Source organism: Corylus avellana, chromosome 4, assembly GCF_965113065.1.
Source record: "Corylus avellana chromosome 4, dhCorAvel1.hap1.2, whole genome shotgun sequence".
Classification (NCBI taxonomy): domain Eukaryota; kingdom Viridiplantae; phylum Streptophyta; class Magnoliopsida; order Fagales; family Betulaceae; genus Corylus; species Corylus avellana.
In genome coordinates this window covers 31875194-31986491 of record NC_142493.1, presented here as the reverse complement: position 1 = coordinate 31986491, position 111298 = coordinate 31875194, and the positions used below count along the sequence as shown (strand labels likewise).

The 111298-nt window shown below is 35.7% G+C and overlaps 15 protein-coding genes across 20 annotated transcripts; 6 read left to right on the top strand and 9 right to left on the bottom strand.

Moving 5' to 3' along the window:
- Positions 1 to 435: 435 nt before the first annotated feature.
- On the bottom strand, positions 436 to 5938 carry LOC132180056 (RING/U-box superfamily protein). 2 transcript variants are annotated; one of them, XM_059592899.2, is made up of 4 exons: positions 5770 to 5938; positions 4011 to 4725; positions 1677 to 1717; positions 436 to 1557 (listed from the first exon to the last, which is right to left on the bottom strand). In XM_059592899.2, the coding sequence occupies exons 2-4, from the start codon at positions 4330 to 4332 to the stop codon at positions 694 to 696; spliced, it is 1227 nt and encodes a 408-aa protein (XP_059448882.2). In that variant the 5' UTR covers positions 4333 to 4725; positions 5770 to 5938; the 3' UTR covers positions 436 to 693. The 2 variants fall into 2 exon arrangements, with proteins under 2 accessions (XP_059448882.2, XP_059448883.2); XM_059592900.2 differs by having other exon boundaries at positions 1677 to 1711.
- A 3289-nt stretch (positions 5939 to 9227) lies between these two features.
- Positions 9228 to 11632, bottom strand: LOC132180057 (uncharacterized). The gene is made up of 6 exons (XM_059592901.2): positions 11100 to 11632; positions 10883 to 10978; positions 10559 to 10777; positions 10036 to 10132; positions 9737 to 9799; positions 9228 to 9613 (listed from the first exon to the last, which is right to left on the bottom strand). The coding sequence occupies exons 1-6, from the start codon at positions 11421 to 11423 to the stop codon at positions 9420 to 9422; spliced, it is 993 nt and encodes a 330-aa protein (XP_059448884.2). The 5' UTR covers positions 11424 to 11632; the 3' UTR covers positions 9228 to 9419.
- Positions 11633 to 11868: 236 nt separating this feature from the next.
- On the bottom strand, positions 11869 to 15487 carry LOC132180058 (uncharacterized). The gene is made up of 7 exons (XM_059592902.2): positions 15349 to 15487; positions 14005 to 14161; positions 13533 to 13595; positions 13380 to 13427; positions 13214 to 13267; positions 12259 to 12334; positions 11869 to 12153 (listed from the first exon to the last, which is right to left on the bottom strand). Exons 2-7 carry the CDS (start codon positions 14149 to 14151, stop codon positions 12014 to 12016), a joined length of 528 nt encoding a protein of 175 aa, XP_059448885.2. The 5' UTR covers positions 14152 to 14161; positions 15349 to 15487; the 3' UTR covers positions 11869 to 12013.
- A 5267-nt stretch (positions 15488 to 20754) lies between these two features.
- On the top strand, positions 20755 to 21997 carry LOC132178997 (casparian strip membrane protein 1). The gene is made up of 3 exons (XM_059591602.2): positions 20755 to 21324; positions 21469 to 21592; positions 21747 to 21997. The coding sequence occupies exons 1-3, from the start codon at positions 21086 to 21088 to the stop codon at positions 21963 to 21965; spliced, it is 582 nt and encodes a 193-aa protein (XP_059447585.1). The 5' UTR covers positions 20755 to 21085; the 3' UTR covers positions 21966 to 21997.
- Positions 21998 to 22104: 107 nt separating this feature from the next.
- Positions 22105 to 23069, bottom strand: PNSL2 (PsbQ-like 2). The gene is made up of 2 exons (XM_059591604.2): positions 22558 to 23069; positions 22105 to 22414 (listed from the first exon to the last, which is right to left on the bottom strand). The coding sequence occupies exons 1-2, from the start codon at positions 23035 to 23037 to the stop codon at positions 22316 to 22318; spliced, it is 579 nt and encodes a 192-aa protein (XP_059447587.1). The 5' UTR covers positions 23038 to 23069; the 3' UTR covers positions 22105 to 22315.
- A 1653-nt stretch (positions 23070 to 24722) lies between these two features.
- On the bottom strand, positions 24723 to 36515 carry EMB1579 (ATP/GTP-binding protein family). 2 transcript variants are annotated; one of them, XM_059589495.2, is made up of 21 exons: positions 36421 to 36515; positions 36133 to 36245; positions 35418 to 35621; positions 34422 to 34712; positions 34168 to 34265; positions 33240 to 33914; positions 33089 to 33134; positions 32278 to 32370; positions 32141 to 32196; positions 31623 to 31734; positions 30250 to 30461; positions 30104 to 30167; positions 28623 to 28796; positions 27993 to 28023; positions 26601 to 27766; positions 26404 to 26478; positions 26159 to 26233; positions 25507 to 26076; positions 25351 to 25392; positions 25203 to 25265; positions 24723 to 25061 (listed from the first exon to the last, which is right to left on the bottom strand). In XM_059589495.2, exons 2-21 carry the CDS (start codon positions 36202 to 36204, stop codon positions 24972 to 24974), a joined length of 4209 nt encoding a protein of 1402 aa, XP_059445478.2. In that variant the 5' UTR covers positions 36205 to 36245; positions 36421 to 36515; the 3' UTR covers positions 24723 to 24971. The 2 variants fall into 2 exon arrangements, with proteins under 2 accessions (XP_059445478.2, XP_059445479.2); XM_059589496.2 differs by having other exon boundaries at positions 36426 to 36515.
- Positions 36516 to 45923: 9408 nt separating this feature from the next.
- LOC132177285 (NAC domain-containing protein 2) lies at positions 45924 to 47341 on the top strand. 2 transcript variants are annotated; one of them, XM_059589544.2, is made up of 3 exons: positions 45924 to 46183; positions 46292 to 46572; positions 46669 to 47341. In XM_059589544.2, exons 1-3 carry the CDS (start codon positions 46018 to 46020, stop codon positions 47059 to 47061), a joined length of 840 nt encoding a protein of 279 aa, XP_059445527.1. In that variant the 5' UTR covers positions 45924 to 46017; the 3' UTR covers positions 47062 to 47341. The 2 variants fall into 2 exon arrangements, with proteins under 2 accessions (XP_059445527.1, XP_059445528.1); XM_059589545.2 differs by having other exon boundaries at positions 46028 to 46146.
- Positions 47342 to 48007: 666 nt separating this feature from the next.
- CYP704B1 (cytochrome P450, family 704, subfamily B, polypeptide 1) lies at positions 48008 to 50544 on the top strand. Its single transcript, XM_088516139.1, has 6 exons — positions 48008 to 48408; positions 48576 to 48791; positions 48890 to 49186; positions 49269 to 49655; positions 49742 to 49942; positions 50010 to 50544. Exons 1-6 carry the CDS (start codon positions 48082 to 48084, stop codon positions 50187 to 50189), a joined length of 1608 nt encoding a protein of 535 aa, XP_088372265.1. The 5' UTR covers positions 48008 to 48081; the 3' UTR covers positions 50190 to 50544.
- Positions 50363 to 55585, bottom strand: LOC132177288 (2-hydroxy-palmitic acid dioxygenase mpo1). Its single transcript, XM_059589547.2, has 4 exons — positions 54913 to 55585; positions 50843 to 50905; positions 50691 to 50762; positions 50363 to 50596 (listed from the first exon to the last, which is right to left on the bottom strand). Exons 1-4 carry the CDS (start codon positions 55267 to 55269, stop codon positions 50480 to 50482), a joined length of 609 nt encoding a protein of 202 aa, XP_059445530.1. The 5' UTR covers positions 55270 to 55585; the 3' UTR covers positions 50363 to 50479.
- A 1624-nt stretch (positions 55586 to 57209) lies between these two features.
- LOC132179403 (26S proteasome non-ATPase regulatory subunit 11 homolog) lies at positions 57210 to 61478 on the bottom strand. Its single transcript, XM_059592130.2, has 2 exons — positions 61307 to 61478; positions 57210 to 58747 (listed from the first exon to the last, which is right to left on the bottom strand). Exon 2 carries the CDS (start codon positions 58719 to 58721, stop codon positions 57453 to 57455), a length of 1269 nt encoding a protein of 422 aa, XP_059448113.1. The 5' UTR covers positions 58722 to 58747; positions 61307 to 61478; the 3' UTR covers positions 57210 to 57452.
- An 816-nt stretch (positions 61479 to 62294) lies between these two features.
- On the bottom strand, positions 62295 to 64321 carry SDG35 (SET domain protein 35). Its single transcript, XM_059592035.2, has one exon. The coding sequence runs from the start codon at positions 64091 to 64093 to the stop codon at positions 62489 to 62491; it is 1605 nt and encodes a 534-aa protein (XP_059448018.2). The 5' UTR covers positions 64094 to 64321; the 3' UTR covers positions 62295 to 62488.
- Positions 64322 to 65306: 985 nt separating this feature from the next.
- On the bottom strand, positions 65307 to 74926 carry APC2 (anaphase-promoting complex/cyclosome 2). Of its 3 annotated transcripts, none has more exons than XM_088515956.1 (17): positions 74549 to 74926; positions 74379 to 74456; positions 74088 to 74295; positions 72449 to 72744; positions 72183 to 72254; positions 71045 to 71289; positions 69630 to 70046; positions 69321 to 69522; positions 69075 to 69189; positions 68467 to 68549; positions 67998 to 68117; positions 67779 to 67867; positions 67620 to 67701; positions 66995 to 67186; positions 66276 to 66344; positions 66012 to 66186; positions 65307 to 65821 (listed from the first exon to the last, which is right to left on the bottom strand). In XM_088515956.1, the coding sequence occupies exons 1-16, from the start codon at positions 74786 to 74788 to the stop codon at positions 66064 to 66066; spliced, it is 2631 nt and encodes an 876-aa protein (XP_088372082.1). In that variant the 5' UTR covers positions 74789 to 74926; the 3' UTR covers positions 65307 to 65821; positions 66012 to 66063. The 3 variants fall into 3 exon arrangements, with proteins under 3 accessions (XP_088372082.1, XP_059447725.2, XP_059447727.2); XM_059591742.2 differs by having other exon boundaries at positions 65307 to 65812; XM_059591744.2 differs by having other exon boundaries at positions 65307 to 65693.
- A 98-nt stretch (positions 74927 to 75024) lies between these two features.
- Positions 75025 to 79752, top strand: UCP3 (Mitochondrial substrate carrier family protein). Its single transcript, XM_059589069.2, has 2 exons — positions 75025 to 75446; positions 79157 to 79752. The coding sequence occupies exons 1-2, from the start codon at positions 75090 to 75092 to the stop codon at positions 79697 to 79699; spliced, it is 900 nt and encodes a 299-aa protein (XP_059445052.2). The 5' UTR covers positions 75025 to 75089; the 3' UTR covers positions 79700 to 79752.
- Positions 79753 to 86639: 6887 nt separating this feature from the next.
- On the top strand, positions 86640 to 89362 carry LOC132177848 (transcription factor MYB16). The gene is made up of 3 exons (XM_059590321.2): positions 86640 to 86925; positions 87047 to 87176; positions 88345 to 89362. The coding sequence occupies exons 1-3, from the start codon at positions 86793 to 86795 to the stop codon at positions 89240 to 89242; spliced, it is 1161 nt and encodes a 386-aa protein (XP_059446304.1). The 5' UTR covers positions 86640 to 86792; the 3' UTR covers positions 89243 to 89362.
- An 8128-nt stretch (positions 89363 to 97490) lies between these two features.
- Positions 97491 to 99864, top strand: LOC132177416 (transcription factor MYB16-like). Its single transcript, XM_059589722.2, has 3 exons — positions 97491 to 97727; positions 97841 to 97970; positions 98866 to 99864. The coding sequence occupies exons 1-3, from the start codon at positions 97595 to 97597 to the stop codon at positions 99767 to 99769; spliced, it is 1167 nt and encodes a 388-aa protein (XP_059445705.2). The 5' UTR covers positions 97491 to 97594; the 3' UTR covers positions 99770 to 99864.
- Positions 99865 to 111298: the final 11434 nt, after the last annotated feature.

Genomic DNA, 111298 nt, shown 5'->3' with positions numbered 1-111298 from the left:
ACCTAAGAGCCAGCCTCTTCCTAAGTCCAATAAGATCTCTGGGCTCTGGAGCAAGCTGAAACGATCCCACATATTTTACACGCAGCCCAGTCAATGTGGAGATTGGACCAATTAGGGGCATATTGCAGGAGAAGGATCTGACATTCAGTAATCAGGACTCCTCTCTCGGATATTTGAACCGACAAGAGGAAACAACTCCAAAGCAGTGGACATACAAACATGCACTTTGTTGCACACAGACACAGGACCAACCAGACAACACAACAGTCATGCAGTCCACACATGACACACCCATGACAACTTGAGTGAAAATAAGGAAGGAAATGATTCAAATCCAATCAACCATTTGACACGTTCCAACACATGACATTTCATCATTTCGAACCAATCTCCAATAAATATTCCTCGAGATAAAGCATCATGATTCCAGCAACAAGAACAAGGAATTTTTACCCTTTTCATTTGACAACAAAACATAAAGTGCAGCAGTTGAACATAAACACACAATTGTCTACTTCCAACAGACAACCCGCTGTTTGCACAAAATCAAATCTATACACCTAATCGGGTCATCCAATCTCATTAATGTAATATCTATCCGTCTAAAGTGACACTGCCAATTGCAAACATCAAGAAAAAGAGGAGCCCTTATACAGATAAATTACATGTTACCATTTATCTACAAATCTTTCATCATCTCTTTGTACTTGGTCCTGCTGTTGTCCTTGAGCAGCCATCCGCTCCCTGATCAACTGACTTTCCACTCAACTGCTGTGAAGAATACGGACCACTTTTTCTCAACTTCCCTGGAAATTCCTTGCTCAAAGACAGGTTCTTTTTAATGCGATTTCGGTTAAGTAAGAACATAGAATTGCGAGGTGGTGCATGCAAAGCTCCTTCAACACAATCTCCTACCTGCGCACAGCCCCAAGGCCTGGACGGACCATCCTCACAAAATGGTCTGAGCCTTGGGAAACCAGTCCTCAGTCTTGAATGACCCCGTTGCTCGAGGCAGTTGTCCTCCTCCAATCTAAGACAAAGAGGGCAAGGAGGATCATGCTTACGTGCCTTTGGTGTTGTCTGCTCCAAACATTCTGCATGAAAAACATGACGACATGAAAGAACCCCAGCCACTGGCATATCTCCACTTTTCACAATCCTACGAGAACTCCAAGGTGATCTTTGTGAAAGATATTTCTCACATAAGCCACACCTAAAACCATCAGAATGGTTGCACGACCAACTGAAAATTTCAGACTCAAACGACTCAGAAACATCAGCAAAATCAGTGTTGCTGCTAGCACTGCTCCATCGGTGCGCATCTCTTTGTGGAGTGGCAGTCTCAAACTCTGAAAACCCAGCAACTACTGAATCAGGAGCTTCTCTAGAATATGTTTGAGCGGAAAAGGACAATGGGTGTATAGGTTTGGACATGAAAGAACGACGACTTGAGAAGTTGCGGTGAGAGGATAAGCGTGACTTGACTGTTGGCTCTGATTCGCTACTGTCTGAATGGGATGAAGTCGAGCCACCACTATCAGGATTTTCTGAGGATCCCTGCAAATATTTCATTCCATTAAGGAAATTAGATTATAGAGAGATATCAAATAATTGCCAAATATTCCTTTTTAGTTTCTATTTTTATAATCTCAGAGAGAGTCATTTTAATACTATACCTCCATGGTGGGTCTAAAGGATAATGGCGCCGTAGCTGGATCTAGCAAGAAAAGAAGGCCAAAGGGAAAGAAAAAAAAAAAAAAACTATTCAGTTGGAAACTTGGTGCAAAGAGAGTCAATATCAATACTAGCAAAGCAAGAGTGACAACTGAGAGATTTTGTTTTGCTTAAAACATAACAGCATCTGAAGAGTGAAGATTGAACCATCATGGTGAATTTTGAAGAGAAATGGTGAAGTTTTGATTCTAATTAACATATGGGCATATAAAATACGAAAAATAGAATGAAACAACTTATGTCTGCTCTTGTCCAAAAGCAAAGTGAGTCTACACAATAGTTCTAAGCTAGATGAAGTATTAATAACACAACACTTTAACCAATGTGATGGCATTCAGAGTAGAATTGATAGTAGAGGGTTAAGAGAAATCAGCAATCAATATCCACAACACAAGCTTGGACTATGATACAACAGAAAATCAATTTTGGGCTCCGACAGTTCGGAATTCTACATAAAAGCAGCAGGAGCTACAGAGCTACAAGGTTCGTACTCCACTTTCCACTTAGCCCTTCCATTGGTATATTTATATTACCTATTTTAGTATGATTACTATTTGCTGTATTGCACCGTCAATTTTGGAGGGAAAGGTTCTAATTTAAAAAGCTAATACTCTAGCTCAGAAATAATATAATTTCTAGGCTAACCAAAATTTAAAGGTAACCATCAAAGGAAAATGAATACAAACTTCCCTTATGTGCGTAAAAGCATTCAAACTTGATCAATGGTGGATGGATTCTGGCCACCTTGATTTGTAACGGAATATGCAAGTACTGAAAGGAGGATGAGAAGAAAAGAAAGCCAACCAAATTCAGGGAGAGAGAGAATAATGCAGGTATCATGCGCAGATTTTCTTGATTCAAGGACTCCAAAGACCCAAACCTAAACTTTTAGCATGGATGGCTTATCAACCCCATTGAAAAAAACTTTACAAATTTAAAAAACATAGTTTGAACTAAAAAAAACAGAGGATTTAGCAAGTCAGCGCCTAATGGACCAACAGTGTCACTCTGTCCCATTCTTCTAGGAAGAAGAAGAGCCATTTGAGCTAAAGGTCATTGGCATATTCTATAAGTAGGTAATCTGCAACCTCACTCTCTCTACCCCCACCCCCTGAGGAACAGTTTTTCCAAGTTCAAAATGTTGATGTCTAAATGATCTAGACTCTTATGATTTGCTTATATAAACTAATTTGCTGACTGTTTGAGACCTTTTGGTTGCTCAGCATCTGGACTCGATCTCAAATCTTACATCAAAATATGTTGTAATAAAGGCAATAATCCAAAATAAGATATTCTGATAAGTAAAGCTAATATAACATAGGCAGGATGAAGGAAGAGAGAACTCTTGTAAATGTAGCACTTAAGTATGGACACTGCCTATCTTGACGAGTATGGTGCAAAAATGGAAATCAGAGGTGAGAGACATAAACTCATTGTTTCTAAATATCTGAAGCAATTTTTTAGATTTCTAATAAATAGGAAAAGGTGAAATGATACGAGATTTACACTCCAACATTACACCTAGAAATACATAATAGGAAAGGAAGAAGGCAACCATCTAGAAATTCTAGCAGTGAATTGTATCTTGTCCATTGCACAAGAAACAATCCCCATTGAATAGCCCATGTGCCCAAGATGGTATTTTCAATGGACCAGAAATGTAGAAAAGGAACATTGCCTAGTCCAGGATAAGAACATCATTTTTAGATAGTTCCAATTTTTTCCATCTTCAAATGGAAAATGAATGTTTTCTCGCTTGCTGGAAACCGAGCGAGGAGCTTCTGTAAAGACAATTTTAGTTTCAAATGTACAACTAGAGAAGTTCATCACATCACTTTGAAGATGTTGCTATCATCCCCTTTATGGTAAAGAGGTTACTGTCCTGCACAATCATACAAGGGCATGAATATGCATGTACATACTTCATATATGTATATGACTCATGTCCATGTGTCCTGATATATCAACCAGATAAAAGTAAACCCCCCCAAGTTTAAGACTACCTACTAATTGAGAGCAAACATAAAAATGAATAAAAAATAGAAATGTCTAATAAAACAAATCCCTTTAGCAGTAAATACAAACAACAGCGGTAAGCCAATTTGTTCTTTTAATCTATTCACCCGAGTGTCACATCAGTAACAGAAAATGAAGCTTAAAGGAATATTATTTTTGAGACATTATTACCACCCTTCTCAAATATAAAACATAAGTACATCATTATAAGTGAACATTTATAAGTAAACATTAAACGAGTTCATTGACGACTGTATTACCTCTTCTTGTTACAGTTTCATAATCATCAACACTGATTTCCTGTACTGCAGGAGGTGTCCACTGAGGACCCTGAGAAAGATCAGATGGACTACTTAAAAACAACCCAGTACCATCAGATGCAGAGTATTGATGGTTATAGAGACAGTTGCCTCTCACCCAGCTCCGACTTTCTTTACTGTTTGTTGATGTTGAAGACCCATACAATTGACTACCTTCTTGTGAACCATATGGTAACCCTTCAGATTGAAATCGAAAATCCCATCTTGATGGGGGTGGCGAAAAGCTTGTATTAGTCCGCCAGTAAGGTTCATGGGGACCCATTGACCAGTCCCTACTGGCTGTATTTGATCCATGTGGCCTTGCAGCCACACAACAAAGCGACCCCGTTTTAGCTATTTTCTATAAAACTCACCAAAATGTTCTGTTTGCTTTCAAACTTTATAAATTCAGCAACCAACAGCTAAATATTTACATCAGTTACTGAAAATAGACATTTCCAACTTATGCATATTAGCTTATGCCCCATCTCATCTCACTCATCAAAATCACATGATACAATACATAAGAGTATTCATGCTCACTTTCCTTTGTCCAAGTTTGATTAACATTTGCTCATGAATATTACCAACACACGCTACATAATCCACCAAAACCCTAACCATGTTCCAGAAATCAGATTCCCTTCAAAGTCTCATTAGCGCCATAGCACAAAGCCTATCATGAAAAGATAACAAATCAATCAGACATTATAATCTACACAATAAACCAAATACCAACAACCACCAACAATGGTCAAATAATATGTTTTAAGTCCACACGTTGAAAATTCTGAATGTCAATCGGTCCTTTTGTTTTTCAAAGAGTTTCATTTTGGTCTTTTCTCCCTTGCACCATCTACTAGATTGACATAATTTCCTGCTGTGGCACTTTCTACTTCTGAAATTAGACCACATCACTAAAAAAACCATTACGTCATCGAATTTCATCACTCCATTAGAAGGTGTAGGAAGATAGACCAAAACGAAACTTTTTTGTAGAACAAGGGACCATGTGAAATTCAAGGGATGAAACACTTACTTTAACGCACCAACAAAATAAAATAGCTTAGAAGAAACATAAACTCCATAAATTTTATCCTATTCTCAGTATGATTGACCTCATGCAATAAGTGCACTTAATCCGAGTCAAATTGCTTAACGCCCACAGGTACAGAACCATGAATTTATATGATAATTTCCGTGTGCAAAACCATGTTAAAATCATAACACGTAAAATACAATTGTTTAAAATGTCTGAGAACAAGAAAGTTTCGTGACTAGAATCAGAAGGTTTTTTTTTTCTCCTCTCCAAGATAGAGGAACTCCAATAACCTTTGCTACTCTAAGCTTCCATCACCAACAACCTCATAACACCGCATTTGTCATATTCCCGACCAAGAAGATAGAGAGAGTAATCGAATTGAAAATTAGACACAAAAATGCACGAGTCACACCAAATAATCCACTAGCTAAGCTCTTAAACAACACATTTTTCAGAGTAAAACAAAAAACAAACAAAAAGGAAACAAAATTGAACAAAAAAAGAAAGAGAAACCACGACAGAGTGCACATAATTGGAACTCATAAGGGTCAGAGTTTAGCGAAGAACCATTGCGGAGCAACACCAAAACCAGTAGATTACTGAAAACTAAGCGCAGTGAGAACCCACTGATATGCATGAAAAAAAAAAAAAAAAAAACATGAGAGAGAGAAAGCTTACGAGTGGAGGTTGAGGAGAGACAAGGAGGAAGAACGCCACAGGGGTAAATGCTCAGCGTGCCGACTGGATTTCGTCGGAGCATTAAATGAAAAGTGGAAACCCAAAACCCTAATTTATCGGAGAGAGGGAGATCACTTTACTTGGATTACTTCACGCCCTTTTTGCACTCAGGTCCTCCATTTTTCTTCTGCATCCCCTCTAACCCCTTCAACTATATATTACTTTGAGTAAAATCTATTTAACTCCCTCAAACTACTATTTCACTGATAATCTATCACTAAACTATCAATTGCGATAATTTACCCTCAAAAATACCAAAATAATGACAATGTACCCCCAATTTTAAAAAAATGATGAAATTACCCTTGCTAAAATAAAAATAAAAATACTAAATTTTAATTTTTTTTTCAAATTTTAATAGTATTTTTGTCTTATTGAAAATTTTATAGGGGTAATTTTGTCATTTTGCTAACATTAGGGAATACATTGTCATTGTTTTGGTAGTTTGGGAGGTAAATTGTCGTAATTGATAGTTTGGAGGGTAGATTGTCATTGAGGTGGTAGTTTGAGGAGGTTAAGTGAATTTTATCCTATTATTTTTTAGTTTAAACTTTTTTTTTTTTTTTCCTAAATTGAATTTTTTAACTTTTTTTTTTTAATGAAGAAAACATGTAATTTTTTTTTTATGAATAACTAATTTATTAAATTCACATATATTTTAAGAGCATTAAATTCTCACATATATTTAAAAGATGCATACCATAATCACATGCTTTATTAAAAATACATATCAATTTAACCGGTTTAATTTTTTTGGGTTAAATTCACTTTACCCCTTGAAGTCTCAAGGTTTTTCAATTCAAACCTCAATATTTAAAAATTAGCAATGTTACCCCTTATTGTTTCAAAAATTTTCAATTCAGACCATCCGTTACTAATTTCAGTCTAATTAGACGAAAATCATCCCACGTACGTCTCGTGTGGGGTTTTGATGTCCTCTATTTCAATTTTACCCTTATTAAAACCTATGAAATTACGTAATTAGCCTAAATTTTATAAGTTTTAATGAGGGCAAAATTTGAATAGAATGAATCAAAATCTCACGTGAGACGCACGTGGGATAATTTCCGTCCAATTAGACGAAAATTAGTAACGGAGGGTCTAAATTGAAAATTTTTGAAATATTAAGATGGTACATTACCAATTTTTAAACATTGAGGTTCGAATTAATTCATATTTTTAATAATTAGTTTTCATTAAAATTCCCAATTCAAAGCGCATGGATAACCAACTTCCAAACTTAACTGTAATTTAAATATTCATTACATAAAGTTTTCTTTTATATTACTTTGAAAAAAAAAAGGGGGAAAATTAACTTTATCGTCCTGAAGTTTCAGAAAATTTTCAATTCGAACCCCAATGTTTAGAAATTTGCAATATACCCTCTTAATGTTTTAAAAATTTTCAATTCAAACTCTTTGTTACTAATTTCCGTCTAATTGGACAGAAATCATCTCACGTGCGTCTCATGTGGGATTTTGATTCCATCTATTCCAATTTTGCTCTCATTAAAACCTATGAAATTACGTAATTACCCTCATTAAAACCTAAATACCCTCATTAAAACCTATGAAATTGAGGCTAATTACGTAATTTCATAGGTTTTAATGAGGGTAAAATTGGAATAGAGTGCATCAAAATCCCACGTAAGACGCACGTGGGATGATTTCCGTCAAATTATACGAAAATTAGTAACGAAGGGTCTGAATTGAAAATTTTTGAAACATTAGGGGGATACATTGCAAATTTTTAAATATTGGAGTTTGAATTGAAAATCTCCTAAAACTTCAGGGGGTAAAGTGAATTTAACCTTTTTTTTTTTTTTTTTTTTTTTGGGGGGGGGAACTTCACTTACCCCCCTATACTTTCACGCTTTTTGCAGACAACCCCTCATTGTTCAAAACCTCTCACTTTGATATATCCAACTTTCGTTTCCTTTCACTTTGCCCCTTCCGTTAGGATTTTCTGTTAAATCCTAACGGAAAGGGTGGAAAATAACAATCGTGCCCTTATTTTTTATTAAAAAATAATTTTTTTAAAAAAACATTTAGGGGTAGAAAGGTCTTTTTAACTGCAAAAGCTAACGATAGGAGGGTATTTGAAAGGAAACGAAAGTTTGATACACCAAAGTGAGAGGATTTGAACAATGGGAGGGTGTCTGCAAAAAGCACAAAAGTATAAGGGGAGTAAGTAAAGTTTCCCCTTTTTTTTTTTTTTTTTTGTTAACACTTAAAAATACGATTAAAGAAGGCAAGAAATGGAATTAATTTATTAGATATTTTTCTGAATGTCCCAATTCCTACCCACAACTCCCAAGGATGATGCTTTATGGGGTCACAAATCACAAATAAGAAAATTGCAATCATTAGTATGTTAAACCTCCACTAGCAAACAAATAATAATATTCCTTTGTGCTATGTTAATCACTATAAAATAAAATACGAGATTGAAATTGAATATAATAAGATCCAATAACTCAGAGGGGAACAAATTTACCAACTCCCCATTGTTATTAGACCTAACTACTACTCATATTATAGTGTATAATTATCATGGAAATCCACCACTTTATGACACCATTTTTAATCATTGTCTCAATTATAATTGTTAGATGTTAGTTGGCATTCATTTTGAACATGACCACTAATATAGACCTCCTAACTTCAAAATTAGGATCATCTCAATTTCAAATGAACTGGATAATATTCAATTAGGTATAGTAAAAAAATATTTTTGTCCCTTCAAAAAGTGAAAATACAAAAATACCTTTCAAATATAATTCATTTGAAATAGTGAGGATTTTGTTCCCCAACTTCATTAGATAATAATTAAAAGTTTCAATCAAAAGTTATTTTAGATTTTTCTTTTTTTATCCCCCCAGCCCGAAGGCCCCCCTCTCGATTTCTAAATGGGGTGGAAGTTGAAGTCAAATAGTAGTGCTATTCAATGATGAAATATATATTTGGAGTATTACAACTTTTATTACAATTTTGATTACAGGTTTGATCAGATTGTACCATTAAACTCTTGAAATACATTTAAAAAAAAAAAAAAAAAAATCGAGCAAATTATAATACTTGAAAAAATTATTTACCAATGGGTTTAAGTTATCTAATTCAGCTTCCCAAATCATTCTATCATGAGCCTACTACAAGAATTCTATTAAATAAGGATTAGCCTTTATACCAGTTTGTAACGAGATAAATTGGATGGGTTCTTAGAAGGAACTTGGACCTCCTTCAAATTTTCATTCGGGAATAGACTTCTCTGATGCCTTTTATTAACATTAATGGGTCTTTACATAGACTTACAAATTGATGAGATAAGTAATATTCAAACTAATGATAAATCTAGTATTAAAATACTGATAATAAAACTAATATAAATTAATCTTTAAATAAAATCTGATCTTCATTTAATAGAATCCTACGCTAATACAACTTTTAATTTATCTCCATATTACTTCTGCAACATTTACAGACAGACGAAAGGAACCCCATGTGTCAATGGTTCTCTAGTACTCTCACATCAAAAGTAGGTGAGCAGCAGGGCTCACTGCAATTGAGAACATCGATGCCCTACTCTTGGTGTTACTTACAAGCTATCCCATATACGTGGGGGTTTACAAAGTAGGCATTAGACAAGAAAGCCATGCTAAGCTCAACGCCTGAAAACCCAGCTTCAGATATATGCATTCCTGTTTCCCTGGTAAGGTGACACCCATCAGAGACTGTCTGTTGGAGAGGATCAAGAACACTCTGTAATAATCTAAGAATTGTTCCATCTGCATCACAACAACAACCATAACAGAAAGGAAAAAAAAAAAAAAATCATTAAAAAATTTCCCATTCAATTAATGGATACAGCTTTCTTTCTTGCCTGTGAATCAAGAAGTTCAGCTCAATACCTTTTGCAGCCACGTGTTCCACAAAAAGGTAAAACCCACCGGGTTTCAGCACCCTCTTCACCTCTGAGTCCAATGATAAAAATGAAAACTTTCAATTATTTAGAATCATAAAATCTATCCAAGTTATAACACAAACGACTCCCAGATGTGCATTTTGAAAGTAAATCATTCAATCTGTTTTCAAGTAGCATTAAATGTAAGCATGAATGTTGGTGATGCTCCATTTCAGAATGGACGGATTTATAGCTTCAAATGCCTAAAAATATAATGTAATTTTTAACGGCTAGATGGTTAAATACCTTTCAGTGTCATATCAACATCTTTAACAGAACACAATACAAGTGTTCCAACAACTGCATCAACAGAAGCATCACTCAATGGTATAGCCTCCCCAACCTGGATAATATGAGCATTTTCAAAATCTAAAGAACAACTTCGTAGTTCACAACCAGATATAACCAAGGGGAAAAAGCAATAAAAGCAACATCTGAATCCAGTTGCAATTTTAACTACATATGCATATGTGACTGATAAAGTGCACATCACTAGAAGATGTTTCAATTGCTTAAGATACAAATCACAGGCCATCAATGATCAATCCAATTGTTGAAATTGGAAACAATTGCCATTGGATCTTCCCCATCGATCCATCAACTTAAAGGTCTAAGAAACATCAAAATGTTTTCCAATCATTTGGGTGCTTTTCTCGCATTGATAGTTTCAAGGCAAAAATATAACCAGGTTGCAGTACAATTTCCATGCAGAGAATACCACCATCATAAAAAGTTTTAGGAAAAAGTAACGCCAGGGAAGCATTCTTACTGCTTGTATAAATTCAAATTTTGCAAGCGGCAGGCCAGCAGCCACTGCTGCTGCGTGTGCATACTTTTCCATCTTTCCATTGGGATCCACACCAAACACCTGGACATCAGCGTCACCGGCATAATACTTGAGATTAGGGCCTGTGCCAATGCCAATCTCCAACACCTTATGAGCCTTCCCCTTCAAATTACTGAACAATTGCGACTTGTAACCTGCAATCTTACCGAACCACACAGAAGATTTCACAAAATTGCAGCCAAGGAGGTGTACACTCGAAACGAGAAGAACTAGTTAATAACAAACACCAAACCAATTGATACTAACCTCGGCTTCATAGGACTTCATGCTTGTATCCATAACCGATGCGTATAACTCCTCGTACCAATCTGGTCTCGGAGGGTGAACCTTTTTCAGCACAGTCTACACATACAAACTTCAGTTGTGAACTACCGCCATTGATACAGCAGTTAAGCTTATGCTAGCGTAAATCAAATTGGAAGCATAACATTTTGGAAACAATTGAGACACAGAGTAGTCGTACCATATAATCGGACTGTAAATTCGAGGCGTTGGAGGGGCATATTGGGAACAAAGCCGTCGCTGCCGCAGCTTCAGTGAAACGCCTTCTTGTGCAGGAGCATAATATGCTGGAGCAAGTTGAGTCCGGTGCAAGTTGCTCACCGTTGCTTCTCTTTGGTGATTCTGGGTTGACCCGTGCTGGAGACGAATTATCGTACTTCAAGTCAGCGCAACAAAAGGGTGTGATTTTGGCAGGTGGAAGTTTAATGTTAGAAGAGCAGCATCGAGTACTGCTGGGGAGGTTGAAGAAAACGAACGACGCTGCAGGCGACGAGTAAACGACCATTTTTGTCTCCTTTTTAAGGTTTCAGGGGTTCGTTCTTCTTCCTTAATCACTCAACCTAAGTCAACCAGGGGATAGTGTGTTTTTTTTTTTTTTTTAACTCAAATTGGAGAAGGGAAGGGATACAACCACGGGATAGCTGTCTGAGTGTTGCTTTTACTATTGACTGTTTATAATCGGTAAAAAAATATAATTAGTCGAAAATTTTGACTTATTACAATTTAATTACTTACACTCTTAAATAATGCTATACTTGCTGACACGTATTAGTAGGTAATTAGAGATACTAATTAGATTTGGCCATCTCCTTGCTTTTGAACTTGGCTCATTGAGCACTTTCTTGTCAATTTGGTATGCCAATTCCCATCTCCTCCTTGTGATATCTATGAAATTGAGTTGGGGGAAAAAAGAAAAAAGGAATTGTTACTGGTGGTGTATGCCTTCTACGTACTCGAATATTTCGTTGGCTCGTTACAATTTACGCCAAAATTTGCAAAGTTTTGCTTATTGGGTTAAGCACCTTAAAAGGGGGCCGATCATCAGCTTCAAACTTTACATAAACATGTTCTGTTTTGAGTGTAGCACATAGACAGCTACTCATGGCAGCTCTGATGCTCCGAAGCAGTACTTTTATTGTTCCCACCACCATCGGAAGCGATATTGCTATTGTTGCCACCGTCTAACGTGCAGCTCTGGTCCTCTGAAGAAATTGTGATGTCGTTGCCGTCATCAACTGTTAAAAACAAGAGGCAAAATGGGAGCTCAAACATGGTTCTTGCAAATACTAGGTGGATTTCAGTGGTTGTGCACTAGGACATAGATCATCTGTTGCACATACCTTCACCAGAATCACCACCATCATCTGCAGGAGCATAAGCTGAGCGCCTTGAACGAACTTGCTGGTGTGGCGTGGGCTGATGACCATAATAAAGACAAGAAAAAACAATGAAAAAGAAAGAGCATTGTTAGTACTGCAAATGGAATAATAAAATACACACAAAAAAAAACAAAGGCATCCTTAGATGTATAGGCTTTGATATTAACTTTATGTTGCAGTGAATTAACTGGTTACTTTTTGTTTGTTTATTTTCTTCTTCTTTGTTACCCTTTTTGAGGGAGTTGACAACAAATATCGCAGGAGCAGAAGGTTGGTCACTGTTGAGGACAACATTGCTTGTCCCAGCCTTTATCAAAGTGAAATGCTTAGTGACATATTCAATGCTATACATCACCCTCCCATCCCCCCAATACCTATGTTGCATGGTCTCTCCCAACCAAAAAATCAATGAACCAAATGTTATGGAAGACCACGCCACATAGACATAAGGGGAATGAGGGGAGGGGGGATATATAGCATTACTCATTCACAGGAGGCACCAACACAAACAAACCGACTGGTAGTTTAAATCATGAAAACTAGCAATAACAAAGCTAACTGATAGAGCTTTAACTTCCCATATGAGCACATGGGCATAGATCATCCTTTTACCATACCCCCAAGTTGTCTGGAACCAGATGTGGCAATTTCTTTGTCCAACCCATATGATCGACCCGTGTAGAAACGGTCTCTTTTCCAATTTTAAATGTCTTGGTTTATAGATAGGATTATCAATGACATTAATCCTAAGCAGCTCCATATATACAATTTAAAACTGTAATAAACAAGACCATGCAATTGCTTCTTTTCTTTTCTTTTCTGCATAGCATGTAACGAATAAACTATAAAATTAATGTGTTGATGGTTTTGTCTAAAACATGAAGTAGAAAAACCAGACAGCCTTAACAGCAAATACCTGCAACTTTGGGCGGAGTGCTTCAAGGGGTCCTTTGGGCTTTTGTGCTCCTTGCTGTTCAACAAGTCAAAGAGGTGGGACAAGACATTAGGCATTTAAACAAGAAATCACGCAGTCAATATTAAAATTCAGAGTTATAGAGTTCTAAAGCAGTCAAAATGAGTACCTTTCCCAATGCCCAATCAGCAGAATCAAAAAAAGCACGTTCATGATCCTGGCATAAAATGACATTTATTTGTGGTGATTTTCACTTGGTAAAACTTGAACTGAATAAATGTCCTCAGAGAGAGAGAAAGGATGAAAAAGAAAAAACATTCACCTTGGATATCAGTGGAGGCTTCCTAGGTAATAGTCCCCCATACTTCTTCTTGATAATTTCCTCCTGCAGAAGGCAGAATAGTAGACAATGATTCTACTGAATAAATCCATATGAGACACATGATGACCATGGACAATAACAAGAAATTCTATAAAAAAAAACTTATTCTATCCATATAAACAGACATTTTATGCACACCACTTTACAATTCTTGGGAAGTAAACCGCATTGCTTCTACTAATTTTATATTATTTTCTGGGTCTGTGGCTTGCGGGGAAACCAAGAACTGTTTCGAAAATTCGGCCAAAGAATTTCTTCAGGATTTCATGAGATACTTCAGTATAAATAGCAGAGCAGGAGGCCAGAAGTTTTTACAGGTCTTAGTCTTTATAGTCCACTATCCTTACTATTTAAAAAGTCCTTATACTTACATGAACTAACCAAACTGTAAAACGAAGATGCAGCACTATACCTCCTGCTGGGGTGAAGGCATGGGATTCTCATCATTTTGATCCAAAGCTTTAGGGTCTTCCAAAGAACTGTCAACATCAATTTGATTGTTAAGAGTATTATCAGTAGGCTCCTGCTCCTTTACATCCTCAATATTTGTGCCTGACATTTTCTGCTTTCTGCATGGTTGACAACAGTGCTCATGAACAAATGATTTTACATCTTTCACAAATGAGAGACAAGGTTTTATACTTGTCAAGTGCAGGCTTTCGGTGCACTGTCCAAATAGAAGAGAGAGAATGCACAGCAATTACACTGCAGATGAAATGAGTCCATTCATGTTGCCAATAAATATAATAAAGTCACAAACATGAGTGATATGTCAGCAAAATTACACAGATACAGCCCTGTAATGCGCTATAAACATGAATTAGTTCATTTGTGTATGAAATCACAAAAATTACAGTAGTAACAACACATTATACAACTGTTCTTATAAACTCACTTCCATTTTTGCCATTTTTGCTTGCCCACTATTTCATCTCAGCATAGCATCCTCACAGAAACTAAACTCAGAACATGTTTTTTTGTACATTCTATACAGGGATTTTTGACACTTGAAGTATGATCTCTATTATCACCTTAAAAGGTATTTTATGGCTTAATTAATATAACCGAATTTATACAGGACACTCAAGAAGCAGACTTCCTCTTTATCCATCTAACTCTAAGATCTCAATCTCCTCAATATTTTACCCTTTCTAGTTGAATGTCAATACATTGCACTTATGATTGCTTCCATAAATGTTCTGACTACCAATTGCAACTGTTCCCTATCTCCGCCTGAAAATGTAAAATGTCATATTTATGCACTTTATTCTATAAGTTGGCTTATCCTAATCATCTTCCAATTGATTTATTACGATGGTTATTTATCATGTACACCCTGATCGGTTCCTAAACGAAACTTCAATAAATTGTCATAACCAATTCATGCACAAGTCAATTGAGTAAGCAACTTATGTATGAGAGCACATAGATTCTTAATTGATCTGTGGAACTGGTCAGAGCTACCGTTAATGGTCCTTAATTAAGAAAAACGACTTGGGCAGTGAACAGAAGATTAATCATAAGAAATTACCAGGTAGTTTTCATGCATTCAAATCATTGCCCATTTCACGCAAAATCACAAATAAAAACCCAAACGAAAGAAGACCCAGATGAGCAAAGCTGATAATCTATAATGGGCTGCAAATTTCTTTAGATAACAATGAATTTCGATATTGATATTGACGAACACGAAGGTCGTTAAAGCATGGCAGTAGGTGAATAAAGAAAGGGGACAGAGATGAAGGATGGTTCAAACCTGATCGGATCGACTGAGAAGCTGATGGAGAAATGGGGGCTCCTACCCGAATTCACCGTCCGATCAGAGTGAATCAGATTGGAGGCTACGCAGCACGCAGAAAATCTTTGAGCGTTGGGTAAGGGTGGTCATGACTCATGGGCTTGGAGATTGAGTGGGTTCTGTAATAGAGTATCGGCTTGAAGAGCTGGACCGGGCCTGTATTTCTAAGCTTCAGCCACGAATTATAAAAACAAATAGGGAAGAGAAAACTTTTTATCATGACTATTATGATAACATCATTTTTACATCCTCCAATCAATAATCGATATATAAGTAAAAATATAAAAAGTGTACAAAAATAAGTTGGACCAAAATACACTAAATTTTAGGATGATAAAATCTCTAAAATGATTAACCTTCCACGTCTAGGTTTTAGTTTCGAATCTAAAAATAAGTTTTTAGGCATTAAAAAAGGGTTTTGACGCATTAGAAACGGGTTTTGGGGCATTAGAAACGGGTGTTGGGGCATTAGAAACAGGTTTTGAGGTATTAAAAACAGGTTTTGGGGCATTAAAAACAGATTTTGAGGCAATAGAAACGGGTTTTGTGGCATTACATTAAAAATAGGTTTTGAGACATTAGAAATGGGTTTTGAGGCAGGTCACGGCAGCAGGGGTTTGAGGCATTCACTAACGGCCAGACCCACTATGGCGTGGGTCTTGTTGATTACGGTTTTTTTTTTCTCTGATTTAGTGTGATTGTTCTCACTTTTATTTTTTGCATTTCTCTTAAATTAATGATATGTTACATAGTAATTGAAGGCTGAAAAATGAGTGTTATCAGGATAGACCTGATAGTAGGGGCTCTTAATAGGGAAAACTTCACTTTAGACCCCTAAACTATTGCGCGTTTTGAGAAGACTATCTTAAATTTCAAAAACTCTCAATTTAACTTCTAAAACTTTTAATTTGATTCAATTGACTACCCTCCGTCAGATTTTAAACATTAAAAGTGACAAAATGACATTTATACCCCCGAGTTTTTCATAAAATTTCAAATTTACTTCAATTTATTTATTTATTTATTTTTTTATAAAAAACAAAATTGAAAGGTAATTTGGTCTTTTTATACATTTCCGTTAGAATTTAACAGCTAAAAGCCTAAAACTAATGGAGGGAGTAAAATGATTGAAACTGAATGTTCGTGGATGTAAATTAAGAGTTTTTGAATTTTGAAGGAGTTTTCTCAAAACACGCGATAGTTCAGGAGTCTAAAGTGAAGTTTCTCTTAACAAATAAATACACGACCATCAATTCTAGACACACACCACGCATCCCTTGGTTGACAAATGATACAAATCTCATCACTCATCTTCACTTTTCACAATGTTCGTCTTCGTTTTAATTAATTAATTTATTTTTTAAAAAAAAGTTTAAAAAACTCATTTTTTCGAATTTTGTAGTCTTTGATCTAGTCTTGTGTTAGTCAATTTTATCAAAAGATTAATTGCATTTAAAAAGAAAAAAAAAATTGTGTTTCTACTTTTTATTAACTCTATTTTGAAATCATTATTTTTTTTTTCGAGCGGCATACTTTAAAACTATTAAACCAAACAGGCAGTTAATGTGATCCCTTCGAGTGCAAAATCCTTATTCTACCTAGCACTCTTGAAAATACTTCGTGGGTGGTTTTGGCAAGTAGAAAAATATGTTTTGCAAAATAAGGTATTGATTTTGAATCAAAATGATTTGATGATTTGAAGATGGAAGAAAGAGTTACAAATTACAAACACTTTTTTATGAAAATGCTTCTGAAGATAAGCTCGCTTTTCTATTTCATCATGATGGAATTTGGTACCAATCACCAAAAAGCAGCCCCGGCCCATGTCATTCCCGCCAATAGCCCATACCCATATCCACTACTGCCATTCCCATTACGTCACCAATTAATGCCCATCTCCTCACCAATTAATTCTACACTTTTTCTTACCTAATTCTTTGTGGTCGGTTTGGGATCATCGAACCATTTAATTGACCAAAGGGATTGAGGGATTGAGGGTTTGGTCAAATTATAATTATTATTGAATTTGAGATAAATAATTAGTTAATTTTAATTTAATTATAATTTTTAAAGTCAACTTTATAATGTGGCGTTTAAAAGCTATTCTTAAAAGGTCTTATATGCAACTGTGGAATCCGAATCCAAACCCATGACCCCTTGAAATACATAAAAATTTCTCTGACTTTCGTCCCTGATGAAAGAGAGAGGAAAAGAGTTGCCTATTTGGTTCAACGCCTCAACCATGGTAGGTGTGCAGAGTGCAACTTTTCCACTCTCTACTAGCTATAGCTAGAACAACACACTTTTCCATTCTTCTTCTTCTTCTTCTTCTTCTTCTTCAGCCCACTTCCACAAATAGCCCACATGACAAACGCTTACAGAGACATGTCTATGGCCTATGGGGGATTTGATCTTGAAGTACAGGCCAGGTTGGTGTTTATCGTATTATTCATCCATGGTCTTACATGTGGAGGATGGGAGGTAATGCGCTGCAGCCAAGGATGACTTGCCGATATGCTTAAATATTTCTTATATCATCTTTGATACATATATACATACATACATACATCTATGATGGTCCGGATTCTTTCTATATATTACAATTAATGGATCGGCAAGTTATCTTTGGCTACATGTTTATCTCCTATTCACATGCTAGATCTATGATTATGATGATCGATAGTGGCAATAGCCATGATCACTTCACATGCTGTGGAAGAGGTTTACTAGCGATTAGGAGATGTACAAATTATCGATGTTGCAGCTACCAAGTAAGTTCTCTCTTTACCATATTTCTCTCAATGATTTGGTCCAAGTGCATTGTTCTACAATATGTGCTTTTGCGAAGTGTCATTTACACGTGAAAATTCATGTGTCTTACTCTTATATATGTTTTTAGTTTCAATTCCATCTCTCTATCTACATTATCTTCCTTCCCTCTTTCCACTCACTATTCCCAACAAATCAAACTCCATTTGATAAGTGAAGATCTCATCATCTTTTTACCCATTTTCCCCTTATTCTTTGTTTTTCATTTTAAAATGATCTTTGAGAGAGAGAGAGAGAGAGAGAGAGAGAGAGAGAAAGAAGAAGAAGAAGAGGGGGTTTTCTAGCTTGACACTAATGGAAGTTGGAGTTGATTGAGGGGGCTGGGTTTAATGCTTGAAGATCATGGCAGTTGGATATGGTGAATTTGGGTTTGTTACAATATATATATAGAATGGACATAAAGATCCTTATGACAATTAATTACTCAATTTTTATTTCATTTAGGCTTCTATATATGGAATTAAAATCCTCTCTAGAATATGAGAATATCTAGTTAGTTATAGTGGATAAGTATTTTTGCTATCTCAAAAAGTGAAAAGACAAAAATACCCTTCTACTGTAACTAACTAAATATTCTCCAATTCATTTGAACTGAAGGGAATCCTGATATCCATATACTCCTATCGGCATAAGATACAAGTAATGGTGATGGGTGACTATGTTGTTTTTTTAGTACTTGACGAAGAAAATTCAACCAAATTGGCAAATTAAGCTCAAAGTTTGTGGAAGTAAATAAATTTTAGGGTAGAAAAGTAACATTTTGCACGTTATATAGAAGCAAAACAAAGTGTTACCAAACCCAAATGGGTAAACCTATGATTGTTTTAGGTGGCGAAATCCAAATCGTTGATTCCGAATGAATTGTCTAATTCTTTAAAATTGTAGACTTATATAATTCTGTAATTACCCTAAGTATTGCATGGAATGTAATACCTTATTTGAGCCATCATTCTAAATGAACGATTCAAAATGACTGAGCCATTCTTAAAAACTTAAAATAGTTGCAATCACATTTGATGCAACCACCATTAAACTTGGGTCCGATTGTTAGTAGCGGCCACCTCAAAACCCATGAAACCACTAATCTTTGTTTTAGTTAATTTCTTGTTCGATTAGGATAAAATGTTTTGATGAAGGCTATTTTAAAATTGTAGGCCGGGCCGTAGAATTCATTGGAAAGTCACATTCGTTGGAAAGCAGTTGCATTGGCCCGCGTTATGCGCGTACCAGATACAACTTTGGTTAATTCGTACCCTTTTTCCATTACCTATTTTGTTAAAAAAAAAATTTCCCCCTTATTCTATACTCAATTCATCGTTATGCGAGAAGATCCTTTTCTTCTTTTAACTTTTCCATGCCAAACTCTGGTGGTGTCTGTAATTAATTATTTGAAAAAATTTTACAAAATTATTTTGAAATTATTAGTTGAAGTTTAAAAACTGTCTAACTTTTAATTTTTTTGTAATGTTACCTCTATTAAGATTTTTTATTAAATATTTTAAAAATACCCATATTTTCTTAAATAAAAAATTGCAAAGATTCTGGTGCGAGTATTTTTGTAAATTTCGTTAAATTTTAACTAATGCCTAATCTTTACAATTTTTTATTAAAAAATGCTAGAGCATTTACTCATATTTTTTTCTTCCCCATTTTCTCCATACTTAAAAAATAAAAAAAATAAAAAAAAAACCATTTGATCTACTTTCACTTAGATGAGTCCTGCAAATTTAATGGTATTAGGAAGCATTTAAAGGATACACTGAAAATGCTGTAAAGGGTTTTATGGATGAGAAAAAAAAAAAAAAAAAAACAGGTAGTATCCTGGGATAGTCTTGATTGGTTAATTGCTCATTCCAACCTACACATTTCACAACTTGACCTCGATCGCATACAAAAAATGCGAGCATTTATACAGCTGACAGTTTTTTTTTTTTTTTTTAATTAATTTAAGGGCATTGGACAGTCGTACCAAATATGTAAAGACCACTTGTTACTATTCATAGCATGCCTTACTAGAGTATAGGACGAGGGCCCATATAGATATAATATTTGAATTCTTTAGGGCTACACTTATAGGCAAAAGCTTGAGCCTTATCCAATTCGCGTGAAAGAAACGTATTGCATGGTGTTCCAAACATCAAAGCCTAGGATACTTACCATCAAGGGTGGTGGTTCAATGACTCAAGAAAATTTTTAAGCAGTCAGAGTATGTATTAGAACATGAGTTTGAAGTTTTGCAATGGAGAATTTTCACATATGTCTGATTAGTATTAGTTGCCTTAGATTCTCATTGACGCTTTGGTGGGGTTGGGTTAGGTTATGGCTCAGTCAGACTTGAGGAAGCGCTTACGGTTCTCACCATCTAGGCCCCTTTTGTACGGCTTTCAACGAGTAGGTGCTACTATAGTCACGCCCAGGTAAGATAGCTACAATTGGTCTACCTAGCCTATGTACACTTTTTGAATTAAAAAAAAAAAAGAAAAAAAAAAGAAGCCCATATTTGTTTAAAATATCCACAAGATAAAGCAACAATGAGCAGGTAAATAGGGTTTTGGGATTATTGATATAATACAAAAGCTCCATCCTAAGTTTACGTATAGGTAAAATCAGGAACCCAATCACAGAATGAAATTTGGCCTGCTCACAGAAGCAAGACCCAGCCCACTTGAAGTTGCCCAACCTATCCCACTTTGATTGTTTCTAAGTGGTGGATTCTTTTAGAAACTCCAAACCTGCTTTCGTGGTATAAACTATATATATATAAAGGCATGCACGTCTCCCTTATATATATATATATATATATATATATATATAAGCTTTGCCAAACAGTAGTTTCAGCTGATCATAGCATCATCATCCGAAGAAAATGAAGGAAGGAGCACTTGAGGCTGCTGGTGATGAACCTCATTCCAAGCATTCAACCTCAACAGTACGAAGGGTGATGAATAGAAGAGGGCTGTCTATAATGGACTTCATTCTTCGACTTCTTGCAGCTGCTGGAACGCTAGCAAGTGCGGTGGCAATGGCTACAACCGACCAAACACTTCCATTTTTCACACAGTTTCTCCAATTTACTGCCCAGTACAACGATATTCCCACCTTCACGTAAGTAATTTAATTGTCACCATGCATGCATGATACGTACACTTCATAATTTTTTTTTCTTATAATAAATAAACCTGTTAGATATGTTTTGAGATCATCAAAGTTAACGTTACACGAGTGGTGATCTATAATATTGATCAACAGGTTCTTTGTGATCGCGAATTCGATTGTATGTGCCTACCTTGGTCTTTCTCTTCCCTTATCTATCTTCCACATCATCAGGAGTGCGGCAAAAAATACTAGGATCATCTTGCTCATCTTTGACACGGTAATTATGATACTCAACTATTAATTAGCAAGTTAAGAACTATTTGTTAGAATATAAATTAAATGTTTAAATTTACCCATTCTTATTAGCTTAATTAAGCTTTTAGAATAAGTATATTTCTATTTGAAGTATAATATATTCAAATTTGGTTAAGGTAATGATGGCTCTTCTCACTGCTGGAGCTTCTGCAGCGGCAGCTATAGTCTACTTGGCACACAACGGCAATGCAAGTGCCAACTGGTCTTCATTTTGCCAACAATTCAATTCCTTCTGTGACCGCATTTCTGGATCTCTAATTGGCTCTTTTGGAGGAATACTCCTATTCATTCTCCTAATTATTACCTTAGCTGTAGCAATATCTCGACCCTCATGATCATCTATCATGACAGTTATATGCATATATATATATATATATATAAGCATGCACAAGTTGCATCTATGTATTTTATTGGTGTTTGTTTGAGTCTTTTGATGTTTATAGAAGTGCTTTTTTCCAAATCTTCCAACATTTCCCTTCACATAACATGATTTAGGCTGTCATATAATTCCTTCAATCTGCATTTTACATGAAAAAGAAAGAAAAAAACAACAACAACAACAACAAATACTGCGAAGAGTTTAGCAGAAGTCATTGAAGATCTTTTAATCACCTTGTATTGGCCGGAAATCTTTGATTGAGAAATTGCAGCCATGCTTCCATTAAAGCATGTAGACAAATATACACTAAACAAATAATGCCACAAGATCATCTATTGATTTCAATGTCTTCTCGTAGTATAGATACGATTCATAGACTTTTGGCGTGCGAACATAATAGTCAAGCTGAAAAATAAATCAATATCATTTGTTAGAAATATATATGAACATTTTGTTTTCAAAAGTAAATAAATATGTCCACCAAAATTAGTCTAACCAAATATAACGTTGAGAAGCAGAGTCAAATTTTCCAATGGGCTAGGCATTACCTCAAGCATGTTATCTACCAACTCGTTTGCGGTCTTAACATAATCGTTTCGGCGGCCTTCGGGCAACGTAGTGATGGCGTTTTTCAGATCCTGAGAAAGATAAGCCTGCTTCAGCCGAATGTAAAAAATGACATATCTCCAAGACATGGTCTCCAACATTTCCCTAATGCTATGCAGCCCCTCGGCAGTTTGCCTGATCCTCGCCACCGCGTCTTCCGGCGACAACCCGGGCTCAAAAAACCGCTCCCTTATGAATGAACGCGTGCCCCAATTCTGGGCCAGTGCTTGTGGGGTTCCTTGCAGACCTAGCGCCGCCATTGAAGTAGTGGCAAATAAAGTCGTCACAAATTGTCGTCGATGGGTCGACACATTTTCTTCTCCCGGAAACGAGGCTTCAGCTCTTGGGAGTGTGCTTCTTTTCCGACGGGGTTTGGTGAGTTGGGGTTGGAGGGGAGTGGTCGTGTGAGTGAAGCTGGACATGATGATGGCTCAAGGATAAATGTGAAGGAACTTCAAAGTCATAAGAAATTGTGGTGTTGTGGAGGATTTCTGGGCAGGTGTTATAGCTGACCGTGTTGCCCGTCAATCCAACATGGACCTTAGCTTCACGCCACGTGGTAGTTATCTTGTTTTGGTGGAGGCTGGGCAGAGCCTGGGGGTCCGTTTAAGCCCAACTAAGATTGAAACTCAGCTGGGCTTGTGGCCTTTGAGTGGGCTTACTACCAACGAAAAAAGAAAAGAAAAGAAAAGATAGTCTTCAAAAATAACAAATGAAAACTAAACATGGTTTTTTCGTGTCAAGAAACTATAGGCTCGCGTCATTCATTTGATGTATCATCCTTTTTTTTTTTTTTTAACCCGATCTGTTTTGGTGATTTATGGGCTTTTTGTTTGGGTTGCCCTACTCTTTGTTGTTGTAATTTATTATTTCGTTCTTATGTATTAAAAAAAAAAACTACACATGGTATGTGTGAATTTGCTTGATTGATAAAGCTTGGGATTCTCCTGCCCCAAATTATATTATGTAAGAAGTTTGATGGACTCATTGTAATATTGTAAAAAGTAAAGATTATGCCGGCTAGCAACAATAATTGAAATTACTTTTAACAGGTGGATCCTTAAAAAAAGTAAAGATGATATATTGTTTGTTGGTTTATCCTTATTTTAATTTTGAACAATCAAATTCATAACAATTTAATTGGTTGTGAACTGCTATCCTATTAAATTTTTTCTAAATTTGTCATATTTAATCTTATATTCACATGTTTACCTCGTGATCACATAAACTAAAAGAAGAAGAGTATATGATCATGTGATAATGTAATAAATACAGATTTTTTATTTTTTATTTTTCTTCGTCTCATAGATTATGGTGCAATACAATTAACCTTCTTTTTTTTTTTTTTTTTTGTCATTATACGATTGAATCTTCGGATCCAAATCCGGAATTTAGAACAGACGAACCAGCAGTAACAATTTGAGGTCCTTGTGCACCACATGGCCATGTTGATGTGAATGACAGATTTGAACTGAGACATGTCAACAGGTGGCAGTGGATGAGCATGGTCCAGAGCCCAAGGATACAAGCTAATTATGATCATTCTTCAAATGTTCTCGCATATTATAAGGCCCCGAATTTGACCCGTCCTTTTCCCTGAGCCAACTACGCCGGACCACCACAGACGAAAACAAAAATTATCCTCGGATTCACAAACGCCACCAGAGCCCCCATCAAGTCAAAGATACACAATCCTTCACAACTGAAGTTACGGATTCCAGACATGGGTGCAGTAATGGTTGGCGTAGTAGAAGTAGCGGGAAGTGATGAGAGCTTTCAGAAAAGTAATGGGGTAGAGAACATGGAGAGGGCTTTGAATGTGGTTAAAGAGCAAGCATTAAGGACACTACTCGAGCTTGGCTTTCATTATATAACTATTATCTTTTTCATTGTTATTAACAAAACTGGTTGCCTATTAGCTAATTTTCTCTTTTCAGCCACTTTTGATATGTTTAATTAGTTCTAAATTCAAGTTCATTTAGAGACTTGCTTTGGCGGCCGAAATTTCTCATCAATCGCCAACTCTAGTTAGATAGATCAAACAAGGCAGATAAATATGCAAGACAACTAGCAAAATGGGAAAAGCTAAGGATAGAAGCAGCTGACATCATTCGGAAACGCTGCTCATCTGGCAAATTTGCGAATCTTTCTCATTATCATCGGAAAACGGTACAAAAAAAAGAAAAAAAGAAGTGCTTTTTGCATTTTGGGAGACACTATAAACAAACACAGGAACGGTCTAATTACGGAAACCAAAACCCAAGTATCCATCCCCTTTCAAGACCATAATATAGCAATCTCATACTGAAGTTTATTTTTAAGAAAAATGAGGAAAATTCCGAAGACCTTTCCTATCTCATATGCCAGACATTTGCACCAGCTTATTGTAGAGAATGCGGTCATCCCTACCCGTGTTGCTCTCTAACAACGCACTTTGCACAAGTTCCTGATGTCAGATAAACGTTAGCTACCAAACCATCAAGAGCAAGATATCGAAACAATAAAAAAAGGAATACATAGCACACTCCCAAAAAAAAAAAAAAAAGGGTGGTGATGATAACAGTAATTGAATTATACAGATTCTCACCTTGACATCCCTATGCGAAAGGAACTTCCCCAAGTTGTGGATGATCAACCTCATATCTTCAACCTGGAACACAAGAGACACTCCTTACCCTACTAATCATAACATCACATACCAAATAAAATAAAATAAAACATGAACAAATACAAACCCTAATGTAGCCAACTCGATTACGGTCAAAAAACCGGAAAGCCTGTTTCAGATTCAAAACTTAACATTAATAAAATGATGATGAGAGAATGCAACTAAAATGCTAAAATAGAAATCAGGAAATAATAAAAGCAGCTAAAAGTTCCCAAAAGCATACCTGCAATAGTTCTTTATCAACAGCAACCTCCTTGACAGCAGAGTTTGCTTTCTTTCCAGTATCCACCTCTGTGTCTCTCTTTTCACACATATCCCCATCAGACTTGGGCTTTGTCTCTGCAGCTTTCGAATTCTCCTTAGAAGATTCTTCTGCTTCTTCTTTTTCCAGTCCTGCCACTTTTCCAGGCTCAGCTTTCACATCGGTCTTCCTCTCTTCTTCGTTATTCTCATTAGATGAGCCATGTTGCATACTTGACTCCATTTCTTCGTATTCTTCAGGATCTTCCTCTGGGTCCTCCTCTGGGTCTTCCTCCGGATCTTCATCACCATCTGTTTCTTCTCCCATATTCACCTCATCAACATGATCAACAGATTTATCCTCCTTGGCCTTAATTTTGTCATCATCTGGTTGGGCTGCACTCAATGTTTCAGACTTAATAGAATCTTTCGGAGGGAGCTCATTAGTCTTCTGTCGCTTCGCTGATGATTTTTTGTCCCTTTCCTTCTCATGGATTTCATCCCGTTGTCTCTTACGTTGATTTCTTTCCGTGATAAATTTCACACGTAATGTCTGCATAAAAAGGCATGTAAATGAAGATGCCTCAGTGAAGGGGTCAAGTTGCGTGCAAATTGATAGAATGTCTAAAACCAACCTGGAGAAATGTTAAAAGACGACAACCCATCTGATACTGAAGCATTTCATACAGTAATTCAGCAAATAATGACAACTGCAAGAAAGGCAAAACACAGTTAGGAAGGATCAAAAAAGCTATAATCTTGTTCCAAGGTTTACATCAAACTAGGTTATGAAAACCAAACACTCAGAACTACAGTTCTAAAGGTACGATGTACAGATAAAGTACACATAAAGATAAATGGATAAAGCAGGAGAATAAACCTCAAAAGTTGATTCTTCAATGTCCTTGTCACTATAATCCAAAAGTGAATCCAGTGAAAGAGACAATGAGCGAAGCTGTAATAGGAGATCCAAAATTAGACAAGGGTACGTAAAAGGAGTCTTAAATTAGGTGAACATGTAGAACATATCTTATTAACATGTAGTATTCAATACTGTATAGGCTATCATCAACTTACTTTGGAAGCCTTGCTCCATTTCGTTTGTAAAATCAATCCCGGGTGCCGAGGAGGTTCTTCAGACTTCCTCTTTTCTTTCAATTCTTTATTTGATTTGCTTCTAGACTCGTCCTTTCCATAGTTGTCTTTTTTCTCTTTCTCATCTTTAGATTTTTCTCCATCTTTTGATTTTCCCCTCTTGCCACTATGATTATCATTCTGAGATGCTTTCTGCTTGTCAGCCTCAATCTCCACTTTACTCCCTGAGCCACTTTTCTCGCCTGTTCTTTTTTCATCCTTCTTATCATCCTTGTCAGTCTTTATTTCCACATTACTTGGATCAACCACATCGTCTTGCTTCTCAGGGGCAAGTGTTTTGGAGTTGGTCTTAGGAACTGTTTTCTTTTCTGATCTTTTGATCTCACTGTCCTGGTTCTCTGCACCTGCTGCTTGCCTCTCCGCATTTTCTGTCTCATTTACTGCCAGAGCTGCCTTTGCCCCATCCGCATCAACGTCAATCTTACTATCAGCAACCCCATCACTGGATTTCAAACTAGCAACCTTTCTTTTAGCTACCCTCTTAATGATTTTTTTCTTCACAGTTGTTTTCACACCGGTACCTTGCACAACTGCAGCACTGCTTGGATCTGAATTATCCTTTGGTTTATCTTCAGTAGCTTCATTCTGAGCAGTTTTTCTCACTGGAACCTTTTTTATCACCCTTTTTCTTACAAAAGTTTTAACCCCAGAAAGAGCAACTGAAGATGCATCCTGTAGACCAGGAATCTGTGAGTCTGCATTCTTCTCTCCATTATCCTTGTCATCCAGCTTGTCCTTTTGTTTGCTGGCACTATTGCCATCTGCCTTATCAACAACCTTCTGTTTGACAATCTTTTTTATAATCTTCTTCTTCCCAGACGTCACATTGCCACCTGTCTCTGCACCAGCAGATTCTCCCTGCTCCTTCTTCTCCACAGTTTTGTTTTGCTCACCTATTTCTGTCCCACCTTTTTGCTCGAGTCCTTTGTCATTTGCATCAACCTTTTCTTCAGCCATGATCACTTTCACTTCATTTCCATCTTTCTCCTTTTTGTTAGCATCTTCTGATTGTCCAGAGGATGCAGACTCTTTCTTTTTTTCTGATTTTCCAACCTTTTTGACATCTCTTGAGGAATCTTTTTCTTTATCTAAATTATTTCCCAAAAAGAAAAAAGTATACATATATCAATTTGATCATGGATGACAATCATAAGAAAAAAGGAAGAATATGCACAACAAAAAGTTTTTTTTTTTTTTTGATAAAGTAATATGTAATATCAAATGACAGAGGGCGCAACCCAAGTATACAGGATGTATACAAAGTAACCCCTACTGTTTAGAAAATGAACTACAAAGCTAAAAAGTACAAGTTACCTTTCATCCCATCTTTCTTCTCTCTGGACCTCTGAAAGAATATATCATTATATTAGAGAATAAATCACCAAGGGAGTGGGGGAAGAACGAAGCAAAAATGCTATTACAAATTAAAACCTCCCCAAAAAAACAAGGCATGATTGCGAAAAATTGAACACTATTGTAGCTATAAATAGAGCCACCATGGAGAATAATAGACAACCCCATGCAATTAGTTTTAAGAATTTGATGGGAGGAGTTCGATGACGTGCCAGAAATATTTCAACAAACCCACTTTGGGTTCACAAGTCCATATCATGCAAGCCAAATATCAATTTCTTTTGATGGTGATTGATACATTTCCATGCAATACTCTACACTTCACTATTTTTTTTTTTTTTTCAAAACTTTGTTTATAACATATAAAACAATTTCAAGCATAATGCTCAAAGTGCATGACTGAACGGTTTCGCAATGTGTAATTTGATCTGCACTCAACCTAAGAACATCTGCATGTCCATCCATATGTTGACATATTTTTGAATTTCTGTCTCTACATTTGTTTGAACTAGATTTTATTTTTTTTGCACAAAAAACCTTAGCATAAGTGAAACTGATGAAACCAATGTTCCAAACAAAATAACTGCAGACCTCTTTTTCTAACGAAAGTTGCCTCTCTCTCTCTGCAACAGCCCTCTTATGAGCAAGCCACTGGTCCCTCCATGCATCCAATGAAGGGAGACATTCAGACAAATCTGGAACAAACAATACGGTAACCTCCCTGTGGCTAAACAGTCCATCTTTGCCAAATCTGTCATAGTGTATCTACAAATGCCAAGAAGAATTGAAAATTAGCTCACTGAATGCAGGAAGCATGTGCAAGTAACCAAATATATAAAACTCTAAATACAGCCCAAAAACATGAGAAGAGTCCATGAACAGAATATATTGCTGTTTGTCTCATCTGCATCATACAAAAAAAGGGAGCATATTTTTCTTCTTTGCTCTTCAGGAACAAAGAAGAGACCTAAATCGTGAACTTGTGGAGTAAAATATTATGTACTGACTTAGCCAAGCACTTAGATGCCATGTTTATGGAAAATGTCTGTAGTTGTATGTATGGCAGATAAAAAGTCAGAACATGAAAAAATAGAAACTACTCAGAAATTGCTGAGTACTCTAAAACTGTCAAGGAATTACCCATACCTATGTAAGCTATAGTACCAATGAAAAACACCAAGTCACCCTCTACAATCTAGAAGGAATCCAAACTTGTAAGAATGCCCGACCTCTACAACTCATCAGATAAAGCAGATGAATCACAAATTATGACCCCTTCACAAATTATGCCCCGTTGAGTAATCTTGCCATTTTCCAGTGACCAAAATTGCTGTTGTAACAAATTAAAATTTTGGATGGCAAACATGTAGAGAAATGGAAGGAAAAAAATATATATAAACAATCACACAAGGACACACAAATTTATGCGGTTCACAAAATGGCTTACACCCACAGGTTCCGACAAATTTCACTAACAAAATATCCTCAGAGAATTTTCTAGTATCCCAATTCTCTAAGTATGCTATAACCAAGCTTATTCTAACACAACGTCTCTCATTGTCAAAGTATTATGTGGAATATCCATATATAGCCAAAGTTTCCAAGCAATGGAAGGAAAGACTTCGACTTCCTTGTGAAGAAAACGGCCTTTAGCCGAAATAAAAGGCTGTAGAAAAAATGTCTTTAAAAAGCTGCATCCAAGTTGGCTTGGTGAACGGATAAAATCCATGTATTAAGTGAACTAGCTGCATTGGTTAAAGACATAAGAATTTGGGTGGCAAGAAAATAGGTGGGCGCCAATATAAAGGAGCATTAAATGGACAATGGGGGTGGCAAGCAAACGGGTCCATAGAAAGTGGATGAAATTCAAACCAAGAGTAACAGTTACCTTTATAAACACGCATGATTTTATTTTTCTTTCTTTTTCTTTTTCTTTGCTCTTTTTTTATAAGTCAAAAGCATAATGAAATAAGCTACAGAAGTAATGACAAGTAGATTCACTGCCATTCAAAGAATCCGAAGTAACAGAAGAGGTATTAATAAATGTAACAATCATCATAAGCACATAATACCTCAAGAAAACGATTCCAATGTGAGCAGTTCTGCAAATCAAGTTGAGTAACATCTTTCGCATATCTACAGAGTAACAATCAATTCAGTTCAGTAGAAAAAAGTACTACTCAATATTCCTCTATAACAAATAATAGACAGCACAAACCTAATGGCTGTCCGAATTAAAGAGGTATCATCAACTGACGGGTCACCACCATCAGCAGAATTCCATGGACCACCAATTGGCATCAAAGACTGGTCCTTTTTCAGCACAGCAAACCTGAGGATATTGCAAATATGGGGTATGCGATCAACATAACTTTTTTCAGATGACAGCTCCTCCAAAGCATTCTTGCTAAGTCCACTCATCAAGATCATCTGAACCAAGGAGAAAAAGAACCCTTACTCAAGCAGAATTTTTTTGATACAATTCAATACCCAAAAGCAGCTTTAAAATAATAAAATGATATTGCACATAAATGATAGATCCATCAGGATAAAACAAATAAATTAGAAAACTTTCCAATACAGAGAGAGAGGTGACACCAATCCTTGGCCATAAAAATCACAATAAAGCAGCATCAGCAAGAAGTCCAAAAGGACCAAAAAGATAATATTGTCCTCTGCAGAGAGGCAACTGGTGTGCAACACACAAGTCGGATCATATTACAGTGGGGTAGGACTCTATATATCATTAGTAGATTGCAAAATTCGACTCTTATATGTGTGTGTATGTATATATATATATATATATAAAATTAGATTGCATAGTTGGAGTTTAGAATGTGATATGGTAAAGTCAAACCTCAACTTCAGAGAACTAACATTTCAACTTGTCCTATGACAAAGTCAACCTCATGGCCTCATTCCTCTTCCTATGAGCTCTCCACTTCAATAGATTTCGAAAATGTGAACTTAATGTGAGCCATGTCAACATACAATATTTGTCCAGTGAGTTTCACGTAGAATGTCATCTAAACGCATGCTCAAAGTTTTTATCCACGCACGATTTTTTCTTCTTTTATCTAAGCATGAGAGCTTCACATGTATTCACTTCAGACTTTTTTATGTAAAGCTCTTGTTTTGAATCTTATGTTTTACAGCTGGGAAAATGTCCTTGTACTTCATTTAAAATCTTTGCAGAAGAGGGAGAATCATGAAGCCTGTGTGAGAAAGCCCATTATGATTTTTTTTTTCTCAAGGTAAATTTATCACATGGAAAACCATGTTTTAAAATATTTAATCATAAAGCACCAATCACTCAGTTTTCTTATGATCTAAATGCGCAATTGTTTTAGTTATCCAGCAAGTAGCAAAAAATTCCAAAATGCCAAAGAACATTAAAACAACCAGTTTATATAGGGTTAGAACTTGCTCATACAATGTAATAACGAAAACACAAGGTCTAAGCTTCTGTGATCTGTATTTGCTAATTTCAAAAGCAGGGCAGAATCTCAGAAGCACCAATTAAATAATGTGTTCACTCCATCACGATGCATAATGGTATACTTTGATGATATAAAATATAAAATGACCTACCTTTGCATTCCAAATTGTATTTCCACATTTTACACGTTCTTCAGCCAAAAGCTCGGCAGATGGCTCTTTCAGCTCATTTGTCCTCTCTTCGTCAACAAAATCATGCTCAAAACTGCTCCACTCAAAAAATTATTAAACAATTACACCTTAACTCCTTATCTTTCCATTCTTGAAAAAAATAAGTACATAACGACTATCCTTTTCAGTTTGAAGAAGTACATGTTAAAAAAAGAAATAGGGCATTACAAATCACCAAACCAGTTGGAATTCAAATGCTTGTTCTGAGATCCAGACTTTGTTGCCTTTTCATTTCTCTTCTTTCTTTCTTTTTTTCTTTTGGGGCCAGCAACTTGACCAAACTTTTAGAAGAACAAGTCATAGATTCTTTCACAAAAACTTTTAAAAACTACAAAAACTGTTGCTTGCACCAAAAAAATTGAAGGTATAAATGCATATCCTGGATAAGCATAAGACAAACTTTGGAAAACAAGTCAAGTAACAGCATCAAAGAGACACACCTGACGGGGGTATGGATGGAAAGCTTAAGGCTCTCCTTTGGCCAGTTCACAACAGCCTAAAACAATTAAAATGCCACCCTGAGGCAATTATTCAACCATCTAAACTTGAAATAGGAAAATAAATAATAAAGACTGACCTTGGAAAATTCTGGGGACACAAAGAGTCTAGGAAATCTCTTATCTATCGACAAAAAATCCCTCTCTAGATCAACCAAACTGGATGAGTAAACCTGCAAGTGGACAGCACTGATTACTAAAAGCAGTGAAATCTAAGCACATCAGGTTGCAGAAAAAAAATTCAATCATGCACCAAAATATATAGTCCATAATAAATGAAAGAATCTCATATATTTTGTCTCCTGTCGCTAAATCATTCACTTCTCTTCCATAAACAGGTAAACATCCACCATCAGCCATGAACAAAATAAATCATACACACAAGTTTACTAGATTCAAACCAAGGTCAAGGCCATAAATCGTAGAAAAGCTAAAGGTAGGCATTGGTATCTCCATAAAAAGCACCTGTGAGATCAATCTGATGTACCAAACAGAAGGCCAAGATATTGGAGAAGGAAGAGATGTTCGAAGCATGGGGAGCAGCCAAGGAAATAGACGGGAAAGAGCAAAATGAAAACCCCAGATGCAAACATTCCCAACCAGATCCAAAGGACCAACAGGAGGAAATATAGAAGAAAAATACCCCCAAACTCTTGGGGTACTAGACATGATCAAGGCCGTGCAAACCTAAATTAGTAAAAACTGATACCCAAAGCCAAAGACAAAAAAGCAATACGAAAGGAGTAAGGCACAACTAGAGCAATAATAGGAAGAAACAAGACTGAATCATATGAAGCCCTGAACTCCACATCCACGAGGAAAAACAGCAGATCCTTGAAGACAATATTCTCATTATCATTAAATTTCCTAAGCTCTTTACATGTTTTTTACCTTGCAGACATATTCTCTCCGTTTTTCTTTAACAGGTGAATGAAGCCTTCAGCATAAGAGAACACCAAGTTAGTTACAAGGGCTGCAAGATACACAAGCGGCTATATATTCAGAACTAGAGCAGGACGCAAAATAAAACATCAAGATCCACCTATGCAGAGCATCATAACGTGGGGAATCCCGTCGCAAAGGTTTCCCCTCCTTCGCCAAAGAGGAAGCAGGTCGGTCCCGAGAGAATCTTGGTGGAGATCGACCACGCCTAGCTTCAAGTCCACGTTTGCGCTCTCGATCTCTCTCCTTCTCCCGTCTTTCAACGATGCGTTCCCTTTCACGCTCTCTTTCTCTTTCTCGTTCTCGTTCGCGTTCCCGCTCTCGCTCCCATTCCTTCTCACTTTCTCTACCTCTCTCTCTCTCACGCAAACGTTCCCTACGCCGCTCCTCCTCCCTTAGCTCGAACTCCCGAAGATAAGCAGCCCTGTCATCCTTGCGATCGTCAACCCTTGAATGACTGCCACGTGACAACATGCTACCTTGATAATCCAATTCAAGGGGTGTGCCATGAATCCCTTTCCCCGAGGCATAGTCCCTACCAGGAGGCAGGCTCACACCATAACCAGGATTTGAAGAACTTTGTGCATACATGATATCATCCATATTTCTAAGGGGAGCTGCCCCTAATATTGATGGAGCTTGTTGCCCACTATATGAAGAAGCACTAAGCATTGATAAACTGCGAGGATCAGCATCCACTCTTCCTCCATAAGAGATAAGATCTTGGGTGGCGTGACGATTAGCAGTACCCCTTGCTGCAAGATAATCTGCTTGTCTGCCAGAAATGTGTTGCTACTCAGTGTTGTAAGGAATATATTGCAATCTAATATAACTTTGCATAGACGATACCATTGAGAGTAAACCCACTTCATTAAACAAAATTAAAGATGACCTTGGCCCTTCATTATAGGGAAAAGGATATAATTCATAAGTGATTATAGTTGCTATGAAAAGATGAAAAGCTACATCTATAAGTTACATTTATAAAATCATAAAGCCACCATCTATCAATGAAAAGCTAGAAGTACCTGGCACTCCCATCCAGAGAAGCAGGTTGCAGTGATTGAGATTTTAATAATTGTTCTTGTCGAAGCAATGCCTGATCAATGCGATCATACATATCGGTCTGTTGAATTAAATAACAAAAACCAAGATTATTATCATTATGAAAAAGAAAATCACAAACAAAAACATAGCATATTTCATCATATGGAAAATACTACCAAAAAAAAGAAGAAGCAGAAACTAATAAAATTGTTGCAGAATGATGAAAATGGTGTACCTGATTTTGATGACTAAAACCAATAGAATCAGCATATCGTCCAGTTGGTTCACTTTGCAAGTCCCTCCCAACATAGGCACTCTGTCGGTCACCATATTGCCGTCTTTCTATTCCAGAATAATCTGGAACCTTCTCCGCATACAACTGATCACCTTTGTGACTATATCCATGGCCTGATGATGAGACATAGTCACTTGCTGCAAATTTAGGTGAATCTGTTATAGCCGAGGCATAGCCACCATGACCTTCTAAAGCTGATGGTCCAGCACCTTTCACATTCAATGCAGGAACCTATACAAAGAAAGCCTTTCATGTATTTATATGACACCAGATGCTTCACTCAAAAATTGAATAACTAATTAAAGCCAAGACTTGGATGAGTGAACCCCCCAAAGCTCACAAAGGATTATGACCAAGTTGGCAGGATGCATACACTCAAAGAGAATCTAACCTAATGTTATGTTCAAGCGATGATATTGGGTGTGTTTAGTAAAGAGTTTTGAGCGGGGAAAAGAGGAAGGAATTGATTGATGTGATATAAAGCAGAATGAAGTTTATAATACTTTGTGAGGGAAAAGCGAAGAATGTTGTTTGGTAATAGTTTTGAAAGGAGGTCGACTTTTTTTGTGAGAAGTGAAAATAAGGGGAGAGTTTTTTTTTTTTTGATAAGTAAGGGGAGAGTTTATTGCCAAATGTAGGCATTATCTCCTTCCAAGAGTACTACCCCATATATAGTCAATTGTTCGGGGATCATAGTTAACAGGAGATAGGCACAGTAAGTAGAGAGGTCTCCAACTGACATTTTCCCGGATACAAAGAGACATATAGTCAATAGGAATGATATGGGGCATCAAGGTCACAAGACAGCTAATAAAACAAAGTATAAACTCTTTGGAAGCAGAAAAATAAGATTGACCAAGTTTTTGTTGAGCAGATATAAGATAATGCATAAGTGACCAGAAAAGGAAAAGAACTTAAAAAATATAATCCACTGACCTGCTGAGCACCACTTAATGCAGCCGAGCCATACACAGAGCTATACTGGCCCCCATAGTGAGCTACAGCTTGAGGATGAGCTCTATACCCACCAACATCGGCTTCTTGAGAGCCACCTAACATTGAGGTATGTCGAGAAGCCAATGACTGTTGAGAGCCCCCGTCAGGGCCTCCAACAGAATTGCTGGAATACGAAGGCCCCAACTACAAAAATACAATAAAATAAGGACAAATGAGACCTCTACTCTAAAAGCAAGGCCACAACTCCCACATTTCAACACAAACCAGGGACACCAAACACGCACATGTGACACAACAACTCCTTGAAGTTTAGACATGAAAAAATATCTATATATAATTGCATTTGTCCACGAGGCAGTCAAAGAACAGCATTGTAATGGTTTCTTCAGTCAGAATGCATAATCTATTCGGTTCCAATTTCTCTTAGTTCCAGCATTAAAACAAGCAAAGATTCACTCTTTTTCAATAGTCCAAACCGGCACTGGCAGCACCATTATCGAATCAAAATAATTTATTTAACCAACCAAAATCAAATATCATAAAATGAGTGGCTGCGCATTCAATGAAATTGAAATAAAACCCAGCGAGAACAACACAAAAGATTTGCTCCGAGCACTGATAAAAATAAAGATTTGACTCTGACTAACACATTAAAAAAAAAAAAAAAAAAAAAAAAAAAAAAAAAAAAACTTACATTTGTGCCGTAAGCGGATTGCCCGGCGAACGATTTCTGCCCATAGGCATTGCTACCTCTAGAGGAGTACATGTTCTTTCACATATAAAGATATAAATTACCAATAGATTAATCTGCATTAAAAAACATATCACATAAACGATATTAGAGAAACAAAAGATCCGATTTTTCAAATAACATAATATCAAAGAAATCAAATTGAAGCTGTGGAGAATCTTTTGGTTAATTTTTAAATTTGTACTTTTGCGTTGAGATTCCAAAATTTGAGATGTAAATTGAAGGAAATACCGTACGCAAAAAGAGAAAACGAAAGTTTTGTGCGGTCGAGCAGACGAAAACCCTAACACACTCAGAACGACGACTGCGAATGACAGAGGGATAAGAAATAAAGAAACCCCGAAATTCGTTTGCCTTAAGAGCAATATCACTCAGATTTCGCGGGTCAGACCGGGCTCAGTGGGCCTAACAAGAGTCAAAATTGGGATTGAATTTAACCTGTTCGGAAAATGATCCAGCTCAAATAGACTTAGCCGACTTGGGCCGAGGTGTTCCTCCTTGGTGCTGACCCGTATATCTCATTCCCAAATGCTTTATTTTTTATTTTTTATTTTTTAACATGTCACACGAGGGAAAGGGAGACAGATTTAGACTAATGACTTTCATTTTACAAGACGTGATTCTCAGCTGATTGAATTACTTTTGAGGATGATCTTTAGGTTTCTAAAGGAGAATAGAGATTTCCTTTATCAATAAATAATAGGTGTCTCTTAATATGTGAGATATTATTTGAACACTTTTCTTAAATACGTTGGTAAAAAAAATGTCTTTTAACATGTTACTAAAAAGTATGTACGTATTTCTCACATGGTATAACATCCAATGCTTAGAAAACCTAAAGTTGCTCAAGTATTTAAAATAATAATAATAATAATAATAATAATAATAATAAATAAATAAATAAACCTATATTTAGGGACAAGAAGTAGCAATAGGGTAGCTTTTAGCTTCGCTATCAATTATTTTAACATAAACTACTTCTCTCCTCCCTCTTGAGAGATTATATTTGATGGAATTTTGAAACATGTATTTTATAAATAAATAATATTTTAATGGTATAAGAAAAAATAGAGAAAGCCATTATTAAGGTATATTTGAATATAAAATCAAAAGTAGTTTTGTTATAAAAATTTTAAAAAATAAAAATGAAACGGTTGTTGTGAGTGCTCTTAATTAGTACTCACCAAAATCCAAATTGTTAAACTCAGCAAATTCGTGACTTTTGTTCACTTATCAAAATAATAAAAATTTATTTATTTATTTTTCTCATACTCTCATTCCACCCAACACATTCATGTTGGAACACGAAGGCAAGCCAAACCATTGATCACCATCGTTAGGAAAAGACAAATTTTAACAAATATAACCATTATGATAAGTCAAATATTTTTTTTTAAAAAAAAATACCCGTTAGGTTAGGAAAATAAAATTTCTTAAAAATATATGATTGTTAAAATAAAAACAAATAATCAAAAATATAAATTTAGGAAAAGAATAAAGAAATATTTTAAAAATAATATTTAAATTAAAGAGTAAAAATGAATAGGTAAAATGATAATGCAGTTATAAATGCTTTAAACAAGTTTATAACTAAATAGATAAATAAAAAAAATTGACTAATAAAATTTGGTGAGTGCCTTAATTAAGAATCATGTCATGGGGGTTTACGTTTTTAATTATTAAAATACATAATATAGTGCACGACAGGCTACATGTAGTTTTCTTTTTCGATCGCTTTCGTGCACTAACTCCTATTTATTCCGTTGAAAGCCCTCACATTAGATTTTGTTTTTGTTTTTGTTTTTTTTTTTTTTTTTCTAAATATATGGAATTAAATGAAGTTTTACTTACTTATCAAATAGAGTTAGGCTCGCGCACTGTAACCATGTAAGCCTAGCATTTGTAGATATGTTAGAATCTAATAAAACTTTAATATTTTGCCTATTAAAATCTTAGGTTACAAAAAGTATATGGCCCAAATTGAATTTTTTATTATTTCAAATATTTTAATTTAAAATTAAAAATCAAAATAATAAATAAATAAATAAAAAGATTTTTAAGGGGTGGTCCAAGTTTTTTATTATTTTGATTTTGAATTTAAAATTAAAAGATTTGAAATAATAAAAAATTCAATTTGGGGCCATGTGTCCTTTGCCACTTAGGATTTTGATGGGCAAAATGTGAGAGTTTTATTAGATTCTAACATTTCTCTGAAGAAAAATCATCATTTTAAAGAGGAACGCTAAGCTTACAAATAAACTTTTACAACATGATGTGGCACAACAGAAGCATGCGTGTACAACACCTAAAACACAAACCCGTCTTGCGCTTGAGGCTTGAAAAGAGAGTAGTAGCTTATTCTCCTTTTCTTCATCAATAATCATCATCTTCTTCTTTTTCTTCAATGTTTTCTTGGTCTTCCTCAACTTCGAAGTGGGTATGATCCTCTTCTTTCTACTTTTGTTATTATTGTTGCTTCTTTGGGGTTGGGTTGCCTTAATTGGTGGATTTGAATTCAAGCCCTTTGCTTTCTCGCCATTGTTGCGGCTGATAGATTAACAATTGTAGCTCAAAGAGATGGACTAGGGTTTGAGTATAAGGGTCTGGAATCCCATCCTTGTTGCTAGTGAAGTGGGTTCTCCAGCAAGGACAGGATAATAGCATCTATGCGGTAGTTGTGACTAGGCTTGGGCAACTTCACTGCGTGCCGCGTACTGACCGTAACCAACTAGATGACGGATGGTAGGCGGAACGGAATTTTTTATTCCGACATTGTCGATTCGATAGGCGGAAAGGATTTTGGGAAAGTTGGTTTTCGACCGACACCGACTTGACTTCTACCGCCTCTCAAAACGATGCCATATTGATATGTCAAAACAACACCGTTTTGAATATTTGTTAATATTCATTATATTTCAGTGACAAAGATAGTTACAATTGCTTCACGCTTATGTAGCTCAGTTAGTTGAGCGCAAGGCTTTTTGCCTTTGGTCCTGGGTTCGAGCCCCATGCAAGGCGTAATGTTTATGATTTTACTTCAAACAAAAAAAATTTCCTATCAAAACGGCGTCCTTTTGACTTAATATGTGGCCTATATATATCTCAAATGAATCTCTCTCTCATTTCCCCTAACCCTAGCCAGCCATCAGTCTCATCTTCCTCTCTCTGCCTCTCTCTCTCTCACCCTTCTCTCATCACATTTCCTCCTCTCTCACTCTCACTCATGACTCCACGTCTATGTGTTTTTTTATATGATTTTGATTATATGTTTTTTTGTTTGGTTGCCAAGAAAGTGGACGAAAAGAGATATTTTCTTGCTAAGCATGTTTTAAACTGTGATTGGCTTCGAGTTTATGTACCTTTTATGGTTCAAGTTGTGTTCTCTGACTGAGTATTTTTAATCTGCTTTAATGCTTTTTATTTTTTTATTTTTTTATTTTTTTTTTCTGCTGTTTGGTTGCCGAAAAAGTGGAGGAAAATTTTTTTCTTCCGGTTTGGACTTGATTTTCCAATCCAGATAAGGCCCAGCCCAAACCGACATTATCAACTGTCACCGTAACCGACTCGTTGATGTTGGTACAAATCTTCGTCGGAAAAAGTCTATGAATTTACCGACTTTAGTGTGGTTGAAGTTTTTTTCTGCCGACACCGACTGATGTCCAGGCCCTGTGACTACCGCATTGAAGCCAGATCCTTAAAACACATACCAATCTTGACACAAAAACAAACTTGGCAACTCGCATGATCATGTAAAAAACACGCGTTGTCTTGTTAGTTTCTATGAATACTGATCCCCCAAAAAAAAAAAAAAAAAAAAAAAGCCCCTCTTTCAGTCCGGCCTACCCATTTACCAAAACACAAAAAGCTTCTCGGATTTGTTTCTTATACTGCAATCCTAACGGAGTAGTACTGAATGTCTATTTTGCAGGTAAGTATAGCATTTCACCTACTAAGACATAGTTTTTCATCTTCATCAACATATTTATCGGTCCCCTCTATCATTTTCAGCTCATTCAAAACTGAAACACATTAATTTAACAAGCCAGTTTAGTTGTAACTCTCACCCTTCAAATGTCTTCAATGTTTCCTCCTTTTTTTTTTGCCTGTCATCTCTGCATCTACCCTGAAATTGCCAAAATTGCAAGTCTCCAACTTCATCGTAATTGCTGGCAAAGCCATTTTCTAGTATCTCCATTCTAGTCATACGAACGACAACCATTTTCTGATATATCTGTCGAGCTGATATATGTATCTCCAACTGCAAAGTCATCTCCATTCTAGCCATACGAATCACAACCCTTTTCTGATATATCTACATTCTATATATCATGTAAAAATAAAAATAGTTAAATTACTGGTCTTGCTTACACTTACCGTCAAGATGCACTTACAAAGGAAGGTGTTCTCCCTCTGGAAATGAGTTCATACTGAATTGTGATGCCTTCTTCAAACCACCGCGGGCAAACTTGTTGATTTTGAGACTAAACAGGGTGGAAGACAAACTGCGGGGTTTATATTTTCAACGGACTCACAGACATACCTGGACAGGTATTCTAAAATTGAGAACCAAATTTTGTTTCATATATATTAGAATATACGTATATGTTGTCTTAATTTTCTATTTGTTATTTGATATATTAGGGTTGCCTTGAGGTGTTTATGCAGTTTGTAAGGAAAGATGAGTTTATGCAGTTTGTAAAGGAAGAGGCAAGTCGTAGTAAACTGACTTACTAAATTAATGTGTTTCCGTTTTGAATGAGCTGAAAATATTAGAGGAGACCTATAAAAATGTTGATGAAGATGAAAAACTTTGTAAGGGTATGTCTTAGTAGTAGGATGATATCATGAAACAAATAGTGTATTATCCAGCAAGGGTGGTTATTTTAACCATTCAAAATACATATATATATTTTTTTATTTTAGCTATTAATTTTTTACTACACACTCTAACCGAACATCTATTTTAACCGTATCTTTTAATTAAATATTATTTTATTATTTTCTATCGTTCCCTTTTCTTTCCAATCTCTCTCACACACATAGCAAAAATTGATGCGGTGAAGATCACAACTTCTGGAGGGAGGAGAAAGAGATGCGAAACGAAAAATTGATGCCTTTTCTTTTTGCTCAGATCCACTTCTCATGCAATGAATGATTTTCTTTGTCTATGGATTTCTATGGATCTCTGTTTCTCTGCCTCAAGAATTTCTTGAACCCGTATTTGGATGACAGTGAGGGTCCGGTGAAGATTGGAGAGTGCAGGGAGAAGTGTGATAATTAAAGACCGTAAATGTGTTGGTTTCATTTACAAATAGAAAACAAAAAGACCCAACAAATCATACACTCAGAAAATCAAACGATAGGCCATTTGATTCGAATGGTTTGGATTTGAGGTTGTTTGAGGGAGAGAGATGAGGCGCTGGGATTGAGTTTGTTTGAGGGTCCGTGGGAGAGAGAACTCAGAGAAAGGGTGAAAGAGAGACAATGAGAAAGAAAAGATTAAAAAAATTGAAAGAAATGGAAAGTATAATTAAATAATACTTACAGTGAACTTTCAAATATAAAAGTTCATTGTAGCATTTGTAGAAAGAAATGCAATTTTACAGGTACTGCTGGAAGAAGAAAAAATGCTATTTAACTTAAAAGGGCTGTTGGAGATGCTCTTACCAACTCAATAATTCAGCAGGTTGGTGAAACGCTTTACCTACCTGCAAAATAGACATTCAAGACCACGCGTCCGGTTCCGGTTCTGTTCACCGTGCTTTCTCATGTACTCCGTTAGGATAGCAGTATAAAATTGATTGATGTAAAAAGTAACAAGGATGCGTAGTGGTTGACAGTTTAGGTGAGGGTAGATGAGGGTGGAACTGGGCGTGTGATCCTGGTCGTACTTACATTCTGTTCACCGTGCTTCCTCATGTACTCTGTTGTGTGTTTGGTAAAGGGTTTTGATTTGATACTGTAGTAAAAATTGATTAATGTAAAAAAAAGGTAAAAATATTTTTTCTTTTTGAAAAAATGAAAAAATAAGAATGTTTAGCATGAAAAAATTAATTGAATAATAATAAAAAGTGATTGATGCGATGTAAAAAGTAATATTGTTATAAAAATGAAAAAGTGAGATGAATAGTATTAAACCAAAAGCTTTTACCAAACACATCTTTCAAAACAAATCCGAGAATTTTGTGTTTTTTGGGTAAATAGATTCCGGCCTGAAAGGGGGCTTTTTTTTTTTTTTTTTTTTTTTGGATCAGTATTCATATAAATTAATAAGAATGTATTCTTTATATGATCATGCGAGTAGCAAGTGTGTTCTTGTGTTAAGATTGGCGTGTGTTTTAGGTGTTTGTACACGCATGCCTCTTTTCAAGGATAGAAAATGATAGACATAATACATGCATATGTTAGATGCACATTTTTTTAATTTTTTTAAAAATAATAATAATAGAGAGAAAATGATAAACATAATGGGAACAAACTTACGAGACCATGCAATAGTGGTTGTGGTATATTATAGTTAACCATCTTGGGGACTGTAAAGTTGATCGATTACAAAATAAACATAATTTTATATGACTTTTTAATTATCAAATCACACATTATTGGTTTCCACTTGTTATATTTTAAACCCGTTACAACTTATAACCTATCATGTCCATTAATAATTAAATTCTTGTTAAATCAATAAAAGCACTGGCATCAATCATTGAAAAAAAAAAAAAAAAAATCTTATGTAGTGATGTGAGATTACGTAATTCTTATAAAAAACAGTCTTAACAAAATTTCATATATGGTGATGTGAGATTACCATTATGGTATTATTAAATTACGTATAGTGCAGTGTCTTATACCATACAAAAAAAAAGTCATCGAGAAGTAACTTAATCAGCTGAGACCATATCTCATGAAGCGGAAGTTATTAGTTTGAATCTTCTTCTTCCCTTGTGGGGAATCTGGGAATATATAAATAAAATAATAATAATAATAATAAAGGGATTACGTAATTCCTTCCCAATTTTTCTCAGTCTTGTTTACTTTTCTCATGTTCCTTTAAAAAAAATAAAAAAAAGAAAAAGAGAAATATTCGCTAAACTATCACGTGATTGTTAATGTCCTTTCAAATTATCAATTATTTTGGTACCTCATATAAACTATTAAAAATTGTTAATGTTTCATAAAATGACAAAAACACCATTAATAAAAAAAAAAAAAATCTAAAAATTTTAAAAAGCAATTAATAAACAAAAGAAAAGTCGCAGGGCGGTTCGGCTGGACCAACCCTGGTCTAAACGTTTTTGGGGTGGTGGTTGAATCGAAACATTCCTTTTTCTTTTTTTTTTTTTAGTTTTTCTTTTCTTCTTGAATTTATAGTATTATTTTTGTTCTATTACATAGTGTTTTAATCTTTTCGTTTGTATTGGGGAAACATTGACAGATTTGCGTGATTTCAATGAACATTGACAATTATTCTGCTCTCTTATGTGGCAATTAGGGTATGATTGTCAAGGGTGTGTTTGAGAAATGACTTGAAAAATAGGGTGGACTAGAACTGTAGCAGATTTAATTAATGTGAAAAAAAAGAATATTTTGTATGAAAAAGTAAAAAAATTTATTTTGTATTAATAAAAAGTGATTGATGTAATGTAAAAAGTAAGAATGTTATGGTTAATTTTTAGAAAAAAATAATAATTTTTTTATCAAGTTCTTTGTCAAACACACCTTAAAGTGTGTAGTGTAATTCTAATTTTCACTCTACTTTTAAAATTATTATTAAATGAATATTTATTAAGCTTTAATTTAATAATAATTTTAAAAATCATCTAAAAAAATATATATACAAATAAAAATGTTTGTAGCTTCAGCCGCCCTTAATTCCATTCTTATTCCAAGCGAAAAGTACCCTCGTAATGATCTCCACCTTTTCCCCCCTTCGAATAATAAAAAAAGAAACTTCTTCACGCGTGCTACGAAAAGTGGCTGATTAGATGGAATTTAACGGCTCAAATTTCAGAATATTCGTTACCGTGTAAATTTCAATAAAAAAATAGGAATCAATTCAACGACGCCACGTGCCAAGTGTGATCTCAATCCAAAGGCCACAACCACACCACGTGCTATTATAATATTATTAAAAAACGTTGTCAAAATCAAGGGGGCTTATCCGCTCCCAATAAGGGCATTAGTGACGTGGCAAGATAAGAACCACTATAACCATCACCCACATTTCTTGTAACCTTATCCTAGCCTCCTCTTTTCGGCAGGACACGTCACTCGGTCAAAGTGGAGTTGATGTCGACGTCTGTTGGCTGATTGGTTAAGATGAATGGAGAAACTATATCTTTTTACTCAATCAATTGTTTAGCCCTTTATGATTATTATTCTGCTCTCAACCAATCATTTACTTCATATTATTAAAGTTTCAACGTGCCTATTTTGTACAGCAACCTCTATGGTATCCTATTCGGTATATACTTTGAGTATCATAATACAACTACTTTTTTTGGTTAGTTCCAAAAGAAACACAATATATTAATTTAGTGACCATTATATCATCTTCCACTTTGAAGTTAGAATAAAATATATATTCGCTCCCAACCTTTATTTTTTTTTGAAAAAAAAAATATATATTCCCTTGGTTTTAAACAATAGTATATTTTTATTTGAAAAAAATATGCCCTATTATATATACTGTCCATATTACCCGTATTACTACAATTATTTTTTCTTATTAGAAGTACAATCTAAGACAAGATTAGAAAATAAATAAGTGATATTTTTAATACAGTTTTCTTAAATATTGTGCTTTTCAGGAGATAAATATATATAAATTACTAATTAAAAAAAAAAAAAACAAAAAAACGAATCCGCAACTTTATCCGTTATAGTCTATTAACATTTACCAACACGTTGATCTATTCTATTATATACTATTTTTTTCCAAGTTTCTACGTCTCTATTTTCAAACACAAACTATAATATAATTAGACAACATATAATTAGTTTACCTTGGACTATGTGATCACCGTTCACTTGAACAGAGCACATAAACCCACAAAGTCATGGAATTTGACGTATCTTATCTACCTCCTTTTAGATAATTAATTAGGATGCACACTGTCATTTTGCATGTGATTACTATTTAAATAATAATAATAATAAAACTAGCAGCTTTGCAGTTGAGTTACGGATGAGGAGGCCTATAGACCAGATTAAAATGCCTTGGTACCATTGAATCAGTGTTGATAGAGTAGACTGCTATGAATGTTGCGAAGCATGGTAATATGTTACAATTGAGATCAACAGTTAGTTGTTCAAATTGTTAGGCAGTGAAAAAGTACTTTATGTAAGATTCAACGGGACAACTCAAAATTCATTTGACCCGGTAATCTCTCTCGCTAATTGCGTGAATCCCTATCCATCTTTTTCCTAATGGGGGTGATGGTATTGGTGTGTGAAAAGATTATTGTCAAGTTCAATGCTTGGTGTGCGGCTGAATATTGAATTATACTCGTATTGGAATATTGGATAAACCCCATGCGGATAGGCTTTGCCAAAAGGAGTTCATATCATCGAGGTTTCCCCAGTCGTGCGAGTGGTGCTGATAACACCAATACGAGGTACGAAAGTCAAAGAAACGACCAATCGAAATGTGGGCTGGGCGAGCACAAGCCGACAAAGCACCTCGCTGATAAAAGGGCTAACCCTCTCCCGTTAAACATTTCAAACACTCCAGCATTTCTTTTCTAAGCTCTCCTTTTCCCTTATAGAGCAAGTAAAACATAGAAAAAAGATATTTCCAGATTTTGGGAAATTCTTTGGAGAAGTATAATGGAGGCTAGAGCCGGCTCCGACCTTCCTCCTGGGTTTAGGTTCCACCCAACTGATGAGGAGTTGATCGTGTATTACCTTCGGAACCAAGCAACATCAAGGCCATGCCCTGCTTCAATGATCCCGGAGGTCGATATTTACAAATTTGATCCATGGCAATTACCCGGTTAGTATTAATATTTGCACGCATATATATATATATATATGTATATATGTATATATGCTTGGTTATTGACGTTAAATTGATTGATGTGTGTACTTTTTGTGAATGCAGAAAAAGCAGGATTTGGAGAGAATGAATGGTACTTCTTTAGCCCGCGGGATCGGAAATACCCAAATGGGGTGCGGCCTAACAGAGCAGCGGTGTCCGGGTATTGGAAAGCCACCGGCACCGACAAGGCTATCTACAGTGGGTCGAAGTACGTCGGGGTGAAGAAAGCTCTCGTGTTTTACACGGGCAGGCCGCCGAAGGGCGTGAAGACAGATTGGATTATGCACGAATATCGCTTATGTGATTCGCGTAAACAACCCAGCAAGCGTATGGGATCCATGAGGGTAAGCCTTTTTTTGATTCAGTTTAATTTCAAGAATTTGCTCATATGCCCTTCAGTTAAACTGATCACTTCAATTTCTTGTGTTTGTTTGTTTCAGTTGGATGATTGGGTCCTATGTAGGATCTATAAGAAGAAGCCTATGGCCAAGTCTTTGGAGCAAAAAGAGGAAGACTTTCTCCTGCCTGCTCAAATTGATGTGACGACAGAGCAACAACATATGCCAAAATTTCCAAGGACCTGTTCCCTTACTCAACTATTGGATATGGATTATTTGAGCTCAATCTCCCAACATTTATGTGACAATTCATACAACTCAGCCTTTGATTTCCAAAACATCATGGGCAATGATGAGAAACCCAAGCTAGGGGAAATGCCCTACCAATATATGATGGATTCAGCCTCAGGGAAGTTTCAAGTGAATCAGGGTAGCATCCTGAGCCAGCCTATATTCTTGAATCCGGTGTATGATATGCCTGGCTTTGACCGCTAAAGAAATTAAAAAAAAAAAAAAAAAAAAAAAAAAAACTGTTCTGGTTTATATATTATAATGGGCATCAACCAATGAGAAGTTGTCTCCGAGATATCTTACATCAGGAACTTGATTCCCAATCGGGTAGATCATATAATGTCAATCTTGTCTATAAATAATCAATGTGAGCTTCACAAGTTTACGTGATCCCCTCTCTTTTGGGTGACTGCAAATTCTGTTTTATTAGACTTACTAAATCTATATAAAAGTAATGAAAACATGTTAAAAGTGTTAAACTATTCACTAGGGGTCTGGTTTTGCAGTTCGTCAAACACCTGCTATTCATGGAAACAATTCATAGAACCGCCACCCACGGTTTGCTTGTTAATTAAGAAATGGGTCGGCACCAAATACTTTGACAAATGAATGGGGGATATTTTCAAACTAGTTTCTCAATTATTGGCTCCATGGGATGGGGATGGAAAGTGTTACTTATCCAAAAAGATGAATGCTTGCAGGCTCCTTGTGGTCAAAAAACCGTGTAGAAAGCAACTTGGTCATGGATGATGTGTTTAGGACTTCGGCGCACGCATGCATGGGTTGAAATGTCGTTCGGTTTGATGACGATATTTCAGACCCCTAAATAAATTATAATAATTACTTATCAGGGCTCTTGCATCAGCAAGGTGGAATCTTTATGCGAGGAAGTTTTATCCTCTGCTCAGTTTAAGGAACAAGTCTTTCTTCTTTTCTTTTTCTTTTTTATTTTTAACCAGAGCCAATTTTGTTGAATGGGTCGTATGGACTCTTACACTTGAGCAAGTTAGGTTGAAAACACAAAGAGGGTGAAACATTTTTTTTATCCTCGAGTATTCTGAAGCACACAAAGATTGTTGACAAAGTATAGCAGTTTACAAGCCACGCCTCTTACCAACATTTTAACCACTTCCTCTACATAATACACATTATAAGAAACAACCCCATTTAAGCTTTCTCTGCCACACATAGATTTTCTTATTAAACTTCATTTTCATCTGAAAAATGGGAGAAGAAAAGGATCTTCCATTAGTTTATTCTTCCCCAGATAGGTACAACATGGGAATGTTGATGCTGGCTTGTATAGTTTTGTCATGGATGTTTATCCCTATATGGAACCAAAGGAATAAGAAAGGCCCAAAAACATGGCCACTCGTGGGTGCAGCAATCGAACAGTTCATGAACTATGACAGAATGCACGATTGGCTTGTCAAGTACCTGTCTGAGTCAAAAACTGTCGTGGTCCCGATGCCATTCACAACATACACTTACATTGCAGATCCTGCAAATGTGGAATATGTCCTTAAAACCAACTTTGCCAATTATCCAAAGGTAAAAAAGATGCCAATTACCCGCTCAAAGTGTCATTTATTATCAATATAATAATCTTCCGCATTTACAATTGTCAAATGTTAGGCAATTATGAGGTTGTTTGCATCAACCGTTTCTGCTTATCTGCTATATTTTATGCCTATGATAAAAAATAATTCTGATTGAAGGGTGAAGTGTATCAATCGTACATGGAAGTGCTGCTAGGAGGTGGGATTTTCAATGCAGATGGTGAGCTTTGGAGGAAACAGAGGAAGACTGCAAGCTTTGAGTTTGCGTCCAAGAACTTGAGAGATTTCAGCACTGTAGTCTTCAGAGAGTATAGTTTGAAGCTTTCTGCTATTCTAAGCGAAGCTTCTTTCCAAAACCAAGAAGTAGATATGCAGGTCAATTCAAAAGCTCCTTATTTCCTATATATACAGTAACAGAACATATCCATACAAATGCCAAGTCTAAATATAAAAATTTGGCATTTCTTTTCTAGGAGTTGTTGATGAGGATGACTTTGGACTCCATATGTAAGGTGGGATTTGGTGTAGAAATTGGAACTTTGGCTCCCAATCTGCCAGATAATCGCTTTGCCAAGGCTTTTGACACTGCAAACATCATTGTGACGCTTCGCTTCATTGACCCACTGTGGAAAATGAAGAAATTTCTGAATGTGGGCTCAGAAGCTCTACTTGATAAGAGCATGAAAATCATCGACGACTTCACCTACTCAGTTATTCGAAGAAGGAAAGCAGAAATAGAAGAAGCTCGAGCGACTGGCAAAAATATCAAGGTAACATAATAGAAAGGTTTATCTAGCATATTAATACGTATTCCGCTGTTAAGAAACGTTTTTTTCACGATGAAAATATCAGATAAAGCATGATATATTGTCAAGATTTATAGAGTTAAGTGAAGCCTCAGAAAGCAATTCAACAGACAAGTATCTCAGAGATGTTGTCCTCAACTTTGTGATCGCTGGCCGTGACACAACGGCAACTACACTCTCATGGGCAATATACATGATAATGACCCATGCCGACGTGTACAACAAGCTTTACTCAGAGCTCAAAAGTTTCGAAGAAGATCAAGCCAAAGAAGAGAATGTGTCGTTGCTTCAGTATGACACTGAGGACTTGGAATCATTCAGTCGAAGAGTAGAGCAATTTGCAGGCCTCTTGAATTATGATTCTCTGGGAAGGTTATATTATCTGCATGCAGTAATCACAGAGACACTTCGTCTGTACCCGGCAGTCCCTCAGGTTTTTTCCCTTTTGGAGAAATTGTCTATTGCTCTAAGCTCATTTCAAGAGCCTACTCTTAATGAATGAACATGATGTGATTATAGGACCCCAAGGGTGTCTTAGAGGATGATGTCTTGCCAGACGGAACCAAGGTAAAAGCAGGAGGCATGGTGACTTACGTTCCCTACTCAATGGGTAGAATGGAGTACAACTGGGGCCCTGATGCACCCTCATTCAAGCCTGAGAGATGGCTCAAGGATGGATTCTTCCAAAACGCATCTCCTTTCAAGTTCACTGCATTTCAGGTAAGTTCATGATTTAGTCTCTGCCAAGAATTTCTGAAAGACAGTATAACAAATCAAACTTCTACAGGCTGGGCCAAGAATATGCCTTGGGAAGGACTCTGCATACCTCCAAATGAAGATGGCACTGGCCATTTTGTGTAGGTTTTACAAATACAGTTTGGTACCAGGTCATACAGTGAAGTACAGAATGATGACAATACTATCAATGGCGAATGGCTTGAAGCTTACCACAGCGAGACGTTCTTAAGATCCCCTGGAGGCCGTTTTCTTTGTTTCTCAGTCTGTATGATATGGAAATAACAACAAAATTTGCGGTTTAATATCCAGAACTCCCATTTTATCCAAGAGATAATATATAATAATCTTCATATCTGATCAACTCATTTGTCAAGGGCTGAGCAGGTTATCAACCTTTTGAAAGCTAAAGAAAAAACATGTGTATCTTATATACATCCAAGTATAATAGCATATATGGTTTGCTATACGCAGCAAACTACAGTGAAAGCTGATCTCAATACAAACGAACACCAGCACAAACTACTGAATTAATTTCTGCTTCTTTTCTTGCCATTCATTGATTTCAGCTTCTATCTTTGCTTGCACTATTGCATGAAAACCTGGGTATGGCTCATAACCGAAGAACATCTGAAGAGCCTAAAGAAATTACAAAAGCAGATATAAAACATAGTTCTCAGATCAGAAATGGCAATGGGATCATGAAAAGAAATTAAAATTACAAAGAAAATACCTCCAGCAGGACAAAGAAGGGAGCCATTACAAAGGCTTGAACAAGGTTGTCCAAAAGAGCTGGTGCCCGTTTCTGCAGAACATGGATGAGTTTCAAGGTGTTAATAAGTCTAACAAGTCATTAAAAATGTCACAAACAACTAAATTAGCTACCTCAAAGATCCCATGGCCAATAAATTGTACAGTCCAACACAAAAGCTGAGCCACCAGAACAACCTGAAAATAAGTTTGTAGAGGTTGAAATTAAGTGAGATAAAACGAAATCCCTCATATAACTTATATCACCAAGAAGTAGTAGATTGCCCTAAAAGCAGCGAACAAGTAAATACTTGGACGTATCAAAAATTGGTGCTGATGCGATTTGAGGGCTTTGTTTCACAGAAACATAGTTCAAGAAAACAACTTCTACTGCTCGATATGGACTGATAACATCCCCCTATTCCATCCACATCATCTCCTATGAAAATCAGGTTAAAGCTAAATGTCCCTCCTCCATCCTCTTAGACTTAATTCGTACAAACATAAGCGAGCCTCATTCAGCATATATATACATTCTTTTCTTGATTTGTTCTCCCCCTAGAACAATAAATGTGCAGGTTCCAACTTCCGCACATCTTTCTTCTTCACAATGCTTGCATAGTGAAAAACTGCCTCAAGATGTAGAATGTGGCAAGCTTTCTAATTTGTCAAATAAACGCATGATATTCTATTAGAAATGGGTCTTGGGCCTAACCCAACCCAAAAGCTAGCTCAAGAGTTGAGGTTTCTCCTCACCTTAAAAATGACCAATATTCTTAATACCCAGGCAATGTGGGACTTCCAACACGCCCCCTCACGTGTGGCGGGAGGACATCCAAGCCAACACGTGCAATAATGGGTGACGGTGGGCCACAGCCAATTAATTGGGTTATGCTCTGATACCATGTTAGAAATGGGTCTAACAAGAAAACAGAGAGAAGAACTAATTCTCTTTTCTTATTGAATGAATGAATGTATATGTGATTACATTGAACTCTGTTTTTATACAAGATTATCAAGCTAACTAATCAGAAACTAATCTAACTGCTTTCATTACATGTGATGCACACGTGCATGAAGAATAACTAACCAGCTGCTATCTAATCATCTTCCTAAACTGTAAAACTAACCAAATAGATTAGTTTAATACAGTTTGATACGCCCCCTCAAGTGGAATGTTCAGTAGGATGGAAGATATTGATGACATTCAACTTGGACAACAGAGAATGAAAATCTGTGCGAGAGAGAGGCTTGGTAAGTAAGTCAGCCAGCTGATGCTTGGACTGGACATGTAATGTGCGAATCAAACCAGTAACAATTTTCTCTCTCACAATGTGACAATCAATTTTGATGTGCTTGGTGTGTTCATGGAAGACAGGATTTGCAGCAATATGAATAGCTGCTTGACTATCACAAAAAACCAAAGCTGGTTGATGAAGTTGAAGTTGCAAATCTTTTAGTAAAGCATGTAACCAAGTAAGCTCACAAGTGACAGCAGCCATGGATCGATACTCTACCTCAGCAGAGGATCTTGAGACCGTATGTTGCTTCTTGGATTTCTAAGAGATGAGGGAATCTCCTAGAAAAATACAAAACCCTGTGACTGATCTGCGACTATCAGGGCATCCGGCCCAATCAGAATCACAAAATGCCTTCAAATGTAATTCTGAAGAAGCTGAGAAGAAAATGCCCTGTCCAGGAGAGGATTTAATGTACCTAAGGACCTTGTGTGCAGCATCAAGATGAGGCTGACGAGGAGAATCCATGAACTGACTTAACAATTGCATAGAATATGATAAATCTGGCCTTGTAATTGTAAGATAAACCAGCTTTCCCACAAGTCTTTTGTAAATGGTTGGATCATAAATCAATTCACCTTCTTCTCCAGACAACTTGAAATTAGCTTCCATAGGAACAGAAGAGGGTTTGCATGCAAGCATTCCACAATCATCTAAAACTTCTAAGGCATATTTCCTCTGTGATAAGGAAATGCCCTTTGCACTTCTTGCAATTTCAAGCCCTAAGAAAAACTTCAATTCTCCAAGGTCTTTCAAACTAAAAACAGAATTGAGAAATGTTGTAAGCTCTTCTATAGCTAGATTGTCATTACTTGCTATGACAATATCGTCTACATATACAAGTAGAATAATAAAAGAGGTTTTCTTTACTTGAGTCAAAAGAGAGTAATCAGACATGGATTGAGTAAAACCATGCTGTATAAGGGTAGAAGAGAATTTAGAAAACCACTGCCTTGAGGCTTGTTTAAGACCATAAAGTGATTTCTTAAGCTTGCAAACTTTAGATGAATCTTTTAAACCAAAACCAGGAGGTAACTTCATAAAATTCTCCTCATCAAGGGATCTATGCAGAAATGCATTATTGACATCCAATTGATGAAGATGCCAATTATGGATTGCTGCTAAAGCTAGAAGACATCTCACTGTGGTTAATTTGGCAACTGGAGAAAATGTATCACTATAATCAAGACCCTCTCTTTGAGTATACCCTTTTGCAACCAAATGAGCTTTATACCTCTCAACTTCCCCATTGGCTCGCTCGATATTTGATTTTATAAACCCACTTGCAGCCTATAGGCTGCTTATCAGGAGACAGATCAGTAATTTCCCAAGTATCATTTGCTTCAAGGGCATTGATTTCAGTTGCCATGGCCTCATGCCATTTAGGAGAAGATACAGCTTGATGAAAAAACTGAGGCTCAACTTGGGATGAGACAGCCAAACTAAAGTGTTTGTAAGAATCAGAAAGCATATTGTAATCAAGGAAAGAATTGAGTGGAAAGCGAATACCTGAAACAGAAATATCACTCTTAGGATCAATTGAATTGAAAGAGTGAGTAGCTAAGTTACAATGATACTGCTGCAAATATCCAGGTTTACATTTCTGCAGAGTAGACTTTCTGGAAGGAATACAAGTAGGAACTGAAACATTGGATAACTCAGGTAAAGAAGCAATTGAATCAGGTAAAGGATCAACTGCAGAAGATGAAACAGGAGAAATGGAAGTTGTAGGTAGATTTTCTGATGCAGAAACAGGAATTGAACTAGTGGGAGTTGGAATATCAGACAAGGAATGTGGAATCACAAAGTAACCATCAGAATTGAAGTGATGAGGATAAGCAAAAGGAAAAACAGACTCATGAAAATGAACATCTCGAGATATAACCTGAGTTTTGGAAGTAAGATCATAAAGTTTATATCCCTTAATGCCATTAGGATATCCTAGAAAAACACAAGGCTTTGCCCTAGCATCAAACTTATTTATATTTCGATGTAGAGTAGAAACAAAACACAAACAACCAAACACCCTAAGATGATCATATGATGGAACTTTGGAGAACAGAAGCTCATAAGGAGACTTATTAGAAAGATTTGGAGTAGGAATTCTGTTGATAATGTGAGTGACTGTTAAAACACAATCACTCCAAAATTTAAGAGGTAAATGAGCTTGAAAACGCAATGCTCGAGATACATTCAGCAAATGCTGATGTTTACGTTCCACAACAAAATTTTGTTGTGGAGTTTCAACACAGCTAAGTTGATGGATTATTCCATGAGAGTTAAAGAAATCATATTAGAAGTCCCACATTGCCTGGGTATTAATGAGATTGATCATTTATAAGGTGAGGGGAAACTTCAACTCTTGAGCTAGTTTTTGGGTTGAATTAGACCCAAGACCCATTTCTAATATGGTATCAGAACCTAACTCAATTAATTGGCTGTGGCCCACCGTCACCCATTGTCGCACGTGTTGGCTTGGATGTCCTCCCGCCACACGTGAAGGGGCGTGTTGGAAGTCCCACATTGCCTGGGTATTAAGGATATTGGTCATTTATAAGGTGAGAGGAAACTTCAACTCTTGAGTTAGCTTTTGGGTTGAGTTAGGTCCAAGACCCATTTCTAACGTATTCGCTGTGAAGAAGCCTATTTTCTAGAGCCACATTGTGAGATGCCAGCAAGCCCATGGATGGAAATAGGAGATGATTCCAAGAAGGAGGAGTCTTTAGGGATATCATTTTTGTATTACAATTATATATCAATGAACAGAGAATGACACAGGAATCAACAAATCTAAATATGAGTTCCTTCATATTTTTCAGTTATTCATCTTGCAATAAAAGCATATAGTACTAATTAAACCCATAGTAAATTTATGAACAGAAACTGATGAAAAATAAAAAATTGTACCTTCCAAGCGAGCGAGAACCCGAGTTGACTGGCAATAAAACTGCTAGCAACCCAACAAATAACGCAGAGCAGAGCAGCCAAGGAACCAGCTTTCACATCCAAACAGACGTAAAACACCGAATAGATCATAGCAAACAAGAACCCCACATTCAAAACCAGAATAACATCATTCCCAAACAGAGAAAACTCGATGTGAGGGAGGTTGAACAGAGAAGGCGTGAAATAAAGAATAAGAAGAGCCGTGAAAAGGATTGGCCAAACAAACAACATGTGGATGGCTATGTTGATTGGGTTCCTGTGATAAGCGCCATAGAAAGCAAAGTGCTTCTCAAGGTCAAATACTCCGATCTTTCCCATTGAGAAATTGAGAGAAATATTGGGTTTTGCTTGGACTTGGGTGGGAGGAAAAGGACTCTAAGAATTGGGAGAAAAAGGGTTCCGAATGGTGAGGGGAAGAACACGAAATTCCAGAGGTTTTGCGAAGAGAAGTCCTGAGAAGAGCTTCATTTTGCTTTTCATGAATATCGACGGCGTAAGAGACCAACTTCCAAAAGCAATGATAGCATCACCCAGCTGGGAATTACAAGGTCACTGGAGAACGTAATTGGCTAATGCTTAGAACTTTCTCGCTTTGACTAGATGACGGTCAAGCAGATCAACCAAGTCGAGTAGAATCATCAATCAGTTGAGGGACGCCTTCATGGAAGTTTAAATATTTTTGCTTATAAATTATAACGTTTTTTTTTTTTTTTTTTGAAATAAATTATAACGTTGTTAAATGGACTTTGTATCAGACTCGTTTAAAAGATTTGGAGTAATTATCTTTTGCACCATTAACTACATCGCCTTAGCATTTATTTTTTATAAACTATCAACTATTACACTTAATCCCATCAAACTATCATCTTATGATAAAAAAGCTCCATTTCGTCAGTCAAATAGGTTAAAATTGACGGTCAACGGTCATGTGCAAATCATGTTCTATTTTTTTAAAAAATTTCTTTCACTTTTGCCCTCATTTTAAATTGTTTTCATGTGTTGGATTAAGGTTTAAAAAGGTATAAGCGTCATTTTCTCGGTCTGAAGTGAACTACCAACTATGACACCTAACCCCATCAAACTACTATATTATGATAAAAAAGTTCCCTTCCGTCAATCAAAGTGGTTAAAATTGACGGTCAACGGTCATGTGCAAGTCATGTTCCATTTTAAATTTTTTTTCTTTCACTTTTGCCCTCATTGTAAATTGTTTTCATGTGTTGGATTAGGGTTTAAAAAGGTATAAGCGTAATTTTCTCGGTCTGAAGTGAGGGCAAAAGTGAAAGAAAAAAATTTAAAATGGCACATGACTTATACATGACTGTTGACCATCAATTTTAACCCATTTAACTGAGAGAAGGAGGCTTTTTGTTATAAGATTGTAATTTGATAGGGTCAGGTGTCATAATTGGTAATTCATGGAAGAAAAGTGCCAAGACGCTGTAGTTCATGGGAGCAAAAGGTAATTACCCCAAAAGATTATTTACACCCTATCTTTGATGCTTGTCAAAAAAGATAATTCAATCCTATGCTTTGAATTTTTTATTTTTTATTTTTTTTTGAAAAAAAAAATTGTGGGTGGATCATATGGAACTATAGGAATCACAGAGAAATGAGAAAACAGGGAGTCAGGAATCACAACTCAGAAGAAAGAAATTCAGTGGACTGAAACAGATCAGGCTGCCAAAGGGCAACATGGCATACTCATTTCAAGAAACATGGTAGTTATCAGCGTGGGTTCAGTTAATGGGTATACTCATTTAATTACTTTTTTGGTTTAACTTGGCTGCTCTTGTATACATAAATCTTATATACATAAATTTGTGAAATCGTGTCACGACGTTCTCTGTTTCCTGTGTTTACAAGCCTCTAAATCGCCCTTACAATTAGAAATTAGGAAACACTTCATAGTTTAAGATATTCGATAGATTGTAATTTTCAAATATTCTAAGATATTACAACTCCGTCCTCGAGAATTAGTTTAATCGGCCAGAAGCACACCTCATGAAGCAAAAATCGAAGCAAAAATCACTAGTTCAAATCTTCCTCCCCTAGTATAGGGGACATGTTTAAAAAAAAAAAAAAGGGACATTACAACTCCAATCATGCAGAATTAGGCATAGTGAAAGTTTAATGCACATTAAATCATATTGAAGCTCTTGCTGGAATGATTATTCCTATTTCAGGGTTAATAAGAAAACAAAAATCACTGACAAACTACGGAGCATAGACAGATTTCCTAAAGGAACAAATAGATCTCTATCATGAAATCCAAAGAACCGATCAGCCCAGCTGGATGTTGCAAATTCTGTAACCAAGAAGAATGTTCTACAACATCATGGATTCAACATTTTAACCCACAACAAGAAAGTCAGGCTAAAGGCAACCAAGCAATCTATCTACCATGCATATCAAATGAGAAAGTACAGAAATTGTTTCAAAGTAGAAGAACCAAGAAAAACATAGTTGCAGTCGGAAAACTGCCTCCTAACTCTAGAACCTCATGCCATTATCTTGGCAGACCTCACGTAGAGGCTATCCACGACCTTGCCAACATTAGAAATGGTTTCCAATGTCGCCGGGAATATTGCATCTGTCTTGGGATCATCAAAAATGACGAGGCATCCAGCACCCTGATCTAGAGTTCCTGCAAACTTCTTATCCAGAATCATCTGAGATAATTTCTTCTCCACATGATCAACAGGCAGTTCAATCAGCTCAGCAATATGAGCAATCTCAACCCTTGAGAAAGGTTCAATCAACCTGCAGAGATTCTGCTCCAACAAAGTGTCATACAGGGAAGACAGGTGCCTGTGAACAATAGGATCTTCCTCTAGCTGGGCCCTAAAATCCCTGAGGGCAGTCTCAAAAAGCTTCAAAGAGCGCTTTGAATAGGCATCGGCCACAGCTTTCATGGCATCCAGCTCGGGTCCCACATATTGCAATCCAGCTTTTGATGATATTATTCCCGCAACATCATCAGCCTGGTTCACCATTATTTTGCATAACAACATATACTTGAGGCTAAATACTGCTCGAGGATCTTCAAGAGCATTGAAAGCTTCAAAAGCTTCGAAGAAATAGCTATAAGCAGTTTTGTAGTCCTTTTCTTCTGCATGGAGGATTCCACTCTGCAAATCTATAGTACCCTGTTGAGCTGGGGGCACATATATAGCATTGGCAGCAGTTCTTGCAGCCGTCAGTGAAGCCTTAGCTTTAGGGAGATTCCTCAAAGAGAAATGGAGCTTACTCTCCAACAAGTCTATGTCCACAAGTAGAAGCTTGTCATCTAGCCTTCTCACTTCCTTTATCAAACCTGAAAGCAGAGTTAAAGCTTCTGAATACTCTTTGCTTTCCATCAAAAGAGCTGCAAGCCTTGCCTCCACTCTTTGCCGTAGGAAAGTTCGCTTTTCGGCACGGGTCCACTGCACCATTTCTTTGCAGAGGGAAATCTGGAGATCAGATGTGTCTGGTATTTTAGCTACTGCATCAATTATCCCACGAACGATTTTTGCAGTCTTTGCCTTGGGGATCAAGTTGAAAAAAGGCCTCAATTGGGTCAGAAGGTTTCGGAGATCCTCAGCCCGATTCTCTTGTCTTAAAAGATCTGAGAGATTTGTGATGGCCTGTTCCTTTATCCTAAGGGCTTCAGAAGAAGATGATGGGCTTTCAAGTACACGATAAAGAATAGAGATGGATTCAGCAGGGGTTTTGGCTTCTAAAGCCTGAGCAATTGAGTCAGTTGTTGCTGGGAGATATGATGAAGACATAGTTGATGGTTCAAAAAAACCAAGTCCTGCAAATGAAAATAATCCATCAACTTAATTTGACATAAATAAAAATCGCCTTGGGCAGTTCATCAAACAAAAAAATAGTGCCCCTTTAGTATGAAGAAATTAGGTGGTCAAAGTGGTTTCAAGCTATTTTGGCAAACAGAACCAACCTCTATATCTATGAGCCTCTCTATTCTCTATTTAGAGACAATAAGTAACATTCTCAACATGGAAACTTCATGTCAGTCATCAGAAAACCTATTTCATCCCTTAAGAAAGATACCAAAATTATCAGGCAATTCACTATTAGAACATAATAAGAAAGACTTGGACATTTAACGGCATCAACTTTCAGTTTCTAAGTTCAAGAGTCTGTTTCTAAGATTGCTTTATGAGCAGAAGGTGGCTCCCAGTTGTTTATCTTTCATGGATGTTTTAGATTGTCAAGATGTAGTAATCAGACGTTTTCTTTCCCCTTTACCATAGGTATTTTTCTCTTTTATAATACCAATATACTAAGCTAGCTCCTTTTTCTCTTTAATTAAATTTGAATTAAAAAAAAAAAAAAAAAAACACATTCATTACAAATATTAAATCTATTTTTAAGTTAGCACTGTAACCTGCTCTAATACTCACATCAAATTATACACTAAGTGACTATTCCAAACTCTTGTTCAGCCCTGTCCACTCATTATTGAAATTTCATCATCCATTCCAACCTAGGAAGGTGATCCTCTTCATAACCAATGCCTTGAATACCGCTTCCTCCAACATGCGTCACGTGATTGTCCGCAATACTCTATGTTTATTAGTTAGGGTTCCCAACCTATTAAAACCCTTGAACCCTACTTGGGGCCTTTCAATTTTCTCTTTTCTTGAGGAAACCCTATTTTTCAATTCTCTTTTATTTCATTCTCCTTAGCCTTAAAATAATTCATTGCACCAGTGGGGTTAAACCTAGTCCTCTACAAACCCTTAAAACCCTTAGCCACTTTCTGTATGCGTAAAATAATGCATTAAATATTTTAATCACCTTTCCAATTGGATTAAGAGCCTATTTAAGTATTTCTACTAGGACAGAGTTTTCCTTCAAACAGGTTGGAGAAACTTCCTCCAACCCATTTTATAAAAATGACATTACATGTGAGATGCACATGAGTTTTTAATATTATTTATTCCAACTTTGTCCCTGCTATTAAAAAAACATGTGTATCTCATATGTTTAAATGACACATGTCATTTTTATAGACTGGGTTGGAAGAAGTTCCTCCAACCCAATTTGAAGGAAAACTTTGTCCTTTCTATAATATCATATAAATATTATTTTCTAGTACCTTAGAATTATTTTGATCAAATATTATAATCCCAATAACTTTTCACCTTAAATTATTCAACTTAATACTTTATTCTTAATTAAGTAAATATTTGAATAATTAGATTATAGAACCTAACTATTAATACTCTAAAAATTAATTTAATAATTCTAATTAGATTAGACTATTATCCTATTTATAACCTACTTACTTACTAAAATTTGATATATAGATATTAGATAGGCTCCAAGTTATACATTTTTCTTTGAAAGAACTTATAATTTATAAATAATTTAAGTAATTAGATCATAAGTCATTGGTTCAAATCTGATAAGAAGCTTGGATTCTTTTTTCATAAAACCACAAGAAACTAATATCCTCAATTGGCCATAACATACCCCCAATCTCCCACAAAACACATCAACTTCTCCCTCTCTTCTATTGATTGACATACCCAACTTAACAAAGTTGCATAGCTCAACCCAAATAAAATTTCTTCATCAAGGCACTCACTCTGCCCTTCAAAAGCACAACAATTTTTCCTACAAAAATCTTCTCAAGAACAACAACCCATATTCGGCCATATCAAGAATTACACAGCCAAAACTCCTCTCAACAAAAACAACCCATATTCGGCCACATCAACCCAAGAAATCAAATTTGGACTTCACCCTATTCGGCCATCTTCACAACAAACAACCAAAACCAAACTCTCAGCGCACAAAATAATTTTCCAACCAGTCGGCCCTCCACCAAAAACACATCAGAATTTCTTCATTTCATTCAACACCCATTCTTCACTCAATCGGACTGCTGGGCAATTTACATAACAAAATTTCTCAACAAAAAAATATCACGAAAGTCTCAAACCAATCGGCCATCTAAGCAATTTGCAAAACAATTTCTCACAACAAAATCTCACCCCTTCATTCGGCCATCCTCCCAACCGACAGCCCCAATTCCAAACAACCCAAAATTTCTTCAAAATCACAACACCCATTCGGTGCTTAGCCAGAACAACCCAAGAAAACTTTAATCCCGCAACCAAAGAAATTTCATCCCCTCTTCAATCGAGTTGGGCCATTCAGCCCGTGTAAGAAAACCCCCAAATTCAGTATACAAACAACCGGAAATTCAAGCTCAAAATCGCAACAAAACAAATCAACAAATTTATTTCAGCATTTTACTCATTCGGTACTCACCCCAAAATTAAAACCAACAAGCTAAAGAGATTACCGATTTGGAAAAAAATGTTGACGTGAGAAATACCTTTGGAGGACGGCCGGACTGCACCCCAAGGAAGCCCACACACTCCTCCCTCTCTTTCCTTCTCTCTCCCTCTCTTGGCGACGCTAAACAGGAGGGCAGGGGGAAGTCTCTGTTTGGGCGAAGCAAGTAATGCTGGTGCTGCTCTTCACACCGTTTACCTGTACCACACTCATGCTAAACTTCTCTTTCAAGTAACTTCTTTTTTCTTTTATCTTTTCTTTTTATTTATTTTTAACAATTTATTTAATTAAACCGTTTACCACACTCTTGCTTATTGTACGAAAAAAGTGATATTTATTTATTTATTTATTTTCATTTTTTCAAATAATCATTATTTTTAAACGCAATTTCAAGTGGAATATATTTTGCGATTTCATTTAAATTAGTTTTTATCCTATTTAAATGTTTTAGCTTTCCCTCCATTTGAGTATTTCACGTTCTCTCACATTAAAAAGTTATAAGAACTTTCGGTGCTTATAAGAAATTGCATTTATTAAATATCTGTTTGTTTCGACATAAAATGTTTTTCGTTGAAAAATACTTTCAAATGAGTGATGATAGAAAATAGTTGGTGACTTTCAGCAACCTTCAGCGGAGGTCCAATGATTTGAGAACGATAAACTCAAACTCGAAAAATAGTTTACGAAATTAAAAAAACGAAAATCATTTTCCGAAAGAAGGTTTTTTTATCAAATTGAAAATATTTTCGGTCGCACCAAATACCAAAAAATACATAAAACAATTTTTAAAAAAAATTTATGCCCAAATAAGCAAAGCCCAAGTCTAAATTGGCTCTTGGATAAACATGTTAGTGGTATCACACTATCACCCAGTGCAAACTCACTATGCAAGCATCACGTAGTCGCATTAGCGCTTTAAGCACACTTAGCACTTTGTCATGAACCGCTCTTATAATTTTAATTATAGGGTGATTTCAAAATTTTGATTTACAACTTCTTCTCACATTTATTGCACATTTAGCCACAAAAGCAAGTCCCTAGATGAACTTCAAATTAGAAACATGAACATATGAAATGGTCATTGGTCAAGACAACTTGAGGCATTCTTTCTAGAAGTAATTAAACAGATCAAAGAGGCAGAAAAGAGAGAGAAAAATGATCGGATCTATTAGCCAATAGGCTAACAATTCTGTTAATAACAATCAAAAAGATAATAGATGTGTTAGTGAGAGCCAAGCTCGAGTAATGTCCTTAGTGCTTGCTTTTTAGCTGCCTTTCCGTACACTCCTCTTCCCAACTTCAAAGCCTTCTCCATGTCCGCTACCCCATTGCTTTTCTTCAATCCGTCAACCAAGACCTTGAGCAACCTATCATCACTTCCCGCAACTTCCAGTACGCTATCCACCACTGCATTGACGGCGGGAATCCGCCGTCCCCACCGCTTCATTGACTTATCAGAACCATAAGCCTCAGAATATGCAGACCAAAAAGATGCCCTCAAGAAGCCCTTCTCCTTCCCCCTCACCACCCATCTCCTCATACCTTCCTCTAACTTGTAGACTGCACCGCCCATATCCATTCCTCTTTCAAGACCTATCTCAATCTCTCTCATCTCTTGCTTTGCACACATTTCCTCCTCAAACTTGCACCTCTTACAATTACAATGGAAGCCCCATGTCTTTGACATTTCCTTGCGCTTGTTGTATGGAGAAAGAGCATCATAATAGGTAAAAGTAATCTCTTCGCCTGCCTTAACATCCCTTGAAGTATGAACCATCACATAATCCCCTACATGCAAACGCCTTGCATTAGGACTACATGAATGGTTAATGAATGAAGCCAGTAGCCATAATCCAACACCATAATAACCACTATTCTTCCCCAGAACTTTGGCTGAAACCGCATCCTCAACCAGAGAATTCACATCCAAGACGCTCAAAATCCTACCCATATCAGGCTTCTCATTCGAGTGGCTGTTCTCCTCTGCCTCAGGCCTAAAGAGGCTTATATCGGGAACCTCTAGCCCTTCCTCATCTTCTCCAGTCGACAATGTATTCATCAAATTACAGGTTCTAGGACATTTTGTGACGAAACCGGAAACTCTATCAATAAAATTCTTCCACATGACCAATTGGGCATTCTCGCCCGAATCTTCGCTAGGCAATATACCCCTTTCCGTGGCAATCGCTTTGGTGACCAACACCAGAGTCCCGGCATCAATGTTCTTTGTTGCAAATAGGCCACGCCCACTGATCCCAGACTTCCTGATCTGCACCGCACCAATGTACTCTGCGAGTTCCGGGGGCTTTCCTCGGTACCCATTTACAACCCAATCCGAGAGATCAAAAGCTCCAGTCCTCGAAAGAAACTCGAGCTTTTTGCATTTCTCCAAATACCCATTAAGGCTTTCAGCGTTCCCACTAGCCTGAGGATCGAGCAGAGCAGCCTTGAAGCAGTCCAAAGCCATAGAGTACCTATTCAGATTTAGCAGAATCTTACCTTTGCAGAGCAGGGTCTTGAAATGGGTACTCCCAATTTTCAGTGCATGATCACAATCTTTCAATGCTTGGGCGAATTCCCGCAGCCTGGAACGCGCTTCGGCTCGATTAGAGAGCGCTAAGCAGAGGGATCTGTGGAGCTTGGGGAGGTGATCTGGGTCTGGGTGCTGTTGGGTCTTTGAGATTTGATCTTGGCAGAGGTTGATGAACTCACGGTAGGCAAGCACGGCCTCCTCCCATTCTTCTCTGAGGAGTAGCTCCGTGGCTTTGGATCTGAGCTGTTGCATTTGCTCTTCGGCCATTTCAAGCTGTTGCAGTCCTTCTCTCATTTTTTGGGTAATTGGGGACTAGCACTGCTCTGCTCTTCTTTTTTGATTGCTGAAGTTTCTCAGTGGATTTTGAATTGAATTTGAGGGGTATGTAACGGTCACATTGCTTATTCTAATTCTATTTTACCTTTGGCCTCACATTTTCTGTTGTAACGGCAACGGCTATCTCGGCTTCTTTATCATTATTTCCTCTTATGATTAAATGGTTCCACGTTATGCCAAACAAGACTATACTGGATAAAAACCAGTTTATGGCTGAGATTTAATTTTTACGTTTAAACTTCACAAATCCTCTCCATTTCATTTAAGTAAAACGTAGATGATTAAATTTACGGCCCAAGATTTTTTTCTTTTTCTTTTTTCCCTTTTTACATTTAATGGTATACTTAATGCTATGTCGTCATTTAAAATTTGTTGATGTAACAACATATATATTATTATGTGAAATGTGAAATCTATTCTGTACATTGAAATGAAGATGATTATATTTCACAATTCTCTACTATGGAAATCAACATAAATAAAAAGGGAATAAATTTGAAAAAAGATGAAAGAAACAAACTTATCTACAAAGTCTCATTACGTGTCAATGAGTAATGTTATTCACATTAGACTTTCACACTAGCTTTACATCGGTAAATGTGTTATATTTTAAGTGACATCCCATATCAATCAGTTAAAAAAAATAAAAATACATTTTCATTTAAAACACGTTCCATCAGTCAATGTGAAGCTAGTATAAAAATCTAGTGTGAAGAGTAGCATTACTCTATGTCAATTTTTTATTTTTTTTCAAAGCATTTTCGGGTCGGTCCAACAGGCATGTTGTAGCTTAGGAAATGCTTATAGTTTTAAGCGCTGGTATTTATCAACATAGGGTAAAGGGAAAAAAATTCTAACATAATGTATCTTGCACACATTATCTAATCATTCTTATACCAGAACATAAGAGGCTCTAGTAGGAATTGAAATGGCTCTGGGTCGAAAGATGTCAGCAATAGAGGAAAGCGAACCCTCCCCCATTTCTTCCCATTCAGTCCCATGCCTTCTCTAAGAGTATCCTGATTCAAGTTTGAATTATAAGGTTATGATAAAACTGGAGAAGCCTTTTCTTATGAAGCAATAAGAATCATTTGCACTTGGGCTAGATTTAAATTTTTCAGAAAACTCACATTCTTAGAAGCATGGAAAAAGGGTTGCTTAGGAAAAAATCAACAACTAGAACAGGGCTTGGGGGCATCTTAAAATTCACTATCACTATGTCAGAGTGTAGGCAGCATTTATGATGTATTCAACTATTAATAGTACAAATCATAATAAATTTAATAATTAACAATCACAGGAACATGTTAAGTACCACTCTTTAGGATCTTCTGACTTCCTGCAATTTTAAACGCTGTCCAGAACTCCACATCCATGAGCATGGATAAACCAGAATGCTGTTTTCCATGGAGAGCTGAAGGGTGATTTTCTCAAGAATGGCCAATGTCGCTCTCCATAAATCCACTGGAAAACATCCCCAAGATACTCCAACTCGAATCACCAAACAGGATGATGTTCAATGAATATCCCAACTAGACAAGGGACGATCGCGACACTCCTGCCACAAAGATCCACCATTTCACAAGGCTATATACAGATTGAAAAAACTCCCTGCAATTTTGGCAATATTTCCTGTAGACGTTCACAAAATGCGGGAAAAGTATCTGGTCATCAACTCTGCGGTACCTCATGCAATGAAGAGAACATGAAAACATATCACAAGAAAAGGATTTTAGAAATCACTCCTCCGGCCTATCCACTATTTTCATTTTCCATTCAATTTGAGACAGAGAGAGAAAAAGGAACAAAGCAGAAAGATATTAAAACGGACATTATTTCCAACTGTTATTTCATTTAAATCTGCAAAAAGTCTCACCAGTGCCATTGCTTAATGCTTCAGGAGGATGTGTTTCAATTCTATCAACTCATTATTTCTTCAGAAAGTACATTCCATCTCTTAATTCCAACTTATCTTCAGAAACTAGACCAGATAGGAAGCTCTGAAGCTGTTGGAGTGATTTATCATAAGGGGGATCAGCTACACAAAACATCTGCAGCAACGAGTTAAAAGTAATTTACTTTGGCAATCATGTTATCTGTACCTAAATCAAATTTTGGGGGAAGTTAAAACAACTCTTACCTTGAGAGTATTATGCATTCGATCTAATGCCATGCTTCCAAAATTTGTGAGCATCCCTATGATAAGTTTCTACAAGAAAATGCCATTTAGAGTTATACAGAGAACAATATGACACTTGATAAAGTTCATCAAGATGCATAAGTACATTTACATCTTCGGTTTAATCCTGATACTTGACCAAATCATTGTCCAAGGCTTGCCAAAACTGAGATACTAAATTTTCCCACACAAGCAACAAATCTAATATATTTTTATCTCCAAGCATTCACATTTTTAGTGCTTTCTTTCCCCTTCTTGGAAAGCCTATTTCAAAAACTACTATTTGACAAAGTAATGATCAACCACACCAAAAAATGTGTCGGCAAAATATGGAAGGTTACATAACAACAAGCCAATGCTAGAGGTTAAGGCCAGCCATTTGCTGAGTGAAACGAGAAAGTCCTACTCTTTTTCTTTTCTTTTTTTTGGGCACAAATAATTCTGCTTCACCTCCTTGAGTTAGAGTAGCTTTTGATTATCGTCCTTAGTCCAAAATGAAACACCAGACCAATACTACCCTATACATTAAAGTAAATCTCCTTCAAAACAGAGCCTATGTCTGAGTACTTTCAAATTTATATGAGAGACAGTATCTGAAACACTATGGACCAGTTTTTTAAACAACCCATTAGTGTGAATATTTAGAGTTCATCAAGAATGCTCCAATTTGCATCACTAACCTCATAGACAGTCATTTCCTTGCGTAGTTGATCCTCAGCAGAGACGACAGACCTCTCTCCCTCCTCATCACCTGCTACAAGGTCCTCAGAACTCCCACTGTTTCCACTATTCTTACTAGTTTCAATCATGCCTTCCATCAGGGTAAATACATGGTCACTAGAATCTGCCCCAGGTGATTCCGAAAGGATTCCCTGATTACAAAAAAGAACGCAAATGCAATTAGTTTTCCTCTCGACTCCAGCCCTTGAAGATTGTGATATATTAAAACTTCAATGAATACCAACTCTCTCCCTGATTGAATTTTAGCCAGCCCTAAGAAAGAGAAGACAAAAGGTTGACTTCCCAATCATACAATTCAAAATGACCACAAAGTCAATAAAAGAAGATTGGAGCAATCGTAAGGATAATGAGGAAAGTTGTAAGCCAAAAAGAAAATTTTCCCAAGCCAGTAAATTTGACAGTGTTTTGGCTACTTAAATCTATCAAGTGTCCAACACAAATTGATCATTCACTAATGTACATCATTGGAATTGACAATGAGCTAGGGGTTTCCATTAAATCTATTGCATGTCAAACACTACTTGATGATTAAAAAAATAAAAAAATAAAAACTTTATCAGATACCTTGCTTATCCAAAAATTTATCCTCCGATTGAGTACGTCTACAGGTATCCCAATAGCAGCTGCAAGACTTTTAGAGGTCCAACTGAAAGTGGAAAACATTAATGCAGTTACACTATTGATGATTAACATATAATGCATTCATATAATGCACATGGTTACCTTGTTTGCTCTTGAAATTGCATAATAATTGCTGCATGTACAGGAGCCACTGTGAACTGCACCTCCCTGTCTTCAAATTGCAATTCCAACTGTGCTCCATGATAAAAATATGAAATGTTATATGAGTGGTTCAGGACAGGTTAGAGAAGGAACCTGCTAACAGAGACATCTCAATATAGGGCATCAAATGGCTTTTTTCTAAATTTCAAAGCACCTAACCTTTACTGTGCCCAGATTTTTCTTCCACAGAAGCTTACGAGGGGTTTTGATTTCATTAAACCTCTTTGCATAATCAGAGAGCAGCTTCTCAACAGGATCGGGTACATTAAGGGCCTCATCCTAAAAAATTTCTTCACAGTTAGAAGAGCAACAAGAATTTGTTACCAAGAAACAATGTAATTCTTATGAGAACAGAAGAAATTTTGATCTAAGTATAGATATTGTTAGAGAGGCCCACAGATATAGGTATATGCTACATGGTGCTTGCCATTCTCATTTTTCATGAGAATACAGTAAACGGACACTTCATGCAGAGACGGTAGAGAAAATATGTGTGATTGCAGAGAGACTGTAATTATGCCCTCTCCTCTCATCCTAGATATCCCACCAAGTAATGTTAACACAAAACCAAGTACGCCATCATGTCTTTTCTCACTATCAATACTAATAGCAATATTGTCCACCATACCTGGATTGTAGGCCAGAAATTTGAAGATATTATTGTAGCATCAAGAATATCCATGGACACTGCATTTTCCCCCAGCTCAGCCCCTAAGAATCAATTCACCCAAGGTCACTTGAAATTTTTTCAATAAATAAATAAATAGATTATAAGACACTAAGGCGTTTTGGCACCTAATGCAAGTAGCCTATAAACTGTGATAGGGTGGTGTGGATCAAGTGATGGGGCGTGGCCCCTTTTAATATATGTTTGTCGAGTTTTGCAACAATTTAAACTATTCAATAGATTAAGGATATCTTATGTAACAGATAACAAACACAAAAGATTAGTTAAATGCTTCTTTCTGTCCAAAAGATGAACCTTATTTTTGGGCTCATACTGTCATACATGTGGTACAAATCGCCATTTAGATTTAAGTAAGCATATAGATCATATTGCTATGCCAATTTAAGCAAAATTTAGAGGTCATCCATCCTCATACTATGTAGATTTATTTGAATGATTTGGATTTAAAAAATATCTCGCCATGGAATATTAAAATCGGCAAGCCCCCATCAAACTTGATAGAATGTTGCTCTATCATAGTTTATCGTAATTTTAAATTCAAAAGTTACCCGTCTGAGATGGCTGAGTAATGGTTGCTTTTATATTAGTGTTTGTCCTCTTTGAATCTATCAGGTCATTGAGCATTATTTCGCATTTCTGCATGCTGCTCTCTCCAAAATGTATCTGCAGGATGACAGCACAAATATGAAAATTAAGGTGGGAAATTTTATCACGACAAAGGGAACCTCTGATGTCAACTTCAACCAGAAGACCTAGTTCAACAGATCACAAGCTTCAATGAATAAACTGCTTGCCTTGAGAAGTTCTAAAGTACGTATATCTGAGTCAATGTCATAATCAGATTTGTTTAGAAGCTTTTCAGCCAGCATAACACGATATTCATTGACCAGTTGGTCCTTTGAACCAATTATACCAACAATCATCCCAAGTACATCAACCTTCCTCCGGTTCCTACTACCTTTTGATGGGTCAGCTTCTGCAGGATCAGGCTCCCAGCTGAAAAGGAACAATTCATGCAGACATATAATCAGCAGAATAACATAGCAAGCTGAAGGGTACAACTAAAATACATGTCATCCACAAACGTGATAGCATAACAATACCGTAAAGCATCGATCCATGCTTGCTTCTCATCGGTGATGAAATCATCATCAACACTAGTATTCTCTTGACTTTCTTCATCTCTATTTAATTCTTCAAGAAGGCAATCCCCAGTATTTCCAGATACATTTGGATTTCCACCAGTCCCACCGGTAAGCATTGTAACAATACATTTTATTGTATCTTTCCTTCCCCTCAAGTAGTCTCTTATTGGTTCACCAACTGCTTCAAGAAAAACACCTGCTGGGTCTATTGTTCGCAGTGCTTTGATAGTTGAAACATATTGATGCAATATATCATTAGTTGAGGCACCAGCAGTAAGCAAACGATATCGTAGCGCCGAGATAAATGATTCAACCAGCTTAGAATGTTGTCCAGTATATTCAAGACATTGTTTTAAATCTTCAATAGCCGGAGAGCTGCAAAATATAGAGAAGATTTAGGAAAGGAGAAATGGATCAAGGAGTCACCCAAGAATATCTTATGCCAATATCATTAACTTTAATCATGCAACAGACAGAAAATACTGCTTTAATTAGGTATGGCCTATACCCTTCCAATCTGCTCTCTAATATGGCATAGATAAAAGAAACGAGAATCATGGTAGTCTTTTAAAACGACAGTGTAACAAAGTTCATAATAACTTCCGTGGAAAATGCATTAATGTGATATGCAGTTTTAGTCTACATCTTACTTATTAAATAATATGCACAAATTCAAGGACAAGATCAACCTTCACATACATATCCTTGCCAGCAAAATAAAACACTAAATAGGTAAGTGAAACCTAATATAACACTCTTTATCTCTTCAAGATACAGAGTGATTGTTCACCCACACTAGGGATAAGATGGTTCAAATTAATTCCCTGTAATGCATCAAAATTGAAGCTGAAATGTAAAATCCCTTTGATTCATATTTTATTCAAAGATATACTGGAATTTATTAAGAAATTCTCCATCACATAAGCAATGAGTCACAAAGTATTCCCCTCTATCAGTCCAACAAGTTCTTCAACAAAAAATTCAAATTGGAAAATCGCATGCATGAGGATAGCCATAGTTTGAATCTTTTGGGCACTCAAGTGATTGTATTATATATCACCATTTCATTATCCATTTTCTTGTATACTTCCTGTGTACTAGGGTTGCGCCCCTCTGGGCTTTTTGATATATACAACATTACTTACATAAAAAAAAAAAAAAAAAAAACCATTTCATTATCCATTTGATAGAGAGATCTCATAACACCAAATGTGTTGCAGTTCTCACTACCCACTGCACAAACCAAATTCTTTTCTCTATTTTTAATATGCAAGTATAGAGCAAGTCCATTGCATAATTTGACAACTCAACGACTAAAGCTATTCCTTTAAGTCTATAATAGGAAACAAGTGAAAAAACCAGATTAAGATCACCTGTCAGGATAATCCACAATTATCTCAAATAATTTGGCTATTCTCAAATCTTGCAATGTCTCATAAGCAAAATACTCTAGCCGCAGCTGCCATCTAACAAGTCCTTCAGAGGGAGTATCAATTCCAGGATAGCATGAAGAAGGATGTGAAGCCAAAGGTGATTTTTGACCAAACGAATGACTATCATAACTAACAGAGTCACCAAGATAAGCAAGAAGTGCACGCAAGAACTGGAGAGGTACAGCCTGGGTAACATACCTCCAAGTATGAGGAGTCATTTATTTGTAGCATAATAATAAAATTAGAAAACAGAATGGAGGAAACTAAGAAAATGAGCAAAAGAAATACAAAACATGGCATGAGAAAGAATATTTAAGTTTACATAATCTTGCAGATGACATTGATTCTGTGCAGGAAGCACTTTTGGGCAATTACAGAAGTTCCTTTAGTCTAATCAAACTACAGCTTATGAGAAAAGGACCACTCCCTCCATCCTACAATAGATGAAAGTTTACAAACAACAAGTATTTTAACGATACATACATTCTTCTTAAAACACCCTTAGCTAGGCCAAGAAATGTGTTCAAATTTGAGAAATGTGAGTTTAAATTTGAAGGTAATATGGGAATTCCAGTGGATAAATGCTTTCATTTCAGAAGAGTTCATCTACTCTGGAATATCCCAAAAAAAAATGACATCATCTATTGTAAGACGGGGGAGTAATACAATTTTGTACGAGTACATATGATAAGCAATATGTAATTTATATCAAATACCCAAGCATATACCTTTGCACATGTAAATATGATAAGCAAGATTTAATTTATGTCAAATGCCCAAGCATATGTTTAAACCAACGAAATAACATGCCCAGCTAATAACACTAAAAAACTTTCAACAATTGGCCAATAACCTTCCTTCCATGCTAGACAAGAAACCATACTGATATGGTGTAGATCAGTAAAAGCAAAGCCAATAACTTAAAAAGTGCATCCAATTTATTAAATCATATGTACTATGCAAATGAAAACAACTTGGATAGATAAACTATTGACAAGTTAAGACATCAATAATTTTAATTATTGCTTTGTTGGGGGGCAGGCGGGGAGATAAGATTACGCAAAGACAACAGTATAACCTGTATCCATCGTTTAATGGATTCCAGAACAGAACTCCTGTAATCATCACCAGCGAGATTATGTACTTTAGCCTGCCATGCATACAGGAATATTTAGATGGGACCCAAAGGTGAGTTACATATAAGGAAAAAAAAGAAAGTGAGCAGATATTTGAAAAAGACAATGTACAATAGGATATTGGGGAGAAAAAAAGGAAAAGAGCTGATGTGGAGGTGAACAGAAATAAGCTGGACATATGACCAAAATGGAACACATGCTCGCTCACCTTTAGAAGCAGAAAGATCACAGAAGCATAGGCATCTTCAGTCATAGACGTAAATCCAAGATTTCTAAGATCACGAACAACCTTCCCAATGTTCTTCACCAATTTATTGTTCTCTGAGAACCTGACTTGGTGATAGCATTCATCAATATCCATTTCACCAGTTCGATAGGCAAGTTTGCTTTTTTCATCTAAATCCATGTCATCTTTTTCTTGAGATTCATTGTCACCGTTAAGTTCTCCAGCCATGATTGTACTTAACTCCTCCAATCTTCCCTTAAAATACCAGTGGAGTATCTCTAAGAACATTGCAGAGTTTAAAAGAAATGGAAGTTACTACCAGGGTCCAGGGCATTGTTAGAAGAAAAGAGGGGCAAAAGAAAAGCAGATATGCATGGAGTGGTAAAACTGTTACACAACATAAAGCTTCTAAGAAAGATATCCAGCCTAGATAATCAATTATTTTATTTAAGCAATTCATTCTCATAAGTAGTGGAGCAACCCAAAAATATGCAGGGAGTATACAAGAGAAAAACCAATCAGGAAGTAGAAGAAAAACACCAATCAAGAAACTTTAAGAAATTAGAAAAACAATCACGGTTGTAAGCAACCATCCAAACATAAATTTTTTTGAACATAATGGCTTTTAACTTTGGCACAGTGCTCTCACAATCTTCGAAGTTGCAAGCATTATGTTCTCTCTAAATGCACCACATTAAGCATAGAGTAATCAACTTCCACACATCTATATTACAGTGGCTTCTAAATTAACCTCTTCAACAAGCCAACAACTCTATCATCCACCATGCATAACCCACTTAATCCCAAGAACGCGGAAAACTGATACAAAGCACAGTTTTACTCTTACGTGTGATCTGTGTACTGAATGGTGAACTGAGCGGTGGCAAATATATAGACCATATACCTGGAAGAGCAATCCAACATTTAGTGAATCAAGACAAGAAGGAAGGCTGCCCAATCTGCATCTAGTTTCTTGATGAGTTCAGCCACTCTTTGGTATTTCCAGAAAATACCAGTGTGGCAGTGTTGTTCTGATTTTGGTACACAAACGAACAATGGAGGGTGGAACAAAATTAACTTAAAATAAAAAATCTGATGGGCTTCATCTAGTAATATGGATCCCTGAAAAACATAGAGATTAGATGCTTCTTAAAGCCTCTCCATTTCAATCATACTGCTCAATGGTACATGACGCTTCGAAAAGAAAAAAGGTTATGCACATTTTATTTCTAGGGTTTCTGACCTTTTTATTTTTTGTAGGTGGGCGGGGGAGCTATGGTTGTGAGGGAACTCCAGAAGATAACAAAATAATTTAGTTGAATGATCATAAATCACGCTCTCAGCTTATTTTGTTCTGTATAAGCCATGAAATAGACTGTCTTCATTTATTATGGATACTGACATGCAGAGATCAAAGCAATACCCAACCCACTAAACAGGACTCAAAGAACCTTGGATTCACTAGAATCCAATCAATCCATAGTATGCATCACCCAAACTTTCAATCTATATTATACAAACTCGGCCTGACACCGCTTATTATCAAATAACAATCATTGAAGTCTAACTCAGCAAAAGCTCTAAGCTCAAGCACATTAGGAATTGATCATAGATTATATACCTGAAAAATGCCGAGGAAGGGTCGCCATAAGCACCGAAGACACGAGTAATTGGTACGTAGAGAAGAGATGGGCTCTCCCCGATGTCTGATCCCTGTAGGAGGGCAAAGCGTGAACTAACGCCAACAAGCAGTTCTCCTGGTATAGCTTTTCCAAACATATGTCTTCCAGAGCTTTGCACAATACCCGCTCCACTTCACCCTCGCGTGCCTGCATATATCAATAATTCCAATCATTCAACTAATTAATTAATTAATTAAAATGGAGTAATGCTGGAGAGAGTTCAAGCTCACTTTACATAGGAGTGCGACATTGCTGTAAGCATCAAAATGCCGCCAAAATTTTGACGCTCCGTTTTTCTCAAAGGTTTCCTGCAAAATTTGGAATACAGAGAGACTCATCCCTAATCTGAAGCATGAATAACAAAAGGCAATTCAATTTCCAATGGACATCAAAACAGTACCTCTAGTGCTCGAAGAAAGTGGTCTCGGACAAGAGAGCGGAGGCCGTGGTTGCAGAGGCCATGGACGTGAGCGACGAATTTGGGGTCCACGGAGAGGTCTCCAGCGCCGTTGAGGAGGGCCTCGGTGGCCGCACAGAAGCCATTGTAGCTCCCGACGATCTCTTGGATCGAATCGTCACTGAGAGTGTCCAGAATCCCTAAGTTACGCACTAACGACGTCGCTTCCTCCTCCGTGGTCATCACTGTCTCACACTCCTTTTGAACAAGCCTTTGGGTTTGCCGCCAGTGCTTGAGATTGAAAGGCGAAGGGAAGGCTCTGCGGCGCAGTGCTCACTGCGCACTCGGTTTCCACTCTGATTGTCACGTGCCAAATGTTTTTTTTTTTTTTTTGTAAGTTACGTGCGAAATGTTCACCGCGCTCTAAACATTTATGTCGTTTGTGAAAAAGACGACAAAGCCAAAGCGACAATAACGAGAGTGTCGTTTTATGAAAGATGGCCTCGTTTCAGACTCTCTCTCTCCGTGTTGTGTGCCATGAACGATGGGATCAAGCGACGGTAAGCGGGCCAACACGAAGATATTGCTGACGTCACTCGCGGCCATGGTGGCGGAGACGACGACGTTCCCGATAGACCTAACGAAGACCAGGCTTCAGCTCCACGGCGAGTCCTCGGCGGGGCGGACCAACGCTTTCCGGGTGGCCTCTGAGATCGTGCGCGAGCAAGGCCCAGTGGGGCTCTACAAGGGCCTATCCCCAGCTATTCTCAGGCACCTCTTCTACACGCCCATCCGGATCGTCGGCTACGAGCACCTCAGGAACGTCGTCTGCACTGATGCTGGCTCCCTTTCGCTCTCCAGCAAGGCTCTCATCGGCGGTTTCTCCGGATTCATCGCTCAGGTTAGAGCCCCTCTCGTTTTTCTTTACGATTTATAGGTTTTCTGTTTAATTGTTGTAGCTCTTTAATTATTAGTTTTGTATAGAATTGGTTCATAATTCAGAGGCAAATGTAACCGATTGATTAGTGATAAGTACCAAAGAACTTGCCCACTATTTCAGAAATGTAGAAAGCAACAGGTATTGTCATGAAGAAGAACTCAGAACCGAACAGTTTTGCTTAACAGTGTAAACTGATCGTATGAGGGGCTTTGATACTGGTAAAGAAGCAGGTCTTTGTTACGTTGGTTTCCTATTTTGGAAACCCTAACTTAAGAAAGAAAAGATAATTAAAGTGGAAATTAAAGGTAGGCTAATTCGAGGAAACCTTGACCTTCTTGATAAGAGTAACTTTCTGGAAAATTTGCAATTGATTGTCTTTTATTCCTGAGGGGCTTCCTTTATAGCTTACAAATGAGAAGCATGAACTAAGATAGCAAATCCCAAGTTGTGACATAAAATAACTTATTGATCCTAATCGAATAAGATAACTAATTACAAGCCTATTGACCTGCCACCTCTGAGAGAAAGGAATGGGATGAGGGCAACATAATAGAAGTGTTGAAGTCTTCGACCTACAAGCAATGGCCGAGCTCATAACATTGATAACAAGCATAACAATAATCTTTTGGAAGTCCTCTTTGCCCCATGCACATTGAAGTAGAGTCCATGCTGCTTCTAATTCTGACCCAAAGTTCCACTGTCCTCTGCCTTTTGGTTTCCTCTCCTCCCTTATCCTGTTGTAACATTCCTCCTCCCTTTAAAGGGCCCTTGTCCTCAAGGGAGAAGGTTGGAAACCAAGGTGGAAGTCAGAAGAGTCATCCCAAGTAGCTTCAGCCTTCAGCTGGGGACAAGCCTTGCCAATGGACTGATATCTCCTGCTGGTTTTTCTTCTTTGGTTGATCCAAAATAGCTTCAGGTGAATCCAGGGGAAGAAGGGTAGCTTGCACAACAGCTCTTATGCCTAGCTGTTTCTTAAGGAGAGACACATGAAATAGACGGTGAATTTTGGATCCATGAGGTAGCTCCAACCTATGTGCAACTTGTCCGATCTTCTGTAAAATTTTATAGGGCCCATGAAAACATGGAGTAAGTTTCAGATTTTTTCTAACGTCAAGAGAGGACTGCTGGTATGGTTGTAGAAGTAAGTAGACCCAATCACCTACCTGAAACTGCTGCTCCTTGTGTTGCTTATCAAAAACTAACTTCATGCAATTTTGGGCTTCACGTAAATCCTCCCTAACATCCTACAACACTCTCTTTGGGTAAAGAGTTTTCTCCACCAATTCCACACTTATGGCAGCCATTACACCCACTTTTTAGGATTAGAGCTTGTAAAACAATGGAGTTACATTTCAATGGTTCTATTGACCACTTCTATTTGTCCGTTTGAAGATGGTGGGAGGGGCTTAAATTAAATTTAGTACCATTCAAACTGAATAACTCACACCAAAATGTACTTGTGAATGCCAGGTCCCAATCGCAAACTATGGAATGTGGCATCCCATGCAATTGAAAGATTTGCTCAAAGAAAACATGGGCAATAGTGTAAGCTGTGTATGGGTGGCTGATGGGAGTAAAGTGGCCATATTTGGAAAAACAGTCTACCACTACCAAGAGGATGGTTCTACCCTCTTGACTTTTTGGAGACCATCAATAAAGTTCATCGAGATATCAACCCAAATTTGGAGGGGATCGCTGCAGTAGCCCAGCTGGACATGTAGTTTTTACATTCTATGGTGAAGTCATAACCAAGCAATTTTACCAACCACTTCTGCTGTGCATCAGTGGAGATGGTTTGGTTGCCATAAATGCTTCAAGCTCCTTTAGTCTGTCCACACAATAAACTGGTTCCCTACTAAGTATGGCTGCCATTTATTTTTGGAAGAAACAAGAGCAATCATTTTCTTCTCACATGTCGAGAGTGTTACATTTTTTCCATGCAAAGCTTGTCTGAAATAGGCTATTGGCAGATTGTTCTTGAATCAAAACTGCCCCCACCCTTGAATCAGATGCATCACATTCTACCACAATAGTCTCAGAAAAATCCAGTAGACTCTAATCAAGGGCTTGATTCTTTACTTGTTTTAGCTGTGCATGAAAGCTTGTTCTGCAAGAGAATACCAAATGAAAGAATCTTTCTTCAAGCTTTGGGTTAAAGGGCAAGTTATTATACCATAATTGTTGTACAAACTTACGATAGTACGTGGTTAAGCCAAGAAACACACAAAAAGCTGTGAGAGTTGTAGGCTTAGGCGACTCCAACATTGCAGCCACTTACTTTATCAGGGCCCATTTGCACGCCTTGCTGTGTGATTAAATGGCTTAAGTTCTTGGCCAAATTGGCACTTCTTCTTCCTCGCAAATAACTGTTGTCTTTAAAATTCAAGACTACATTAATATGTTGTAAATGCTCTTCCCAAGTTCTACTATAAGTTAAAATGTCATCAAAGATTACCAAAGTGAACTTACGAATAACATCTTTAAAGACTTCATTCATGAGGGATTGGATTGTCGGTGGAGTGTTTGTATGTCCAAAGGGCACAACTACAAATTTGTATTCTATGAAGTGCTAATAGCAGAGCATAGAATTCTAATTGCTGAAATACAAACTCTAGGGATGCTATAAAACAACGTAAATGACAAACTTACAAATGGAAACATTTGGTAAAACCAATTAAGACTAGAGCATATCACAAGCTAAAAAGGATTACAAAGCTCAGATGCAATCTATTAGAGCTAAAAGCAAAGCACTCCAACAAACACTAAACCTGATGGCCTAAGGAAGTCCCAGAAAAGGCCTAATTGTATGCCATGAAGTGCATATACCCATTTAATAAGACCTTGTAACGGTTGAAGCACAGTGCATATATTCAATATCTTAGTTGGCTCCCCTCAAATACCATTCAATTTGTAATGTCTAATGGCCTAATTGTATGCCATGAAGTGCATATATTCAATATCTTAGTTGAAGCACTCAAATATATGCCATGAAGTGCATAAAGCCGGATTATTGACCATCACGTTGGGTTGTATTCTATTGACAAAGTTGGTTTCTAGGTTCCTCTATTGAATACTGATCTTTTACTGCTGGTTTCTAGGTTTCTCTATTGAATACTGGTCTTTTAGTGCTTACATCTTACAATATAGTTGATGTTCGTGGAGCTCTTATTTTTAGGATGATGAAGAATCATCCTGCATTCCTTTGTCTTCAAGAGGAAAATCTGAAACCATTCATTTGTTCCATGGAGGATGTCAACTGGCTAAAAAATTAGAAGTAGGGGCATTATGCTCTTCAATCTTTTTTTAGCCTTTACAGAATATTAAAAAAATTTCTTTAACCCTCCAAATGAATGTACTCCTGTTGAAGCATTGGCTAGGAAAATTGATTATTGGCGTCCTCATTTGAGGCTCCTTAAATCCACTGTTTCTATTTCATATCTGGTCACCAGACCTAGAGATTTTCAGCATTTTCAGTCTACGGCAGCTTTACCGCTAAATGATCCATGTCATGTCATGTCATGTGTGGATGAACAAATTTATGTTATGGTAGCAAAATGATGTTATACTGCAACGGATATTGGATTAACAAGGAAAATTCTGTTTTTGTATCATAAATTACATATTTGTTTGATAAGTAACGGTACTTTTTTCTATTTCCATTAGTTGTGCAGATAGTGGCAAGCCCTGCTGATCTTGTTAAAGTGAGGATGCAAGCAGATGGCCGGATGGTGAGCCAAGGTCTCCAACCTAGATACTCGGGGCCTTTTGATGCTTTAAACAAGATTGTGCGCATGGAAGGCTTTGGAGGACTTTGGAAAGGAGTTTTCCCAAATGTTCAAAGAGCATTTTTGGTGAATATGGGGGAATTAGCATGCTATGATCATGCAAAACGTTTTGTTATTCAAAATAAGATAGCTCAAGATAATATCTATGCCCACACGTTGGCTTCTATTATGTCAGGTCTTTCGGCTACTGCTTTGAGTTGTCCAGCTGATGTAGTAAAGACAAGAATGATGAACCAGGCAGCAGACAAGGAAGGGAAGATTAAGTACAGCAGCTCTTATGATTGTCTGATGAAGACTGTTAGATTTGAAGGATTAAGAGCACTATGGAAGGGGTTCTTTCCGACATGGGCTAGGCTTGGTCCATGGCAATTTGTTTTTTGGGTCTCTTATGAGAAATTCCGACAAATTGCAGGGCTCTCTTCCTTCTGATAAATTATTTGGCAACTTTTTACTGTTGCTACTAATGGCAATCTATTTTTTCACTCATATCTCCACACTTCTAAGTGGATTTTAAAACCACTACCATTAGATATGAAATTGCTGTTTATTGGATTTTAATCTAATGGTAATTTTAAAAGCCATCTATAAGTATAAAGAAGTGAAAGTATATGTAGCATTATCCAATTCAAAATGGTCTTCCTAGGGATGATGCATTGGGCTGCTTTTTTCTTTGTGGAATTTAATTGGGCCGGACTCTTGAGTCCATTTGTTTGCCTCGCTACTTAAAAGCAGGTTGGTTATTTTATTCAAATTCAAGGGAATTAGGTCATTTAGGTGGGCCGGGTGTTTGATCATTGGGGGTTGGGATCCATTTAATTGGTATAACTGCTTGTTTTATATTTGGTTACGACGGAAATATGAATATTATTGCATCCCTTTGCCGTTGGATCATCGTGCAGTACGTGATAGGGCCATAGGGGGATTGAATGCTACGTGCCCTACCTAATTTGTTTGCCTGCTTACCAACGGACCGCTCTAATTGATGGCCATCAAAATCAACTTTTTAATTTCTTCTGCGTAATTGATAGTGTTTATTACTTGACAAAAAATATTAGGAATGGTTATTAGGATCTTGACCGACCAAAGATGGACGTTTAATTGATACATAAATATAAGAAGCCAAAGAGCCACTTCATTTCCAAAATTTGTGTGGTTATTTTAATTGAATCTAATTTTTGGTCGTTGGTTGGGACTTTCACTTCCCAACCAACCACAATTTGCTAAGGATTTTAGTATACATTAATCCCCCAACTAATTCCCTCAGGCTCAAGGCCCTTTAACAACGTGCATGCATGGATACAACAGGACCACAAACCTTATTTGAATTAAAAAAAAACAAAAAACAAACAACAAAAATTGAGGACCACAAACCAGAACATCCACCCGCTCTGTAATGTTATTTTTTTTTTAACGTAGGGAAAATTAAATGATTATGATGTGGCCTTTGCTTTAACTAATGGAATTCATTTCAAAATTAAATAAAAAAAAAAATAATAATAATAAAAAGAGACAAGTTTTAATGCTCTATTCATGAATATTTGATTTTGGGACCAGACTCCCAACTGCCAAACGGTGTGATATTAAGAGATTAAATATTGGAAGTGATTAAAACAGATGTCTGTTTGTTTCCATTAATAACCAGCAAAATGAATATGGTGTCTGTACCTGGCCTGCTTTAATTTATGATCATTTTCAGCTTTATTTTTGCTTTCTGTCACCCGAATTATCATCAAAACCATTTTAGACTGTTGGTGTCCGTACTGTGTTCTAACTTGTTGAGTAATGCTATTATAAGTCTTTTTAGAGCCATCTCAAATATAATGTGGCTTTTAAAATTACTGTTGAATTTGAAATGTTATTTATTGACTTTTGATCTATTGGTAATTTTAAAAGTCACATCATATTTGGAATGACTCGATGAAGACTTATAACATTATTCCTAACTTATGATCGATTAATTTTTTTTTTTTTCTAAACTAAATTGTCATGCATTTTTTTAATATGTAAGAAGTATAATGATATATTGGTGAAGTTTCTACTAAATTTTTTTTATAAAAAATCATTATACTTCTTACATATAAATAAATGCATGACAATTTAGTTTAAAATTTGACGGAGGGGTTCAAATTGAATGCAATTGAAAATTTAGAGGTCCAAATTAAGAGATTTTAAAGTTTAAAAGAAAAATGTTAAAATAGGTGGTAATTTAGAGATTCAAAGTGAAATTTTTTTAAAAAATTATTAAAAAACACACATATATATATATATATATATATATATATATAGATATATATACTTTTTTCACGTTAATTTGAAAGTGGATTTGAGGAAATGGAAAACTCTGACCCTTTTATGATTATTTTCAGCTTTATTTTTCTTCTGTCACGATATAATTATCATCAGAACCATTTTGCAGGCGGTGTGGCCGTATAGGGCCTATTGGCTTATAGCACTGACTCTGGCTGACAACAACAGTAACTTCAAGTTAATTGGTTTTTAATATATATATATATATATATATATTCTAGGGCCTTTATGTAGCTGCACGTTCATCATTTATGTAGAAAAAAGGTAAAGTTCATTTCACTCTTGAATCAGAGGAGCGTTTATGTAGCAGTATTAAGTATAGTACTTTTTTAATATAAAAAATGATGAAATTGATAAAATTATGTGAAATAAAAAACATTTGACGTGACATGTTAAAATTGATAAAATGCAAAAAAAAAAAAAAAAAATCTGATTTATCAATTTAAATAATTAGCAATTAATTTGCCAATTATTCACCCTTAATTACTTTATTAATTATGAACTATTAGTCTATTACAACAATTTGTAAATATTATAAGCAGTACAAATAGGGCTGTTAAGTGAGCGAAACGTCTCGCAAGCAAGTTCGGGCTCGGCTCGTATAGGCTCGGCTCGTGCCCGACTCAAATATTAAATGAAGCACTTCATGAACACAAATCCTAGCTCGAATATTAAACGAAACAAGCTCAGCTCGACTCGGCTAGGCTCGTGAACAAGCTCGTGTGTGTGTGTATATATATATATATATATAAACTAAATAATACATAATTAATTATAAATCTCATAATTATTAAAATATTAAAATTGCATTTATATTTAAGCGTTGGAGAATGAAAAATTCTAAACCCTTCGTGATCAGAGAGAGAGAGAGAGAGAGCAATCATTAAAAAGATTTCAATTCAATTAGAGCAGACCCAAACAAAAGGAAGAAGAATCAAGCAGAAACTATTGAGGGAGATTGTAAAAGGCATAAACTATTGAAGAATTATACAGACCCAAACACTATCACTTCCTGTTTGATGAGCGAGAGTGAGAGAGTGGGAAATGAGAGTTCAGGTGGAAGATGTGTTGTGACTGGTGAGAGAGATTGAGAGAGAGAGTAGTGAGAGACGTTGAAAAAATAGTTTTTTGTAGGGGGCGTTGTCCCAATGCAGTCTAAATGCAACATGTTAACTTGTCCCATATTGTTAAGAAAACATTAATCTCCAAGTTTGCTTATCTATAAAAGGATGCATATCCTTTCTATTTGAAACCAAATGCCTTGCTGTATTGACTCAGGCTCCATATTCGACTAGCCAGGTTAAGCAAATACTCATATGCAAACTAACTTCTTAAGCCATTTAAGAGTACTTGAAGTTAAATTTTTTTTAAAAAAACAAAAACATTAAATATAAGAGCTAGCTCGCGAGTTGGCTTGGCTCAACTTATTATTAGTTCGAGCTCGATTTTTTTGGCTCGCCCTTGAGCTCGGCTCGAGCTCGAGCTCGAGTAAAATTTAAATGAGCCAAGCCTGAACAAGGGAAGCTCGCTCAAGCTCGGCTCGTTTACACCCCTAAGTACAAATGCATGTAAAAGGAAAAAAAAAAAAAAAAAAGTGAATTGATAGAAATGGGTTTGTTTGCCAATAGCCAATAGCCAACAACCAGTTACTTATTTTTTGCATCACATTAATTATTTTTTTTATTATTAATCAAATAAAAAAATTATTACAAAATAAAAAATTTATACTTTTTCATATTAAATATTTTTAGTTTTTTCTTAATCAATTTTTACTACAAGTGATTGCCAAACGAACCCATTGGCTGTGTTTGGCAATAGAATAGAAAAAAAAGAGTGAAATGGTACTGTAACAAATTTGATTGATATGAGAGAAAAAAGTATGAATTTTTTTATAAAAAAATAAAAAAATTTATTTTGTAATAATTTTTTTATTTGATTAATAATAAAAATGATTAATATAATGTAAAAAATAAAAATATTATAATTAATTTTAAAAATAATTTTTTGAATTTTTGAGTCCCGTCCGATCTTGCGCTTTGCCAAACACAGCCATTGATTTCCTACTTGATGATAATTTTCTTGACGAGAAACGGAAATTAATTACCTATCTTGGGGCCTTTCTGTCTTTTCGCCTCGGAAAAAGTGGGCCGGATCCGTACCCTGGTGTAAAATTTATGATAATTTTAGGCTTTTTTTTTTACCCAGGAATTATCATCAAAACCAATTTGCAGAGTGAGTGGGTGTCCGTTCTGTGGCCTAATTTATGATTATTTTCAGCTTTATTTTGCTTTCACCACCGGAATTATCATCGATCAGAACCATTTTGGAGGCAGTTATGGCAATGACTCCGGTTCACAACCACACAAACTTCATGTTGGTTTTTTAACTCTAGCGTAGCAAATGTTTAATTAATTACCTGTTTGGTCGTGCTGCCATGTCAAAAAAAAAAAATAAATAAATAAATTACACGTTTGGTCTAATTGATTTGTATGGGACCCATAGCTTTCACTCAAAGTAAATAAATCTAAATTCATCTTTGCAATTAGATGGTCGGCATGCCATTAAACATAAACCCTTTCCAAAAAGCACGATCAATTATTTTCAAATGATAGTTCAATCGGTTAAAGACTACGTCTCTAGAAGTCGATATCACTAGTTCGAATCTCCATTCTTTTGCATGGACATATTAAAAAAACACTCAACCAGTCTTTTTATATTTTTATTGAATATAACATGGCCGTAACATTGAAAATTTTGCAAGAAAGACAGAATGATATATTTAATAATAGTTCAGATCTTAAAAGTAAATTGATTTTATTTAAATAGGGGCCGATTTGATAAGAAGTTATGCATAAAGCACCTTAGGAGAATTTGTCTAAAAAAATAATAATAATTTAAAAATTAATGTGATAAAGTATATATTATATAAACTATCGCATCAATTTATAATAAAAATATAATATTCAATTCCCTAACAACATTACAAGAAATGCAAAGCAGCTGCATGCAATCATATATGAACCGGATCGAGTGGCTGTCTAGCCTGTCTTCCTATGTGAAAGCAGGAAGCATTGCAAATTTACAATAAATATTGAGAGTAAATAGAAATCTACTCTTTCATGGAATTCATGATGCCAACTAGTTAAGCATTATAACCCAACCGTTTCCCGTAGATAATTTCAGGTGAATACTGATAAGACATGAATAACTAAATAAACAAAAATAAATTCCAAAATGGGCAGGCATTTGCTCGTTCCTTTAATTGTAATAATGTGCTTTGCATATATATATTATTGCTCATCTTTTGGGTTGGTCGTTCCTTTAAAGGTATAAATTTTGCCAGTACTTTTTCCTCCGGTGAAATTACGAGAAATTATTTCACGGTTTATATATATATATATATATTTGAATTTAATGAGTAAGAATTTCTAATAATTTGTTATCAGCAATTTGGTATCAAATTGCCTGAGCAAGAAATGTGAAACAGCTTATATGAGACTCACATGTCCGAGTAGGTAATTAGACACTTCAAAAGCTCAACCCAGCAGTCCATCAAGCCTGCTAATCTGCAAAACACCAATGTGTTTCGTATGTGAAAAGTAACTACTTAAATTTATGATTTAGTAAGTAAATTATCATAAAATTTGTTATGCAATGAGCCTCAGTTGACAAAAATATAACTCTTGAACACTGGTAATTGAATATGATAAAGTTTTGCAAGTTGCTAAGTATTGCCCCTGTTATTATGTTCATAGTAAAGAACTAGTTTATTTTGAATTAACATAAGCATAATTACAGGGGAAATTCATAATATAATTTAATGCATAAATCATAACAAGGAAAATCTTGTACATAATTATATACATAATCAAAACTTTTTCTATACGGTCAATTCAAGCCTTTAACTCCATTTCGATAGGGTTTTCACTATCCTAAGAGACATGCTGTATGACGTCGGTCCCCTAATGAAACATGCATATATATTATCAATTACTAGAGGTCTGATTAAGTCATTATAGTGGCCTAATTATGCTATTAATGATGTACGTCTGTGAATGGTGATTACCAATAAATTTAACGGTCCTGTAAGTACTTTTTATTTATTATTTTTTTATGACATATCTGCATAATATGGAAGAGAATGATTCGAACTAATGACCTCCGCTTCATTAAGTGTGGTCCCAGTCAATTGAGATACCTCTTAGAGACCGGTCCTGTAAGTACTTACTTACCTCGATCGTTTATCCCTATTCTCAGACATCTTAACTTCACGACGCTGCAAATTACATTTTAATATTAGGTATATACTACACTAAAAAAATATAATCTGATTTACCTCGGTCGATCATTGCTTCTAACGGGTCGTTCTTCTTTTGTCAACGCTACTAAAAACTTAGAGGTTCACATATTATTATATTATATATGCATGTTGATGATTATATATAGCCGATATACTTTGGGTGTATATGATGAAAGCAAAATCTGATAGTATTGATTGCTTCGAAAACGTAGAACATTTAGGCAAAAAAGAGAGTTGGTCCAAGAAATTTAATATTAAACTACGTAAAATGCATATGCACCTAGTTAGTCGAGCCCCGCCAATCATTATATACTAGCTAGCACATCGTTCCATTGGTTGTTGATGTATTTTATCTAAAAACAAAATATTACTCAGAATTCTTAAATTTTTATCTTCAAGTTTTTTTTTTTTTTTTTTTTTAATTAAAAAAAAAAGAATAGATAGGCATGTGCCGGATAAACAAGAATATTAGAAAATAAACATTTGATAATGCATGTTTAGTAACATTGAGAATAAAAATACTAATTCATATCTCTTAACATTCTTTTTATTCTTTAAATTTTGGTTTTTTATTTTTCACTTATATATATATATATATATGCCAAGCAGACAAAAATGATTAAAAAAAAAAAAAGACACTTAAAAATGGTGGATAGGCTGGATAGCAATTCTCTGTTAGTCTGTTCATAATTTCCAGTGTGGGAATTCTGTATTGGCAATAAGAAAGTTTTCGTACGTACGTGGCCATATATTTAATTCAGTATCCTCATTCCTCTATATATTGTGACTCACCTATCTGCTTCAGGAATCAGGATCCATCGATATCTCACTACTTTCCTCGTTCAGATTCCGACTCTCTCTCTCTCTCTCTCTCTCTGTTGATACTTTCAGTTTCAGAGGCCTCAAGTATCCAAAATGCGCCGGTCTCAATGCTGTGAAAAGGTGGGGTTGAAGAAAGGGCCGTGGACCCCTGAGGAAGACCAGAAGCTTTTGGCTTACATCGAAGAACATGGCATTGGAAGCTGGCGAGCCTTACCTGCAAAGGCTGGTAGGTTTACGACAACCCTTATGTGGTTAATGATGTCGTGGATAGTCTAATTATTAAATATTCAACGACAGCCCACTAATTTTTATGGTTTTTCATTTTCTTCTTTCTGGTTGGATTTTAGGGCTGCAGAGATGTGGGAAGAGCTGTAGATTGAGATGGACTAATTATCTCAGACCAGACATTAAAAGAGGAAAGTTTAGCTTGCAGGAAGAACAGACCATCATTCAGCTCCACGCGCTTCTCGGGAACAGGTGAATCTTTGAACACAAGTCAATTAATAGATCCTAGTTTCAAAACATTAATAATAATGGGTGTTTAATTGGCAAATCTTTTTAAGATGATTTCTTTTTTATATTTTTGTTGAAAAAGTGTAAAGATGAAATAAATTTTAATTTTTTTATAAATAAAAAGTGAAGAAATTATTTGTTAATAAAATTGAGTTATATATCGGGTCAACTTGGTAAGATGTCATGAAATGTTTAAATGATTAAGAGTATGTTTGAGATTGCGTTTGAAAAATAGAAATTTTAAGTCACAAAACGTTTTTGGGCAAAAGCTTCATGTTTAAGATTTTGCCAAAAATGTGTTTTTGTAATTTTTAGCCTTTTTAGACTCTTAAAAGCACTTTTAATTTTTTTACCAAATAATTTTTTTTTTCAGACTTTTTGAGTGTTAAAAGTACTTTCAAACTCCTCAAACGCAATCTCAAACAGGCCCTAAGAGCCTATTTGAGAATTGAGATTATGTTTAAGAAATTGAGCTTTTAATTAAGTAAAAAAACGCTTTTTGACAAAATGTTCATTTTTAAGCTTTTATCAAAAGTGCGTTTTGACAATTTTTAGGCTTTTTAGACTCTTAAAAGTTATTTTAATTTTTTTACCAAATAAGCATTTTTTTTCTTCAAAATGACTTTTTAAGTATTAAACGCACTTTTAGACTCCTCAAACGCAATCTCAATCGGTCCTAAGAATATTTCAAACAAAAGTATGTATCACTTTTTTTTTTCCTCTCTAAATCATCCTCATTATTTAATATTTGTGTAGTAATTTTGTATCCAAAAAAGTAAGAAGATCGAATTGCTTTTGAATAGTACGGTATATTTAATACAAAAATTTATTATATATATATATAAAAAAAAAATCGTTATTTTTACTATTTTGTCATTGAGACACAATTTTTATTGGGACCCTGCTCGTACCTTTCACGTGGTTGATGAAAATGTTACTTAACTCAAACTATACGACCAATAAAGGCCTGCTCAAATTAAGTCGAAGAATTGTGCAAGAACCGACACATGCAAATACAACCATCCGTACCTTTGAACTCAACCATAATTTTCAATATCAACTATAATTCCATGAAAACGACATATCTATAGCATGTCACGTTTCCAATATTTGACATGATTTGTTGTTTCAGATGGTCAGCTATTGCGACTCACTTGCCCAAAAGAACTGACAACGAGATCAAGAACTACTGGAACACGCATCTCAAAAAAAGACTAACGAGGATGGGCATCGATCCCATGACCCACAAGCCCAAAAACGATTCCCAGAGCTCCGGCGATGGCAACTCCAAAGACACTGCCAATTTAAGCCACATGGCTCAATGGGAAAGCGCGCGGCTAGAAGCCGAAGCCAGACTGGTAAGAGAGTGCAAGCTTGTGTCTACCAACCCTATCCAACCACAACTCAACTCTCCGGCTCACCCGGCTCAGCTGATCAGAAACAAAAACCTGGCTCAACTCGCACTACCACCATGCCTTGACGTACTCAAAGTATGGCAAGGGGTATGGTCGAAGTCAACGAGTGGTAGCATGTTCCCACTCGCCGGCGACGACCTCGAGTCTCCAACGTCGACGTTGAACTGCTCGGAGAACGCGCTCGCCATCCAAACTCAAAATGTTGAATTCAATGAAAGCACAGTGACAACATTACTACATGATTTCGCCAAAAGCTCACCTACATCATGCAATGGAGGGTTTATCAAAGAAGTCTGTGAGCAAATGCCGGAACTCAAAGAAAGATCGGATATTGACACAATGGGATTGCAGGATATGACGTATAATAGTACGGAAAGTGCATGGGTTGTGGACTCTTTTAGGTCTGGGAATGAAAACATGCCTCTCTCAAATATCATGGCAGGTTTCACCGATACATTGGCGTATAATTATTGTGATGACCACAACTCATTGATCAACTTGGATAATGGAGATAAAAGCTCCAGTGGAGACTTTGAGGACTGCAATTATAAGAATTATTGGAACAACATGCTCAATCTGGTGAATGTTTGGTCATCTGGTTCGCACGTGTTCTGAAAGTGTCGATGAATTGTCTGAGAGGTTGCAGGACAATTAGGTGTTATATATCTTGCATGCATTGCATTACAATGAAATAAAAAGTCGGAGTTCAAAATTACAAGTTAGTTAATCACTACTTAACCTTGTTCAAGATTATTTCTCTCATCTTACCAGAAATTTAATCGCCACTCTTCTCAGATCTACTCGTTTCTATTGCGTATGAAGGTCCTAAAAACATTTACTTTGCGAGCCATGATAATGTGTACGTCTTAAAAATCTCAGTTTTAACGTCAGCGAAATTAACTTCACTTAACCCATGATTTTTCATCGCATTTCCAATTATTCACTTAAATTTAAAAATTCTTAATTCTTAAATTTAAAAAGTTTGCAATATTACCCATACCGTTAGAATTTCGGGTCAAATTAAACGATAAAAAGGTAAAATGTCACATATACCCCTGTAAAACTAATAAAATACAAAATTTCCCTTAGCCTATGAGAATTTTGAAAATTTTTACATCCTCCGTTATGATTTAACAAAAAAATCTAATATAAAAGTGACATTGCAAACTTTTTAAATTATAATATATTAAATTGAGAGTATTTAAAGTTTTGAAAAGTAATTGCAATTGTGATAAAAAATTAGAGGAAGTAAGTAAAGTTTCTCTTAATTAACTTTAAGGGACTAGTGTTAAAACTGGAATTTTTAAGACGTGAACTTTATCAAGACTCACTATATATAGTTGGTGAATATATATTGTTGATTGTTCACAAACCAAACCTTCCTCAATATTTCAAAGAAGTCAACATTATCAAGACTCACTTTAGTGACATGTTAATTTTTCACGAGAAATGATTGGGATCCAACTTTTTTGCCCAATAAAAGTCTAACTTTTGTCTTTTTTAAAAATAAAATAAAAAATGGAAAAAATGTTTGAAGCAAACCTATCTATTTTTTGTCTTTCCTTTATTTGGTATTTAAAAAAAAAATGAAAAATGGTATTTTTTTCATAATAATGTCATTTTTTTTTTTAAGAAAATGTCATTATTATCAAGAAAAATACTATTTTTCATTTTTAAAAAAATACTAAATAAAAGAGAGGCCAAAAATAGATATGGTTGCTTCAGACATTTTTTTCCATTTTCATTTTGTTTTTTTTTAGAAAAAAAGGAAAAGGTAAAAGTTGGACTTTTGTTGGGCAAAAAAGTTGGGCCTTTAGCATTTCTCATTTTTCTCACGTCACTAAATTTTTTAGTGAACTGTGAACGATTTATTTATTTATTTATTTCTTTTTTTTTCCTTAAAAAATAAAATAAAAAATAAAAAAATAAAAATTCATTTAGTGACGTGTGAATGTTTAGTGACGTGTGAATGTAACACGAAATGAATTTTCATTAAAAAAAAAAAAAAATCTTTCTAACATTCACATGTCAGTAAATGATTTTTATTTTTTTATTTTTTTTGTTTTGAAAAAATTTTCAGTACCATCTTGCTCTTGTTGATACTTGGGTTTTGTGTTTAAATGAAGTCTAGCTTGTTTGTGGGTTTTTTTTTTTTTTTTGTTATTGTGGATGATTCTAAGCTTCTGTGATTGGTTGCTGAGAAAATGGGAGGAAAATGTTGTAATATACATTCTGGGTTTTCTGTTTGTTGGATTTTTAACAGATTTCTGTTCCATCCTGTCCCTGAATTTGGATAATAGTTGTATGAGTTTATGCATGGCTAGGTCAGTAAATACTGAGAACTTGTATATGTACTGAACATCTGGTATAATTTATCGTTTTATTGGCATGTTTCAAGTAATATTTATGAAAAAAGTCTGCCCCTCTGTCTATTTTTCTATGGGTGCATGTTTCTTTGAAATTTTGCTCTTTTCCTTCTTTGTAAATTCTGGAGTAGCATTTACGATTGCTATCTTCATTGCAAATTCTGTAGAAAGGGACCAGTGGAGGTCTGAGAAGAGAGGGGTTTCCATGTGCAGCGGTTCTAAGAGGAAACCTTCTCAAACAGTGGTTTTTATAATAATATAAAATAAAAAAAAATTCAGAAAAAAATGTATATATATATATTTTAATAATTTTTTAAACTTTAGTGACGTGCCGAAAATTGACACATCACTAAAGTGGTCACCTGCCGACCTGCCAAAAATTGACACGGCACTACTTTAGTGATGTGTCAATTTTCGGCACATCATTAAAGTCCCAGTAGCGACACCCTGATTTCTGACCTGCTACACACATCGTCAGTGACACGTCACTAAACTTTAGAGACGTTGTTAGCCTTAAAACGTCACTAATAGGTAATCACTAAAAATTAAGTTTTTTGTAGTGCCACCTTCCTAATTAAGCGTTCTATATGAATATCAACCCTCCAATGTTCTTTGTTGGTACTATTTACTTATTTTATTTTATTTTTAATAAACATTGCATTAAAAACAAGAGAACATTAGAACTCACAAAAAAAGAAAAGAAAAAAAAAAGTGGATCTTTACCTAAAGAAAGAGAGGGAGGGAAGTTAGCGGGAATACCGCCGGAGCGTACTTAGAGCTTCCCCAATGGAAGAGCTAAATATTATTTTTATCTAAAATAGCTATTCAAATGTTTAAAAAACCTCATACATTGGATTAGCAAAAAAAAAATGTAAAATAGATATTTGATTGGAAGAGCTAAAAGAAAAGCTAAATGTAGCAGCACTTTTCAATAAAGCTATTTTATTTTTCCTTATATCTCTCACATGTTTTCTCTTTTTCCCAATTTTTTTTTTTCATTTTTCCTCTCACATATTCTTTTTTTCCCAAAACTTTTCTTAGTTTTAATAATATTTTAATAAAATAGATAAAAATATAGCTAATCAGATGTAGAGACATTTAAAAATGACTTAACTAAACTAGATAAAAATGAATTTTAAAAAACAATTTTACATAAAAATATGGCTTCTCCATTGAAAATGCTCTTAGAAGTGCAATGAAACTTGTTTACTTTTTCCCATCACTCAACTTTCTCCTATTGGATAAACGTGGATGGACGCAACTGGACCACGTATATATATAAAGATCGACCACAACATCCACTCGCTCTGTACTGTTATTTTTAACGTAGGGAATTAAATGATTATAATGTGTCACAGCGTTTGCTTTAACTAAGGGTAATCCTGTTAAAATAAGATAAAAAGCCAACTTTTAATGCTCTATTCACGAATATTTGATTTTGGGACCAGATTCCCAACTGCCAAACGGTGTGATATCAATCGCAGATATATATATATATATATTAAAAGAAAAAGCATTTCTCTCTCTCTCTCTCTCTCTAGACGTCATAGGCACAAGAAGAAATAAATTGAGGAACAATTAATAAAAATGGCTTTTGAATATCTTTTGCTGAGATTCTTTTAACTTTAGGTGTTAAGTCCATCCTTTTTGGACGTGGAGTTCTGTTTCCGTAAACATTTTCAGCTAGTCATAGTTCAGGTACCCTGCTCTCATTTATGATCATTTTTCAGCTTTATTTTTCCCTTTATCACCCCAATTATCATCACAACCATTTTGGAGAGTTGGTGTCCGTGCTTTGGTCTAATTTATGAGGGATATATCATATATAGAGTATAAATATAAAAGGGTTTGATTTATAGGTGCAGTAAAAAATAAAAATTATAAGCGATTTTTTGGAGCTTTTAGAGTTAAAAATCAGTTATTAAATTATAACTTATAAAAAATAAAATAAAATATAAAATTATTTTTTATTACCACCTCATTATAATTATATATAGAAACGGATACACACAGGGTGGGTGTCTGTGTGTAAAAAAAAAATTAGTAATTTATATTTTTCTAAAATTAGTAATTTATAATTTTTTTTTAGTTTTTTTCTAAAAAAAGCTAAAAAGTTAAAAAATTTATATTTTTATGCCCAAATTTTCTACTAGCTCCTATAAAATAAACCCAAATTTCATATATTTGACACTTTTAGCCTCAATAAAACTCAGCCCAACCCAAATTTCAGCCCAAAAATCAAAATAAACCAAAAGAGGGGTGTTTTACACTACTTTTAACCTATGGGGCTACCACGATTTTTTTTATTTTTTTGCTTGTTCACCGTTGTTGGTTTCTATTACGCCATGAGTAATCTTTCGCATACCACAATTTTATTATATTTTATTATTTTATTTTGACCCCTATTAAGATAAATTATTGGATCTGCCACGGGTTAGAAGACAACAATATGTATATATATAATTATGTATACATAGAAAGATAGAGATTCCTTTATAGAGATTCTAGGGTAATTGTACGCAGCTGTACTTTAAGCATTTATGTTAATCGAAGCACGTTCCGCACATGTTTAACAAATAAATTTAATGTTTGGTCTAGTTGATTTGTACGGGACCCACAGTTTTCACTCAAAATAAATACATCTAAGCAAATCGATCGTCACTGGGAGTGATTTACTATATTAAAAAATTTAATAAAAAAAAAAAACAAAGATAGCAGCAAAACGAAAATGCGAGGAAGAAGCAGAACGATGGGGCATATTTGGTAAAGGTTTTTTTAGAGCTCTTTAATTTAACTTATTAAAGGCCCTTTTAGACGTTCTACAACTTATGCATTTTTCAAAACTAATTATAAAATTCAATTCTCAAAGCTCAAAACATTTCTCAAAAAATACAAAATATAAAACGTTTTTTAAAAATTATATATATATATATATATTGTGCTGTGGCCATGTGGGGCTGCTTTATGGTGGCCACTCTTGGCCATCGTTTGGCGGCCACAGTATGGTGGCCTTGCAGTGGTTGCTAGCAGCCACCGCGCCTTCAATCAGATCCAACAGCTTAACTCTGATTTACTACACATTCAATTAACATATATATGACTTTGGCCAAGGGTGATGTCACCTTTTCCAATGTTCCTAGCGGATCGAAACAAGCTGATATTCTTCCACTATGGCTTAGGTATGCAGCTCGGGGCAGAGGCTACAGGGCGGTGATTATGGTGGTCCGCTAGCCACCTCACCTCAGAGGTGGCTGGAGCTGGGTCGTCCAATTTCAGCCTCTTTTATATATATGTATTGATTAGTTTTTTAATTTTTATAATTTTATAAATTTAATATTTTGTATATTTATATAATTTTTAGGGTAAATATATATCTAATAAATCCCTTATTCCATGCGTGGAAACAAAAAACTATCTCAACATTTTTCTTTTTAATTTTTACTTCATGGATCAATCGAAAAGACGTTATAAGTCATTCCGTTACATTTTCTTAAAAAAGTCTAACGTTCATTATTAAGGTTTTGTTTATTAAACAACAACACATTTTTCAAGTTACTGTTGACATTAACAAAAATTAAAAAAAAAAAAATACTAATTGGTATAGAAAAGTAAAAAAAGTGATATTGAAAAGTGAAAAATTTAATTGTACTTATTTTTTTATTTAAATAGTAATAAAAAGTGAATGATGTGATATAAAAATTTGAGAATATTTTGATGTTAATTTTTTTGAAAAAATGAGATGAATAGTGTGGTGATGTATGGTGTTGTTTAACAACCACCATATAAATCTTAAAACTCACCATTTTGTCACATTAACTTTTTTTGTTCAAAACCCATGAGGTGGCCGCGAGCCATCCTGTTGGGTAGTTTGGGGTGGCCGCAAAGCCACCAATGGGTGTTGGGGTGGCCGCAAAGCCACCCCTAACCCCTTGAGTGGCTGCAAGTTTGTGGGTGGCCATGGGTGGCAGCCTCACTATTGGCCACCCCTTTATTTTTGTTTGTGTTTTTTTTTTTTTTTTTTGATAAGTAAAAATTGATATTTTAAAGTGAGGTAAAAAAAAGTTGACGTGGCAAAATAATAAGTTTTAAGATTTAATAACGGACGTTATACATTTTGAAAAAAATGTAACGGAATGGCTTAATGATGCCTTTTTGATTGGCACAGAGTAAAAATAAATAAATAAATAAATTTTGAGGTAATTTTTTGTTTTCACGCTTTAATTCATGAATTTATTAGATATGTAACCTAATTTTTATTGTGACCAACAAGTAACGCGATTTTATTGGTCTTGACGAGGTACATTAACAGAATCTATATTTGCTAATTTGTTATTGATGCATATTTTATAGATTTTTCAAAACATTTTCATACCAAAGAAAGTTTATTGCAAATGAGGTAAAATTCAAGAATATTTTGCATTTTTTCTATATTAAAAAAAGAAAAATACGTGAACAGAATGGATAACAAGGTTGTGTTTGACATGACCGAGCACTAAATTCCGTTGGGACAGGCATTATTGGGAGCAGAAGCAGTCATCAAATCAATTGGGCCCCGCTGTACCCTCGTCTGACATAATAGTACTCATATTTATGGTTTTTCTTGAAATCCAATGATTTAAGACTCTCTAACTGTATTAATTAGACATTAAGAAATGGACCAAACAGTAGTAAATTTGATTAATGTGAAGAAAAAAAAAGGGAATATTTTGTATTAAAAATTGAAAAAAAAATTAATTTTTATTAATTTTTTTTATTTAAATAATAATAAAAACCGATTGATATGATATAAATTTTTTTGAAATTTTTTGTCCGATTTGGTCCATTTCCACTCCAATCCTTTGGCAAATGGACCAAAAGCTCTTGCTGAAACCTTAGCAAGAGCAACAAGAGTGCAACAAATTATAAAAAGTAATGTTATGAACCATCTTTTTATCCTTTTAAAGCTAATGTGGTTTTCAAAATCATCATTTGATCAAAATTCAAGTATGATTCATCTAAAATTTAATAGTAATTTTAAAAGCTACATCAGCTTTAGGATGATAAAAATTAATAGTAATTTTGAAAGCCACATCAGCTTTAGGATGATAAAAAGATGGTACATAACACTACTAAATTACAAACAGGTAAAAATTTAGGAGTCCGGATCCCCTCCAATTGGTGGGAGAATATGAGACTCTCATATGCTTAATCCTAACAGTCCAATCTCATCCAACACTCTACTAAATGCCACGTATCCCACTACAAATTAAATAATAAACTATCATTTAACTTTTTTAAAATAATAATAAAAAAAAAACTAACATAAAAGAATAAAACAACTAGGGGGTGGCCGAACACCTCCAAGGGTTATGGGGTGGCTATGACTTAACTGGGGAGGCCAGCCACCCCTAAGGGCCAAAAATATTTTATTTTATTTTTTATTTGGGCCCTTAGGGGTGGTTCGGCCACCCCCATGGGCCATGGGGGTGGCTGATCCATCTCCAAGTGCCATGGGGGTGGCTTTGACTACCCCCAACCAGCCCTTTGGGGTGGTTTCGGCCACCCCCAACCGGTCTTTTGGGGTGGCTTCGTCCACCCCCATCCAACCCTTGGGGGTGGATCGTCTACCCCAAGGGCCAAACCCATTATTTTATTAAAATGAGTTTGGCCATTGAGGGTGGTTCGGCCACCCCATGGCTCAATTGAGGTGGTCGGGTACCACCTACAGGGTGGCTGGTCACCCCCATTTTTTTTTTAGTTTTTTATTATTTTATTTTTAAAAGTTAAATAATATTTTATTATTTATTTTGTAGTGGGACACATGGTCTTCTGTAGAGATTGGAAGGCTGGATCAAGAATACGAGAGGGCATCTGGATCCAAATTTTAGGGAAGAAGGATTGGTCCAAGAAATTGTGGTTATGTTTGGCAAGAGGCCATACTGGAAAGAGGACCCATGACCCAAAACCCAAAAAAAAAATTTACACTTTTCTTTTCAAAATCAACCCCAACATTCTTATTTTTTACATCAATTCAATTAGTTTTTATTACTATTTAAATAAAAAAATTATTACAAAACAAATTTTTTTACTTTTTTATACAAAACATTTTTTTTTTCTCATTAATCAAATCTGTTAGGGTACCGATCCACTTAGGGTACCGATCCACTTTCTAAGTCTATTCCATTGCTAAACATAACCTGTATATCATAGTACTTAAAATGCACCTACTTACTGAAACCCAATCATTAGATATCCTTTTTTTTTTTTTGGTTTTTTTTAATAATAAAATAATAATAATAATAATAATTTTATGGTGATTATTCATAATTTATAGTGTACGTGATTAAAACACACAATGACACAAACATAAATTAGCTCGTGAGCTTTGTTATAGGAATAAAGCTAAGGGTAATATTGGGAATAAGAAAGTTTCGCACGTGGTCTTACTCATACAGACGATTCTTTATCCTCTATAAATTGTCAATCACCAATCTGCTTCACCAGTACCGGATCCATCTCAACATTTTCCTCTTTCAGATTCCGACTTTTCTCTTTCTCCGATCTCTCTCTCTCTTTCTCTCTCTCGATCTCTTGATACTTTCAGAGGCCTAAAGTATCCAAAATGCGCCGGTCTCAGTGCTGTGAGAAGGTGGGGTTGAAGAAAGGGCCGTGGACCCCTGAGGAGGACCAGAAGCTTTTTGCTTACATCGAAAAGCATGGCCATGGAAGCTGGCGAGCCTTGCCTGCAAAGGCTGGTAGGTTTACGACAACCCTTATGTGGTTAATGATGTCGTGGATAACCTAATTATTAAATATTCTACGACAGGCCACTAACTTTTTCATTTTTGTCTTTCTGGTTGGATTTTAGGGCTGCAGAGATGTGGGAAGAGCTGTAGATTGAGATGGACTAATTATCTCAGACCAGACATCAAAAGAGGAAAGTTTAGCTTGCAGGAAGAGCAGACCATCATTCAGCTCCACGCTCTTCTCGGGAACAGGTAAATCTTTGAACACAAGTCAATAGTTCTTACCGTTTCTAAACATATTATGTGCATCGTTTTTTTGTTTTTTCACTTTTTATTTTATTTTATTTTAATATCGTTTGTATCAAAAAAGGTAAGGTAAGGAGAATTATTTTTGAATATTATTATTTTTAATTTTAAAAAAAATACTTATTTTAACTTTTTTGCTTTTGACCCACAATTTTTACTGGGCCGCCCTGGTTGCATGAGAGTGCCATACTGCCATTTATCAATGATACGGTTGATACCACTGTGCCATTTATTTCTGATTTTTATTAGTATTTCTGCCTTGAGTTGTTTTCTTTGAACTTGTTTGTGAAGATTCTTGTCTCCAAAAATTAGTTTGCTTCTCCGATAGATCCTTCTCAGAAATCATCAGTGTCTTCCTTTTACGGTTTTACCGACATCTTTTTAGATGTTTGGGTCGATGCTTGCTCGTGGAATACCTTCATGTACGTCTAAATTTTGCTTATTTAATCGCGTTTAGTGGCCCTTTGAGAAGTTCAGGTCATTTATGACCTATTGTCTACTATTTATATGTACTTTCTAACTTTTATTTTTGATATATTGTTGAGAAGTTACCGGTTATTTATTTAGTGTTTTAATCTTTGTACCCATCCCTTATTTGCTTAGAAAAAAACAAAAAAAAAAACTATATATTTATCTTGGGGCTCGAAAGCTTAGTTTTAACGAATTGGAAGGCATGAAATTAAGGTCGAAGAATTGTGCAGTAACCGACACAAATACGAGTCATACGACCATCCGTATATACCTTTGATCTGGACCATTTTTTCATTCCTAAATGTTCCATGAAAACGACATACATATATAGCACCTTGTTCCCAATATTTGACATGATTTGTTGTTTCAGATGGTCAGCTATTGCGACTCACTTGCCCAAAAGAACTGACAACGAGATCAAGAACTACTGGAACACGCATCTCAAAAAAAGACTAACTAGGATGGGCATTGATCCCATGACCCACAAGCCCAAAAACGATTCCCTGAGCTCCGGCGGTGGCAACTCCAATGACACTGCCAATTTAAGCCACATGGCTCAATGGGAAAGCGCGCGGCTAGAAGCCGAAGCCAGACTGGTAAGAGAGTGCAAGCTTGTGTCTACCAACCCTATCCAACCACAACTCAACTCTCCGGCTCACCCGGCTCAGCTGATCAGAAACAAAAACCTGGCTCAACTCGCACTACCACCATGCCTTGACGTACTCAAAGTATGGCAAGGGGTATGGTCGAAGTCAACGAGTGGCAGCATGTTCCCAATCGCCGGCGACGACCTCGAGTCTCCAACGTCGACGTTGAACTTTTCGGAGAACGCGCTCCCCATCCAAACTCAAACTGTTGCATTCAATGAAAGCACAGTGACGACATTACTACATGATTTCGCCAAAAGCTCAGCTACATCATGCAATGGAGGGTTTATCAAAGAAGTCTGTGAGCAAATGCCGGAACTCAAAGAAAGATCGGATATTGACACAATGGGATGGCAGGACATGACGTATAATAGTACGGGAAGTGCATGGGCTGTGGACTCTTTTAGGGCTGGGAATGAAAACATGCCTCTCTCAAATATCATGGAAGGTTTCACCGATACATTGGCATATAATTGTGACGACCACAACTTAATGAACTTATTGATCAACTTGGATAATGGAGATAAAAGCTGCAGTGGAGATTTTGAGGACAGTAATAAGAATTACTGGAACAACGTCAACAATCTGGTGAATGTTTGGTCATCTTCTGGTTCGCACGTGTTTTGAAAGTGTCGTTAAATTGTCTGAGACTTGCAAGATAATTAGGTGTTATATATTTTGCATTGCATCACAATGTAATAATAAGCAGGACTTCAAAATTACGAGTTATTTAATCACTAACCTCGTTCAAGATTAATTATTTCTTCTCATCTTATCAAAAATTTAATCACCTCTCTTTCTTTCTTTATTTTTTATTATTTTTTTTAAATAAAAAAAAATATTCCAACGTAACTCTAAGAGCCTGTTTGGATGTGCGTTTAAGGGATATAAAAGTGTATTTAATATTCAAAAGTCCGTTTGAAGAAAAAAGTACCGATTTGATTAAAAAAAAAGTTGAAAGCGCTTTTTTAAGGGTTTGAAAAAGCCAAAAATAGCTTTAAAACGAAGCTTTTGCCAAAAAAATGTGTTTTTGAGTTAAAAGTTTTATTTTTTAAACACAACCCCAAACTTGATCTAAGTCAGAACGTCGGTGTAATAATTTAGTCGGACAGAAACCGGGGACAAGGACATGTTTCGTACTTTGTTGTGTAGGAACTTAAAAGGAATTGGTATGGATGGATTAATTCCGGTGGGGTGAAAATTCAAGAGGAAACCCCGTTGTTGTTGTGAAACACATTTTTCCGTCTGCTATATATGCATACTTATATTTAAAAGGTCAACAACGCATTTAGTCCAAACCGCATTACTTACCGGCCCCTTTGTTGCATGCTATATATTCAAACTTTTATTGTGAATTTCGTAACACAATTATGTTTCTTATGAAATCAAGAATCAACCGTTTCACCAAAATAGTAACACATATATATATGCTAGTTGACTTCCAGTTATCTGCTTCCTTAGCAAAATTTGTTAATATATATATATATATATATATATATATATATATATATATATATATATATATATATATATATATATCATTTTTAGTTCACTCAATCCAAAACACAACGTCATTGAACTAATATTACTCACCAATCCTACTCTTGTCATGGCATACATATAGGGGCAAACCCAAGTGTAAGGGTGGGGGACCAATGTCCCCCCAAATTTTTTACAATTCTTTATAAAATATACATATTTTGTGCTTTCATCCCTAAAAAATACATATTTGTCCCCCAAAGTTAACATATTATGTTTTATTCCGTTTATATCCCTTTTTCCTGATGTCTGATAAGAAGTAGAAGTTTCTACAAGTATGTCTTGTAATTCCGAATTGGAACAGACTCTCAACGCATTTGTTTGCCCTAGCTACGTACTTAATTAAAAGTGGGTTGGTTTTTTGCATCAAGATGTGTTTGTTAAAGGCCTTTGGTTCGATACTGTAATAAAAAATGATTGATTTAAAAAAAAAAAATGTTTTTTTTTTTTTTTTGAAAAAGTAAAAACGGTAGGTATGAAAAAAAATTTAAAAAAAATTGTTTTTTGTGATTTTTTTATTTAAATAATAATAAAAGGTTATTGATATGATGTAAAAGATAAATAAATATTAAAAAAATTTAAAAAAAATGAGATGAATAAAATCAAATCAAAATTGTTTAACAAACGCACTCTAAAACCCTAAGTCTGCGGTCGCTATTTGATCGTTGGGGGTCATCAGCTCCATTCAATTGGTATAACTGCTTGTTTATATTTTACTTCTCATTTCCCACTACCGTTAGATCCTTGGCCAGTACATGATAGTAGGGGTGTCAACCCAGTCCGGTTTTTTGGTTTTTGGCCAAAATCGGGGACCAGAACCGGGGTACCTCGGTTGTTGGTTTTGGGAAACCGAAACCAAGAATCGGGTTCCGGTTACCGGCTGGTTCTGGTTTGTACCTGGTTACTGGGCCAAGTATCCAGTTTTTTAAGAAAATTGTTTTTTTCCAACACTTTCTCATCAACCAAACAAATATAAATACCAAAGAGATCTGCTTCATATTATAAGTTGGGTTGATTTTGCAGTTGCTGACATACTTCTTTGGAAGAACTCGAAATTATGATATGCAATACTTTTCTACCTATGATTTCTTCCTTTCAATCAACCGCTTCTTCTTCAGAAAATGTGAAAATACCACATCTTCCTCAGAAAATGTGAAAATACTCAAATAGAATGAGAGGTGGAAGTGAGAGAACCAACGAAGTAGAAGAAGATGCTAGAAGAAGAAGAGAGATTTGCGTTTTTTTCACTTGTGTAAACCCTAGACCTAGACTTATGTGTGGTGTGGATGATTGTGAACAATGTGAGGTGTGCAGCAGCATAGGAAATAGTGAAAATATGTAGAAAAAAGGGGGAGAGTCGAGAGAATTTGTTATTAAAATATATTATTTTTTATATATATCACACGGTTCGTTTTTTTGTTTTTATTGGGTGCCAAAAATTAGGACCAAAGCCGGGGTTCTCAATTTTTTGTTTTTCTACAACCAAAACCGGAATCGACTCTCCAATTTTCTAATTTCCGGTTTTTAGGTATTTTTGGCACCCCTACATGGTAGGGACTAAAAGTAATGTACGTATGTACCTTAGCTATATCTTTGCCGTGTACCTGTAGCATTCACCCAATTACGTAATCCATTAAATGGGTCCCAGCTACACCAATTTTTACCACCACACCTTTTACTTAGGAACAGCACTTCTGGAAAAAGTGCTGCTCCCAAACACTGCTCTAATTTTATTGTTTTTTTCCCTAAAACATTGCCCTGGAAGTACCCCTTGAAATAGACCTCGGGCGGTACATGATAGGATACAAGATGTGATGTGTCACGTCTGATCATGTGTTAAAAAAGAAATTAAGACGCTATGCAAAACGTACGTACTTGTGATGCATTACATAAACATGCGGTGTCTCGTTTCTTAAACTATTTTAATTCGATACTATTTATTTTATTTTTAAAATTTTTTTATCACATTAATTATCTTTTATTATTATTTAAATAAAAATTACTGATAAAATAAAATTTTTCTTATTAAATATTCTTACTTTTTCACTTTTTTAAACAAAAAAAAATTCTTATTTTGTTTACAACAATTTTTGTTACACTATCAAAACAAAATTCTTTCACATACACACCCTCGGTCTCTCTTGTCATGCAAATGACACATCACATCACATCAAATTATCAATGAATATCGGATCCTCTCTGTTTCAATGAGGACCTTCTCCAAATCAGCGAGGGAACTGCATGCATGGCATGTATATCATACGACACAATAGCTTTAATTTCGATTGTACCTTTTAAATGAACAGTTAAAAACTGGACATTACAGCTATGTTTGGGGAGAGCAGGTCCGGCACCGTAGCTGGAATGGTACTGTTCCAGCTACAGTGCCAACTGACACGTGGCGCCAGAAAATAATTTTTTATCTTTTTTTTTTTTAAATCAAAAAATTAAAAAAAAAAAAAAAAAAAAAGGGTGGGAAACGCTGGGGTGGTTCCAGCCACCCCTTGGCCAAAAAGGGGTGGCCGGACCACCCCATTTTTGGCCAAGGGGGTGGCTGGAGCCACCCCCTGGCCGATCTGGGGGTGGTCGAACCACCCCCGTGGCCAAGGGGGTGGTCCGGCCACCCCTTGGCCCCCAAAAAAAAAAAAAAAAAAAGGGAACCGGTGCCTTTGGGGGTGGCCGGACCACCCCCAAATGCACCGATCCTTTTTTTTTTTTTTTTTTTTGGGCCAAGGGGGTGGCCGGACCACCACTTGGCCACGGGGGTGGTTCGACCACCCCCAGATCGGCCAGGGGGTGGCTCCAGCCACCCCCTTGGCCAAAAATGGGGTGGTCCGGCCACCCCATTTTGGCCAAGGGGTGGCTGGAACCACCCCATCTTTCCCCTCTGTTTTCTTTTTTTTTTTTTTTTTTTTTTTTTTTTTAAATATTTTGCTTAAAAAAATAATAATAAAAAAATAAAAAACTGACTACATGTCAGCTCTGCACTATAGCTGGAACAGTGCCGTTCCAGCTACAGTGCGGGGCTTTCTCACCCCAAACGTAGCTTACATTTGTGAAAGAGAGGAAGGAGGTAAGTTTCACAGGGTATTCAGTCAGTCAGATTTCCTTTCGGCTAATGGAGTTATTGGGCCTCTTACTAATATTCAAATAAAAAAAAATCATTACCAAACAAAATTTTTTACTTTTTCATATTAAACACTCTTTAACTTTTTTCACACATGTAAAATCTTGTTCCAGTTTCATACTACTTTCTTTTTTTCAAACCAACGGCAAACAGCCCCCAGAGTTTTGGGTTTAGCTGGGCTTTGAGGGGTCCGAACCACCCACCCTCTTTAGTAACCGTGGGTGACAGGACAAGAGCCTAACTGTAGTAGAGTACTGTCAGAGAAGTGGTAGAGTGGAAGTAGAAAGATGCAAAATATGATTTAATTTAAATGTCATGGCAGGTTTTGGACACGACCCAGCTTAAAGATGTTGTGCTCCAGTTTAAATTCTGCACATGGACGTTATTCATCTCAGGTAGTGATGTGATAAATAAAATGTACCCTCAGTTGGTAGAGCAAAGAAAGATCTTCAACAACAATTTGCTGGGTCGTCACTACGTACACCTGCTCAAAATTATTGTTTATTTAACTCAGACCTTCCATCTTTTGCCGACCGTTTGCTTTCAACGACATCTGCTGAGCATTACTTCCTCTACGTTTGAGACCCTCGCCACGTGACAAATACTTTGTTTGGCAAATCCTTTTCCTTGATACCGGAGTTGATATTGTAGATTGACGGAAAAAAAGTTAAAAATGTTTAGTGTAAAAAAGTGAAAAAACTAATATGGAATAGTTAAAAAAATTTATTTTGTATTGATATTTTTATTTGAATAATAATAAATAGTAAATAAAGTGATATAAAAAGTGAAAAAAAATAAGAATGTTTTGATGTTAATTTTTTTGAAAAATTGTGATGAACAGTAACCCCAAAAAAAAAAAAAAAGCTTTTCCAAACAAAGCTAATGTTTTTCACCCAGCTGCGTGTTTCTAGTTTTATTATTATTATTATTATTATTTTAAATTTTCATTACTTTTGTATTGTTTTTAAAAATTTAAAAAATTTTCAATTTAATATAGAAAACTGTTAATTTTTTTCACAATTTTTAAATTTTAAAAGAATAATTACGAAAGCATAGAAACTTTAAAAAGATAAAAATAAAAAAATAAAAAAAAATAAAAGTTTTTTTTTTTTTTTTGGTCCCACTCTTCTTTACTCGTTGATTTATTCACGAAGTACTGTCAGCTAATTAATGTCGGTGAAAGAAAAATTCCGTACGTATATAATCATTTGGTCTCAGGAAGTAACGTGGTAAAAATAAAAATAAATAAAAAATTATTGTAGCTTCAGTCGGTAGCAACAGAGAAACCTCCCCAACCACTATATTTTTTTTGCTAAGCACGTGACTACCTCTGCCTCTGCTGGAAATGGCCGTTAATTTAACTGAGTCGACTCTCGTCTCGCCAACCATATCTTTTTAATCAAAGTCCTCTGCCAGCCATAAAGATACTCCCTCAATCCGCCACAAATAGAGGCGACGACCTTTGCCAAGACACAGCTGCCTCCAATAAAAACCATTACCTTCGCTTACGCGTCACGACCAACTTTGGACGTGGATAAACTACTTTATGTTAAATACCACCAACACCGAAGTATGTGTGGCTAGCTCCCAAATTTAAGGTTAAATTTGTTTGGACCCAATATATATATATATATATATATATATATATATATATATATATATATTTTGAATTTTTTGAATTTTGAAAATTTCTGATAAAAAAGTCTTGTCAAATTTTTTTTTAAAAAAAAGTTTGTCTAATCAAGGAAATCTTCTTTAATAAAATTGAAAACTATTTTTTGAATTTAAGCATCTCCTACTCTAATCACTGTTGGAGTTTGCCATACCGCTATTGGAAGTCGATAGAACACCGCTAAGTTAACTGGACCACAAATGGAGCTGGAGAACCACTGTAGGAGTTCGCTAGGGCCAATGCCAACCCACAAAGATTTGTTAATTCAAAGCCCCAAATACAAATGGGTCCCTTTCGGGGTGGGTATACCCTGAGAAGACATGAACAATACTCATTGGGTCACTCCTGAGATAGATACATGCCGGAAGAACATGACAGGATTGCACATCAAGTAAGTCTCGAGACTGTGCACATCTCGAGACCAAGATTCATCCACTACATCCAAGTCCCGCGTCACATCCCGGGATATATATGCTTGACAAAGGTGTCTTGAACTCGAAAGGTACACATAATTTTTATTCCAAAATCTCAGGAAGGGTATTGATAGGTCTCAATCCATGATTTTACGTGACAGTGTCTTATCCCGAATAATTCTGATTAAACTCCATACTCCAAGTTGAATTATTGAATTGGAGTAAGAAGCATAATCCAAATCCAACTCAAATTCTTCAAATCCGGTCTAACAGTCCTACTCCAAGTATAATTAGCGTAGGAGTTCGGGTCCAATCAAACTTCTATACATCCCAAGTCGAATTGAAGTAGGAGACTTAATCTAAGTTTGACTATACTTCTTTGCCTATAAATAGTTAGCTAGGCTCATATACCAGGTATAAATCTCATATTGAAATTTTGTGCTTTTGAGCATATACAACTTTTATTCAATAAACTTATTTAGGCATCGAAATGAGACCTCACCGGCACATGCAAGTGTCGAGAAGCTAGATCCATCTATTCCGAAACTATTCTAACAATATTAACTTTTTCCCAAGCTTTTCTTACAATTTTTTATTTATTTTTTTATATATATTTTTACTCTGAAACTGTTCTAACAATATTTACTTTTGTTTTGCAGCATTCGAGAGAAGCGTCGCTTCTAATCTTTACTTTTGTTTTGTAGCTATATATCAAGGAAAACATCGAGAAGAATGTAGATCAACCTATACCGAAACTGTTCTAACAATAATAATAATAATAATAATAATAAAAGAAAATCCTATGTGAAGAACAATGAACTTTCCTCACTGGGACAATTGATCTTTTTCAAATTCACTTTCCTTAGCGGAATAACTGTCCCATTGATTTGCGAGCAAAGGGGAGTCACGTATGGGTTAAAATCGTGGATTGACAGTAGTGTACCTTCCCTAAAGGTAAAAGTGTAGATTCATTGAACTGCACTCACGGTTAGGGGTGAAAATTTAGTCCCGAATTTTGGTTATAGGCCAAAATCGAGAACCGGAACTGGGGTATTCAGTTTTTTATTTTTAAAAGCTGGAACTGAAACCGGCTACAGCAACCGGTTTTTTATTTTTTATTTTTTATTTTTTATTTTTTAGGCTTATTTTAGGTATTGGGCTTAAGGGCTTAATTTAACCATTTTGTGCCTCATTTTTTTTTAAAAAAAAATTAATAAATATACTAAATTCGAAAATATAGAAGTAATTTACAATTTTTGTGAACCCTGGAGTAAAAAAATAATAATAAATATACTAAATTTGAAAATATATGGTATTTAAAAATCTCAAAACCAGTAACCGTAACTGAGCACCCCGTTTACCGGTTTTTTCCAACCGATTTTCCGATTCCAGTCCCAATTTTCCGATTTTTTTTAAACCCCTACTCACGGTACTGCAATAACCCATTGGGAATTAAATAACTCGAGTTAACTAGTTCTTCAAATTTGATTCGTTTTTTACTTCTATATATTACATGCTCAAGTCTGTTTTTTTTTTTAAAAAAATAATGAATTCTATTTTATAAAATGTTAAGATTATGATGCCATACATAATATTAAGATTATATCGTTCGAGTTAATTAGATAAACTAATTTTCAGAAATTTATTCCCACAGCTGCCAAAGGGCGGGGTGACACAAATAACAAATTATATATATATATATATATATATATATATATATATATATATTTTATCCATGAGACTGGAAAGTCATGCACATGATTAATTTCATTGAGCCGTACAACCAGAGAGTTAAATAGCTACTACTCCACACGTTTAGCCTCACCAGTCACAGTTGATATACTTGGTGGTGAATAGAGCATTTAATTGTTTCTTGAACTTTTTCTGAATTAAATAAAAAAAATAAAAAATGAAAGAACCAGATGAGTAAATGATACTCATTAATCATATAGCGCAAAATTGATATCAAAATAAATCCTGTATTTATATTTATCAAGTGTTTCATTTTCTGGTAGTTCATGGCGTCACCACACCATTGATGTCAATGATATGTCAGGTACGTACTGCTGGATAGAGCATTTACTTGTTTCTTAAAATTAAAAATATTAAAGAACGAGACGAGTAAATGGTAGTTCATAAATTCGTATCAAAATTAATACTCTATTTATTAAGTTTTTCATTTTCTGGTAGTTCATAATTTCATCTTATTGCTCTAGTAATCAATATTCAACTTCCTGACTAATTTCTGGTAGCTCATAATTTTCATCTTATGGCTCAGTAAACATGCATTCAACATCTTGGCCAAACCCATGATTTTTTTTTAATTTTTTTTCATGGGGTTTGTTTTTTCTTTTAAGACTGAAAGTAATTATTTTTTGTACTAGATTAGAGTAATTTAGTACATTAATTATTTTCTTGTGAATATGTATAGCGCTCAGTAACTATTTTTTTTGTGATTTTTAAATAGTTATCTGCTCTTGATTACCCGCTGGAAATATTTGATTACCATGCGACACTATATATTGTCCCCGATAGTGTGGGACCCATAGCTTTCACTCAAAAATAAATATATCTAGTATTAGCCGGCCCTAGGTTTGAAAAAATCAGACGTGTGGGGGAGGAGGGAGCGTTTGTTCCTTCCTCCTTTTCTCGGTAGAACTTGCATTTGGAATTTAAAAAGAACAAAATTTAAAAAAATTACGAGTAAAATTTTAACGACTTTATAAAAAAAATTTAGGGAATACATGGCCCCTTGGGGGGGAGGAGGGAGCTCTTGTTCGTTCCTCCTTTTCCCGAAGTGGAACTAGCATTTGGAATTTAGAATGACAAAATTAAAAAATTTATGGATAAAATTTTAACGACTTTTTTTAAAAAATTTGGGGACTACATGGCCCCTTTGGGGGCTCCGCCCCTGCCTCTCCCCTTGTTTTTTTTTTTTTTTAGTTTTTTTTTTGGTTTTTTCAACCAGTCCAGTTGCTCTCTTCATCTCTTTGCTTATGCTGCCTCTGTCCACCCTCCCCCGTACTGCGCCGCTCTTTGCCTCCTCAGAATCGGTTAGGCTTTGGATCTAGTTTTTCAAATCTAGATCTAATCTCTTCAATTGGTTTCGTTCAATCACGCGCCGATCTATGGTGCTCCCCAGCTCCTTAGCTGCCCATTGGCGGAAAACAGCTCCATCTCGTCCATTACGCCCCAGCCAGTGCGCTTCGCTTCCATGGCTTCAGTTGTTGTAGTTGTTTGTTGGTATTTTATTGTGCGTCTTTTTTTTTTTTTTTTTTTTTTTTTTAATAAGGGGTTCATTTCTCCTTAGATTTGCTTTCATAAGCGATATTTGGGGTGAAGGTTTTTTGTCTTGGCGTTTGGGGCGGGAATGATTAATTTCGGTGTGAGGGTTTTGCTCTTATGGCCGGGAAAATAAAAGTTGAGAATATGGGGCTACTTATGTATTAGATTAAGTTTGCCTGGAACAAATCTGTTTTATAATTGAAGTTTGAACATGGTTTAGAGGATGTTAAAATTATAGATAAAACTTGAATGTAAGATTTTTATATTTGTCTCTATGACATTGTAATCTCATAACTTTGGTTATGATTTATTATATATTGTTAGCATGTCATAAGCATAAAGGTATTTCTAAAAATAATTTCTTTTTTAAAAAAAAACAAAAATTCTCGAAACGTCATTTATAAGGGATTTACTTTGACGCTCAGTTTGTTTCGATATAAAATATTTTAAAAAAATAATATTTTTTGGTATTTTGTACAATAAAAAATCATTATTAAACTGAAAACATTTTTGATTGATTAATAAAAACCTTTAATTTAAGTGGTTTCCTTTTTTAAAACTGTAAATAAATTTCAAATTTAAACTTGTTTTAACTGTATATACACTCTCTCGCAATTCATTTTCTATTGTTAAAGTTTGCTGAAATCTGCCATGCTGAAGTTTGCCAGAATTCATCGTTGGTCGCGCGCCTATGGTCGCCATTGGAGGTTGTTGGAATCCACCAGTGTTTCCCAGAAGTCTTCCGCTGTTTTCTGTTGTCTTTAATTTTTTTACGAGTCAAACATAACAATTTTTTTTTTTTTTTTTTTAACAATAAGAGAAAATTACAGTTTATCCCTCGGCCCTAAAGTTGACAGCGTTTTTCAATTCGAACATTAAAGTTTTAATTTTTGCAATCTACCCCTACAAAGTTCCAATTTTTTTCAATTCGACCAATATTATCCCAAAATTCCTATATTGCCCATAATTTTTATTTTTATTTTTATGAAGAAAAAAAAACAATTTTAGGGGTGCAAAAATGGCTAGATGGCCAAAGGGGTGGCTACGACCACCCCGAATTTTTTTAAAACTTTTTTATATAAAAAATAAAAAATAAAAATAGGGGCAATATGGGAAGCTTTGGATACAATTGGTTAATTTACAAAAGTTTGGAACTTTAGGAGGGTGGATTGCAAAAATTGAAACTTTAGTGTTCGAATTGAAAAACGCTGTCAACTTTAAGGGGGGTAAACTATAATTTTTTCTAAAAATAATTTTGTTGAAATATTTTTTGATGAATTACTTTTTACATCAAATAAAATTAGTCTAAAAGAACCCATGTAAAAAAGAAAAGAGACGAAAAGGCAGAATAAAAGGCTCCTCTAGAGTTGTCAAAAGAACTGATGCATGAATCTGATATACATTTTTTTTTTTTTTTTTTTCTGTCTCGGCATTGAAGCCAAAGGGTGCAATACATTAAATGATAGTAAATACAAATCTGCTCTTTCATGGAATTGATAACCCCAACTAATAGTGAAAACCAAATCGTCAATCTTCTCCATATTTTTTTTTTTAAAACCTACATGTAATTTAGAATATTTACAACCCAAATATTATGTATGTCATACACGATAATTTTTTGGGTGATTACAAGACAATATTTATGAAATATAACCGTTCCAATTAATTTCAGATTTACAACAAATTTTTACAAATCACGTTTTTATCCGCTCTCAAGTTATTAATTTCCTACCTTTTTCATCTTCGCCGCTTTTACCATACTGACAATTAATTTTTATGTCTGATAACTTATTTGTCATTGGTCTATGATTTTTTTTCACAAAAGAAACATAAGAAAACAAAAGATCGACTGAAAACCAATTATATTATTCTTAAAGATTCGTAAAAACAAAACTTAAGAGAATGACTAAAACTTCACTTCAGCTGAAAACAAATATAAAGAGAAAATATTCTTATTTAAAAATAAAGAACTAAACACACTTTCACGCATTTCATGCACCACCTTCGGTCAGCCACGCAATGCTAAAAAAAATACCCCAAAAACAATTGACACATGCAACCCAATAGATCTACAGTAAAGACAAAAAAAAAAAAAAAAAGGAAAGGAGACGGGGAGTAAT

Excerpts from the sequence above, each read along its gene's own strand:
- LOC132180056 (XM_059592899.2), bottom strand. The coding sequence starts at position 4,332 with ATGGGTCCCCATGAACCTTACTGGCGGACTAATACAAGCTTTTCGCCA. Across the intron at positions 1,718-4,010 it reads TGAAACTGTAACAAGAAGAG|ATCCAGCTACGGCGCCATTA; the intron begins GTAATACAGTCG and ends TTTTCTTGCTAG. Across the intron at positions 1,558-1,676 it reads CCTTTAGACCCACCATGGAG|GGATCCTCAGAAAATCCTGA; the intron begins GTATAGTATTAA and ends AAATATTTGCAG.
- LOC132180057 (XM_059592901.2), bottom strand. The coding sequence starts at position 11,423 with ATGGTCGTTTACTCGTCGCCTGCAGCGTCGTTCGTTTTCTTCAACCTC. Across the intron at positions 10,778-10,882 it reads TGAAGTCCTATGAAGCCGAG|ATTGCAGGTTACAAGTCGCA; the intron begins GTTAGTATCAAT and ends TGGTTCGGTAAG. Across the intron at positions 10,133-10,558 it reads AATTTGAATTTATACAAGCA|GTTGGGGAGGCTATACCATT; the intron begins GTAAGAATGCTT and ends CATATTATCCAG.
- LOC132180058 (XM_059592902.2), bottom strand. The coding sequence starts at position 14,151 with ATGTCAGGCACAAATATTGAGGATGTAAAGGAGCAGGAGCCTACTGAT. Across the intron at positions 13,428-13,532 it reads AGCCTCCACTGATATCCAAG|GATCATGAACGTGCTTTTTT; the intron begins GTGAATGTTTTT and ends ATTTTATGCCAG. Across the intron at positions 13,268-13,379 it reads CTGATTGGGCATTGGGAAAG|CAAGGAGCACAAAAGCCCAA; the intron begins GTACTCATTTTG and ends CTTGTTGAACAG.
- LOC132178997 (XM_059591602.2), top strand. The coding sequence starts at position 21,086 with ATGAAGGAAGGAGCACTTGAGGCTGCTGGTGATGAACCTCATTCCAAG. Across the intron at positions 21,325-21,468 it reads AACGATATTCCCACCTTCAC|GTTCTTTGTGATCGCGAATT; the intron begins GTAAGTAATTTA and ends ATTGATCAACAG. Across the intron at positions 21,593-21,746 it reads TCTTGCTCATCTTTGACACG|GTAATGATGGCTCTTCTCAC; the intron begins GTAATTATGATA and ends AATTTGGTTAAG.
- PNSL2 (XM_059591604.2), bottom strand. The coding sequence starts at position 23,037 with ATGTCCAGCTTCACTCACACGACCACTCCCCTCCAACCCCAACTCACC. Across the intron at positions 22,415-22,557 it reads TGGTAGATAACATGCTTGAG|CTTGACTATTATGTTCGCAC; the intron begins GTAATGCCTAGC and ends TTTATTTTTCAG.
- EMB1579 (XM_059589495.2), bottom strand. The coding sequence starts at position 36,204 with ATGTACTCCTCTAGAGGTAGCAATGCCTATGGGCAGAAATCGTTCGCC. Across the intron at positions 32,197-32,277 it reads TGTCCCCAGAATTTTCCAAG|GCTGTTGTGAACTGGCCAAA; the intron begins GTCAGTCTTTAT and ends TAATTGTTTTAG. Across the intron at positions 25,062-25,202 it reads TTTCGCATAGGGATGTCAAG|GAACTTGTGCAAAGTGCGTT; the intron begins GTGAGAATCTGT and ends ATCTGACATCAG.
- LOC132177285 (XM_059589544.2), top strand. The coding sequence starts at position 46,018 with ATGGAGGCTAGAGCCGGCTCCGACCTTCCTCCTGGGTTTAGGTTCCAC. Across the intron at positions 46,184-46,291 it reads TGATCCATGGCAATTACCCG|AAAAAGCAGGATTTGGAGAG; the intron begins GTTAGTATTAAT and ends TTGTGAATGCAG. Across the intron at positions 46,573-46,668 it reads AGCGTATGGGATCCATGAGG|TTGGATGATTGGGTCCTATG; the intron begins GTAAGCCTTTTT and ends TGTTTGTTTCAG.
- CYP704B1 (XM_088516139.1), top strand. The coding sequence starts at position 48,082 with ATGGGAGAAGAAAAGGATCTTCCATTAGTTTATTCTTCCCCAGATAGG. Across the intron at positions 49,187-49,268 it reads CGACTGGCAAAAATATCAAG|ATAAAGCATGATATATTGTC; the intron begins GTAACATAATAG and ends TGAAAATATCAG. Across the intron at positions 49,943-50,009 it reads TCAAGTTCACTGCATTTCAG|GCTGGGCCAAGAATATGCCT; the intron begins GTAAGTTCATGA and ends AAACTTCTACAG.
- LOC132177288 (XM_059589547.2), bottom strand. The coding sequence starts at position 55,269 with ATGGGAAAGATCGGAGTATTTGACCTTGAGAAGCACTTTGCTTTCTAT. Across the intron at positions 50,906-54,912 it reads GGTTCTCGCTCGCTTGGAAG|GTTGTTCTGGTGGCTCAGCT; the intron begins GTACAATTTTTT and ends ACTTATTTTCAG. Across the intron at positions 50,763-50,842 it reads TTGGCCATGGGATCTTTGAG|AAACGGGCACCAGCTCTTTT; the intron begins GTAGCTAATTTA and ends CATGTTCTGCAG.
- LOC132179403 (XM_059592130.2), bottom strand. The coding sequence starts at position 58,721 with ATGTCTTCATCATATCTCCCAGCAACAACTGACTCAATTGCTCAGGCT.
- SDG35 (XM_059592035.2), bottom strand. The coding sequence starts at position 64,093 with ATGAGAGAAGGACTGCAACAGCTTGAAATGGCCGAAGAGCAAATGCAA.
- APC2 (XM_088515956.1), bottom strand. The coding sequence starts at position 74,788 with ATGACCACGGAGGAGGAAGCGACGTCGTTAGTGCGTAACTTAGGGATT. Across the intron at positions 68,118-68,466 it reads ATTTCTGGCCTACAATCCAG|GATGAGGCCCTTAATGTACC; the intron begins GTATGGTGGACA and ends GAAATTTTTTAG. Across the intron at positions 67,702-67,778 it reads CAATTTCAAGAGCAAACAAG|TTGGACCTCTAAAAGTCTTG; the intron begins GTAACCATGTGC and ends TTCCACTTTCAG.
- UCP3 (XM_059589069.2), top strand. The coding sequence starts at position 75,090 with ATGGGATCAAGCGACGGTAAGCGGGCCAACACGAAGATATTGCTGACG. Across the intron at positions 75,447-79,156 it reads TCTCCGGATTCATCGCTCAG|ATAGTGGCAAGCCCTGCTGA; the intron begins GTTAGAGCCCCT and ends TTAGTTGTGCAG.
- LOC132177848 (XM_059590321.2), top strand. The coding sequence starts at position 86,793 with ATGCGCCGGTCTCAATGCTGTGAAAAGGTGGGGTTGAAGAAAGGGCCG. Across the intron at positions 86,926-87,046 it reads AGCCTTACCTGCAAAGGCTG|GGCTGCAGAGATGTGGGAAG; the intron begins GTAGGTTTACGA and ends GTTGGATTTTAG. Across the intron at positions 87,177-88,344 it reads CACGCGCTTCTCGGGAACAG|ATGGTCAGCTATTGCGACTC; the intron begins GTGAATCTTTGA and ends TTGTTGTTTCAG.
- LOC132177416 (XM_059589722.2), top strand. The coding sequence starts at position 97,595 with ATGCGCCGGTCTCAGTGCTGTGAGAAGGTGGGGTTGAAGAAAGGGCCG. Across the intron at positions 97,728-97,840 it reads AGCCTTGCCTGCAAAGGCTG|GGCTGCAGAGATGTGGGAAG; the intron begins GTAGGTTTACGA and ends GTTGGATTTTAG. Across the intron at positions 97,971-98,865 it reads CACGCTCTTCTCGGGAACAG|ATGGTCAGCTATTGCGACTC; the intron begins GTAAATCTTTGA and ends TTGTTGTTTCAG.